The sequence below is a fragment of the Lagopus muta genome, chromosome 3 (assembly GCF_023343835.1).
Source record: "Lagopus muta isolate bLagMut1 chromosome 3, bLagMut1 primary, whole genome shotgun sequence".
Classification (NCBI taxonomy): domain Eukaryota; kingdom Metazoa; phylum Chordata; class Aves; order Galliformes; family Phasianidae; genus Lagopus; species Lagopus muta.
In genome coordinates this window covers 18,017,424-18,161,602 of record NC_064435.1, presented here as the reverse complement: position 1 = coordinate 18,161,602, position 144,179 = coordinate 18,017,424, and the positions used below count along the sequence as shown (strand labels likewise).

The 144,179-nt window shown below is 39.3% G+C and overlaps 1 protein-coding gene across 2 annotated transcripts; it reads right to left on the bottom strand.

Annotated features, from left to right (window-relative positions):
* Window positions 1-46,536: 46,536 nt before the first annotated feature.
* Window positions 46,537-142,728, bottom strand: RSPO2 (R-spondin 2). 2 transcript variants are annotated; one of them, XM_048940158.1, is made up of 5 exons: window positions 141,989-142,728; window positions 90,825-91,013; window positions 80,380-80,523; window positions 78,490-78,675; window positions 46,537-46,684 (listed from the first exon to the last, which is right to left on the bottom strand). In XM_048940158.1, exons 1-5 carry the CDS (start codon window positions 142,080-142,082, stop codon window positions 46,575-46,577), a joined length of 723 nt encoding a protein of 240 aa, XP_048796115.1. In that variant the 5' UTR covers window positions 142,083-142,728; the 3' UTR covers window positions 46,537-46,574. The 2 variants fall into 2 exon arrangements, with proteins under 2 accessions (XP_048796115.1, XP_048796114.1); XM_048940157.1 differs by having other exon boundaries at window positions 78,490-78,678; window positions 141,989-142,726.
* Window positions 142,729-144,179: the final 1,451 nt, after the last annotated feature.

The following is a 144,179-nucleotide window of genomic DNA, read 5'->3' as shown; positions in this document are numbered from 1 at the left end:
AGATAGATCTTTAAGCAGGCATTAATGTGGCCATCCCTGTGCAAACTCTAAATTCAGAAGACTCCAGAAGCCAAGTGCCTGAAATATTTATATCATACCCTCTATTTCTTATCCCATCTAAGCATCCATTATCGGGTAGCTATGACAAATACGAGGCAGCAGAAGGTGGACTTTAGACTTGTCAAGTATGGTGGTTGCCACTTCTTATGATCTCTAAGTTTCTCAGTTTCATCCAGTCATTCAGTTTTAATAATAGTAAACGAACCACAAGAATCACTGTGCAGTACATTTGAAGAAGCAGTGTTTGGAGAGGGAGCCTTAATTTAATATCACAAGGTGAAGTATTCCACATTCTAAAGCCATAAAAAATATTCCAAGGCTAACACTGACATACAGACTTTCTCCTATGAGAGGAAAGTCATACAGATTAGCCATGGTTTGGAGCAAATATCAGTTTTGGCTTATTTAACTATAAATAAGGGATATAGGTCTTTGTTGCTGCTTCTTAGGTTTCATTTATTTATATTCCTTCAAATTACAGTAAATTTCAGACCGAACTGTGAAATAACCACACACAAAACTCCTCCCCATTTTTAAGTTTGTATTGCAGAGGGTAAAATCTACAGTGAGAGTTTAAAAGTATTCTAGGTATTAATTCTAGTGAATTGCAGTTATATGTATTTCACATCTCAATATTTCTTTTTCTATTATACACTGTAATAGCAGCTAAGAATAAGGTCAGATTATACAAAGTGCTGTCATACAAATGCACAATAAATCAAGAGTATCTGCTCCTAAACTTCATGCTTGGCCATGTACTACATACCATTCAGTGAGCAACTGAAGAATGGTTTGTTTCAAAAATTGGGTTATGACAAAGCAGTCCTTGAGAAGAACTTAGTAAAAAAATTAGGTAAATGCAAAATTAAAAAGTGACTAAACATTCAGAATCAATCATGATTTGCTGCATTTGTTTTTAGGTAGAAATATGCAGTATGTGTGGTCCAATCAGTCTTGGATGAGTTACTGTTAGATGAAGCATATGCTAGAGAGATTTCAAACATGCATCTTAAAAACTGCACGTCAAGTAAAGAAAAAATAAAATCATTAAAATTTTGTAATATTTGTAATATTTTGTAATATTTTAAAACATGCTGAACATGTCTGTCAGCTACTATGTAACTATACTGTTCTATATTAATAATGTAAATATATTTCAGACTGCGGGGCTAAATATAAAGCAGGCACCACGCAAGCTGTTGTGCAAGCAATCCCATTCAGCTTTGCCAGCAAATGTCAGTGCTGATCCTTCCTATGCCCCAAGCCTAGGGCCTCTCTTAAACAGAGAATGCCAATTGTACTGAACTATGGGAACACTTATACTGTGGAGAACAGAAGCTAAAACAAGACCCACCGAACTTATTTTCACTTGAGATCAAAGTCAGAATGTAAGTTCAACTCTCCAGACATCAAAGACCAGCACACAAGCCCACTGTGCCACTTCGACCTGAAATGATGTCCTTACTATGCACAGTGAGAAGTGTACGTCTTTTATCTCCAAATGCAGCGTAAAAAATTTCATTAGCTAAAAGTATCAAATCAAAGTAAATAACAGCAATAACCAGCAAATACAAATAATCATCACTGTCATCTGGACTTGATCAGTAAGAACTCTGTTAATTAAAATTATTTTTTCTGTTCTGCCAAGATTTCGTATTGAGTAGACTGAAAATTAGTGAGCAGAAAGACCTTATTCACAGACAATGGAGTCACTGTGATTTGCTTTTTAACAGAATTTGATGACTTAAATTCTTATGTCTTTATTGTGTTTTACATACAGAGACCTCAGAGCTGGCTTCTACTTAAAACTATTTTACTAAACCTAGGAATAAAATCCAGTCCTATTTTCATACTCACTGAAATAAACAGAAAGTTTACCCACTGCTTCAAACAAATAAGAAACCAGAAGATGTTTCCATATGTGGCTGGGATTTCTTCTTGTTCAACATTCACATTTTCTTGAAAATCAGTACATCGAAATCAGTGTGAAGGACTCATTAATAGCACAAAGAAAGGTGAGTGTAGCATTAGGACTTCCAAAAATAAAGGAGAAGAGATTATTTGGACAGTCTGTTTCTTAAGTTGGAGTTATAACATACATGGAAGCAGATAATGCACATGCACAAATCAGACAGTTGCTCAACTCTGCGCATGACTTTGACAATAAACAGCAAAGTGCTGACGTGACTCTGCTATCTGACAGTAAGAGGAAAGAGTGCAGAGCATACGCTTTTAACTAGACTAATGGCATTTAATGTTTTTATTATTATTTTATTTGGGACACTACATGAAAAATTTTCAGTAGAGGCACAGATATTTAAGTAGAGAACTGACAAGATGCTAGCTCTTCCTAGTCCTCCACAGCAGACTCCACAGAGGTAATGAAGCCAGTATAGCCCTAAGGGGTTGAAATAGAAAAATTAACCGATACTCAGATCTAATCAATTTTTTCAGTTTCCACATAAATCATGAAAGATAACCAAAGACTTCTGGAGGGCATAGTGGCTATCATAAGTACTCATATAGGCAGAATAAGTATGCCCCACTAGAATGCTTCATCTTGATGCGCTACTGTACAATGAATATGAGCTCTTGGTGAAAGACTGTCTGAAATTTTATGAATATAAAAAAATACGTTATGACATGTGGACTGAGGCCAGTTAGGAAAGTTAGGAAAGCTTAGTCCAGGTGGCAGACCCACATGGGTAGTGTACCCTTAAACTTCTTCCCTTAAACAAGGACCCGGTCAGAACAAACTGCGTCTTCTTTCTGATGAACAATCTGAGCTCACCATTGTGGAAACAAAACTATATGGGAAAGATAATGTGTACAACACAAACCTTGGTCCAACAACAATGTGGTGCATGCAAGTGCTCTACAGCTTAGATGTAGTGATATCCAATTGTCTTTCCCATCTGCAAAGGCCTTTTACTAATTAGCTGTAAAATAAAGTTTTATGAAACATCAGTCAAAATAAAAAGTAGCCTACTTGTAGACCTTTAGCAACCCATAGTCCAAATCCTATATGCAATCTGAATTTTTTAATTCTGGAAAAGATGCAAAAAAGAGGACACAGTGAAACAAACAAGTCTGTTTACACTCTTCCTTTCAATCTCAATGAATCTCTTTGCTACAACATGCCAACATCTTTTCTGACCACATAGGATGATGATACCAAGGTTTTAGCCTATAGCTCACTTCCACTCTTACTGCCTTGTATTCAACTGGCTTCTTGGTATTGCACTAGCCGTAGCCCTGACAAGCATTGACCACTCATCCCTTTCTCTGCTGCTGGAACTGAACTAGGACCATAAATTCAGTGCTGTTAGTTCAGCTTCAATTGGACAAGTGGATGCATGACACAACATAAACAGTTGTAGCTAATAAAAGCTGCAGGACTAAATAAGCATAAAAAACTGAAATGCCCTTTAAGCCCATAGAAGGCTAATGTCTGTGAGGCCCATTTGAAAGTAGAAAGCAATGTCAGTAATAATATTATGCCCACCCACATTGTAGCCACACTGTATGTGGGCCCTGAACATTATGATAAACATTATTTGAGCATTTTACTATATGGATTTATAAATATAGAAGGAATTAGTATTTTGGAAGAAGTTATGAACTACTAGAATTTCAGAAATAAATTCTTCGATTTCATATTTGGCATCTGTCTACTTCTGTTTCATTAAATTTTTATATTGTAATATTCCTATAAAACTAAACTATTTATAAAAAGGTGAAAAAAAATTAAGACTCTATACAGAATTCCGTTAAAAATCTTTGTGTTTTTCCTGTCCTTTGAAAATAAACAACCATTTCTTCAAGTGGCCAAAATATTTTTCTTCACCAACATCCTTTGTCTCTCTGGCCTAAAGCTACATTTGTTGCTTTTTGAAAAATTCTGCTTTCAAGTACTTGTAAAGCTAAAAGCTTGTGCTGAGAAAACTTCAGTTTTTTATTCCAGAGCACATCCTGAAGAAGAGTGAGACTTAACTTTAAAGTAGAGATTTAACATACACCAGATTTTAAAAGAAAAAGAGTTTGAAAAAAGGGCATAGCTCAAATGCAAACAGAGATGCGCAGGTTGAGCTATGCAGCCCTAGGCAACAAGTTGGATCACACATCAGTGGTAACACCACATTTAGCCATGGTTCCCAGGATTACAGTTAGTATAGACCATCCTGGATGGTCATGGCATGGCAGACAGAGTTACTATGCTTCCTGAGGGAGGGGACAGCCTGATTCCTGTTGCCACTAACAGATGTAGAAATTGACACTGCAAACAGTGACTGCGTGGTACAAGGTTTCTACTCATTTTAGTAGAAGGTATTTCAAAGCTGTCACCACCAAGATAAAAGGTTCAGAAATAGTGCACAAAGAGTTTTACATCTTTAAAAACCAAGTTTTCAATGTGTAGCTCATGACAGGTAAGGCAGAATGAAGTTAGGTAAATCATATCAACACCAACTGGATATACCAGCTACTGATGTCCCGTCAGAAGATAGTTTGGTTATGTGATATAAGCAAGAGTGCCAGAACACCAGTCATAGTGAATATCTTGTTGGCACAACAGACTAGCCATGGACAGTCTAGATTTGCTGGTTTACAGAAACTGAAAATCCATGATGGTCTGTAGTCTTACACCCAAAAAGCCCTGAAACAGCACTTTCTTAGCACAATTTGCAAGTGGGTAGAAAAATTTTTGGTGGTCATAATTACTGCACCTTCAACAAATGAAAAACCAAAAGTTATTTTAATCTCTCACGTTAATCCTTCACTCAGTTTTGCTTTCTAAGTAATATTGTTTTAACACTTGTGCCAACGGTTGCCTAGCCAATATTTTCACAGAATGTTCATGGGCTTTGCCAATATTATATTAAGAAGGACATCTAAGAAATGCAAACATTTAGTAGACTTTTATGAAAAGTGATGTCTATCCAGTATCTCATACCACTGGATAAAAAAGAAAACAAAGCAAGAAGTAGACCTCTGGAATACATTCATATTTCATATGACAGAGATACTCACTCTTTGTCCTGAGATACAAAAGATACATATTATCATCATTTGTTTGCAGTCACCTAATACACTCACAGAATCTCTCATTGTCCTTCTCACAAAGAGCTAACAGTATAGAATGTAAAAGACAAGAATGAAGATACACAAAGAAACAGAAAAGAAGGGGGAGAACAATGGGGGATGGCACTGTGGTCATAAGTCTAGCCAGATCAGTAAACACATCCAGTGAGTTCATTTCTTTTTTCATTCTCTTTCATGTCTTGTAGGCTACATAACTGTGTAATAATTTAGAACTGGCTGAAAAATCACATATTCTTAACCTATGGGAACCTAACTTAAGGGAAAGGGTTGAATTTGAACTGTGTTGGTGTTCTCATACATACACAGAGAGAAGAAATGCAACTCAGCAAAGAAACAAAATGTGGCTTAATTCTGATACAGAGCAAATTCCACGGGAAAAAAAAAAAAAAAAAAAAAAAAAAAAAAAAAAAAAAAAAAAAAAAAAAAAAAGTCTTGGCTGTACAGCAGGCTGAGTGGCAACACTTCAGAGATACAGATCCCTTGAAAATCTAAGGTTCAGCTTCTGCAGCCCCCCACAATGCAAAGCAAAGGCCTGGAAAGGTTTCATCCAATTTTCGCCAGTGTTTTGCCAGCCCCTCAGAACACACTGAGTTTAATGCTTTGATCTTCATGAAGGAACCTATTCTGATCAAAACTAATTTTACCATCATATTCTCATACTGAAAAAAACTAGCCAAGATTGGATTAAAACACAAAATTTAAGGTATAGTAATTCCTCCCAAAATTCCATTAGCATTAACCTCAACAAATGATTGTAAATCGGTAGGTTGCTTCTGATATATAAATCAAATGACATAAAAAAACTTGACTAAAATATATTACAAGTTGATGAGGATAGATGGTGGCAGAAAAGACATGAGTTTAACAGCTCATAATTGCAGATGAGATAGTAAAGGTTGCAAGAAATAGTTTCACAATAGAAGACAGAAAATTTATGTTTTGTTACCAGAAGGGGAAGCTCTGCAACTGAGGGTGTAAATATGTTAGGGAATAAGGTCTGCAGAACAGCACCAACTTACATTTAATTGCTGTTGGTTCTATTTTATATAGAATGTTAAGGTAAATCTTAAGATTTGTTTCCAGTTTGATGTAAAGGAAAGATTCTTCCTAGAAACAAAGACCAAAGCTGCAGCTTTGTCTTTGGACCTGCAGCTCTGGAAAGGAAGCTGAATTTAATGCAATTCCCAATTTACAAGCATCAGAGCCAGAAGTGGCAGTAAGGAGTACCAAGATAACAAAGGAAACAGAAAAGGAATGATTAAGTGTTGTGTTTCAGGCATTCTAAGCTTACCATAAGAATGAGGAGATCTGAGAAGACTGGGCAAGAATTTGAATTGAAGTTGAGTCATTGTAATAATGATGATAGCTGGAATTTTGTTTGCAAAGATTCACAGGAGAGGAAAACAGAAGTAGGATTAAGGGATAAGTCTGCAACCTCAGAGAAATTTGGGAAGAAGGCACTGAAGCTCCCTAGAGAAACAGTAGCAGCTAATGTTCTTTGCATATATTGTTACAACCTGTGTTTAAAATCCAAACTTTTGTTTAAAGAAATGCAATGGAACACAGCTAGAATGTATATAGAATAGAATGCAAATAAATTCTATTATGCAGTGGCAGGAAAATATTTCCACAATATAAAGGGTGGCTCAAACAAATTTGCTGTACTATTTGTTTTAGACTGTGAGCAAGTAGGCAATCATTGCTGCCAAGCAATTATGACAGTATTAAACAAGTTTGTTTCTTACAGTCTTCAATTTCATGTATTCTTGTGTCTCACAGTATCTTAAACAGATTCTTTCTTCTTCCACTAAATCTAATATAACATAATATCACATAAAGCTAAGCTTAGAAAAAGACTGTACAAATCCCTTTTTTCTGTTCCTTCAGAAACTTTGCAATGAAAAGTAATAGAGAATTTGCACTTAACCCTGTAGAGGTAAATAGACATGTCAAGATCAAATACGTCTGCAGGAACCTATAGCAGCTCTATAAATTAAATTAATTTTATCCATGTTTGATTCTAGGATATTTCCATGAGAGTGTATTCTTTTATGATGCATTTCATCATTTGCATTTACACATTTCTTCCATATATTGCCAACTTTATTTTGTGAATGATAGAATATGCTGAGTATGAGGACGCTGAGTATTGCATGATATAGCAAGGTCACCAGGTCAATTGAACTTGAATGAAAAGCTCACCTTGTACTATGTAATATCACATCCACAGTCAATACTGAATACTAAAATTTTTTAGCATGTATTTAATGTATCAATAACTGGTAATAACTTTTAAAGCACGAAATGTTCACAATCTCATGTTGAAGAACTGCTAGGAGCCCCTTATTCATTCTTAGGTTGCCCTCTACTGTTTAAGGTAATGTTTACAGGGCTGTTAAAAGCAGGAATTGAGGAAAGATGGTAGCTCTGGAACTAGAATAGGAAAAGAAGAACTCTACAGCCAGTTTATAAAAATCCATTCATTTTAAAAGGTAACATCAGAGAAGGGGAAACTCTCTAAGGAAAAGTTCACAATAGAGCAAATGTACAAAGTTCTGCAAAGTGACTAGATTTCGACCAGACTGCAAGCATCTTTTGTCCTGATGAGTCATCAGCTATAGGAACAAATCCTGCAGTTGTAACACAATTTCTCTTTCAATTCAGTGCCATAAATCTAATCCTTAAAAGACCAAACACTCAATTGAAATTATTGGCTTGGAGAATTTAATCTAGGAATGCAGCAAGAAATAGTGTCTTCTTTTACGTGTACTTCGGACATGTACTAATTTTCGCTGTTGTGTATATCAGCTGGAGAATCCAGGGGCTGTGATACCCAAATAACTAAATCCAAGTTCTTTTAGAGCTTCAACAAAGTGCAAAAAGTTGAAGTTATTTATGAGTGACTCTGGAAAAATAAACATTTTGAGAAGTCAAGGGAAAGATGTCTGGACCTGAAGAACCTGTCCATTCTCAACAAATAAAATCACCTCTTTCCTATGAAAAGGATCATATTTATAAATTTAATAGAGTTTTATTCACCAATCTGTCTCAAAAACATGTTGTACAAAAGCCAGATGTAGCATTACAGTAAATATCCAGCCCGCAGTATGATTTTGAGAAAGCAAATGGGTAATGGCAGCCGAAGAGTTTCACAGCGATTTTCTGCCTGTTCCATCAATCAGCTGTTTCTTAATTTTGCTAACAAGAAGAATCAAAATTATTTGGATGAGAATCAAGAACAGAAACTGGATGCGCTTGATTTAACTGCAGCAGACAGGTGGATGGATTTGTTGGTTTGCAGTGGTTGTTAGATATGAGAGAGCCTCAGTTTTTGGATCAGTGTAGTGACCAGGGACTTTCAGAACATGCAATGTAGTCTTCCTTCTGAGCAAGTGAAGCAGATCCCAGATAAAGGAGTTTTTTAATTCAGCAGAGCTCATGGGAAAACATGGTAATGTTTGCTTGGATTTCTTTATACAGGGACACTCATCTGCTAACTATATTGTTTGTCCCTTTGAAGAAAACACAAAACAGTTAAAGGTATTTTCTTACAGAGAACATGAGCATGATTTAGTGATCATTGGTACTAAAGGATTAATGGATAAAACCTTTTTTGGTGGGTGACTTTAGGAGCAGAGATCTACTGACAGGAACCAAGAAACAGGTTTCTTTGAGCTGCTGTGAAAAAAAAGTTAAAAAATTGCCATATGACTTCACTATGCATTGTGACAGGGGTGAGGGAAGCTTGGATGTCTCTTGTACATTTTCTTCATCAGACTCATTTAGATTTTCTACATAGCTTTATGTTCCTTGTATTTGTTCTGCATTCCCCTTGGATGTATTTATTGCTTCAAATTATTGAACATCTTGTGACCTTAACTTGAGCTCAGAGTAGTTTTCATCTAGGATTGTGTATATAATTGTCACTGACAATTAACTTCATTTTAACATTAAATTCACATAGTAAATTCAATAGAATGTACTGTGTAGAGAGCTCTCATTGCCTTTAGGGACAAGGTTTTCTGTCTCTGAAAACACACTCTGAACTGACCCAAATGTGCAAGAACAATACTCACTGACTATGCAGAACAGGTTCTGAGTCCTTTGATCTTAGCCTCCCCTTTCTTGTCTAAACATCTTCAAAGGGCTGCCTCTACGAAAAGTTCACCCATCCTTCTTTGCTGACTGATCCAACAGGAAGGGCACATGGAAGCTTCTTCTTATTTTATTGCTTGATTTATGTAAAAGGCAGATGTAAAAGGTCTGACACCCAAGACACTGGGATCCAGGACTCCTCATCACACAGCTCAGTTCTTTAAACTCAGAAGCGTAAATATCTACAGTTATACACAATGGTTGTTTTAGTGAAAAGAATAAGTGTCTACTTTTCAATTTACACTTTAGTGTAATATGTGAGAATTCCAACGGAATTCTAACCCTTAGGCTCTTACTTTATTTCCTGGATATAACATGTAATCATCTGTCTGAATGAGGAGCTATGAGAAGTGGTTTAATAGCTTGTGGTAGCAGTGGTAATGGGAGTACGGTTGGACTAGATGATCTTGTAGGCCCTTTCCAACCTTGTGATTTTATGATTCTATGACCCAAATTACTTATCAATAAAAAAAAAAAAAAAAAAGTAAATCATGATTGAATAAACTTCAAAATTCACCTGTGAGATAATCCATCCACCTCCTCTGATTCTGTAAAGAAGGAACCAGCTTGCTCTGTCAATAATACGCCAAAGCAAAATGAAATGGCAGATTAGCTAAACCACACAAACAACAAAAATGTTCCACTGCACTGCCCCCTGCAAATAATGAAAAAACTTCAACTAGCAATGCTACATATGGATAAAGTCAAATAACAGTGATCAGAGAAGCAAACTAACACATACATACATGTAAGCAAAGAAATACAATTTGGGGATAACCACTAATAAAACTAGAAGCATGCAGCCAGCTAGGAAGTTTGTTAAAGGCACAGGAGTAGAAATTCTTCAAGAAAACTGTAGTCAAGAGCCAAAGAATGTGAATTTATTTCACTAATGATGACAAGTTCAAGGAATCTACACAAAAATAAGATGAGTGCTGAAAGATGAGCTGACACAGGCTGTGAACTTCATTCAAGGCGTGCAGATACTCTTCTAACAGGAGGGTAGAATCATTTTGAGCACAAAGTTACTACAGACAGAACAATGACTACTATAATAAAACGATATACAGTGGGTCAGAGGCATACAAAAGCTGTTTCTTTCAGGGGGATGCTTAAAGGCTATTTCTGTTTCATAGAAGTAATAAAATTGTCTATATCATGAAACAGCTGAGAATCCCCAAGCACAGTACTGTTACAGAATTTATCAATTCCTTCATTGTGGAAGAGGAGTTAGAAGAAGTTCCCTCTGCACAGGCTTATTTTCAACATGATTTAACATTTCCCTGCCTATATACAGGTGGTGATCATATTTCTATATTTACAAACTCTTGAGCCACTCTCCACCTAACCTAGATCTGTGCCTGAGATTGCCCTGACCCAGGTGCAGGACCTTGCACACGGCCTTAACGAACTCCATGAGGTTGGCATGGGCCCACCTCTCAAGCCTGTTCAGGTCTCTCTGGATGGCATCCCTTCCCTCCAGTGTGTCAACGGCATCTTGCAGCTTGGTGTCATCTTCAAACTTGCTGAGGGTGCACTTGATCCTGCTGCCCATGTTGCCTAACAAAGATGTTCAGTAACACTGGCCCCAGCACTGATCCCCGAGGAACACAACTCATCACCAGTCTCCACTTGGACGGAGCCACAGACCACAGCTTTCTGTGTGATCATACAGCCAATTCCTTATCCAGGAAGTGGTTCATCCATCAAATACATTTTTCTCAATCTGGTGATCAGGATGTCATGTTGGACAGTGTCAAAAGCTTTCACAAGTCCGCACAGTTGATGTCAGTTGCACTTCCTTTATCCATTATAAGAGCTGTGACTCCATTGTAAAACACCACCATCTTGATCTTCACTTAGAACAGGCATAAATTCCTTCCCCCACTTCTTATCTTTGCTTTCTGCAGCTTGGGCAGTGCAGGTAGAGCCCTTGCCAGCGAAGAATGAGGCAAATAAATCATTGAGCACCTCAGCTTTCTACATATTCTTCGTGACCACATCTCCAGTTTCCTTACAGAGAGGGCCCACATCTTCCCTGACCTTTTATCTTTGATATATACATAGAAGTTCTTTTTATTCCCCTTTATGTTCCTGGCCAGGTTTAAGTCTATCTGAGTTTTAGCTTTCCTAACCTGATCCCTGGCTGCTCAAACAACTTCTCTGTAGTCCTCCAAGATAACTCTTTTCTGTTTCCACTCTCTATAGACTTTCTTTATGCAACTAAGTCCAGGAGCTCCTTCTCGATCCATGGAAGCCTCCTAGTATTCTTGCCTGCCTTCCTCTTTCTCAGTATGCACTGCTTCTGGGCTTGGAGGAGATGGTTCTTGAATACTGACCAGCTTCCTTTGGCCCCTCTTCCCTCCAGGACTTTATCCCACATCACCCTATTAGGTTATTAACTATTATTAACTCTGCAAACAAAATATAGCAGTTACTGTCTTACTGTAGACCTAGTTTTTATAGCAAATTACACAGAACGAATTAGTGAAATGTGGTCTTAAAAGGTGAGTTCTGTAATACCATTTCTGTTTTAAGAAATTTCCAAATAAAAAAAAAAAAAAAAAAAAAAAAAAGAACAACTTTCAGTATCTTCCAGTTTGTTATATATTTGATTTTACACAGGACTTCTGCAAAGCATAGCTTCTCCTGCCATTTCCACTCAGCTCTGTGTCTGAGTGAAACCCATATGCAGATATACACTGGAGAGTCTGAAATCAAAAATCACATTAGAACCATGTATGCCCTAGTTAAAAAAGATTTAAAATATATCTAAATACAAGCAGGAGTATTCGGCTTGTACCTTCTTTTGCACAATTTTGATACTGAGCAACTAAAAATACTCTGAGGAGGAATACAAGAAATATTTTGCACAGAGAAAAAATACTACAGCCAGTGTTTCACAGACATCCATCTCAATGAATTAGGAATGCCTACCCATCTTATAGATCATTTGAGAGCTTGTCTAAATTACCTAACTACTATATCTAATCACAGAGATAGACAGACACAAACTCAGCAAGTCAAAGGAATATTATGTATAGATCTGCACACACAGAAGATGCTTTACAGACAATAAATCCAAGTCTGAGTTATGAAAAGCTCTCATTTCCCTTCTTCTCCCCCCACAAATAAAAATAAATCCATTTCAACTGAAAAGAGCTATACCAACAGCACACATAACAGAACTAACTGTAGTTAGTAGCAAGCAAATAGGATATTTAAGGGCAATTGACAAGAAAAACAGGTTTAGGTGACAGTAACTATCTGAGAACTTACAGAACTAAATCCTTAGTTGGAAGGGACAGTCTAACTGAGACGGAATTATCTAGTAATCTAGGGATTCTTTTGATTTGTAGGATGCTTTTTTCCATTGCTATTAGTTGAAGAAAGTTGCCTGCTCTGTTGCACTGAGTTACAATAGAAGTTACTTCGGAATTTTAAACTAGTATAATGAGAATTAAATGGAAAACAAGTCACAGAAATGTGTAATTTCCTTATCAAAAACAAGTTTTGAGACAGAATATAACAGAACAGAGTGCTTGGGTTCTAAGTGACCTCTAGAGATCATCTAGTTCAAATGCTTGGCTACTTCAGGGCTAATAAAAAGTTAAAGCATATCATTAAGGGCATTATTCAAATGCCTCTTGAGAACTGACAGACATGAAGAATCAGCTCCTCTCAGGGAAGGATGTTCCAGCATTTGACCATGCATAGGGTAAAAACAAATGTCCTGATATCCATTCTGAACCTCCCCTGGCACAGCTTTGTTCCATTTCTGCACATTCAATCACTGATGACCTTCTGTGCTTCTCCTCCTCAGGGAGCTGCAGAGAGTAACGAGGTCACCTTCTGCCTTCTCTTCTCTAGACAGGGCAAGCTAAGAGTCCTCAGCCTAAGGACAGGAACTGAGGTGATGCTAACGAGTCTGTAGTTTCCTGAGCCTTCCTCTCACACTGTAAATAGGTACAACATTGGCCACCTTCCAGTCAACAGTGACCTCCCTAGATGGGTTCCAGCTCTAACATTTGTTAATCTTGTCAGAGGCCCCACAGACTTACGAACTTGGGTCTGATATAACTGTTAACATACAATTTTGGTGACAACTGGAAAGTCCTCAAGTCACCTCATGTACACCACCTTTAAAAAACGGTTATTTATAAATGAAAGCTCATGTAATTCCATGCTGAGCAAACAGAAGCTGAATAATAAGAAAAAAAAAATCAAAGATTTTCTGAAAAAAATACAGTGAAAGAAACAAAATCTGGGTGTCTAAATAAATCATGTAGATACAGACATGCATTATTTATGATTTTTCAGAAATAAATCAATAAAATACATGAGTTTTTGTTTGCAAACACTTAGTGCAATTAGATTGTTTAGAAAAATGCACATATACTTAAAAACTTCAATAATATGCTACAAATCAAGGTTTGCAAACATTATGTGCTTTTGTGAAATGGAGCCAGAAACAAACATCAACTACTGATAACAAAATTCAATGCCTACGTCTGTACTCCTGTACAGGGCTTGTACGATACAATTATTCTGCACTCATCAGATGCTAGATATTGGATGGATCAGCTCTTCTTAAATCACTTCATGCACATACTACTTGGAACAATGAAAAGCAGAAAAGTACAACACAAGACAAGAAATCTCCCAAAGAATCATACAGAACTATGAAATATCTTGTCAAAGAAAAATAAGCAGTCAAGCAAAGCAAATTGCTTCCAGGAGTGAGCTAAATTCAATGGTCATTTCTTCATTCATATGAATAATCATGGAACAACACATCTGTCTTTCATAGTTCTATGTTAGTAATAAATGGGAAAAAAATTACACTGAAGAAAGGAAGGTAATGATGATCTTAAGATCATCCTCAGATATTACAATCATAGTCACTATCATACTAAAATCTTATCTCTGAGATTTTTTATGCTTTGTGCTTCTTTAATTTAACTCTCACCTGTGTTCCAGCTCTGGATAAATAACTCCAGGTAGTGATGGAAACATCAACAATATACACTGACCATTTGTTGGATTAACTTCTTAATGCATTTATTTTTGTAAAGCATGTCTAAGTCTTTGGAAGAACTGCTAGAGTTTCAAAGTGTTATATTAGAAGGCATTACAACAGATGTCCTTGACAATTGGCAAGAAAAACAAAACTTAAAAGTATTTTACAGTGTTCCTTTGGTGTCTCAATAGTCTTTGAAGTACAAAATAGCATTTTTTAAGAGCCATAATTTATAGGCATACATTTGGAATTTTTTGTAAATCATGTTTTCTTTTCTTCTCTAGCAATGTGGCAGCTTAACTCCTATCTTATGTCAGACACACTGAAAAAAATCCATAAACAAGGGGAATTCTCTTAGGACTTGTAATTCAGAGTATAATTTGGCACGAGGAATATCAGAAAAAAATATAGGCAATTTCACACTTGTCTTCTGCTGCAAAGCCTGCTGATAGCAGTTTTATGACTTCATTAAGTCTCTTACACATAGATTACACTGAGCTTACACTAGATAAGGCAATGCGATTAGATATCTCTAACTGAATAATCTGATATTCCTACATTACACAAAGATTTGCCCTAGAAATCATCAGCTTGGTCCTTCATTAGCTAGGCATATTTCATGGATAATTTACTGGCACTTTCATCAGGTTAATAAGTGCCGAGATGCAGCCATTCTGGCACCTCTGAATCCAAAAGCAGGATAAATGTTCTGAAACTATCATGCATATCCCTGAAACATGCTGTAGTATCTACTCCAGACAGGGACACACATCCTTCCACAGTTATGCTTCATCATTTCCTCTGCTGGTGAAAGCTAACATGCAGTTGCTGGTAGCACTAAAACTAGACAAGTTTAAAAGGTCTAAATTAAATAGATGCAGTCTATTATATTATGAAAAGAATAAATAATTTACAGGAATTAGTAAAATCTGTGGTAAATTAGTGACTTTGTCATTGGTAGTTCTCTTCATTTGTAGAAGAGCATAATAGAGATGACAGAGCAAAAAAAAATCATCAGTAAAAAGAAACACCCATATCTTTATAGCATTACCTCAGCATTCTAATCCTTGTGATCATCATTTTTTACATGTGCAGTGTTTTTCCAAATATGTCTAAAGATTGTACTGTCTATTGCATAGAACAGGCCCCCACATTGCTTCTGGTAGAGCATGGCAGCATTTTTGCACTGCATATTTACCAGAGTCTTTCTAGTAAGCAGAAAACCTGGGACATGAAAAGCAACAATAAACCTAAACTTTGGTTTGCTGTTCTGTAAACCCAGGCAAGAGCACAAAATATTTAATGACTTAATGGTAAGGTTAGTACTTGTCAGTGGCTCATTTAATGAGTAGGAATACAGAAAAGCCTGAAGATTTGTCTTCTCAGAAAGGATCACATACATAGAGGTACAAATGTAATCTCATTTAGGGAGGCAACTACAAATGCAGCTGTTTACTCAAAAGTTGGGAGCTTGTTGGAAGGAAAATGTCTCTAAGTGCATTTCGTCTCCATGCACTGTTCTGAATTGACAATACACTAATATGGAAAAAATGTCTAAAAACATCAGTGGCTGGCTGCAGTCATCTGTTTGTCTATCTGTAAAATGTTGCTGATACTATGGAGATGTATAAGAACAGAATGTGCCTGGATGCTGTTTGTTCAGTGTCTAGTGAAAATTTTAAGGGTGCACCAAGACAGGCTTAAGAGGGATTAGCTTAACATTTTAGAAATCAGCAAAGTATGTTGGACAGAACTGTGTACCAGGTGATCCCAAGCTGATTGCTGAAAATCTTCATCCTGGAAACTAAAGTTGCTGTACTGAAAGATCGTGGATGCCCATCCCTGGAGGCATTCAAGGCCAGGCTGGACATGACACTGTGTAGCCTCGTCTATTGGTTGGCGACCTTGCCTGTGGCAGGGGGGTTGAAACTAGATCATCTTGGAGATCCTTTTCAGCCCAGACCATTCTATGATTCTATGATGATTCTATGAAATGGTATTGGTCATTTTCTGAGTTATCATAAAACTGTCACTGTACTCCATGTCTTTAATTCTGCATTCTTACAGATATTCAAAGAAAATTCATATGTGGGTAGAAAGCACCATTAATAGAGCTCTTTGCCACTGTCAGTGTAAAATGTATTCATCATATTATTTTCTAGTTACCACAAATAAATGCTTTTTTCAGACAACTGTGTTTGAAATGAGTCAAGTGTATTTGCCTGTTTCAGATGTTTCTGCATCTGTGATCTCTCTTAATCATTTTTCTAATTATACTTTGTGGTGAAATGATAATCTTGCTCATAGAATTTTGCATTAGAAGGAATGCATGTGTTTGCTTGCTGCAGGGGACAAAAAGAGCTTAGTGATGTTGGAATTAACCACATTGGCTGGTTACCTGAGGTTTAACAAATCTTGCTACTCATAGCTTCCAGTGTTGCATGTAAGTGCTACATTCCCCATTGCCTCCCAACTCTTTGTACTTTCTGTAAAATCAATACTGCTAAAAGAATTATCTAAGACAGGGAGCTGGTAATAACAACTAATGATTAGAGCACTTTTAAAATGTGTCAGATATTCTAATCCCTTTAATTTTTCACTTGCATAAGAATTTATCTTCCTATTTTCCCTAGGAAGTCTAATACTGTAATACAAGAAAAGACAAGTTTCATTTCCTCATTAATATTTTCCATTCACTTTAATAGCAAAACTGAGCCTGGAACTGAGTATTATCTGGTGCAAAAGGATTGAAGAAACTTTCCTAGCAACTCTCAAACTGCTGCTTCACAATATGGCCTGGACAGAACAACAGCCGTGATCCTTCTCCTCTCTTCAGCATTTTGGACATTGCAACTAAAGTCCAGTTTTAGGATCCCCTGTACGAGAGATACAGATATACTGGAGAGAATCCAACAGGGAGCAGTGAAGATTATGAAGGGGCTGGAGCACCACTCTCATGAGGGAAGGCTGAGAGAGCTGGGACAGTTCAGTCCAAAGATGAGTCTCAGAGGGGATCAGTGTCCATAAATATTTGAAAGGAGTGTGCCAAGAGGACACAGCCAGGCTCGTCCCAGTAGTGCCCAGTACCAGGACAGAAGGCTATGGGCACAAACTGGAGCACAGGGGCTCCCTCTGAGCACCAGGCAACACTGCTGTGCTGTGTGGTGCCGGAACACTGGCACAAGTTGCCCAGAGGCTGTGAGATCTCCTCCTTGGGGATGTTCAGAAGCCATCTGGCCATGGTCCTGGGCCCCTGCTCTTGGGTGCCCTTGCTGAACCAGGGGTGGGCCAGAGGGACACAGAGGGCCTTGCCAGCCTCAGATTTTCTGGGATTGTGTGACGGGAAGAATTTTTGTTATTTCCTACTGACCCCTTGAATGTCAGCATCATATGCTACCAGTTCATCTCTGAAGATCCAAGGGGAAAAGAAAAGACAGTGGGACCTGTACGTAAAGACCTGGACAGATCAGAGACTTCACCATAGTTTCTAATTTTTTCTCAGAACACCTATTTGAAGACAAAATGGAAATAATCATTTTAGACAGCCTTCATTAACAGATTTCTCTTAGAAGTTGTACTTCCTGGGATGGATTGATGCTTTAACATAAATATCAGGATAGAAATATCAAAAATGCAACTAAACTCTAACTCCACAGGAAGTCAAATGGTGAAGTGACAACAGCTTGATATAACGTACTCTGAAATTCTGATAAAACAAAGCGAAAGAAAACAAAAAAAAACCCTTCAGATATGATTGGAAGGATCATAGTATGTTTTACATCCAATTCACATTTTGAAAGCTCTATCTGCCTATGTTTGCAGTGTCTAGAAAGATGATTCGAAAAACGTGACTTTTCCTGTTTGAGAATTAATTCATTCATGGAGCAAAAATCCTTTGTGGTGAAATAACAGCATATTTTTATACTTTCTACTAAACTAATAAGAAAAGATTGGAGGAAAAATTGTGCAACTGTTTCTTTAACCACTGTGCAAAAAATGTCAAATGCTTTTCATTTAGTATGTGACATTTCCAGCTTTTTCCACTGTTAAACAAATTAGCTAAGAAAAAAATATTTCCTGTGAGTAACATCTCAGTAAAGTGAGATGTCCTTAAGAAGTTCTATTGACCTTTATAAATGGACTAAAAAATTTAAAAAAAAAAAAAAAAGAAAAAGCAAATTTCCAGAGCAGAACACAATTCCAAGCCAAAAGATCCAGAGAGACCTCAGCAGATCAGCAGGAGATGTGAGCCTCACAAAAACCCTCGTGTGGACCAGTCAAGAGTGCACTACTGGAAATGGGTCACCAACGTATGAGAGCTATATTAAGTTAACAGAGTTTGAACTGGGGCTTGAACATAGGAAGTGTCACAGTGTTTCTTTGTTCACTTGGTCCACATGCTCATATCACTGATCTCTCAGTTGTAAGTACAGTGTTGTTTGCGCAAGAATTAGTTCTCATAGGAAGTGCTCTGATTTGAGTAGAGTAGAAGTTTGTACCATGAAAAGCTATGGAAAAGCACAAGTTTAATTTGCTCCTATAAACACAACAAAAATTGGAGTCAGCTGTTACTTTAGTTGAAATTAAAAGGATGGATATCACTTTAGTTTTACAATTGAATGCAGATTAGTTTTTAAATAAAGAAAGAAGCAGCAAGTCATGCCTTGCAGAACTTGTAGATTTATTGCAAATGTACAAACCAAAATCATTTAATGCAACCACTGCTAACACGCAATATATGTTATTTTGCATAGAGTTAACTCTGGCAGATACTAATTATCACACCCTCAACAAGCATATGCACTTAATTATCACTTCATCTTTAAATGCCAGTAATATAACACAATTTATAACAATCCAAATACACCTCACTGTTATTGGAGCTAAACATCCTGTATTGAAAGTGAATTCTACTGTTCTTACGGTATATGCTGAGTTTTACCTACTCGTCTTGATTTTTCTCTCAAAGAAAAGCCCGGCTTAAAAATATTTTCTGTCAGCAGTTGAACTTTGAAAATGGAAACACAGTAGAATACAAAGCTAATTGTCTACAAAAAACAAAATTAGACAAGAGAAAAACTGTTTGCTTCAGCTCTGTTTGGCTAGAGGATTGCCTCCTCTGTATGCATCTACATCAGCAAGAAAATATGTGCAAGTGAAATCTGGTAACAATAGAAGAGTACTCACCAGTCCTAGCTGTGTGCTAGTAATGAGGTAATCTTCCCAAAACACTTATTATCCTCAAGCTGTCAATGAGGCCATGCCTGTGGCAGTGTCTTCCTCACTTGGCTTTGTAAAGGCTCTCTGGCCTGCGAGGCTCCAGAGTTTTCAAGCACAGTGAGTGAATTGCTCTGATGTAATCCTACTCTCACCATGTAACTTGTCTTTCTTCAGGTAATGGCTAGCATCACACTGTTTGTACTTACGAGGTTTCTAAGTCACAGTAAGACAGCATGCAGCTGGTATTGAAGAGCCCTGGCAAAGCCAGGCAGCAGGACAAGCTTTCTTTGGTCCAGAAGTCTCCTTCTTGGAGATTTTCAGAAGTCTCCTAGACATGACCCTGGACAACCTGTTCTGGGTGTCCTGGTTTGAGCAGGGGTTGGGCCTGTGTGGAATATTTGCTGAAGGTGGCTTATTGACACGTCCACCTTGAGAGAAGGTGGAGAGAAACCTCCAATGTGCAATGCACTGTATGATGTGTTCCCTAAGCAACATAAGACCTGCAAACATTAGCTGTTACCAAACACCAGGGAAGCTTGGTATGCTGACTCTAACAGAAAAAAAAAGCAAGATGGAGTTGGAGTAGCATGGAGGTACATACAATGTCCAATCCCTGTGATCATCCTGCAGGAACTGGGATTTGATGATACTTTTGGAACTGTTTTGGAACTTGTTTTCCCAAGCCAACTCTGATCCAGCAATTTTCCATCTTTCTAACAAAAACATGTTTTCAAGTAAACTTTGTAAGACAAAGTGCATTTGATTACAGTCACTCAAGCTCCACCTGAAAGTAAGAAATAACATGAATTGGCCTAAGAGAAGGAGTTTAGAGGGCAGAAGGGTACTACTGCAGAGAAGCTGGGATCAGTCAAACATTTGAGCCCTTCTCCCCCGAATAGGGACGCCTGCTGGGTAAGATTCACATATTCTATTACGAGTGCTCCGCTGGGAAACTTAGCAATCTCTGTAGAGTTATTCCATGATTTAAAGCAATTGCAGTCAGCTGTATTTTTCATGTTCTTGGTTAACATCACATGCTTTGCAGACAGTGCATTTTATCACCAGAAATCCAAAAGAATCTGTAATCTGTTGCTCTATTCACTATCCAGCCATGAGAGTTCTCACTGGGTGCAGCCAAATTCCTTAAGAGTCATCAGGAGAGCCCATTCAAATCACGTAAATCACACAGAATCACAAATGGGACTAAATTAATTGGGCAATGTGCTATTTATGAATTTGTAATTCTGATATTTTGCATATTGAACATGACCAGGCTTATTGCACCAAATCAGGCATCACTCCGAATCTTTTCTGCCCTTTCCACGTAATACCCTGGTGGACCCAAAGGCCCCTGCCTACCTCAGCCATTCTGTGACCCTGTGATACCAGTGGGATACTCCTGAAACACCAGTCTGCTCTGCTCTCTGGAACAGCCTGACTCTAATATATGTCTTCCAGCATGTCAAGTGCTCTGAGACCCTCGCCTGCCTGTACCTCATGAAAAACCACCACCTAAGAGTCTGACCAGACCCTTATTTGTTCCAGCCACTATTCGGAAGCCCTGGGAAAGGCATTTCCCTTGTCAATCTAAAATAATACTAAAAAGTGGGAAAAAATTTCCATGGCTGAGCTTTCTGTCATGGAGACGTGTTCTGTTGTGCTGTAGTCCAGCATCCTGATACCATTAAGATCATCTGAATATCTACAAACATCTGTTTGGTTGGCATGAAACATGGCCCAATACGAGTAGGAAATGCACCCTCCTTCTTTCAGAATGTTACCTGCTACGCTGAAAAGTGTGATTAGCAACGTCCTTTGATTTTACATCACACTTTTGTTGGGTTGGCTTTTTTTGTTGGTTTGTTGTTGTTGTTGTTTTTAATTCACATTCTATGAGTAGTATGATTGAAAGGATTTCCATATTCAGATAGTATTTTCTCACCCAGGTCATATGTGACATTTCTTCTGAAGTAGATCACTCTCAGTTTTAAACTGAGACATAGGAGGTTAAGATTAGATATTAGGAGGAAGTTCTTCACACTGAGGGTAGTGACACACTGGAACAGGTTGCCCAAGGAGGCTGTGGATGCCCCATCCCTGGAGGCATTCAAGGCCAGGCTGGATGTGGCTCTGGGCAGCCTGGTCTGGTGGTTGGCGACCCTGCACACAGCAGGAGGGTTGAAACTAGATGATCATTGTGGTCCTTTTCAACCCAGCTGATTCTATGATTCTATGATTCCAGATGGACCGTTTGAAACGTTTTATCCTGACCTCTAAGAAACCAGATTTTGATCATGAATCTGAACACCTCAGTGTGCCCTCCTCTCAATGGCTACAAGAGCCTCTTGCTTGCTTAGCATCATTTATGCCATAGTTACTGGCCTCCTACTTGCCACCTCTTCAGCTCAACCACCGCATGGTAGCTAATTTCCACAGTTCTGGGAAACCTCTTTTTTTCCTGTGTTGCTAACAATTTCCTTGGCCCGCTCCTCTGAGACTCAGATCTCCCTGGGCTCCAGCTTTTGATTATTTTGTCTCTGGCATAGGATGGGAGGAATGACATTCTCTCAGCTTTATATAAGATTTTTAAAACGAAAATAGTGAAGAAGCATCCTTAACCAAAGATTCTTTCACTGTATGAAGCCAGATGTTTTCTTTTTTCCTGTTAACTTTCCCATGTGCTTGACACTGAAAAAGAGAAATAAAAGGATTTTTAACCTTGCTCTGTCTCTTTTCTATTCCTTCAAGTCCTTTTATACAGGACTGTTCAAACGAGAGGGAAATGAACCTTATCAGTGAGAAAGAAGACTTCACCTTTCCTGTTATCTACCAGTGAATCATAGCATATAATTGCTATTGTCAGCTACTTAAAACAGCCAAATCCCTCTGCTCTGGCCTGAGCTGAGAGGGCAAGTTTATCCAGTATAATATGTGTCCCCTCTGGAGTCACCCTGAGTTACTAATAAGAACAAACTGCAGGTTTTGGCAAAAGTCAAGAGGGCAGAAAGTGAGGAAAAAGCATCAGCTTCAGCTTTCTGCAGACATCCCTCAGTGTCAGACTGCCAAGACCAAACTCAGTATTTTAAAGAGAAAGGCATCTTTTTCCTTTGGCCTTTTTGATTTTTGAAATAGGACTGAGATTTAAGAAAATGACCATGTAAAATAATGTAAAGGTATCCTTCATCTATGATGTACCACAGATGTAATCTGTCCTTTAAAAAAATGCATAGTAGTATCATTAACTAACATTTAAGGTAGTTGTAGGTGAACTAAAGATATGTGTGTGTGTGTGTGTGTGTGTGTGTAAGTTGCTCCAAAAGTAATACCCTCAATTTATTTCCATGGAAATTGCAACAGATACAAAGAGCACAATAACACTGTTTGATAAAGTGAATTCTCCACTACAAAACTATTTTTCAGCACAGTCACTACTATTAGCTCTGCATTTTTGTCAGTAGCAAACAAGAGCATGTTTGCCACACCTCTAAACACATGCACCAGTGAAGGTGACCCACCAATGCTGTCACCACTGCTGAAATTAATCACCCACAGCCTCACTGTGCTCACATCCACTATTTGGCCTCCAGAAATGTTCAGTAAGCATCAGTGAATGTCAGTGGGTGTAAATTTACGTGCATGGAAAAATCCAGTGACACACCTCTGCTTCATATGTATTTCCAAGTCAGACAACATTTTTTCAGCTTGCTCCCCTGCTGCCATCTGTCACACAGAAATAAAACACAATGGAGTATTGAGAGGAAGGTTCAACCTCTACTGGTGTCACATCACCAACATCCATCTCTGACATTGTGAGCCAACATAATAACACAGAAGGCATTACTTTCAGAGCAGCCCTCATCTATAATATATATAGAGTGGTTTGCTGTGGAATGGAAAAGAGGTAATGAGGGCAAACTGAAATAAAGGAACTTTCATTTAAATTTAAGAAAAAGATTTATTATTTTACTGTAAAGGTAACTGAACACCTTGAACATCTTCCAAGAGAAAGGCTACAAATTCTTGACGCTTTGAGAAACTTAAAATCTGACCACAGTCATAAGCATTCTGCTCCAGCTGACTCAGTTTTGAGAAGGCGGGTGGCAGTCTCCAGTGGTCCTTTCTGAGTTCAACTGCTCTGTAATTTTGTGATTCTGCTTCTAAATCTAACTCCCTTGATTTGCAAATGAAATGACTTGATCTTGGCATGAAAACTCAATTTCCATGGGAAGAAAACTGAAAATTTCATGGGAAGAAATGAAAACTGGAAATTGAAAAGATCAGTAGTACAAACATAATAACAAAAAATGCATGGCCAGTTAAAAATAACAAGTGATAAGCAGGGTTCAGCTCTGAATTAAGCTAGCCATCACTTCTAACTTGAATATTATTCATTTCTTTAAAATATATGCCCTGCTAATGACAAAGCAAGGATCCTCTGGAAGCAGTATAAACACTACACCTTCAAGAACTCACGATGCTATCTTAAGTCACATGACTGAACTGATAGCAATTAAAGAAAGGAAGTTATGTTACATGTAATTTATAATTGATTTTACACACACACACTGGTATTGGCTGTGGGTTATTTTTATCCTACAGTGTAGAGTGCGCAAAAAAATAAACGGCAGTACTGTAAGGCATGACAAAAACATTTTCCTTCATCTTTTGTTAGTATTCTATATGTAATTATGGTTTGAATCATATACAGAACTTAGAGAAAAGATTCTATTTCTCATTTGACTAAATTGGCCTGTGAAAAATTGTCTTCCCTTCCAAACTTTGGTACCCCCATTTCCTTTAGCTATTACAGCCACAGCACAGTGGATATGAAGATCACAGGCCACATCAACAGGGCAGGAAAGAATTTCAGTTTTTCTTTGAGTGTACAGCGCAAAGCCATACTGGTACATCCAGAAAAGGAACAAGCATAGTATATAAGACAGATCTCATCATGCCAGCTCTCTTTTCGTCATAATAGTAAATGAAGAAATGCCAAAGAAATAAGAATGGAATTCCCCCTTGAATCTCATCTAAACTGAGGTGAAAATTATCATAATAAATACTATATTTCTTTAGCAGTAAAAGAGACCACCTTCCATGCACCTTTCAGTTCAGTTCCATCTTTCCTGGTCTTTTCCTGATCCTGATCTTTTCTTTCTTTCAAACACATACATTATAAGTACAGCTCATATCTTCTTTCAATTAAAAAAAACACACATAAGGGAAAAACTGATGTAGCAGTCTTTGCTAAAAAGGGACTGTGGAGGACACATGCCATAGAAAAAAATATTTTGACTGTATAATATTAATATTGCCCATGGAAAAATTCCCAGCACCTTCTGAAGGGCTTTTAAAATAATAATACTAACAATAATAAATCACACAGAATGTCAAAAAGTATTCTCATGTGGAACAGTGCATCCTTAAAGGACTGCATTCACTCTATGATTTCTTTCAGCTGTACACTGCCAGCTATTTACATCATTGCTTTGTAGAAGCATTTGCACATTTGGCTTGCTCAGAGATGTCGCCGACTGAGAAACAAAGCCTGACACAGAATCATAGAATGGCCTGAGTTGGAAGGAACCTTACAGACCATCTGTTTCTGCACACTCCACGGGCAGGGCTGCCACCCCCAGATCAGGCTGCCCAGGGCTCCATCCAGCCTGGGGCATCCACAACCTCCCCAGGCAGTACCGCACCTCACCTCTACGTGAAAAACCTTCCACAACATCTAATCTAAATCTCTTTTACTGTAGAACTGTTTCCTCTTCTCCTATCGCTATCTACCCGTGTACAAAGTTGTTTTCCTTCCTGCTCGGAAGCTCCCTTTAAGCACGAGGAGGCCGCTATCGGGTCTTCCCTGAGCCTTCCCCGACATGGCTGCAGAGCTATCCTGGTGTGTGCGGCTGTCAGGATGCACACAGCATGTTTGGTTTGTTGGACGTTTCTGCTGTGCGGTGAATTTCGGCAGTCAGCGGGTTACTAATCAGAAAGACACACTCCGTGTAGGATTTATTCTTTTCAATTCTGACGTTAGGGATTTCCTATATGTAGCTTCACAAGCAGACGTTGCTTCTGTCCCCCTCGCGGAACCGCAGCTCCTTCCTTCATTCTCTCCGCACGGCCCTCCCTCACGGCCCGCCCACGGCCACCACCGGCGCCTCGTTGCCTGTGGCCTCCGTGCAGCGCTGCGGCCGCTGGGCGGCGCTGTGGCTGCGGGCCAGGCTCTCTGGGACGCCCCGGTCGGATCGAGGCCGGCGGCGGCGGCGGCGGCGGCGGCTCCGTCGTGCCCTGCAGGGACTGCGGCCAGCGGCTGCCGCCCCGTGCTCGGAGCTAGATGCTCCTACTGATACCGCGACAAAAGAGCTGCGCAGCATCACTGCAGTGCTTCTTTGCCTTGTTTATAGCCAAGCTGGAAGTGCCCGGAGAACGGCTTCCCGTAGTTATTCATTACTTGGAATCCCGTGTGGGGAAATTAAAATAAACATATACACGCGTTACCGTTTTGCTTTTGTTCTGAGATAAACTGAAATAACCAAGCTCCTTTTTATTAAAAATGCTCTTACCCTCCTCCACAGGGAGATACAAATACGTGAGTTGGTTTCTTGATAAATTTTTGGGGAAAAGTCCCGTAGATTCATTTCTTAATAAAAAATGCTATTCCAGCAATAAAACAAAATCTTTTAGAACTTCTTTCAGAACTCGTCTAGGCTTAGCAGGTTGGACATTTCTTTTGCAGAAATAGTACTGCTTTTTGGAATGAGACACCATTTCATTGCTAACAGCTACAGCAGCAAACTCACCTCTATTCAAAATGCACGCTGTTTTTTCTTCAATCACAAGGAATGTGATTTGCCAGGTAATGTTTGACATGAGAGAAGTAGAAAATGTCCTCTATTTTGTGCAAAAGCTGAATCTGACTTAGCAAAAGTGTCTAGAGAATAAAACATCTTTGGCATATGTCATTGTTGTCTTTATCTATTTATAATGATGGGGGAGAAAAAGTGTTCTGTACTCATTATTGATTGCATATGAAGAGCCATTTCTGATCTAAATTTAGACAGATTGAAGGACTTAAGATAATCTTTTTTAACAGATTTTTTTTTCATAACAAATCAAACAATTCTGCCACCAGAGGATGCTTATTACCCACAAATCTTCATTTGATTACTTTCAAAGGAAGCAGTGGTCAATTTTGATCAAATGCCTCATTTTCAAACAGTATTTATTTTGGTTCTTGTCCCTTTGAGAAAATCTTTTGAAGATTTGTGTGATGTGGGTTCCTTCTGAAATCTAATTTGTTAGTCTTTTCCTGATGCAAAACTGTTAAATTGTTAGCAAGAAGATGTACATGAATATAACAGCTGTTAAGTAGTAATGTTCTGTTGTATCATGCTATACAGCACGATACAATAGAGATTACAGATGGGATGGGGGTGATAAAGTAACTGACTCCTTTTTGCTATGCCCAAAAAGACTCATAGCGGTCTTTTTCCACAGTCCTGGTTTATCCCTGCGGAAGACAACAGTAACGTCAGTGCAATGGGGGTGGAGGCAGTTTATCCAGAAAAGTATGTGATGAAAGGATATTTAGAAAAGCAGAGAAGTTAACTGGAAATGAACGGGACATGGCTAAATCTAACAACATGATATTTTGAGAGCAAATCAGAACTGATGTTAGAGCCCGAAGTCTACATAATGTGGACACAAACCACAGACTGGAAGCTTTAGATGGCCTTGATTTATTCCAGGAGAAGAAAGCTTGGTAAGTTTCATCCCTCTGCCCGAACACAGAGAATCAAAGCATTGAGAATAGAGTTTATCATTGCATCTTCCATCTATTTTTGAATGAAATCACACATGAAGGAGATAAAAGGAAGATCCATGTCCAAAAGGTGCCTGGCATGCAAAGGTAACCAAGCTGACTAGTCATACATGCTAACATACAGCGTGTCCTACATCCTGATGATGTAAAATAGGCATGAGATGCAAAATGTGCCTGGTGTTATTTTGCTACCTTGTCGACTGTACAATTTTGGCAAAATCTAAGTTTACTGTTCTGATTACCATAAAGATTAAGAGAGCACGGTTTCTGCCCTGGAACTGCTGTTCATGGAGTTTTTGACTGGAAATAGAAGCAAGGCCATGGAATTATAGTACAATATAAAACTTTTCACATACCTCCTTCAGCACTGGTACAACATATCACTCTTGAAATAGAAAAGTCATAGTTATACAAAACTGCGGTAAAAATTAAGACAAAGAAGAAATGAGGTATAGGCAGACTAAGATGCATGCATAAAATGCCAGGAGGTGATGTTGCATGGCCTGTTATTAAAAGTGACTCTTTTCTTTTGTTTCTTAGAGGTAATACTTGACATTTGATGGAAAAACGGCTCCAGCACAACTGTTATCTGCTACAGAGTCTGCACCTAGACTCACATGCTCCACTGAAATTCCTGGGCAGTCTGAAGGGCTTGGCAGGGAAGGAGAACCCTTTGTTCCTTTCTCAGCTCTCTTTAAAGATTTGTTCAGCCTCTCTCCAAGTGAGAGTTCCCTTCTTCATATGGGGTGTGATTCTGAGGTTGTGATTCTAAGGTAAATGTTCTGACAGTCTTCGTTTTTATGCTAGCAAGGAAAAAATGCTTCAGCTCAGATCTTTGGAATGTGGTTGCCATCCTTCTCCTCCATGGTGACTTTCCTTTCAAAGGCCCAGTAAGACTTAGACAAACTAGAAAGAAATGAAGTGTTGCTGTTCTCTTGGCAACATTTACTGTAGGCATGTAGGGCAAAAAACAATTGGGTGTTGCTTTGACAGTGAGTGTTGCTTTGACTTCCAGTCTACACAACAAAGCAAAACATCCTCTTTGGCTTTTCTTCAGCCTTGTGATACAAAGAAAAACGAATGAAGTTTAATGCGAATTTTAGCATTCCCTTTGTGGAATTCTATTCAACAAAATACGCCACACTTCCTTAAAACTTTATATATTTCAAGTCATTTCCATGACTTGATTTAAATATTTACCTCGTGAAAAAATATTATTTAATATTAAATTTATTAATGAATCTTTGATCTAATACATCTTTTCCATCGTTCTAGTTACATTCTTGCTTTCTTCTGCTATTATAAACACTTTTGTTGTGCAATGCCTGAATATTTCCATTTGTTTTGTACAGAGAGCTTTGAATTAAATAACAATAAGGAGTAAGAGGATTTATGAAAAGACAGCAAATCAGAAAAAAAAATAAAAATGTATGAAGGCAACAAATATGACCAGTGATTGAGGATTTTGTGCAGAAACTGAAGGTTTTGAAAGTCTTAAATTCTTCCGGCTTGACAGCAATTTGAATATGTAACATTACTTCTAAGGAAGGATCCCAGCATCGCAGCATTGTAGCACAGTGTGTGACCAGAAAAGGGTAATTTGGGTGTTTCCTGCAGTGAACTGAGCAGAACAGAGGATGCATTGTGCATATTTTAAGGGTGAACTAACTCCTTTATAGTGTGCTCAGCACTGAGGCCCAAGCAGTAGTGTGCTAAAACACACCTGGTGGCTTTGATAAAACTCATCCTCATCAGGGAGATCTCTAGCAAGGAGGAGGAATGTGGGGATTCAGTTATAAAAAGTACTTTCTGGGGCATTTTAATGACCGTCATGCAAAGGTGCAGTACAGTTTGTCACTGTGTGGGCAAATAATGGCATGACAAGCAATCTTGATTTGGCTCTTCCTCCTGTGGTATTTCTGCCACTGATTCTTTCATTTGTTTCAGCACTGGGACCAGTTTTGTCTCTGTCCTTTAATGTGTAAAAACATGTCATGTAGATATGGATATGATCTAACAGTTCTGGACAGTGTTGAAGCTGTATATCTCCCTTGAAGTCACTAGGCTGAGCTTCTCTGAAGGTTTCCCAACAGAAGTAGAGACAAGAGAATGGCTGCACTGCTAGTTGTGTGATGTTAATATTTCTTAATGTGAAGAAGAGAAACTCCAGTCTTTCTACTAAGTTTTAATCAGAACAGTGACATCTAGTCAAAACAATGTGAAGAGCAGATATGGATATCAACCAAGCAACTGGAAGAGTGCTAAAGAAGCAAGACCTGAAATACAGCTGAGTGAATCTTTAGACCCTATCTTTTTCAAAATCTCACTGATGGGACAGATGAGTAACTGCTTTGCCTCATCCCATTTCTCTCTAACAGCATACCTCTCTCCAAACACTTTCTAATGCAGACTGTTAAATAAAATACCAGCTTTGTACAAACAGATTTCCTTCCAGGACACTGTGGTCTCAGAACTCATCCAAATGACTTATTCTTGAGAAGGGGATTAAAATTACAATACCCCACAGCTGCAACAAGTTACCATAACTCCTACTTGTTCAGCCACCAAAACCTGCAATATCAGCTCATCTATTGACTGCAGAAGTACTGATGTGCTCTTGTGCGTGCCTCAAGTACAGCGTGTTCAGCCAAAGTCTCCTTAAAAACCTAGGCTTATAGGTTAAATGGCTTTGAATTTGCTCTTACCTAGAAGACAGAACAGTAACATCAGAGATCCTGTAACACAGGGGCATTTCAAAACACCAATTTATATGAAGTTAAACATCTGTTTCTATTCTAGGTCTCCATTACTGTCAGCAAAAAATATTACTAGCTACTGCTTGACATAGATCTACTAAATAAATTTCTTACTAGAAGCACCTTAATTTTTTATTTTTTTATTTTTTTATTTTTTAAGTACCACTGCTAAATTTGCAATCAGAGAATGAAATTCATCTATTTCTGGAGCACTCATCAAACATTTCATTTCAGACAGCAAACTACCTACAAATATTTGCATGGAACGTCTGATATAGTTTCAAAGAGACGCAGATAGACAGATAGACAGACAGACAGATGTTAAACTGTCAACCAACCCAACACAGTTCGCTTCCTTTACCATCTCTCCAGAAGGGTAGGTCCATTGTTTGTTTGTTTGTCTTCTGATTGAAAGATGTTGTCTTGTGTGATGTTCTAATCTATTTAGGACCTTGTTAATTCCTCCCTAACCTGAGTACTGTCAGTGGTTCCCTCAGCTCAGCACTGAGCTCAGCACTGTCTGGCATGCCAAACATCTCAGGACTTTTCAGGTCTCCTCAGCTCAGCTGAAACATGGCTGAACATTTTGTCATTTTTATCTATATAGCATCACAGTGCAAGTTCAACTTATCTTTTTTCTTCTGTTGCAGCCTGTTTTGATCCTAATCAAGAGACCATGCATTGCAAGACCAATCCTGAAAGCTCACCTAAGCTGGCACACCAACACAAACTTCGGATTTATAAACCAGTTTTCATTGGGGGGGCACTAAGTTTTCTAAATAGATTGCCTTCAGCATTTTCCACAAGAGCTCAACAAATTCAAAAAACAGTTTTCAAGAATATTGCAAAATAAATGCTTGAGAAGAGTTTTGCATGTGGAATTTTTCTGCCAAAAAAAAAATGTGAGGGTACTGGTGGGTGATTAGCTGGAAATGAGCCAGCAATGTGCCATCATAGCCCGGAAAGCCAACCAGTTCCTGGGCTGCATCAAAAGAAGTGTGGCCAGCAGGGTGAGGGAGGTGATCCTGCTCCTCTACTCTGGTAATGCCTCACCTTGAGAGAAGACCTGTTAGAGTGCATCCAGAGGAGGGCCACAAAAAATGATCCCAGTAATGGAACACCTCTCCTACAAGGACAGGCTGAGAGAGCTGGGGCTGTTCAGCCTAGAGAAGGGAAGGCTGTGAGGTGAACAGATAGCAGCCTTTCAGTATCTGAAGGGGGGGCTATAGGAAGGAAGGGGACAGACTCTTTAGCAGGGGCTATTACGATAGGACAAGGGGAATGATTTCAAACTGGAAGAGAGGAGATTTAGATTGGATACAAGGAAGAAGTTTTTTACAATAAGGGTGGTGAGGTACTGGAACAGGTTTTCTAGAGTGGTGGTGGAGGCCCTGTCCTTGGAGACATACAACATCAGGCTGCACCAAGCTCTGAGAAACCTGATCTAGTTGTAGATGTCTCTGTTCACTGCAGGTGGAGTTAGACTAGATAACCTATAAGGGCCCCTTCCAGTCAAACAATTCTGTGATTCTGTACCTGCAGCACAGTGCTACCAGTCTGCTTTATCCTGTGTTGTTGTTGTGTGAAATTGTGTTACTCTGTGGGAAATTATGCTGCAGTGTCAATAAACACAACTTCTGTATACTTTGTTTGGGATTGAGGACAAGAACATGCATGCACACCGAAAAACAAAAATTCACTAACTTATATCAACCCCTATTCTTCTGTCTCTGTTTTCCTTCTTTCTGCTCTGGGTTACACTCAGAATCACAGAATCACAGAATCATTAAGGTTGGAAAAGACCTCTAAGATCATCTAGTCTAACCATCCAGCTACCACTGATACTGCCCTCTCACTATGTACCTCAGTACCCTATGTACCTTAGTGCCACAGCTACAGATTTCTTGAACACTTGCAGGGATGGTGACTCCACCACCTTCTCAGTCAGCCTGTGCCTGTGCCCAGCTTCAAACCTTGTTGCACTTTCACGAATACTCTCCCTGGTTACAGAAAGGTTTTGCAGAAGGATAGAGCAGCATGACCTCACTAAAGTCAGATGCTCAGTATGCCCCTAGGAGGCAGAATTGCTGAGTAAGAAGATGCCATTTTCATGCAATCCCTTTTCTGCCCAGAACAGCCTATTTGTGCTTCAGGCCTAGTTCTGCAGACATCCTTATCGAGGTTAACAAAGTTTACTGATCATTGAAGTCTGTAAAAAGTTCTGCTTCAGTGAGAACTGGAAAATAAAATCTATCTGCCAGTTCTTTAAAAAAAATCACCCTTTATTGTGCTTTCATCTTAAATATTAGGATTCAGCACATTTCCTGAGAACAACCACTGTGTAAAACTTTAATCTTTTGAGGATGGATTGTGATTGTAATGGCAAAAGCCAATATCCTCCTCTTGTACCATATTACCTGTCTCTGAATGTCAGCATTTGCTAGCACATTATGTATGGGGGATACATTTATACTTTCTTATTACTCATACTTTCATTTGTTTCCAGGTGACTGTTAATGTTTAGCGCAACATTCATATCTATAGCAGCCCATCCTGATTTGCAGCATGAGACAGACCAATGCTCATCATCATTTTCTAAGGCAGACCAGTATGCTTAAAGATACAACTTTTTAAAAAATCCATACAAGCAATTAAATGTAATAATTGGTCAATACCTGAGCTATAAAAGTTTGCCAAGACAAATTGTTGGGATGTATCTTGAAGCTTTCTAAGCCAGCAGATGGTGCCAGCTCTGCAGGCATGGCTTTTTACAAGGACTTAGATACAGTCATACACACATACACACACTAAGAAAAAAGAAAAAAAAAGCTGCAAGAATTTTGAAGAGGCCTTTTTAATTTTAAGCTCATAATTTCTTGCTGGCTGGGAGTTTTATTATTCATACAACAGAGTGCAGCAGCCTATATTGCAGAACGTCCTGTCACTCCCACTCCACTTGCCTTTCTTCTTCCTGCTGCTGTGACGTCTGTAGTGGGGACAACTAAACTAATGCTTGTTAAGGACAGACGGTCGTCTTAGTAGATATTTCTACATACCTTGCTACTGTGGCTCCATAAGCAGAGGTGCTGGATGCTGTCATCACGTAGTTCTTTCACTTTATGCTGTAATGCTAGTGGTGTTTTCCTTCATCATTAACAAATAAATAAATAAATAAATAAATAAATAAATAAATAAATAAAAAAAAAAAAATCTTAAAATTCATATTTGTTTGGAAAAGAGAATGGGCAACCCTCCTTTACTGCACCGTGGATTTCTTCCCACTGCCACAAGCCTATTCCCATCACCAAGGAATCCCACCAATGTCTGATGGACTCTTCCCTGTGGTTCCATCTCCTTGCAATTGGGCAACAACGTTTGTGCTCAGAAATCCCTTGGTGAGGATTTTCTAAAGAGCACCAAACAGCTGTCACAGGCCAGCAGTGAGCAGCTGAGCAGCCCTTGAGTTTTAGCAGATGCTCTGCAACACAAGTGTGAGCAGTTTAAGTGAGCCATAGTGTCACTGGACTTCTGATTGTGCTTGCTTTTGGAGTGAACATTTGGTTAATACATCAAATAATCAATAATCAAATGTGTTAATATTTTACAAGAATGACTGACAAGGAGAATGTTGTCAAATCACAGATCCATCGGACTGATGATACTGAAGTTGACAGTACCCAATAATTTGCAGCTTTCTCCTTTGGCTTCTCATAATTTGCATTACAGCCACTGAAGAGAAACTTACAACCAAAGAAGACTGATGGATTCATCATCCCGACATGACACTCCTGGAACTTCAAATTGCTCTTATATACACATGTCGCAAAAAGGAATGGTTAATGGGAGCTTGTCAACTCCTGGTTCACAGGAATCCTGCCAAAGCTGGAACACTGCATCTCAGCTGTCCCTTTCTGTGCCCTGCAGGAACTCAGGGGGGCACTATGGCACTGAGGTATGTGGTTTAGTGGGTTGATAACATTAATGATTCTATGACACTCAGAATAATTTCCATTTAATAGTATTTTCTTTAACCTGAATACCTAACAATATTGCTGCTACTGAGTACAAGCTATTGGTTTATGTTTCTTCAAGTTGTTAGTCTCACTCAGTCCATCAAAACTCCTCCCATGAGGATTGAGCTGCAGACCCACAGGGTGCCCCTACGTAGGCATACCCACAGCTGCACTGACTCAGAGGTGTACTTGCTCCAGAGTGGGTTGCAGTGCCCTGGGGGTTGTCAGTGCCCTAGTGCAAATTGGCCACAGGTCCCTCAGAGTGTCCATAACTCCTTCAGCATGGAGCATTTTCTGCTGTAAGAGTACCACTTCAGAACCCATCAGCTGTCAGTGCCTTCCTAAAATATTTTTGGATAGCAGCACTTGTAGCTTCTGGATTTGGCTCAGGTTGTTTATATGGGATGGATTTTCCCTATTTCGGAGCCAGCTGGATGCAGTAGTGGCCATCAGTGTATGATTCACCACCTGTTTGTACAGGTCACCATTGCTTGCCCCTTGGCTTAAATCTGGCAGCTTATGCCCACTTATGCTTTTATGCAAAATATAAATTTGGAAAAAATAAAATGTATTGAAAAATAAAATGATCATGTGTGACAAGATACTGTGAAAATAGCACTGAATTTCTAATATCTCAGATATTTATATCATACTCTAATGTTCTACACTTCCAAACAATTCTCATCAAACGAATCATTTGATCTGGTAATTAGTATTTACACAGGTTAATGATGGTGGGATAATTTACTTCATAAAGTAATTTTACTGATTGACAGGTGCCAATAGTGCCAATTTCTTGTAGTCATCTCCCTGTAAATCACTTACTGTCTCTGGATGCTTTCAAGGCCAGGCTGGATGTGGCATTGGGCAGCCTGGTCTAGCAGTTGTCAACCCTGCCCATGGCAGGGGGGTTGAAGCTAGATAATCATTGTGGTCCTTTTCAACCCAGGCTATTCTATGATTCTATGATTCTGTCTTCCAGCATGACCACTGAGTACTCTAGTATCTCTCTGTAAAGATCACTGGGTAGTTTTTATCTTTATGCCACGGCCTTATGACATTACGTGCCACATCCCAGCAAAATGCTTTAAGTAGGAGGATCCTGACATCATAACACCAACTGTGACACAAGCCAGCCAGCTACCAAAGGCAGGTACACAGGGGACATGACTACATCCAGTCAGCCAAGGCAGGCAGACAGGGGCTACAACTCCAGCCAGTCAGGCAAGGCAAGCAGGCAGACAGGGGACCCGACTCCAGGCAGCCAGTCAGCCAAGGCAGGAAGGCAGGCAGGGAATGTGACTCCAGGCAGCCAGTCAGGCAAGACAGGCAGGCAGGTAGGGGATGCGACTCCAGCCAGTCAGCCAGCCAAATCAGGCAGGCATGGGCTGCAACTGCAGTCAGCCAGATAATGCAGGAAGGCAGGGACTTCAACACCTACCAGCCAGCCAAGGCAGGCAGGCAGGCCAGGGCCATGACTCCAGCCATCCAACCAGCAAAAGCAGGATGGTTTTGGAAGACCACTATTTTTTTAAATAAATGTGATTTCCTGCACTACTGATGTTTGTACTCATTTGTATTGATTTCTGTTTGGTAGGAATGCTTACGTATCTTTGTCAACAGTTTACAGGCTGGTTTGGCTCAGTTGTCTGATGAGCGAGGTGGGGGGACCCACGGACCCATGACCTGGGAAAGGGAAAACAGGAAAAGGGTAGGGAGAAGGGCCTGAAAAGAAAACTGCAGCAACAGTCTGAGGGGAAATAAACTAATTTACTAATAAGATATCAGAATGCAAGATAACACACTATAATAAATATAATACAATATAATTAGAATTGAAGGTAATAAATCAAATGAGAGAGAGTGTCCAAAAACCAAAGGCCCTACTCTAAGTAAGCTGGAGTGATACAGCACTGGCAACAGAGACGAGCCAGGCGGTCGGAAAAGGTGGATCTCATGGTCTACAAATGGTTTTTATCCTTCCCTCCGAGTGGAAATGGTAACAGAACAGCAAACAGCCCTCTGGGAGGTGCTGTCTGTAATTCTTCTCTTCTGGGAAAGGTACCTGGTCCTGGAGCATTAACTCTTTAACTGTCAGTGTACCACATGATGTTATGATGTGGAATACTGATAACTAAAAATCATAGAACTGTGACAGTCATGTAAATTACTTGAAGGAGCCTCCTAAAAAGGGTCATAGAGGCAATTACTTCTAACATGGAGAGGAGTTGTGAGATCCTGATGAGTAGCTGTCAAATAGCAGTGGAACATGTGTGAAACTATCATCCAAGCAGATGCTGTCAGTACTGCTGACCTGGAAAGATACTGACAGACACAATTATTACATTAGTGCAGAAAAGTCTGCTTATGTACTGCCACTCAAAGCTGAATAGACCCAGTTTGCTCACTCTTTCCTCATAGCGGACAGACATGCTCCAGGCCCTTTATCATCTTTGTGGCCCACTGCTGGACTCTCTCCATGAGATCCCTGTCTTTTTTGTACCAGGGAGCCCAGAACTGGGTACAGAACTCCAGGAGAGTCCTGACCAGCTCAGAGTAGAGGGGGAAGATCACCTCCCTCAACCTTCTAGCCACGCTCCTTTCAACGCACCCCAGGATCCCCTTGGCCTTCTTGGCCACCAGGGCACACTGCTGGTTCATTGCCAGCCTGACATCCACCAGGGATTTATCCCTGCTGAAAAAGATTGGCAACTGGGAAATGCTTCTGGTTTACAAGAACTAGAATTAGCAAGGAAGTCTTCCCTAGCTTCTAATTCAACAAGCCTATTTGACCATTTCTTCCTTGGATGAGAAATGCCACACTCTGAAGTTTGTCACTGTTACTTCTTTTGGTGAGTGAGGAAAAAATGACACTTGAGCACTGCACAGCATTGGGCAGGATGAGGGACTACAGTAATAAAGTTCTTGAGGGATCAACACCATATGCAGTAATGAAGTTCAACAAGATCAAGTGCAGTGTGTTGCACTTGAGATGGGGCAATCCCAGGTATTTATACAGACTGGGGGAAGAACTCTTTGAGAGTAACACTGTGGAGAAGGACTCAGGGGTCCTGGTGGACGAGAAGCTGGACATGAGCCAGCAGTGTGCGCTTGCAGCATGGAAGGCCAACTGTGATCAGGACTGCATTAAAAAAGGGGTGGCCAGCAGGGAGAGGAAGGTGATCATCCCCCTCTGCTCAGCTCTAGTGAGGCCCCATCTGCAGAACTGCGTCCAGGCCTGGAGCTCCCAGTATAGGAAGGATGTGGAGCTCTTGGAGTGGGTCCAGAGGAGGGCCACTAAGATGATCAGAGGGCTGGAGCACCTCTCCTATGATGAAAGGTAGAGGGAACTGGGCTTGCTTAGCTTGGAGAAGAGAAGGCTCCAGGGAGACCAAATTGTGGCCTTGCAGTACTTGAAGGGAGTGTATAAGCAGAAGGGGGAATGACTGTTTACAACATTGGATAGTGATAGGACAAGGGGGAGTGGTTTTAAACTGAAACAGGGAGGTTTATGTTACGTATTAGGAGGAAGTTCTTCCAACAGAGGGTGGTGACACACTGGAACAGTTCCCCAAGGAGGTTGTGGATGCCCCATCCCTGGAGGCATTCAAGGCCAGGCTGGATGTGGCTCTGGGCAGCCTGGTCTGTTGGTTGGTGACCCTATAAATAGCAGGGGGGTGGAAACTAGGTGATCATTGTGGTCCTTTTCAACCCAGGCCATTCTATGATTCTATGATTCTATTCTATGAATAAATACTATTTTCTCCTTTTAGTTTTTCTACAAACAAAAGAGTAGAAGTTAGAAGTCTAGCAACTTTTTATATAAAAAAAAAAACAAGTAACATTATGAAGCTCACAGTCTTCAAGGTAGCAATTTGTATAGCTGGCACTGAACTGGCTTTGAATATGCAAGACATTGGGCTCTGGCCAGTGGCTTCTTATTCTGTTGAGAAGCTCCCATTTGCACACATGCTTTCTATCTCTCCTGTGATCCAGAGATACCAGAACTAGTAAAAACAACACTCTTGGAAGAAATGAGAGTATTTTCAGAATTCTGAAGGCTTACTAAGCTTATATTAGTTTTTCAGTTCATGTTGTCCCCCACTGATGAAAAACTGCATTAGCAATTGTATTTTTCTTGAAGACTTTTTGTCTTCATGAAAGATTTATTGTGTCAGAAGACAACAAGTTAACCTACATAGACTGAATGGGAAGAAGCCAGGATCTCATCTACAAGTTCAGATTTTAATAATGAAATAAATTTCCGTGTTCCCATTCATAAAGAAAATACTGACCAGATCCATCCTCATATCAGATCTGGAGCTGAATGTGCTACACACTACCATACAGCACATAGCTTTATGCAATCCTAAAGATACAGCTGCTCCTAGTCAGTAAAGATATTCAATGACCTCATTTTATTTTAAAATGTCTCTTGCAATACTTGCATTTTTTAATTCCGCATATACTCAATATCTTATCTTTCTGAACTACTGTTATTAAAAAACAATTATGAAATATGTAAATACAACATGCATTTTAGAAGTACTTTGCTTTGAAGGTTGAAACTTCATGTAATCTTGCTAGAGAGATTTTACTGGCAAATAGCATTTGTGAGTCTGTGCTTCTGACTACATCTGATCTTAACTCCCAAAATATTTGGAAGTTTAACTTTGCCAGTTTAAGATTACATTGTTCTTCAGCCTGGGCAGAAAATCTTTGGAATGTGTTTGTTTCTGTCTTTATCTGCATCTGAATTAATGCCAATATGAATTTTCTCAAAAAATGAGATGACGCTTCAGACAATAGCCAAGTCTATTTGTACAAATTCATGGTGACTCACTGGGTGTTTTTGTGGTCCTCGTGGGATCTTAGAAATCGGATGACTACAGTGGCATCTGAAAATCTACAGATTCAGCGGCAATATCTAATGAGGGTCCTGCACCTAGGTATGTGTCTCAGATCAATGAAATATAGCAGCCTGTTACATAGCAAAATCACAGAATCACAGAAACAGAATCACAGAATTGGAGGGGTTGGAAGGGGCCTCCAGAGATCATCAAGTCCAACCCCCTGCCAAAGCAGTCTCCCTGCAGCAGGTTGCACAGGTAGATGTCCAGGCGGGTCTTGAATATCCCCATAGAAGGAGACTCCACCACCTCCCTGGGCAGCCTGTTCCAGTGCTCCATCACCCTCACTGTGAAGAAGTTCATATACTGGTGCAGAACTTCCCATGCTCCAGTTAATGGCCCTGGGCACAGGCAGACCCTTGTCCTGTCCTCACAGACCACTGAAAAGAGGTTGGTCTTTGTCTCCCACACTTATGTTATTTACAAACATTAATAAGATCCCCTTTCAGTCTTCTTTTCTCAAGGCTGAACAGATTCAGGTCACCCAGCCTTTCCTCATAGGGGAGATGCTCCAGGCCCTTTATCAGCTTTGTGGCCCTCCGCTGGAATTTCTCCAGAAGATCCCTGTCATTTTTGTACTGGGCAGCCCACAGCTGGATACAGTACTCCAGGTGAGGCCTGACCAGCACAGAGTCAGCGCAGAGGGGGAAGATCATCTCCGTTGACACTCCTTTTAATGCACCAGTCCCAACCTGTATTATGGTTTTTACTTCTCAGATGCAAGAGTCTACACTTGCTTTTGTTAAACCTCATCTGGTTTCTTACTGCCCAGTTCTCCACCCTGTCCAGGTCTTGCTGAATGGCAGCACAGCTTTCAGGTCTTTCAGCCACTCCTCTCAGCTTTCTGTTGTCGGCACACTTGCTGAGGGTGGACACTATCCCCTCATCAAGGTTGTTGATGAAGATATTCAACAAGACCAGACCCAGTAATGACTCCTTGGGAGCACTGCTAGTCACAGGTCTCCAGTAAGACTCTGCACCACCAATTATATCCCTCTGAGCTCAGCCAGTCAGCCAGTTCTCAACCCACCTCACTGTCCACTCATCTATCCCACATTTTCTCAGCTTCATTATCAGAATGTCATGGGAGACAGTATTAAAAGCTTTGCTGAAGTCAAGGTAGCAGTCATCCACTGCTCTCCCCCCCATCTACTGAGCCAACGGTGCCATCATAGGATCATGGAATCATAAAAAGGCCTGGGTTGAAAATGACCACAGTGATCATCCGGTTTCAACCCCCTGCTATGTGCAGTCGCCAACCACCAGACCAGGCTGCCCAGAACAACATCCAGCCTGGCCTTGAATGCCTCTAGGGATCCACAGCCTCCTTGAGCAACCTGTTCCAGTGTGTCACCAACCTCTGTGTGAAAAACTTCCTCCTAATATCTAACCTAAACCTCAGTGTCTCAGTTTAAAACCATTGTCCCTTGTCCTATCACTATCCAGTGTTGTAAACAGCCATTCCCTCTTCCTTTTATGAAGTTGGTCAAGCACAATTTCCCTTTGGTGACTACTCCTGGTAGCCTTCTTCTGTACCAATTGCTTGGAGATGGAATCCAAAAAAAAGCTGTTCCATCACCTTTCCATGGTCAAAAGTGAGGTTGACTGGCATATAGTTTCCCAGATCCTGCTTCTTGCCTTTTTTGAAGACTGGAGTGACATTGGCTATCCGCCAGTCTTCAGGCACCTCTCCTGTTCTCCAAGACCTGTCAAAGATGATAGAAAGCGTTCAGCAGTCACCTCTGTCAGCTCCCTCAGCAAACGTGGATGCATCCCATCAAGGCCCATGGGCTTTAACCTTCCTCGTCACATCCCTGCAGGTCCTGACAACACTACTATACTCCTCTCAAGAGGACAGGCCCTTTTTCTACATTTCATAGACCTTCTCTTTGATCTTATCCATAAGCTCCTTGCTCATCCACACAGGTGTCCTGTCTCCCTTCCCCAGTTTCCTACTCTTAGGGATGCAGTGATTCTGAGCTTGGAAGAAGTGCTGTTTAAATGCTGCCCAGTTCTCACAGGCCCCCTTACCCTCTAGCACACCAGCCCGTGAGGTATCTCCAAGAAGGCCCTGGGAAAGGTTGAAGTTGGTTCTCCAAGGTAGCAATCCTACTTTTTGTCTTACTTCTTTCACTCAAGATATTCAACCTCACCACCTCATGTCCCTCTGTAATCAGTTCCACTGTGGATGCACCTTGAATGCTGTGTCCAGTTTTGGGCCCATCACTACAAGACACTGAGGCACTGGAGTGTGTCCAGAGAAGGGTAACAAAATGAGTGGTCTGGAGCACAATTCCTATGGGGGATTGGCTGAGGGAACTGGAATTATTCAGTGTGGAGAAGAGGCTCGGGGAGACCTTATCGCTCTCTACAGCTACCAGAAAGGAGGTTGTGGCAAGGTGTAGGTCGGTGTCTTCTCCCAGGTAACAGTGATAGGATGAAAGGTAATGGCCTTAAGTTGCACCAGGGGAGGTTCGGGCAGGATGTTAGGAAACATTTCTTCTCAGAAGGAGCTGTAATGCGTTGGAACAGGCTGCTCTGTATGGGTGGTGGGAAACTGTTCAAGAAAAGGATAGATGTCAGGGACATGATTTAGTTGGCATGGTGGTGATTGGTTGATGGTTGGACTAGATGATCTTAGATGTTCTCTCCAACCTTAATGATTCTGTGATTGCTATAAAGCCCTCTTAAAGTTCAGTCAGAAAACCACAATATTTGCAAGCCAAGACATGTACTCCAAGTGCCACTATTTGGGTAATCACTTATCTCTCTTGAGGTTAATTTCTATTTTGAGAAGTGACTGGTGAAAAACAAATCACTGTTTATTCATTTGTAATCTATAAGCTATTAGTTAGGGTTTTTTTTTATTTGTTTGCTTGTTTGCTTGCATTGCTCAATTAAAGTGAAAAAGAATACATGAGCCTCACTGAATTAGAAAACAGGGAGACAGAGCAGCAATTTCTCTGCAGACATAAACACAGAGATACTGCTTACCAGTTTAAGTAAGGATCCAACTTTCTTTTTTGTTCATTAGACATGAATTGTTCTACCTTGCATACAAAATGAAAATAATTTTAAAAATCTGTTGGAGCCTTGGAAAGTAAGCTTACATAGTAAGCTAAAGGCATCATGTAGGTCAGGTTGCTCTAACACTTCCTAAATTTAATATTGTTTCCTGTCTCCTGGACAGAGGATTTCATGAAAGAAACGATGCCAAGTTCAGTGTTTTCAGTAAAGAGCTAAACAAAAAGCTGATAGTTGTTCGTAGGTTACATGTTCAGAAGGGTACAGTTTGTTCTTACTGGTGTCTGTCCAAAATAACATCAGTGTACTGAAATTCATGCTGGATGACACCATCACAAGTGGAAGTGAACTAGTGTCAAGAGACAAGTACATCTTGTTGGCAGAGGGAAGGAGATATGCCTTTTGAATTGAAAAGGCTGTTTTACCTTCAGTTAAGTGGTTAAATGGCTCATCCATTTAAAAAAGTATGGTACTTGTGCAGGTCATACCCAGTCAGTTTTGTTCTGTATTGTATTTCAACACTATAGAACAACTGAAGAAGGAAAGAAAAGTTGATTTTGGTCTTTGTTTGCAAAAGTCTTCTTAATTTAGAAGCTCTCAATCTAGCATTTCTCTTTTTTTTGTTTTTGTTTTTTAAATTTTCATTGACATCTTTATGTTAAGCATTCAGTGTCAGAGAACAATTTTCTAATACTGGCATTTGTAGCATGGAAAGTTTGCATTACCATAACGTCAAGCACAATTTTTCTTTTTTTTTCACCCAGTAATAAGAGAAATGCAGCAATAATCTCCCTCTAGCAAGAACAGCTGAGATGTATTAAAAACCAGTCAGCCACAAAATAAATTACTTTAACCTTGCACCTGTGTTTTTGTAGATTTTTTGTTGTTTCATTTAAGCAGACACATAACTAGGAGGCCAGAAGAAGGCTGGGCATGCTAAAGATACAGAGGTCCTGAAAGGAGAGAGAGGCTATAAAATTGTCTCTTCTGAGAAAGGTGAATACAACATTAAAGAATATATGCTTACGAAAAAGGTTTTTTTGCACATAATTGTAATACAGCATTTTTTTAAATCAATGAATATAGCACGGAAAGTTCTTTATTGGACTAATTTGAATCTTCCTTAGTTTTAAGCAGAGTTCCAGTAGCTAATGGTTAAACTTTGGGCACAAAACCCTAAGTATGAAGACAGAAACTGCTTGCTCCAATTCCTGCCCGTATTTTAAAGAAATTGTCCAGATTCAGAAGGTAGTGACAGCTTCAAAAAAGAAAAAAACTGTATGTGTGAGTATTTAATCTGGAAAAGGAGTTAGAGGGAAATCTAGCTGTAGTCTTCAGTTGCCTGAACAGAGTGTATAGAGGAGACTTAACCTAACTCTTCTCAGTAGAAAGTCAAGTGGGAACAGACAAAAATTGCAATGATAAAATTCTTACTGGAAAAGAAAAAAAAATTCCTTGTGAAAGTGGTCAAATACTGCAACAGGGACTAAAGAGGTTACAAAATTCTCCACTTTAGACATACCTTAGCCCTGTTATAAGTGGGGATTGGGGCTAAGTGGTCTCTTGAGGTCCTTTCCAACTTCAGGAGAAGTATGACCTCATGAAACTCAGAATGTTATAAATATTTTGACAGGATCTACTGTGCAAAAGGGAATTGAAACAGTTGTTTAGGACAAAGCAGAAACTACATATGAGGGCACTTGTTACTTAGGGTTGAGTTTCTAGTGTCTGTATTCTCAAGAAAATCTCAATATGAAGATGACTAGGAAGAAGGAAATCAGTGTGTAGCTAATGCACAGTGACTGTATCCTTTCCAAACGTGTTGTAAGTATCAACAAAATAATAAATGTTTGCACAATCCTCAAATTTTCCAGTACAGTGGGAGAAAATCTGGATCTACAGCCCTTCTCCAATTCATCTGTGTGCATGCTATTCCAGAGGAATACATTCCTTGAATTAAAAAGGACCAGAGATGTTTTAGTCAGAAGCTTGTGACATTTTATTGTATTTTGTAGCATTCTTTCTATGACATGCCTAATACAACATCTGTAACCACTACTAGAAGGATGGTACGAGGGTATTCACTGCACTTACAGCCAAATTTGATAACCAGTAAGCAAACAGGCAGCTACGGCTTATATTGCCCTTTTTTTTTTTTTTTTTTTTCCTATTATTTTAAAATGAGCATTTAAAGTCTGAAATAGCAGCCCAGGTCAGAAAAATCTTACTGTCCTTATCATTGTTATGTTCTAGGTAAATACGGTCATATTCTAAATGAAGGGAGAAAACCTTAAGATTAAGTGGAAGTCCACAAGCAGTTTCATGGAATGTTCATATGTGTCTAAATAGTGCACTTTTCTTCTTTTTTAGCAACGCTTCTTCTAGCTAATTATGAATATATTTGTACTTATAGATGCTTTATTTCCTAGTTTACTTATGAAGCATATAAACCATAAAACTAAAACTAAGATTTGTGGGATTTTTCTAAAATAGATCTCAAAGATATATTTGTGGGGCTCTGGGGTCTGTTTTTCCTTTTCCTTTGTTCGAGAACATCAGGACTCCATGTGCCTGGTAACACAAGTACAATTTAAACTAGGTCATACAGAAGCTTTATCAACTAGAATCACAGTGAGAGAACATTTAAGCAGCTTTCTTTCTCTCTGGTCCCCAGTTCTCTGCAAGTGATTGCAGAGACCCCACTTAAAAACTACTTCAGAAGGACAAGAGAGGAGAAAAACCATTCAGATACTAAGCTAAGAGTCTACCCTTGGAAGATGGGCTCCAGATAATCATTTTTGTGTTAATAAAGCCAAATACCCATGCCTGGGGGAGGTGGACTCCTCAAGCAGTCCACTGTGGCAGTATGCAGAGAGGGCTTTTGGAGCCTGTAGCAGTGGAGCCAGTATTATCCTAGCTCAGAAGTGAGTATAGAAACAGAGGCTGGAAACATTCACAGAGTCCTAGATTTAGATTTATCCTTTTGTTAGAATTAACTTCTTAGCCAGACCTGTCAAAATTTAAGTATAAATAATTTTAAACAAAACACCCTTGTTTGAGCAGATAGAGATGCAAGTTTTAGTCCTAGAACTATAACTTCTGTAAGTGACAGCATAAGTGGCAGGCATTTTAGTTGTGGGATTTTCCAAGAAGATATTCAAAACTCTCCTTGAATAAAAGCCCGATAATGCAAGAATACCAAATTACACATCCTGAGCCATTTCAGCTATGTAAAAAGACACCTTCCCCCAGCCCAGATGGGGTTTAAATTTGCTAAACTTTGACAGTTCACTGGCAATACTGGGAAACTGACTGGTGCTCGCTATACTGCTGAATGACTGATTACACACTGCTTTTTCTTTTGTTTCTCCTTATTCAAGTATTCAGTTGCTGTATCTGACTGGATCAGGACTAAGAGAAATAAAACATTGTGCATTACATTTGAAAAACTACATATACAATCTTAGATACCAAGAACTTTCTGTAAAATTTCTTTCCTGACACTCAAAACATCTATCATCATGCCTCATCTTTAAAAGTTACCCTACTTTTTCTGAGACAAAATACACTAGGGCTGAGATAGGAGTAAAGAAGAGCAGAAAAGAATTGCATTATACCAGTCTGGCAAGTATGCTTCAGAGCTGACACTCCACTATGAGCATCAGTACAAGGTAGTCTAGCATCTGAATGTGCTTTACAAACAAGAAAAAAAATCCAGTTTGTAACTATTGAGAAACATGAAAAGATCCTTAAAACATAGTCAAAAGTAAACATTTACTGGATTACTTTAAAGTATATTACTAGAACCAACAGACATAACTTTAAACATGTATATAGTATTATACATAAAAATGCATAGATGTACAGTAAATATGCTCATTTATACGTAGACAGAGTAATATGTACACATAAAGTCTGCTGCACATTCGTAACTCTAAGCAGTGATTCTTGTGGCATATTGTCATAAAGCAGTTTTATTATACTCATACAACAGTTTCAATGCAGTAGGTGTTGAGAACAATGCGTATTTATGCTAAATATGTGAGTTATATCCATTTACTCTTGAAATGTACAAATATAGGAGACAAAGGCCATAAATGCAATAGTACCTACACCTCCAAGACTTCCTTTTTTTTATTTAAATATGCACAAGTCCGCCTAATGGTGATACATAGGTTTCTTTCCTGCTTCCATTCAGTGTCAACACAGTGACCAAACACTCAGTACAAAATCTCTGACACACTTCAGCACCACTTCCACTGATTCAACTCAGTGTGCTCCTGACCTTGAAGTCTTCAGGTCAAAATAAGAGGAAAAAATAAAATAAAAAATATATAAATAAAACAAACAAGCTTGTGGGCTTCTTTTCACAAGTTATTTGCCACCAATACTGTTAAAGCAGCTGAACTGTAGTGCATCCATGGGCAGGAGCATATAGCAGCTTTTGTGCACTTTGCAAAAATATATTAAAAAAAGTAAATCAAGTCTTTACTGGCTTGTTTTGTCTGTAGCTAAAAAGATGCTGTGCTGCTTCTGAGCCCTCTCCATCAAATTCTTTTTCTTCTTTTTCTTCTCCTTTGTTTTTGTTGCCCTTCTTCCTAAAAAAAAAGAGAGAAAAAATATCACTGAGTCAATGAAGCAAAAAATACAAAGGTAGTATTAGAATGCAACCAAAAACCTCAGTGGCACAGGAATTACCAGTGGGGACTGCAAATATAAAGTTTAGTTAATACAATCTGATCATTAGTAAAAACAGAACCTTTTGATATGGTATAAAGAGGAAGCAAGATCCTGGACTGTCAGCACTTGTCCACAACACTGCTTTGCTGGTATGAGTAACAGTATTTATGTGGGTCTTGGTTTAATGGGATAATTCATGCAAGCAACGTTATGCAAGTGCCTAGGGCCCAGAGCCAAACAAGTAGGTAGACTCCTAACTCACTACAAGCTGGATACATGCCTCACACACTTGCGTAAATTTGCTTGAGTGAGTAATCCTATTTAAGTCAAGTCTAATATATCCCGGATTTCAATGAGAAATTAGGCACTGCAGCCCAAGTATTTGGCTGGGTGCTTTGGCAGAAAGAGTGCTGCCTCTGTAAAGAACTGCTCTTATTAATTATTAACACACACTGCCTAATTCTCACAGTGCGTTACTGCGCTGAAACACAAGTTTCATTACGCACTTCTTGTGACTAGAAGCTCACTGAAAAATAACCCAAATGATGAAATCGGGATCAATGCAGCAAAAAGAATTCTCAGATTCCTGAAATGAGAATGTTTTTCTCCTGTTCAGCTCCAATAATAAATCAATGAATTCTGATTAGTTCAGCAAAGATCCTGCGGACTAGAAAAAATGCTAGACAGAATGAACCCAATTCAGCATTATGTTAACTTTATTTTACTACATTATATTTAAATCCTATGTACTTTAGTAGGATTTAAGATGACTGAATAGTGCTTTAAGTGAGACTGCTTGTGTTCTCTCAGCAGTGTGATATAAAGAAATATGTGATCAATGGAGAAAAAAATAAGGATATTAGGCTGCAGAGATGCCAACTGTAAACTTTCAGGAAAACTAAAAGAAGACGTTAAAATAAAATTCAAATGGCAGACAACACAGAAATGTGAAAAGTACTTTTCAGCTACAATGACAGCACATGGCTGAATTAACTAATATTAAAATTATCAAGATGTATGATTCATTAAACATACAGGGATTACATATTTGCAATGTGCTGCCTAAGCTACTATTCTCTAGGAATTATTAGAACATTAGCTTTGAAAACAGGACAGGACATTAAGTTAATGAGAACATGAGTTTAGTCCATATGAAAATCATAAGGGTCCTTGGAGTTTACTTCTGCTTCTTGTTAAAGTCTGGCATTAATGCTACTATGGCATTTTGCCATTTTTAAATCTAGTTAATCCTACACAGTTAAACTTCAGTCCAACCAATCATTAATCAAAGCCGCTTTTAAGTTTAAACTCTTTAGTAACACTGTATCTAATGACTAGGTACACCTAATGAGGTCAGGGAGAAGGAATACTTGACACAGAGCGGCATTACAACAAGATGGTTTTGATTATACACATTTCCATACCAAATTTTTATTATGTGATTCTACTAGTTGGTATATTGTGGAGCATCAAAATATATAGTTGATATGTAGTTGAACACTGCATTCTTTCTTGAACTTTAAATATATTCTAATTATTTAACCTGAATCTTGGAAATACTTATTAAGGAAGTATTAGATGATCTGAAACAAGTGACAGTGCTACTAGTCAAAAGACCATTGGAATCAATTAGAACTTCACTGGAGTTTTGCTACCCAGCTTGCTTAGCGATCTTCATTGCGAAGTTTCACCGCACCAGTCAGCAAAGGAAATACAATTTCCAATCAGCACATCTAATTTTCTCTGTGGCCTCCTCCACTGAAGTAAAATGTTCACTATATGTTTCAGAGAGTAACAGATTCTATTCTTTGTCCTCTAAAAACTCTGACATGCGTAGGTAAAATGACATACAACCCACTTGGTGTGCACCTCTAAGCCTTACAAAGTAGTTTGTGTAACAAACAAGTACCAAACCATACTGCTAGCATGCTCCCATTACAGCATCCTTAAACTATAGTAGATACAAATGATTTGACAAGGCACTGTGCAACAAACACATTCTTGTGTTCCGGATGCCCTGCAGCAGCCATCCCAGTGCCTGCAGAGAGCCTCCAGAAAAGCAAGCCACCTCTGTGGTACAAGTGATGAAGCTGCCTCTACAAACTGCTGAAACCTACATGGCCCAGTCTGCATAAAAATAGGCCTGCTAGAAAGGGAAAACTCAACAGTCCCCCTCTGCACATGCTTGGAGGCTCTGGAGCCTCACATCAGGCTCTGACACAGCCCCTTATTCAGCCCAGCGTTTCTTCCCGGCCTGCCTCCAGCTCTCCTCCATCATCAGCAGGTCACAGCATCGCTGTGCAGACACAGGGTAACGGTATCTCACAGAGTATGTCCCATCCCCACAGCCTGATCCTTAGCAGCAAGAGCCCTGGGGCTGCAGCCAGCAATGCTCTTCCCGTGACACTGGGTCATCTGCAGTGATACCTCACCCGCCTGTTAGCTGGCAGATAGCCACGGGCCTCATTTCTTCTCTCCAAGTTATAGGCCTCCACATCAGGTCTGATCTACAATCTTCATTTTTTTATTGCAGACAACGTATCCTTGAAAGTCCTTAGTGCTAATAGCAATGGGAGAAATACAAGTAATTCAATTGAAGAGCAGGATATCAGAACACAGGCTGTTCAAATTACTGTATTCCTCAACTGGCTTTTCTCTTGCATGCTAACTACCTCTCTAACTTTTCCTTTTCCAGCTTAAGAGCATATTTTAATCTCAAACTATGTAGGTTGCTCCAAAAGTAATGCCTCCTATTTATTTCCATGGAAACCAAAACAAAGACGTCAATAACGCTATTTGATAGAGCATATTCTCAGCTACAAAACACTGTTTTTCAACACAGTCATAGCTCTGCATTTTTTACAGCAGCAAACAAGAGCCTGCATGCCGCACTCAGAACAATCTGCACCCCCCACCTCACTGTGCTTACATCCACTGTTTGGTCTCCAGAAACATTCAGTAAGATCAACAGATGTCAATGAGTGCAATTTTTTTTTTCTGCATGAAGAAATTCAGTGACACACCTTTGATTCATCCACACTTCTGTGTGAGACGGCATTTTGCCAGAATGCCCCTCTGCTGCCATCTGTCGCACAGCAACATGTAACAGGATATTGGCAGGAAGGTTCAACCTCTACTGCTGTACCACCAACATCCATCCTTGACACTGTGGGTCAACATAAGAAAATGTCAGAGCAGCCCTCATACCTAACAAAGGGCTCTTCTACTTTCACTATCTGAGACAGCTTGGACCATGATTTGTAGAAATGTACAGAATCTGTACAGTTGGGTGTGCACATTGAAATACGTACAGGGCTTAGGAAAGAGACAAAACACAACTAGATTTGCTGTTTGCAAATGAAACCCTTTATAAGCTTATCTTTCACTCTGTATCTCAAGTTCTACCCAGTAGCAAAACTGGCAAAGCTAAGCCACCCTTTATTACAATACTATACAATTCAGTTTTGCTATTTGCTTTATGAATTACCGATAAATAAGCCATCATTTTATATTAAATACATTATCACAGTCATCAGTCTCTTTACAGTGTTATCCATGAAACTTCTGTTTGGATTACACGCTCATGGTAGGAGGATGGTCAGCTAATTGTTAGCTAATATTGTGCTACAATTTCTAGCAGTATAATGACATATAGATAAAGGTACATAAACATACAGGTAATTCTGCAATTCCAACATCCATTCCTGAAAAAAATTATTTATGCTAATATACGCAGCAATTGTCCATACACCAAAGAGCTATAAATAATTGGTATTATGTGGGTAATTCTTTGTTGTTACTGCTTTTTATCACATTATCATCACTGCTCCTACAGCAGCTGCATTCTGCTCTGCTACTCAGTTCCCTGGTTTGTCTCAGGCCCTGAGCTCAAAGGAGTTTGAAAACATTGCAGATTCCTTCTGGATGGACCCTCCTCCTGGTCCATTCAGGATGCACATCATTTGGTTCAGAGGGAGCCTTCATCAACTCCTGTCAGCTGCAAAGGCAGCTTTCCACATAGAGAATCTTGAGGGTGGATTCTTAACACTCAGGGCATGCCTGACAACAGAGAATCCCAGCCACAATGCTCAACACCCCTGGCCCAGTTCAATGGCCAATTTATCCTTCATTTGCAGTATAAATACTGTTGTATGTACAGCTCTTCTAGTGAGACCTGCCCGTTTTCAGTTTCAGCAGATAGAGAAAACAGCATACAGCCACACGAGGGCAGCAAGGATTTAATTTTAAAAGAAAAGAAAAAGAAGCAGCTATCTGCATATTTACTTCATACTGTAATTCCATCACAATTTTTCAGTGTTCTCTTATTAAAAATATTAATTATTTTACAGAGATCAAAGTGCTTAATACTCCCTTTTTTATTTTAAATATTTTTCACTTCTACTGATGACTACTGAATAACAGCACTGAGCAGTGTATGCCTTCTTCCCTTTCTAGTATTTTCACGTGCACAATTTCCACTGCTAGTTGTAAAGGCACAGTGATGTCCTGGGATAAAAAAAAAACTTCAATAAATGCATTATTTAATCTTTTCTTTCATTTCTTTTTTCCTTTCATGTTGTATAGTTGTAAATCATTCCCCTCCAGATGTAGTTCTACTTCAGATCCTGTATGTGGCAGCATTTACTCTGCAGGTAATCTAGAGAAGTTTTGAGACTCAATTTGGAACACTGCAGGATAGTAGACGCTGAATGAACTAATGGCAGCAGCAAAAGGATGGATGACCAGTACCAGTCAAATCACATTAAGAGAAATAAGATGTAAGATGCTGGAGAACCCTGTCTCACATGATGGAAGAAAAGCTTCTGTCATGTATAAGTCCATGGATGCCTAATCATTTCCTCTTCATTTACAGTGCAGATCAAAAGCAGTGACTGCAAAAACCCCCACTCAAATAATAGAAAGATTCAACCCAGAAATGATCCTCCAAAGGCAAATTATCTGCTAGTACTTTCAGTTGGATGAAAAATAGTGGATACAGAATCTGCCAGAGAAATACATGAATGGCTAAGAAATTTTATAAGTGTATACACATTGAAAGAAAAAAAATCCCCATTCTACTAAGTCAAGCTTAAAGTATGGCTAAACCATGCAGTCTACCAACCAACTCTGAGAAGTGGCCACACTGGAAGATAAAGCAGTGAGGTTTAATAGCATAGCAAACCAGAAATCATTGGCATCATTACCAATGTCACCTGCTATGGAGTTCATGCCAGATAAGAATTTAGTGTGCAATTATTTTTAATGTTATCAAATTTAGGCTTAAATTACCAGTGCTCGGTGTGTGCTTCAGAAACAACATAGTTTGGGGGGAATCAGCCAACATAAAACAGCCATTTTGAGCAGGCAGAGAAAGACACTGGGATTTGGATGGACACTGGATAAAAGGAGGTGGATTAAGGACATGGGACAGAAAGGGCCAACTGTCAGCAGCCAGTGCCTTGTATTTTTGGGTGAAACTCTGCTTTAGTTTGAAGTCCTGCATACACATATTTGCCTCAGAAAAGCAACAGAAAGGATGTTATGAAAATAGTAAGTACATCAGGTGTGCACACCACCATTTCTAATCCTGAAATAGCAGACATTATAAAGGTGGATTTGCAAAGCAAATTGATAGCATGATAACAATGGACTCCTCAGGAAAGTCATTAATTATGTAATGTTCTTTATTCATTTACAAGGGTTGAACAATGTTTAGCAAACTAGGGCTACACAAAGAATAGAATTTACATGCCACAAGCTACTAAGAGTTTAGTAGATTTCTCCTCAACTTTAGGGCAAATTGACTGACAAGAGTGGTTTTGCTGACAAGCAGTGCATTCTCCACAGTGCAGTTTTACAACATGTACGGTAGATGGCAGTGAGAAAGAATATTCATTTTTCTTTAAAGAAGTACCATTTACTCTGCTTAGAGAAAGAACAATTGATTCTACTAATTAAACAATACAAAACTTAGGATTTCACACTTAATAGACTTAGGAGGAAAGCAAAAAGAAGCACAGTGTGGAAAGAGGAAAGCTCGAAAACATAAGGTGACATGGAAATCATAGAAAACTGCCAGAACTGAATAGTACAGATGTTTTAATGCTGAATCAGATCATCCTTTCAAAGTAATTTGAAAACAGGTGGGTCTCAAGTGAAGTTTAAATGTTTATCTAATGTGGATTTATCTCTGAATCCAAATGATGTGGACGTTAGTGGCACAGAGGTGACTCACTAGTATTCTCTCTGTCAGTGATGTGTCAGATCAGATGCTTTGCAAGCAGAGCCAAGCAAAATGTTTCCTTTGGAAGGTTTGTGGTTTTGTTTTCTCTTCTTGGCAGTCCAATATGAAGCAAATTTCAAAATAATAAAAAATATTTATACAATATTAAGAACATGCATACACACGTAAATATATTCTATCTGCAGAGGCAACAGTTACAGTTAAGGAATAATTGTCTTGGTTGCCACTCTCCCCTGCCCCTCACAAGGGATGGTTCAAGAGACAACATAGGCCAAGAACTGCTCACATAGAGTTGTGTTCCTGGTGTGGGAGCTCCGAGCAGAGCAACGCAGATGTGTGCCAACCTTTGCCTGTTGACTCAGGTGACTTACCTGGTGTAGGGAACCTGCTTTGGCAGGGGGGTTGGACTTGATGATCTCTGGAGGCCCCTTCCAACCCCTACGATTCTGTGATTCTGCAACACAGCACCCCCAGCACATTTAATTAATTGCTACAGACCGAGTCACTAATATCAGTCATGGTCAGTCTGGATTTAAGAGATGTACTGAGGTACACAGCTTTATCCCTAAATGTATCAGGGCAGCCCTATTGCCAGCCTAAACACTGGCACTTTCTCACAACAGCCTATGAGTTACTTCTGTATCACACAGCTGCTAAAGGATTCTTCACCACCAGAGGTTTGAAAAAAGGGCCCTTTATACCTGAATGTTACATTTCTGTTATTTGCCTATTTTGTTATTTGTTTCCCAATAGTCACAAATCAGTTTTTCACAGATAATAAAATACAGTGCAGTCACTCAAAAATTATAAATATGTAATATCAAAAATAGACAGGTATTATATCCAAGATGGCATTTCATCTTGCTAAAACGTTTGTTTGTGCCCAGTATTCTCAAACCATTGTCACAATTTCAGAAACATCTTTGTTGACTTTGTTGGAAGGGTCATGGAACATTAGGGACAAAACAGGGCAGCACGGCTTTTCCCAGGATGCCACTGATGCCATTATTTTTTGCTGCAAACATGCCATGGAGAAAACAATGGAAAAAGCTGGACTAAAAAGTGACTTTCAGCACTCCAGGGAAAGCACAGCTCCTTTCCCATCCCAGAACTGGTGTTAAATAGGTGCACCATGTGTTCACATAGCTACTCTGTGTTCAACAGAACATGTAAATGGTACTACTTCTTTGGCATTAAAGGAGATGTATTGAGATTACAGTATTAAACAGTGACTTCTCCTGTTGCCCAACCAGACCAGGCCCAGAACACAAAAGAAAGAACGTGTATGGCCACTGGATATTTGCATTCTGATTTATTCTGTTTTCTGAAGAAGTACTACGATGCCTATTTTTAACTTCTAAGCACCACGAGCCTAGGGCTTTGCTGTACCCCCAGCTCCCAGCAAGTCAGTGTTTTTGGCACACAGTCCCCACAGTGGCCACCTCAAATCTGGCCTTAAAAATTTTAGAGACATTCAGCATGGATTTAAAACTACTAATCCAGTTTTCCTCAACTTTCCTCCTAGATTTTTTTGAGTGTTTGAGCAATGAATGGTTCAAGTGTTTGCATAATTCTTGCCATAGGATAAACTTTGCACCCCCACCACCAACCACAACAAAAACAGCAACAGCAGCAACCTCTTTGAACTGTCCCTGCCTTGCTGAGAAGTGCTGTTAGATGACCTTTTTTGACCAACTGGCAATTGTGGCTTGAACATGAGCTGGCTGTGGACAATAGGAAATGTCACCAAATCACCAAGGACCTGAGGTAAACTGAGATTATCTCTTTTAAGCTTTATTGAAAGCTAGACATACACAGACCACAGGACCACCTAACTTTCCCACCCCTTACGGCACTTTTTTTCTGTGAGGTTAATGACAATATAGTATAAAATCAGCCAAATGCAGAAAATTCAATCTGATGTGCTCGGAAATTTTCACAGTGAAAGAAAGAGTCAACATTTCAAACACTCTCCTCTGACTGGGTCTTACAGTTCTGCAGGATACAATTAATTTTCTGTCCTTTTTCACTATTACTGAAATTACACAGCCAAAAAAAAAAGAAAAAAAAAAAGCATTTGAAATTTTCCCCTCACGCTGTAATGGACTCCTGTTAAGATTTCTTCTCAGAAACAGTTTTAATGTGCAGTTCCTGAAGGCATGCATTCCTAGGTCTGTTCTTGTTCGATCAACCTGTATAACATTGCATTTCACCAATTACAAAGCAAAGAAAGGATTATTTTCTAGAGCGCTGCTTACCATTATACTCACATTCTTTCTTTAATAAAAATTGTTATACAATTGACTGAAACAAATAGCACTTACAGAAGCACATTAAGGCCATCACCACTTTCTCCTCGTCATTCTGCCAGCATTTAGTTTAATTTTATTGTGATAAAGGTAAGAAAACTGTATAGATCTATAAACATCCCAAGTTTGAACAAAGTCAGTAGTTATTTCCACCTGGGACTTCTGTGATGCTTTTGTTTGCTTCATTTCTACAAGTGCACATATTAAGCTAAAAGGAGATCAATTGATTTTACAGAAACTTTCCACAGGCCGAGTCCTCGCATGGAAAAATTTTACCTTGAAATGAATTCTGTATGCATGAGGTTATCTGCTGATGTTACGACAAAAACAGAACAGCCCTCAGTGGGCTGGACTTAACTGTAGGCATCTTAGAGCTTCTAATGAATCTTAGCTCAAAAGCTGCAAATAATTGATAATAACATGACTTTTCAGTGAAGTGCCACAGAACCTGAAATTGTTATTCTCCATAAAAGCTTATGGAATCCTTTGAGTTGGGACCCTTAAAAGCCATCGAGTCCAACTCCCCTGCATTGAACAGGGATTTACTGTAAAAAACATCTTCCTTACATCTAATCTAAATCTTTCCTCTTTTAGTTTGAAACCATTTCCTCTTGTCCTGTCACAACAGCCCCTGCAGGAGCCTGTCCCCTTCTTTCATATAGCCCCCTTTTAAATACCGAGCTCCCTTTAGAACTCATGTCTACATAGAGCTATAAGAAGCCTGAATAGACTGTATTTCCAGAATGAAATCAGCTTTGCTGAGGCTGCTTGGAACATCCCTTTCCTACCTACAGCCGGAGCAGCTGAGTACACTTTTGCCCCAGCTGTAGCTTTAGTGCCACTTCCTGGCAATGATAATTCACTCTCACAGCTTTGTATGCAAACTTCACTACCAAGTGCTAATCTAGACAAGTACAAAATAGGGCCTGCAGGACTGCTCAAATCATCTCTCTGCATGCTTCAGGCCTGCCCAAGAGTACTTCTGGTCCCTCCCCACCACAGCTGTATGGCCAGGAATGCCTACAAAAGGTCAGTGCTGCATCCAGATATAGAGCAAACATGCAAAACTGGACATAGCTTCACTCTGAAAACAGCCTTAAACTGAAGTCAGCCCTTGACAATAAATTTATCCATGAGCCGATCCACAAATTTAGACTGAATAATGAGTACAAATTTCACCAGAATTTAAATATGCAATGTTTAAATATATCTATTTACATATATATAGCCCCTTTTTAAAGAAGAACACCGCCAAAATACTTTTTTTCTCCCAGAGATTAGAGACATGGACTTGCTGGGGGAGGATTTGCTCTGCTGTGAGGACAGCCTGTTGCCACAGATGCTCTCAGCACCACAGGGGGCTGTCCTCCCCCCTCACATCCACAGCAGCTGGATGCAGCCTTGGCATCACATGATAAGAAGCAGTATACCATGGTATCTAATAATACATATGGAGTGGACAGATTAGGTTCTCTTCTTATTCTGATATACATCTGCAAGAAAGACAACTCTAATATCCTCCAACAGTTTTAAGTCATTCTAAACTAAACTGCAAACTAGAGGGGTTTTTCCTGCGTAAAGTATTTTTAAGTATATATTCACTGATAAAGCTGGGGAAAAAAAAAAAAAACATGGATGCTTTCTTAAGAAAAAGAAAAGGAATATATGAAATAAACTCAGCATGTAGCTTAAAGGCCACTTGCCATAAAAGGCTTTTCCTGACTGGAAGTCGCAGATGTATGCAAAAAACAGATGTACATCAAAGACTGTTGATTAGAAGCACAGAGAGAAGTAATTATCAGTCTTTTTTTTTTTTTTTTTTTTTTTTTCCAAAAAGAAATTCTTTATTCTAATACCAATAAAACCTTACTATGTACAGAGCGAGTCTATGGGTTTAATTAACCATATGCAACTTTCAATGTATATGCGATTCCTGTTCCACATTGTCACACTCTCGTTGACTTTTAGGGTAAACATCTGATAGGTGAAGGATCTTCGCTTCATTATTTTGTGACAGCGTTAGTTTAAAGACTGCATAAATGAAATTTATTTTAGGCTTAGAAACCAAATGCCTGATGCTAACAGTTCTCTGCGGGCCAGAGGTACCAGCAGATATTAAGGCTGCCAGTAATAGCAAGCCCATCCTGACACAGAGTTCAGCTGGCACAGCAGCGCAGACATATTTCTTGCTTAACGGGTGGCCAACCACAAGGATAGCACAGGTCTGAATGCTCTCCCAAAACACCATGCACATTTCCAACCTGCGACAACTAAGTCATTCTCCTAAGGACTGCACATTCCTTTGCAGATCAAGAGAAGATTAAAAATAAAAAAAAGAAATTAACTGTAAGTTTTAAGACATGACCAACTTCAAATTAGCAGCTGCTTTTCAAGCAGCAGTTCTTACAGTTTTGATTTTGGATGCACGTGTGCTAATCCCCAAGACTCAAATGTAAGAATCTAAAATCAGACATCTGAATGGATACTTCGACTGGGTTAATACTGCTTCGAGTGTGGGAAGGAAGTACTTATTTGAACCAACCTCAGCTAAGTGATTATCAGCTTCACACACTGAAGTAGAGTTGATCTCTACTGAATGCTAACTACTTCATCATGTTAGCAAACACCCATTTCTTCGCCACTGCCTTCATCACAATTTGTTCCATGTGTTAATTTAACCTGTACTATAAGATAAATAATGGGTGACAACTGGATCGTTTTAGGTTGTGACATAATTACTATATTAGTTACAAATATCCACTCAACTGTTCATTTTCTCTACTGAGACAATCTGTTTTACGCTACTTTCCTTCTCTTTAATTGAGAGTGGAGAACATTTTGAATTCTCACTTGCTGACTTCAGGAGACTCCTTTCAAATCTGCTGGAATCTATTTTTCTAATTACATGTAACATCTTGCCAGTTTCCTCCACGTAGCCAAACAAAAACTGATTCCTTCACACCATCCAGTTATTTTCATTTAAGTGTTGCATACATGTTTGGCTTTGATGTGATTCCTGTTCTTGTTACTTTCTGTGTAAATAAACTTTAGATAATAGCACTTTCCCCTGGCCTGAATTCAATGGAAAAGATCATATACTAATATCCAAGCAAAAAGAAATGCTTGTAATAAAAAAAATATGCTTTCCTCCTTGGTTTGCCTGTCTATGCAAACAACTAAAATCTTCACAGTTATGTGGGTTATTAGTTAGAAACTGCAAGTCTTACAATTTTTTTTTCTTTCAGAATCATTCAAAGGTAGAGAATACTCTCTTTTAACTTTATTTATCATATGTACACATCTGTTTGTTCTTTGGATATTATTAGGAACTTATTTCTTAAAATGTGCAATTTTTTTTTTTTTCTATTCAAAAAACTTCTTGGTGTATGAGAAAGTTAAGAATTACAAGGCAGATGAATTCTCTTATCTCCATGGTGAACCTTAAGAATGCACTTATGTGGTTATTTGCATGTAATTAATTAAATTGTGAAAATTAAATTCTAAAATACCGTTAGGATTTAAGCTCAACATTCTACCATAAAGGTTATTTCTACAGTTAAAGTTTCGTTGGTACACAATTGGCTTTTCAAAGCAAAACATCTTGGAAATTGGATATTTTTAGGATACTAAAAATAACGCGACCGCTTTCTGCACAGATCTATCCAAGAGAAGAAACACAAAGAAATGTTTAAGAGTCGTCTGTGCTACATGAGCAACAAAGTGATTACTCATTTCAGGAAATACATCATTATATTATTCTTTGCTAACAAATACAAGCACATGATCTTTAAACAATGCCTTACTTTTAAATACTTTTGTTGTAATAAATGAAGTTGATCTATTTTTAATTTTTTTTTTTAAATCTGTATAAATCTACAAGTGAAACCCTTGTGAAACAAGGCTTTCCATGCCAAGTGTCAAATACAAGGGATTTTTTTCCTTATGATTTAGTATGAATTACTGGAAAACACCGTTTATCATAGAAAAACTGGCCCAACTTTCACTGTATTTGCCCTAACAGGCGCCACTGTAATGGACTGCAGATCTGTGAGCAGGCCAAGAACAGAAGCTAAAACTAACACTGAATAAATGCAGTATGTTTCTAAGTGGGAAGGCAGTTCTTTTCTTTTACTAGATGGTAATAGATGGGATTGATTTTTATCCATAATTTACATAATGTAAAACTTATCTGATCCAATCCCATCCTTTTTCCAAAATGTTATTTTGGTAAGTGATTCTGCTCCAAAATTTCATCTGGCAATGAAAATCTGGTCATTTTTGAAGAGCTGATTTATTTTCTCCTTAAGTACAAACATTTTGCTTGAGGATACAACTGAGTTTTCAAACAACCGAGCAAACAGAACAATTTTGTTCACTTCATTCTGGCCAGAAGTCTTAAGCAATGGAATGGCCCTAAATGTGACAAATCCTCAACAGTACAGGTGCATAACGTCACAGGCTGAGACAGACAGCTGGTGGCAAGAACATATAGAAGTGGCTGCTCTGACAACCAAAAGTCCACCAAACCACTATTGTAGCAGCAGCCCAAAACTCATATGTTAGTAATGGTAGAAGAGGGAGACAAAAATAAACCATTTCTTTCCCCAGAAATTTCACCATCATGCATGAGGCCTGGTATGTAAGTGGCCACACTGAGTAATTTTCTGCAGAAGAGCCTGCAAACAGAATTTAGTGGGGAATGCACTTTCTGGTAGAACAATTGGAGGTGAATTCTGCACTGTATTTCTGCTGCTCATTTTCTTTTTTACTGCTGCATGATGCTCACCTTGCCAAGCTCATTAAGATCATGCAGCTATAGCATTTTGGCTCATAATTTTTCAGTCATTTTTTCAGCTATTTACAGCTGATCATGGCTGAATTCTTTTGTACAGAAGGGACAGCAAAATTTACATGACAATGAAAATGCATGAAACCTAGTTTTACCAAGGGAAAAGCAAAAGACGTGCACTGAACCTGCAATGTCTGTGGCATGAGAGACCACAAATAATAAAGATAATACAGATCTTAGTCTCATCTGAGACCAAAAGGGAGAGGAAGAAAGTAGAGTTATAGCTGATCATATCAGTGCTCCCATTCTAAAATTTACATACCTTATTTCACGGCTCCCTGCATCAGGCCGTATTGTGATATTGCAGGATATGAACCAAATTCTTCTTCCATGCCAACCTACAGTACAATCCACTTGTAGAGAAACTGACGCTGAAAAACTTGCAGCTTCATTGTATACCATGAGCATGATTTATTTATTAAAATAAATTTAATTAAATAAATAAATAAATTCATTTGATTAAATAAATTTAATAAATTTAATTGAATACATCAATTTAATTCATTTATTTAAATTTAATTTATTTAGGCTAATTTAAATGCCTTACAAGTTAAGCTTACAACAACAGGAGGAGAGGCTGAGAGAGCTGGGACTGATCAGACTGCAGAAGAGGCTCAGGGGAATCTCATAAACGTCCATAAGTACGTGAAGGAAATGTGCCAGGAGGACAGAGCCAGGCTCTTCCCAGTAGTGCCAGGACAGGAGGCAATGGGCACCAGCTGGAGCACAGGGGCTCCCTCTGAGCACCAGGCAGCGCTGGCACAGGTTGCCCAGAGGCTGTGGGATCTCCTCCTTGGGGATGCTCAGAAACTTCCTGGCCATGGGCATGGGCCCCCTGCTCTGGGTGTCCCTGCTGGAGCAGGGGTGGGCCAGAGAGCCCTCCCAGCCTCAGCTGTTCTGGGATTCTGTGATCTGTCTTTCAGTTATCCTAGGTTTACAGCCATAGAAAGTATTACATATTTTTGTTTATGACTTCTGGTTACTTACAGATTTGAAATGTAATCCTGAATGTTAGATATGAAACACAAAAGCATATGGAGATGCTAATTTCTGATAAAATAACTGAATGGTTGGCAAAGCCTTATTCTCCCTGTTGTAGATCTGTAGGGTTAAGATCCCCTCTTTTATAAGTTGTTAACATCAGACAGCATTCTGAAGTAAGATCTTCATGACCATTGGAAAAGGAAACAAAATTATTCCACTTGTGCTTAAGTGGGGCCAGAAAACAGAAAGACATCTGTTAATATTCTGTGCTGGTGCTCACTTATTCAACCAGCTATTGTGCTAATGCAAATGGTAACAGTTTGTTGCAGATGTGTCGTTACGTATAACTCAGTCAAATCATCAGCACTTTTTGCGTTGAAAAGCTCCACAACAGAGATGATGGTAAGTTCAATAAACATTTCAAAAGAGAATTTTGAGCACAGACTGTTCCTGTCAACCCTGCCACAGCCAAAAAAACCGCAAAATTTTGGTTGCAAATACTATTTAGAGAAGATTAAAATGTAGGCTGACTTAGAAAAGGACATACAAGTTGCTAGTGGGTTTCAAGCTTCAGTGCTGATACTTTGAGAGAATTCTTTCCATGTTCTACAATAACTTATGATATTTCCTATTATTATTACTGTAATAGAGAGCCAGCAAGAGCCAGAGTCAAACAGAGGAAGCGTTTTTAGGATAGTAAAGAATTGTGCTATTTTCTCATGCGTAAGGACAGATCATCCACAAATGTAACAAATAATGATATTCTACCTTAAAATACATCCAGTGGGCTGCAGGTATTTTGCTTCTGTTATTATGTCATTAGGACTTTTAAAAATTATATTTATTTTTATTTTATACAGTTCTCCGCATGCTTTAAAACTGCCAACAACTGCTCTCAATTTTCCAATGACAGTTAAGATTCCCATCACTCATCCAGTCACATATATTGCCTCTCTCCTGTAGAGCAACATCTGCAGGTGAACTGAAACATCACACGTTCTAAACTGTATAGCACCCAGGCACATCACTTTTTTTCCCTCTTATTGATGGAGAACCACATAATGAATGATAAAATCTTCTAGTTAAAAGCCTTCAAGTTCTGACAACACTCTTATTTCAAAGACAGATACCAATACAATTGTTACTGACTATCTCTTCAAATTGTTTTTTTGCATTCAAATTATGCATACAAACAGGTTGGACATCAGTTCTTAGTTGAAGTCTGTACAAATATGCCAACATTACAGTATCTAATAAATAGAGGATAATATCTTCAAAGTTATCTCATAGCTGCAGAAAGAGACCAGGAAAAGTAGGAGGAATGTAGTTAAAAACAGAACTGTATCAAAGATGGAAGAAAGAAGAAAGCATGTAGTGAAACAGGAGATTCCACAAAATTTTGAAACATGCTAAGATAGACATGCTGATAGTCATTAGGCACTAACTAAAGGCAGAGGGAATGGCATGTAGAATTTGAGTGAATTTATGTTGCATTTTTAATACCCCTCAAATGGGGTAATTATCCATTTAATATATTATTCTTAAAAGAAATAATTATATTAATTTAAGGGAGAGCAGTAATCTGATAGCATTACGTACATCTACTAAACTCAGCAACTCCAAAAATTCAGCTTCTGTTAAAGATACTACATTTTGACATACGTACCTGGAGCTCTCATTTGCAGCACACACCATGCAAGGAAACTTTACTAGCACTTGCTAGCTACTCTGGCTCCGTGTAAGCATCCCAAGTGCAGTATAGCTCCATCAGACTATCAATGAATAGCATAATTTATCTCAACACAGAACAAATTACACATAAGATTTGAATGGAGTCATTATGAAATATCAGTGGACTAATGTTTTCTGAAGTGACTTTAAAAGAAAAAAAAAAAAGACCTGTTTTGGGGGGATGAGGAGGAAGAGAGCTATGTTAGGGAGCTGGGGAAAAGGGAAAAAAAAGAAGTAGGTCTTTCCCAACAAAAATGCACAGTGTGCACAGCAGCTCTGTCTCCTCTCCAAACTGTATTATTCCACTGAAACTCACTCACTGTTGTTACCATGAGATGGAGTTTTAAGGTTATTTACTTAGCCACATCTTGACATTTAGAAAAATAGCTGTATATCAAGTAACAGTTATACACAGTACAATAACAATATAATCACAGAAAACAAAACTCTATCCGTTAACCACCATTTGAATATTTTCATATGCTTCTGCAACTCCTACTTTTAGCCAGCACTGGAAGCTCAAAAAAAACTGAGAGAATGATTGTTCTTATGGCATAGCTTCACAGAAAGATTCTACATGTTTCTTATCTAGTGAAATGTTTATCTTTTCTTTTTAAGAGTAAGATAAATTAACACATGCTGTAGCCTTTTTGCCATAATCTAGACAAACAAATATTCTTGAAGTCAAGGAAGCAGGTTAGGATTGAAAGGATGTGGGCTGATATCCTGACTACTCAAAGACATACTGTGCTATTGTTATTCCAAACTAATACACAACTTGCAAGTATCACAATAAGGAAATCTGTCCCTCTCTATCCCGTTTACTCCACTGCTTGGTTTAGCTCTTATAAAAATATGTTTTAAAATTCTTAAAAGCAAATTGAGCAACTTTTCACTGATGTCAAGCAATTCCAAGAATAGTGCATGAAAGGTTTTGTTGCCAGATTTGAACCCAATTCCTAAACCAAAGTCATGCTTGAGGAGCATTCAGTATATGTGACCACCAGATTATTTTGTCCCATTTGGACTAAGTTTAACTGTGATATATTCAGAAATATTTCATAAATTAGGCCACTGCTTAAAAAAAAAAAAAAAAAAAAAAAAGAGAAAGAAAGAAATAAAAGTGATTGTAAAATGGCTTGGGTTTGAATGCAGCTTAAAGCTCCTCCACTGCCAACCTCCTGCTGCAGGCAGGGCTGCCACCCCCAATACAGTCTGCCCAGGGCCCCAGCTGGCCTGGCCTTAAACACCTCCATGGATGGGACACCCACAGTTTCTTTGGTCAGCCTGTGACAGTGCCTCATTGCCCTCTGAGCAAATAATCCCCTCCTATGTGAACTATTTGCAATCTTGAATTTCAGTATGGAGAAGACTGCAGAAATCCCACATCAACCTCTATAATATCATTACTTTAGACAGAAAAGACTAGCACACGCACCTGAGGGATTCAGAATAGCAACTAGAAGTCAGTACATTTCAAAAAGCATTTTGAAAGAAGCCAAGGAATCTGTTTAAACACACACACTCCTCTGAAAAGATGCTCTTCAAGCAGCAAATGTTCATTAACAAAATTATAATTGAACTAGTATATTTGATGAGTTTTCAAAAGCCTGAACAAGAACTGTGTATTAAAAGAAACATCAAGAGCTAGAGATCTCCTAATTTAGAAGCTACTACAAGTTTGGAAACTCACAAACACCTTTATTTCTACACACACATTAATATTTCCATTTTATAAATATAAACACCTAATGTCCCAATCTCTGTAAAATGGAGCATTTGTTTTTGGTGATAACTTAAGTTATAGATATGAATGAAAAACATGAGAGATGACAAGTCTATTTAGAAAAAATTAACCATCTACAAAATCTAAGTTTTCATATCTTATCAAATGCACTGACCACATGTATTAACCAAATGAAAATTAAAGCAGAATAATTAACGTTGGCTCATGAGCTACAGTAACTCAAAAATGTTTCCAAATATTAATGTTATATACATGATTAAATACTCAAAATACTCAAAAGTGTGTTATTTTTCCTTCAAAACAAAGCTAGGCTACAATAAACACTATATGAAGCTTCAAGCAAGGGAGATCCAGATCTGATTGTTACTTTAAAATTCAGCAGGAACTTCAATTGTAGGCAAAGTATGTATTTCTTCCACTTATCTTCAGAAGCATAAGATCACCATAAGTATATTTGAACTCTTTCTTAGAGGCAAAATAGGTTAGCTAGCAAAAATGAGGAACTGAGCCTGTTTAGTATTCAGCTTCTGACAAACGTAAACAAATTTTCTCAAAATTATTGCACCAAATCATGTGGTGAGCAGCAGTAGCTGTTATCACCTCATTTTCTGAACAATAGTTTAAACTTGAAACCTCCGTGCCTTCCCATTATTTAACTTTGGACAACTGAACAACTGGAAGATACTGGCTCTCAGCATTGGTACCATGGTGCCCCATTACTGTTCACTGCCTTTTAAAAATATGGGTTTTTTTATTATTAAAGTTTGCTCAGCTCAATTCCACATTTATACGAACACAGATGTGACAGGACAACTTCGAAGACATTTTTAAAAGACTGCAACTTTTTGCTAGCAGAATGTAAATATAACTGAAGACCGAGGTACTTTTTATCACTAGCAGGAAATTGCTGTGCTTCATAAAGCATTCAGAAAACCTGACTATTTCATCACCGGTTTTAGCACCGTCTCTTTGAGGACACAGTTATACCTATTCAATACAAATGAAAGGGCTGACAGGAGCTGAGGAAGTAAATTATCAGCTATTTAGCTTGGACACGGCGTATTACGTTATTATCATTTTCAGAATCGAAATGAAAATATGAATTTCTAATCTTCTCAAATTAGCACGCCAGATTATTGCATTCAAGTGTTCTTTCATTGTTAACACTTGATTTTTTGCTGCTGACCAAGGTTTGCATAAATACAATGAAAGGAAGCCCTTCAGAAACACACCGTATCCTCAGTCCTACATGGCATCATTCTGTTCTTCACAAAACATATACCAAGAGCTTTCATACAGAAATATATCAGAGCTTTCATGGGAATAAATAGGACACAGCAGACAATGAAAACTCCTAATCAGCACCATTTGGGGTTGCTCGTCAGGTACAAGCTTCACAACCCCATTGAGTCAAATGTAATGAGTCAGTCTCAATGCCATCAGTAAAGATTAAAAATCATGAGATTTTAAAGCAATAATTACTTTGCAGTGCTTTTTATTTCATTTCTGGTGCTGAAACATTCAGAATGTCTGTGTTTTCAGACTTTCTCCTGCAGTTACAATGAAAGCAATGCTTGCTTTCTGCAAGAGTCCATGCAAACTGAGAGTACAGATTACAGTAGATTCACTGCTGATACAGCATACCTTCCTTTGGGCAGCTGAAGCGTTGCAATGCTGACAGCACCAGAGTTTTGCTTTCAGAAAAAGCATCTTTCTGAGGTCAACTATTTACTTTTTTGGAAGAAGGACAAATGTTCCGTGTAGTTTTATTCTCAGCAAAGGGCCCTTCCTTATTCTTCTGTGTAATACTGTAGAACAAAACCATCTGAAAAAGTAGTCTAAGTGGTATAAATCTAGACAGAACAGTTCAAATGCCAGTGAATTTTCAGGACTTTTTTTACCACATAATGAACAGTCCTCTGGTTCACATAATTAATTGCATAATTAGATGAAATTCTTGTTCACATAAAAAGTAGTAACAGTCAGTCCTACCAACGGATCCACATCCTGTTCTAATAGCCCTGAATGAGAACAACGAACAATGTCTAAAATAACTTTCTAAAGGTTCCTCTGTAACATATTTATCCCAGCTTTGAAGAGCACATAGCAGTGCACTCAGCTACAACTGACTCCAGCAGCTCTACTTATTCTGTACTCATCCAGTTGAGAGAGGTGTATCTTTTTATTTTTGATTTTTTTTTTTTAATCTTTTTTCTATGACAAACATCTCTCTTTTAAGTACAGATTTTTCAATGAAGTGTGAAGAACAGCAGTTATTTTCTGGCTCATATTTTAATTTTGCTACTAAATTCTGAGCTCCTATTTATTTTGTGGAGTAATTAGTTATTACAAAGCAGCCAGATGTGCTTCTTGCTTTATACCAATCTTAGAATAATGAAAATTTGCTGGAGCTTCTCTTGACTTCTGTCCATAGGCATGAAAAAGCTCTCACTCATCTGTGCTGTTAGAGATTAATAGATGCTCACCTATAGAGCAACACCGACTTATTCCATTTGAGTATCTCATACAAAGAGGCTGCGACTGTTTTGTGACCTGAAATCACAGTCTGAGATACAATGAGCTCAAGACACTGTAAAAAAAAAGAGGTGGGTTTTCTTCCCCTTCAATAAAAGTCTGGAATTTTGTTTTATTCCCTCAAAAACTAATTCTGATAGTTGGAAGAAAAGTAAGAGAATGAATATACTAATCTTTCATAACATACTCCACCCCAAAAACATTATTCTGCAAAGAATGCATGAATCAATATTTTGTAGAGTTTGAAATTTTAACAATTACTTAATAAAATCACTCCAGCTGAAAGAAATATTCAGCATGTTATAAAACTTCTTATGAAACACGCTGCCCTTCTTTGGGCATCCCTACTACTGAGTTCTGCAAAAAGTATAAAACCTTGTTCTCCTTTTCATTGCCTTAGCTGCAAGAAAAATGAACCTTATTTCAGAGGAATTTTCCATTTATATGTGTAGGACTCAAGATCCACTAGCTTCCCTCGCTCTCAAATGAGGTATTACAGCCTACGCTCAAGCTGGCACTGGGTTGCTGAGCTGATTAGGAAAGTCTGGTGGCAGAATAATTGTGTACTGAGTGAGCGCTGCATATTACAGCTGATAGCATCTATTCTCATATCCTGTAGAGATCCTTCAGCGATTATGAAAAACTGGTTCTGAGCATTTCATCAAAATGTCAGTATTTTATATTATAAAAAAGACACAGTCTGTAATGATTTTGAAACCAACTTCATTTTTGCTTCATGAGTTACCCTCCTGTATCTTACCACTGCACTTTTTTTTAAAAACTAGAAACCTTCTACCTATCCCAGTTTCCAACCAGAGAAATGGTTTGAAGCCTGGCACAGGATTTGCTCAGGAGATATTTTTCAACTGTGGAGTTGTTATGGCTCACAAATGTCCTCAGCCATCAGTTACCAAACACAAGATCTTCCCTTCTGTTACAAATACACTCAAAAGAGTTCTATTACACATACAACTCCTAGTGCTATATGGCAAAGTTGTGAACTGACTTCTAGTGTGTCTCTCCTGCAGTCTTTTGCAATGCTTAAAATTTATTCTTTGTATTTTGCCAAATTGGAGGTTTCTTTTCTAGGCCTCATAAAAGTCATTTCTTCCAGTTTAGACGTTATAAGGAACAGATGGTAAATCAGGAGGTAACAATCTAATCCACAAATTCAGAGTGAAAATACAATGCTGGAATTTAATCATCTTTGTGGTAGTTAAACTAGCTGTGTTTTATAAACCACTTAGACATTTGTCATCTCAAGTAGCAGATAAATAGAGCAGATTTCTTTGTACTGGAGATGCCACAGGACTAAAGCTAAATAAAATATACCTTCAAGACAACTGTGTTAGATCTGACCAAAGCTGCCTGGCATACACATCTTGTCAAGACGTGAGATTTTATTGTATCACTCTAAATGTAACAAAGGAAGAAAAATAAGTTTGACTGTTTTTACAGTCCTATTTCTACCATGCTGAAATTGCTCACATAGGTACAATTGGCAACCCATTCAGGATGTCCACATTTGTATCCAACAGGTAAGCAGAATAATTTAAGAGCTGCCTGTCATTTTCATCAGAAATTCATTGTAACACCGGCCACAGTGCTATCATAGGATATTAACATCACTAGATATATGGGTGATCTTTATGTTACATGATAGTGCAACTCAAACATAGGTTTTTGGAAGACATGTCCCCTGTTTGAACTTTTTAAAACAAAGTTCTCAATAAATCTCACATGACAGAAAGCATCTGCTCTGCTAGGTATCCTACTGCTGCTGCTCTCTGCAGCTAGATACTCTCCCAGCAGTCTGACTTTGTACCAGGTTCTCAGAAGGTATCCAACTTGGTTTCTGAATAGCTAAGTGTAAAGGCATGCTCACAGAAAAACCAATACATGGTAACTTGTTTAAAAGGCTTGAAACAGACAAACATGTGAGGAGCCAAGCTAACCAGCTTCTACAAGAAAATAATACCTCAAACAAACAGACTTAGCAGACTGTACCATTGCATACATGTATTGCAGGCAATAGATGTGTAGAGCATAACACTGAAGTGCTATACTTAGAGGTGATGGGCAGTACAAATGCAGCCTTAATTTGAGATCCAGTTTCCTTATATTTGATTTGATATATTATTGATATATTTGATTTGATATTATTTGATTTAATATTTGATATTAATATTTACATATTAAATGGTAAAGGATATAGCAGATTCTAATACAGTGGCAGGCAGTTAATATTTTATGAACCTTCAGAATCAGTTATGTCAGTTTAGACACCCCAAAGAAATAAGTTTAAGAGAGAAGACCAATTCCAAGGCATAAAGGAGCCCTTCTGGGGACCAAATATATTGACTGCATATTGTTTCTGTCATAATACCACATCTATCCCTGATCATTTGGGGCAAAATGCCATACTGACTCAGGCACAGTTCTGAACTACGCCTGTGGAACACAAAGCTATTTCACTTGTTACTACTCATTTAAGACTAATTTGTATCTACAGCTACATTTAAAAATTATTTAAACCTACTCAAATTATTAATGAGAGACAATGAAATCATGAAATAGCAATAAAGAATAGGGAAGCCCCATACATTATTAACACTGCTTGCTTTCTATTGCTTCCCTTCACTGCTAGTTACAGCTACTCCTCTTCTAAACATCATCTGCAGGCCCTTTTGTAGTGATTCAGAATGAACCCAGAACTTGAATCCTCCAAGAAGTTCTATATTCATACCTGAAGCATTAAGCAAAAAGCATTACAGGAACCAGTTGTGTCCAAGCTTTCCAATCTGAGGTAAACATTATCCTAGAAAGCTCTTAAAATACATAATCACAGCCTCCATTTTGCTCCTTCTGCGCATCTCATAAGAGGTAAAGAATGCAGCCCTATCTAGAAGCAATCAACAAATGATTTCCACAGCACATCCTTAAAAAACAGTGCAGTTGACTCCAGGGGTTTAACCTTGGTGGTGATCACATGAGAGCAGCTGAGGAAACTGCTTCTCCACCTATTCCCTGTTGGCCTTCCCCTTTGACTCCTGAAGCCAGCTGGTGCAAGCTAATTTAATTAAATCTGACCTACAGCAGAGCAATAGAAGCTGTTGCATTTATAAATTGAGCAGTGTCCCCTTCCAGAATTTTGTAAGCCTCTCTGTAATAACTATTTGACAGGAATGAAACGTACAAGAAAACGAGACCCCCAAGTTAGCATTTGTGAGCCATGCATCTCTACAGAAAATAACAGCTCCTAATCACAAATGCTACCTCATGTCCTGAAAAATCTGCACAGCACAATGCAAGACCTAATAAATCCTGTCTCTCAGTAGAGGCAATCAGCTCTTGCATAGCATTACAATGACATTTTTAAATTCTTTTAGTTTCTGGAGCTCCCTTACTCAGCACACCAGCTCAAGAGCCTCTGAACTGCATATCACTGTGCCTGATGTGAGTCAGCCTTTCTCAGATTCTTTCCTCTCTCATTCTTCTTTGCTGAATTCTTCACTCTCTAAGTTTCAACTGCCTGGCTGTGGAATAGGAACTAACAATTTCTGTTGAATTCAACCTGAACCCATGAGGCCTGTGTTGTAGGTTACCTTAGGTTGCCACTAGCTATCGAGCTAGCAGGGTACAGCACTCAAAATGATTCTCCAGAAGAAGAAAACTATCACAAAGGGTAAAGATAGGCTATCACGATCAGTCAAGTTAAAGAAGCATAAGAAGCTCTTTGCTTAACAGCCAAGCAGCTGTAATTAGCTGCGAGTACCCTGCTAGCCTAGCCGGTCAGAAGGTGATGTATACTTGGGTAATTTACTTTGCATTGGAAGTGTGTAGGGAGTATGCACACAACTGTGGCTCAGCTGAAGAGTTTTAACTATTTAAAATGACAGTATAACTGTTGGCAATCACATCTGCATCCAGAGAATCCTATTTCTGTCACAGCTTGTTAGAGATACCAATCCAATCTTGCAGGGCAGGGCTCAACACTGAGAGTCAGATGCAATTTCTTACAGCACTCTTTATTGAGAGAATGCAGAAAGTATCTAAATATTGCATATGTAAATACCACATCTACTATGGTGAAGTCTCACTACTCCAGTCACTGTTGCTGTTGTTTATGGAACAACACTTCCAATACCTGAACACTGCCATTGTTAACACTGCTGGAATGATGAACTGCACTGACGAGGAGTATCAGAATTACCCAAATATGCTGTCAGAATATGGTCCTGTACCAATGTACAGTGGTACAATGAGTGAGGAAAGGCTTAGTGAATCCTAGAATCCTTAAAAATGATCAGAATGCTTTGCAGACATACCGCACCTGGAGCAGATGCATCTCCAGACCTGCTACACCCAGCCCCATGGTCTGGGAGAGAATGTGCACAGAATTCTGCCTCACTCATTGATCCTTAGGGAGGAAAAAGTAATCTCAGGTAGGTGTATGTTTGCAGGTTTCTCTGCTGTGACTGCAAACAGCAAACACTGTACTGCATAAAAAGGAACTGTCTGGCTGAGAAATGAGAAAGCATATGGGTTTTCCACGTACAGGTGAATTGTAGTTTCAGAATGAGCAAGAGACAAAACCAACAGGAGTTACTTCATAAAGGCATGGACAATAAAATTTGTCAGGTACCTTTTATGGACAAATGCAATTTATGCACTTGGATCAGCTACAACTGTTTCCAGTATTTGTATTTCCATGTGGATTAGCATCTGGCTCTCTTTTCACGTTTTAAACAATCCTGAACTGTGTAATTGCCATGGGACAGCTCTAACTCATACTCTGGTTATTTACAAGGATTTGCACTGCCATTTATTTAGTTATTCATTAAAAACAGATAACTCCCATCAGAGCTGCTGCATCAGATGATACTCACGCTACTTCTGAAATATATTATACTTAAGGAAACACACATGTTGAAAGTATTTATCCGACCTAAGATACAAAAATGGCAGTAAGTAAATTGAATGTAAAGCTTTTTAATGATTGGAAAAACAGTATGAAAGCCTTCAAAGGAGAAAGTTCCCTATTGCTTTACTTTAACTAAAAAGGAGGACTGAAGGATAATTTATACTGAAAAGGGAAAAATGTGTTTTAGCTGGGACTCCAATAATTCACTGACAGTCTTCTGAAAGTAAGTTGAAAAATTATCCTGCTGCAATATGATAAAACAATGGCCAGGCTGAAATGTCCAGTTAAGGTGAATAAAACTAAAATCCTGCACCCAAGTATACGCAGTCCTTTACAAGACATTCATTGGGCACTGAAAAACTAAAAAAGAAATCAGAATTCTTGAAGGATTCCATTCAAAGGTCAGTCTGTTCAGACAAATTTTACTTCTAGCCTTATTAAGGTACAATCATTTCTTATCTCTGATTAAGTCAAAGAACTAAGCCTCTTAAAACTTTTATAACAAAATGAGCCATTCACTAAATGAACAAACAAATCCAACCTAGGTTTCACTATAACAGCACTCCCCATGTGGAGTTAGGAGATGGACACAATGTCATAGAATCCTGGAATCATTCAAGTTGAAAAAGATGTCTTCAGGAACCCCTTCCAACTCAGGACTTTCTATGATTCTATGATGCCAGCCTCTACTAGCGGAAAATATGTTCCACTTCCCAAACCACTTCACTGATCATTTGTTAGACAAGTTGTGATAAAGGTGCAACATTTTCTATCTCTCGATTTGACAAGAAGGACATTATAGGAGTCTATCAGAAGCCTTGCCCTTGTTGTACCCTCATCCATAGAGGCAGCTGTTTCATCTCAGAGGTCAATCAGGTTCAAACTCATGCTCGGTTGAAGACACCATGTTTGAAAACACTTTCTTGTCCTTCATTTGCCTGGAAGCAGTTGTCTCGAAGACTTATTATATGATCTTCCCAAGAAGTGAGGTAAAGCTGACCACCTCTTAGTTCCCCAGGCCTTCCCCTCTGAAGATGAATGTAACATTTACCTTCTCCATGTAATTACTAAATAACTAAATTAACAGCCATATAACCATGTTACAATATCTTAGCTTGAACCTGAAGGACACACTACCATAACAGTTGAGCTCACTCTTATAAAATGCAGAACTTCACTCATCAAAATACAAGGTGACATTCTTCTTTGATATATAGATATAATTTTTTTAAGGATTGCTAGACAAATTAATCTTAAATATTTTGTGTGCAAGGTAAACTTTAAAATAAGATTTCATAAATTAATTCAATCATTTCCTCATTTATATGACTAAACAACACATTACGCTGTATAAGAAATACTATTTATATTAACCTTTCTATACCTATCTTACAGCAAAAACATCAATATATCATACTGTTTTTTTCAGGAGTTAATAGATCTGTTATTCATCAGCATGTATCAAAAGGTATCTACTCACCTTTCAGCATTATTATACCTCAGTTTTCTTTACTGCTTTGAAATGAAAGTATGGAGGAGTGCACTCCTCCAATAACCAATCACTAATTTTCCTATCCCAACAGCAGGAGGGAAAAAGACAAATAAAACATATCTGCACAGGAGTTGGGTTTTTTTGTTTGTTTCTTGCTGTACTTCAGTTTGTAATGCACTGTTGGCAGAGAGGTACGCCATCCAACTTTTATCTGCAAATCTATGAGGCGTCAGGTGTAGAAACACTCCAATACAGATTCTTACATGCATTATAAAGCTTTCAAGTTTCTTGAAAATTAACACAGCCCTTAAAAAATATATCAAAGCTCTTAAACTAACATGGAGTACTATATCTGCATCTCTACAGTAAAACTGCTAGTTTTAAAGTGCTTTCTTATACTGCCATAGTACATTAAATTAAGTATACATCATGGTGCATCCCTTTTAGATTGTGAGGCATTTAGCCACAGACAGACAAGTTAACAGATCAGATAGTAATTAGGTAAAGTAATAATCAGAACTTTCAACTAAGCTTTAATTTGGATGAAAGCTAGATTCAAATGTGTGAATCAGAATTACACTTTAAAATATTAGACACAATTTGCATGTTAGTTAAAATTAAATGATACAAACGAGATCTCAGTAGTATAGGAAACATGGGAAAGACTTGGTTTGCTCTTTTTCCCTTTGGGCATTCATTCTAGCCTCTCTCTAACTGGCAGTGGCAGAGATCAGAAATTCTGAAATCTAGTCAGGAAGAACAATGTTCTTTCAGTTTCACAGCCACAGATTGGTTGGTCTCCTGTCCAACTTCCTGCTCTCAGTAGGGTCAAAGCCATTCAGACCACACTGTTCAGGGCATTGTCCAGTCAGGCCTTGGAAACTTCAAAAGACAGTGACTGCACAGTCTACTGGACGTATCTACCTCAGTATTTGACCGTCCTCAAGAAGAGGACAGGTCCAGGAACAGCAAGAACTGTCTTTGGCACTCAGGCAAACTGCTCTTGCACCAATATAACATCACCAAAAAAAGAAACAAACTGTGGTGGTGATGTGTCTTGAGTCCAGTCTAGAAATAGCCCTAGTATTGGCTCTCAAAAGGCAGATGGTATTTGTAGGTACTGTGAACTGAGACACATGCAATATAGAAAAGTGCATCCTGGCTTACAAACTTTTCAAGATTGCACACTTTAAGGTAGATGCAGTCAAAAAGCTCAAACATAATAATATCTCTGGTCACAGAGATCACTCACTCTGGTGCTGCATTTATTTCGAGCTCTTTTGTAATTGTCTTTTAGAAAAGAGAGATTCTTTGTAGCTGAAGGGAACCTCATGAAATTCAACAGAGACAAGTGCAGGGTACCGCACATGGGAAAGAGGCAGTTCTTGAAAAAAACTACAGGATAGGCATTGACTGGCTGAAGGGAAGGCCGTGAGGTGTCCTGCTTAAAACTGAGTTAAATGTGAGCCAGCTACATGCCCTGGCAGCAAAGAAAGCAAACAGTATACTGACTGTACTAACAAGACAGCACGGAAGTGATCGTCTCCTTGAGCAGTAGGTTGGAATATGTGACCTCTCTAGGTTCTTTCCAACCAGTATTATTCAATGATTCTATGACTAAGTTGGGTGTACAAGTAAAAAAATCTTATTAGCCTCTTCTAAATAAAACTTTTTTTTATAGCCAAAGAGAAATCCAAATTTCCTCTGACTGATTTCAAAAGAAATTGAATGTAGCCAGCATCAAGCTTGGCAGGGGAGGAGGAGATGACAAGGACATTTTTGACCCTTTGTAGTGCATGTTGTCAATTTAAACCATCATCTTTAACACATTCACTCTCAGAGGAAATATGTTGTTTTAAAGAAGGAAACATCCTGATTGGGTGTTTTTACTGTTGCTCCACCAGAAGTCTTGTATTCTTTTGCAGCAATAGGAAGATATAAGCTTTCAAAACTGAATCGAACAGCGTAAAGTACATTAAGTTATATGTATGTGTTGAGGAAAGAACTCCCTCCCACCTCATGATGTTCTCCCTTTCAGCATTAGGAAACTAAAGCAGACACATCTCATCCTCATGTCCAAAATCAGCATTCTTGATTGGCACGGTGATTCTTATTGGAAATAACAGTTTTGTGCAGAGTAGTATTTTTGTATCAAGACAGCGTGAGGATCTGCAGTGTCATGGAAGACTAAAAGTAGAAAGCTGTTTAGCTTTGTAATACTTAACACAAAGCATGAGTATTGCAAGTACTTGAGGGGTACAAACAAAAGAAGGCAAAATAAGTAATTTATTTATGTGAACTTGGGAAACATGCAAAAAGGAGAGGTAAAAAGTGAATACTTGTAGTAAGCATGAAAAACCTTTAAGACAGCAATGTGTATCTGCCCATACTTCTGCTTGGTAATTTCCCCATTCCCTGTAACTGTTCTTTAAAAAAATAATCTATTTTTCTTTCTTTTTGAGCTAAGGACTGATCAGAAAGAGACCAACATGTTAGAAGGTGAATGATCCAAGCCATCCTTTTCTAAGTCTAACTTCTTGCTGTATGAGTCATGTCACACCCAAGCCACAGGGTAGCATACATAATGTGAACAGATATACAAATGTGACAATCCCATCTGGTAATAACAGTTAAATCAGTTAGTACTGACAATAAGAAAATACTGCAAAGTAATGAATCTACTTTGAAATCAAGGAGAGTATCTTCTTACATGTTGCTGGCTTCAGCAGGAAAGAAGTGAAATCATCTTTCACTTGCATTCCAGCTTGCATCTCTATAACTCTGCACAGAATAGGAAAGCGATAAAGAATTCTTCATCAACAAGATTTGTACTACAGCCATATGGCCAGATGGGTAACATCTTAATCCCTGATAAATATGAAACTTAAGTATTTAGTAGGAAAACTGAATTTAACTCCATTTCTTTTGCAAACGAAAAATCTGTTTCAAAAGTTTTTCCGTATTATGTATCATAAATAGTAACAGTAAAATATACGTAAATAGAAAACATGCCAAAAGCACTTCATTTGACCCTGTTCAACCAAAAACATCCTTACTTCCTGTGCTCAATTTAATCCATTACAATCTATGTGATTCTATATACTGAGAAGGTTCGGATGAAAGGATTTAACTTAGCTTCTCAACAGATATTTCCAGGGATTACGGCTCTTCGCTCATTGAGTGCCACTAACTGCATTTTTTCTGATTTCCTCAGTTAAAAATTTGAATTACGAAATCTCTAAAATGTTGCATTTTTTTCAAGTCCCAGAATCTCTTCTTTAACAGAAGCAATCTAAAATCCGCTTGAGTTTCCCCAAAACCAGCATCACTGCCTCCTGATACTTCACCACGATTGAGAAAGCAGCTAAGCATTCTAGAATGACTAAAAGGGCGGCCTGCTAACTAAATGAAATATGATAAACAAGATTGTAGACCAACTGTGTAGAAAATCATAATCGAAACATACAACAAAGCAGGAGACAAGGCATTTGGTACAGTAGCAATCACCAGTACTCAGCATGGAGAATGCACACCTGCAGTTTTGTACATATTTATTTTTTATCTCCAAAAATACAATCAGGGAATTCCACATGGTGGGAGGACAGGAAAGGACTAGAATCTTTAGGACCTGTGGGAAACCAGCCTTTCACTCTGAATTTGTACTTTCTGAAACAACTCTTCTGATATGTATTGAGAAAAAGAATAAAGATCTTGATGCTTACCAGAAAGTAGATTTCCCGACTAAAGAAAACCTACCTCTATCTTGAAATCCAATAAAAATAAGGTAAATCCTCAGTCTGTGAAATAAATTTCCAGATAATAAAATTTGGCAGAGCAATAAGCATCGATTTTTATGTTATTTTTTCTTCCTTTTCCAAAGTTGTGCATCTTGTAGGTTTTTTCATCTCATCTCAAGATATATCACTTCTCTTCTGCACTGACAAAACTGATACCAAATCCAGTTATTCTGCTGGACAGAATAACTTTTTTTTCCCATTTTTAATATGTAGACTACTGTCTTATTTTACATGCATTAGAAAACTAACCAATAAACTCAGAATGTAAGAACAAAGTCTTAAAAAATGTAAATAATTCAAATGATGATGATATGGGCCTTATATCACTTACACCATAGATCATTCTGATGCAGCTTAAGAACTCCACACAATCTCTTATTCGGGTTATGTTTAAAATTACTTGCAATAAGCTCAGAGTGTTTCCAGAAACTTCTGCTAATCACAGAGATCTGTATGAAACATTGGTCAGCCTCAGAGTGCAGTGTGCGACACTGCTGCTTACCTATCACATCAGCCATCTTTTGTTCACTCTGTTTTGTGATATTTTTACCAGATCCAGTTTGTAATTGACTGTTACTCCTTTTGTTGTGGAAATGAAATGCATGGTTCGGCCCTGACCAAAACAAGATATTCAGAACAAGTAACATTTTAGCTAATAGTTCCAGCTAACAATGCCATGTGTAAGTTTCTTCACTTAATTTAAATGTCCATAACACCAGCACTGTGTGTCACCTGCAGAAACATTTAGACTCATGACCTTTCCTGCAGTGTGCAACACAACTAGGTATTCCACAGTCCCAACAGTTCTTATGCTGCAGCTCGAGCTATAACACATTCCAGTCCTTTGATGAGTTACCTCTTTGAAAAACCACACCAGGAAAACAGTTTCACAGTCCACTGAGAGACTAATCATTGCCATGCTGAGCCTCTCCCTCAAGTCCCGCTGCAGAAATGAGGTCCACAGCAGCACTACCGCCTATCAGCCTCGTCTGGCAGAGCAGAGACGGGATTTCTGCTTTAGCTGAGATGAAATGGCTCTGTTTTCAAGTTAGAACTAGGATTTCTCTTAAGGAATGCTCATAAAGATTTTTGTGGCATGCTCTAGGCTTACCTCCTGGACAATGCCTCACGGCCATTTTACACCGTCTGGACTCCGCGATGGTTGGGCATGGTATCGTATCTTTCGCTGGCTTCTTCACTATTTGCCTTGTTCTCGTTTCCAGGCCCCACTTAAATCCACATGTTTTATTATTTCTGCTGCAAGTTCCCCATTCACTCCACTGACCAACTTCACAGCCTTCTGATAAAGCAAAAGAAAACCTATTAGATATTCTTCTGGTTCTCTCCTTCTCTTTTTAAGATTTTTTAATCAGCAAGGACCACTTAAATTAGAACATACTATTTAAAAGATTTACTATTTACTGGCAAAAAATAGAAACAAAATGTCTCACAGAATCTGAAAGAATCTTTTCAGTCTACACCACCCCAAGCATAAAAGAGTTACACTATTAATCTGCCTGTATGAACATCATGTCAGTCGCAAAGCCCTCCTAAAATCCTGAAACTGATTTAATTTTCCTCTTTTTGATAAATCCTACTCATTTGTAACCTGGATGTGTACATCTCAGGAGTTCACATTTCTAGGTCCTCTTCATCACGAAACAAAAATTTTCCTGAAATGAGGAGTCTGTTCTGATAGCTCCCACACCTCAAGTAAAACACCAAGCTATAAGGCTAACAAAGTTGCCAGAAACAGCTCAGAGTTGCAAAGTAAATCTATACTAAAAAAACACATTTTCAGTTTTACATTCAAAAAAACTAAAGTCTGAACAAAAAGACTCAGTGCTACAGAGTTTATAGAGCCTGCAAAGAATTATCTACCCTGTTCTGAATCAAGAGAGTCAAAATATAGAAGACCAACTTGAGTTTTTACTGCTCACTCTCCTCTTTCTCATCTTTCTCATTTGTCCTGCATGCGGATGTGACCACCTATACACATTGCTTGCAGGACTTGAACATTTTGTTGTTGTTGTTGTTGTTGTTGTTGCTTTTTTAATTTCCCCCTCCACCAGCAGAAAAGTGTTGGTTATAGAATGAATGCCCAGCACAATACATGTGATACAATCAGCAATCCATACGGGCTGCTATATTCAACTCCTTTGCTTCCCTGTTACTTGCAAAATAGAACAGGGGAGAGCTGTAGAGAAACTAAAAGTGACTCTGATGCCTGTCATGGTTTTATGGCTACTGCTGAGCTTCATGAACAGGGCATATGATCCAACTTGGCCTGTCCCTGGGTTCTGGACTCTGTGAAACAAAAAAGGAGCAGGTAGCTTATGGAGGTGAAAATTCAAGGGGCACTCAGGTTCTCATCAAAAAGAGGCCTTCCTGACATCTTACAAATTCTGAATTACAGATGTACATACATGATGATGTACAGCACAGACCTTTCAGATGCTCAACAGCATTCCCAACAGTGTATTCTTTCAAAGTTTGGAAGAGATATATATATATATATAATTGTGGAGAAAGATATCCAGACACAATCTTTTAGTGAATATTTCTTCATAGGAATCATAGCATCATTAAGGTTGGAAAGCCCACTAAGATCACTTAGTCCAACCACTGACCCATCACCACCATATCACTGGACCACGTCACTCTGTGCCACATCTACCCTTTTCTTAAGCATCTCCAGGGTCAGTGACTCCCCCACCTCCCTGGGCACCCTTGCCCAATACTTCACCACTCCTTCCAAGAATAAATTTTTCCTAAACCCAACCCAAACCTGCCATGGTGCTACTGAAAGCCATTACCTCTTGTCCTTTCACTGCTACCTGGGAGGAGAGGCCAACTCCCACTCCACTACAACCTCCTTTCAGGCACTCACTGTAGAGGAATTACTAAGTATTAGCTTAAAAGCAGTGTCATCAGCAATCAAACCTGGCCACCTGGCATAAAAAAAGTGGCTTCAGCAGTGCTGCTGGGCTGGAAGACTCACCCACACATTCCATGAGTTCTTCCAAGGCAGCAAATCCAGGTGGGCAACCTCTGAAACAGCGGCCTCTGTGGGAGTAGAAGCCAGCTTTGCATTTGGTGCAAAAGTCTCTGCTGAAGCAGGAGTCGCAGTTTTCTATTCTGCATCCTGAATCGAAAGGATCATAAGGAACAAAAATGCTGCTAAGTTAGGGGAACCATCAAATTGAAAGGATTTATAAAGGAATAGAATAGCAAAATCTTAAGAACTGTGTTGAGAAATACTGCTATCTCAAAATCTATCCACTATTTAGGAGAAACCAGTTAACTGTATTGCTTGTTCCATACATCCTTTTAATTCTATTGTATAATAAACAATGTTGATAAAGCTTCCAACTAAATGACTTCTGAGCTGATTTGATCTTTTTGGAGGAAAAATGTACATTATTTTCTGTTTTATTAATATTAAGGAACATAAGGCAAACAGGTTATTTTGCACTACATGTACTGCAATTGATTTTTTATTTGTCGTCGCAAGCAGGATACAAATTTTTCCCTATTTCTCCTATAAAAAATACATGAAAACATTTATTTAGCTTTGTTTGATTTCCGTATCTACACATCTGCATTTCCTACCAGGCAAAAACAAATAATTAAATAGAACTGTTCTGGATGTAACTTCTCTATTATCATTGAAGTCCATGCATAAAAGTTAACCGTTATTAAATGATTGAAAGACAAAGCAATAAAAATAATGAGGGGAAAACAAACAAACAAACAAAAACTATTGACTTTTAAAATATACAATTTTACAATAATTCACAATAATTTCACAATAATTCTGGACAACTATCCTCCTCAATAGATTACGGACTCGGAAGCAGACCAGTCAGAAATTTCTTATTTCATACTAAAACTGGCAAACTGGTAATGAACTAGATAGCAACAACAATATGCACCCCTGTAAAACAGAAATACTTCCATGGAAGGCTATGGAAGTCTCTCATACATGCACAGAAAAAATGCCTGGAAAAACTTGCAAAAGTAAAAGTCATTATATTTGAAACAATAATGAACACATTAGAGCTTATCATTTTTTATCCACTCCTTAAGCAAATGTGCTTAATTCACGTAAATTACATTAATTGTATCCTGTCTTCAGCTGAAGTTACAGCAATAAGCATTTGTTACTCATTTCATGTAATGATGTACTAAATGTTTTGGTCATTCATGTCATTTATTTATTTTTCATTCTTCTCTAAAGCAATAAATAAATAAATGAATAAATAACCATAGGTACTTCTGAAATAGCCATTGGTATTCCACCCCCTGCACTGCAAATTTAGCCAATCTTTATGAAACGGATTTTAATATTTATTCATAAGCTTCAGGCTGTAATAGGGCATACCACAACACTCAAACTGAGTGGTGAGAATTGCTCTGTATAGAAACTTTCCAGATCAGCTTTCTTGTGACACTGGACAAGAAATTAGGCAGACAGCATAGAGGGGATTAAAAATAATAATAATAATAAGAAGAAAATGTTGGCACATCTTTGGTGAAGAAAGGAGTCAGAAATCAAAATCAAAAGGGATTCCCAGAACTCCTGTGCATAACAGCAGCAAAATTTGCCTTCTTACCCACAGTCTTCCTTTAGGAAATTCCCAAGATTTACCACTTCCTTCTCCCAAAGTTTGCACCAGGCTCCAAAGAACAGAATATCAATTTTCATGCAACAAACACTTCAAAATCACTTCCCTAGGTGAATTGTCTGCAAGGTTGTGTTACAATAGAGCCTTTGCCATGACAATTATATTTTGAATACATAGTAGGGGCTCTTGGGCTATGGTTAAGGTTTCAAATATGAAATACCTATTATTTAATCCATATAGGATGCAGTTTGGGGAAAAATACTAAAAAAAAAATCTGAACATTTTTGAAATTGAAGCATTAATTCACCAGAGTGATAACCATTCCTGGAATGTGAGATCATTAGGTGCTACTTGTGACATTTCAAACCATTAAAAATGCTCAAGCAGCTCTAAGCCTTGCAGGACAATTGCAATCAACTAAAGAGGTAAAGAAAGTATTCCAAAAGTTAGAAACGTTAACTTTCTACAAGCCTATTTTCAATCACAAACTATCAGAGAAGTGGTGGTACAGCAGTAGAGGCTGAACCTTACCAACAAATCGCAGTACGTGTTGTTGCCATGAGATAGATGGCAGTAGAGGGGCAGTCTGACAGAATGATGTCTGATATGGAAGTGTCTATGAAGCCAAGGTGTGGAACTGAAAAAACTGCACTCACTGACAAGCATCAATGATTGCTGATGCAAGTGTATGGAGATCAAACAACGGATGTGAGCACAGTGAGGTGGCAGGTGGTGTGTTTCAGCAGTAATAGTGACAGGAAAGAAAAGCCACATTCCAAATGGCCACAGATAGCTGTCACACCACAAAATGAAGAGATTCTTGATCAGCTCATCCACACAAATCAATGGATAATGACCAGGGAGCTGAATATTGGCTTCAGTGCACTGGAAATGATGGTGGCAGTGTTGGAATGTCACAAATTTTTTGCCAGGTGTCTGTGCATGTGTGCAAATGCACACAATGTTTGTCAGGATCTATTGAACCAAAACAAAGCTGAAGGTAACCGTTTTCTGGATCCAATCATTACCGGTGGTGAGACATGATGTCACCAGAGTCAAATCAGCAGTCCACAGTGTGACAGCGTATGAGTTAACCACTGAAGAAAAAGCAGATGAAGTGATGTGTGGTGCTTTTTGGGATAGGAAATGGATGATCCTTCTGTATTTCCCTGGAACTTGGACAAACCACCAACTCTCACCACCACATCATGACACTGACTAAGCTAAAGGCTCAAACTTCCAGCATCAGGCCAGAGGAGAACACCACCTTTCTCTTGCAAAGATGATAACACCAGGCCTCGTGCCAGCTTGAAGCCCATAGAGCATATTGCAAATCTTGGCTGGATTATCTTATCTCACCCACTGTATAGTCCAGATTTGGTGCCTTCTTACTCCCATCTGTTCAACTTCCTAGCAATGATGCTGCTGTAGTAGCTGTGAAAAAAAGTGGACCATCTCCACATAGGCAGATTTTTATGAGTGTGGCATGCAGGCTCTTGTTCACTGCTGGCAAAAAAAAACAAAGCTAGTGGTGGTGACTATGTTAAAAATGGTGTTCTGTAGCTGAGAATTTGCTCTATTAAATTGTGCTCTTTGTACCTCTTGTAGCTCTCATGGAAATAAATAGGAGGCACTACTTTCAAAGCAGGCCTTGTAATTAAGAAAAGTAGCATTTAAAAAGTGGTTTTCTCTTTTACACAAAACAACAGAATAAAAATCTGAAAATATTGTTCACAGTTACTGAGCTGAACTGCTTCCTTCTGATCGCCATAGCTTTCAATCATTTGAACTTTTTCATCTCAGCATCTTATTTCTAAGTGTGGTGATGAAAAGTAGAATCCTCCTCAATTTTCTAAAGCCTTTTAAATTTACTAGCTAATTTTAATTGACTGGAACGTGAGACTTTTTTTGTTTTTAAATCATGAGAAGACTCTTGACAAAACCAGTTGTGTGGATTCATTTTACCACCTGTAGATCTAATTGCATAATTAAGATTTTACATAGAAGCAGTTCTGTAAAGGAAGGAAACAGATATTCACAACCCCCAGTATGCTTCCGAAATGCATTGGTTTTTGCTCAAAAAATAAACGGAAAATTACGGTCACTATAGGCTGCCAGATAGACAGGGTAAGTGCTGAGGAATTTTGGAGCAAAAGTAGCAAGAAGGAGCCTAGAAATGGATGCTTTGGAGAAATAGAAGGCGGATGTCAAGGAGAGAATTAACTGATTAATTCAGTAATGCAGAAGAACCCTAAGGAGCAATCACATACCTTTGGCAGGCCAACCACTCTTGCAGGGCAACAAGAATCTAGGACACTTAGTCTTCAGAACCTGAGTGAAGAAAAGTGCTCCATTGCTGCTGTTCCCATCCAGCTAGCAACAAGAAGTCTGCACGTTAGAATCCTTACCTCTTCTTTCCCTTGTACTCAATTCTCAGTGGGTCTGCTTCCTACCAGACCCAAATACCTTCTATTTCTGCTTAACATCACGTCTCCCTATATCCCACTGGAACTAACTACCTGCTACTGCATAGCCAGGATCTCCCAGACTCACTGTTGCACTCTCACTGTATCTCATCTAGCATAGTTTTTTCTTTATAATGTTCCTATCTTGGTACTCAAAGGGAAGTTACATTATTGTTTCTGTCCTACCAATTCAAAAGGTATAAGATACCCATAAAACCACATGAAAACCAGACATCTTCCTCTGCTACAATCTTCATATGTCCATACTTCAAAATGCACTTAGAGGGGCCCAAAGAAATCTGTGCTATATCTGATCAGCGCACTCCACTTCTAAACAGATGGCACTTTTTGAAGTGTTACACCATATTCCCACAAGAGCTGTATGTAAATGCTACAAGATTCTGACTTCACTGAAATCCATGGCAAAGGTCCTAATTGCTGCAGCAAGAGCAATTTTAAACTAGTAACTTTTTTTTATGCCATCAGATAGACCACAGCCCACTATAATCACCCTAATGGACAAAAAACAATATTAAAACCCCCTGAAGAGATACAATCTGTCATGACAAATTCGCATTTGCAGAATGACAAGTGAGAAATGAAGCAGTCAGAAAAGCTGACTTTCTACAAGTCTATTTTCGATCACAAAGTGTCACAGGAGAGGTTGTAAATACACAGCTCCATGACTTCACCTCTCAGGGGAAAGGGTGGAAAAGAAGTCACTACTTTGGTGAAGCTGAGATGGGCTGAAATTAAGTTGAAGCGCACTGCTGAAGTGTCTTCAGCGGTTGGATGAAACAGAGCTAAACAAAGATGTATCCCTTCGATAGAGCTCTGAAAGCTTGATTTGTGATACAAAACATATACTGACTCTGATAGAAAGTCTGTTGGTACTGTGCAATCTGTTAATTTAGCCTGAGAGAAGAGCAAGAACTTAAGTGACATTTCAGTATAGCATGATACGTCACAGTGCTTCCATGCTTGAGAACAGCTACAAAACATACTCAAGGAAGAAGCATCACCATCACTCCCTGCATGAACTAGTACCGTGCTCCCACCTCAACCTATGGTCAGGAGACCCACAGAACCAGAGCATCAATATCTTTTTGTCCTCTGGAGGAAGAGAATATCTCCCTCAAAAGGGTCACTGTCAGAAAAGACTCTTAAAACAGAAATTTAAAACAACTTAGACTTTGCTTACTGAAACAGAGTAGCAAAAAAATTACTTGTGGGCAAAATTTAGAAATCAAACTATTCTTCTACTTAATTTTCAGTAAGCAAAGCACCCCATGGTACTTTAGAAATAATTTTCTTCCAAACCATTTCTATTATATTATTATTTTATGTAATAGTCATGAAGCTTGTATCAGTCAATATTAGAGAAACCAATCTGTTCTAGAAAAATGGTATTTAGCTAATCAGCAATGAAATATTTGATTTATGCTTTGTGTCATTTATATTGATGTGAATACTGATATTGTATATCATTATAAAAATATATCTAATTAAGGTAGATAAAGTTTTCAATATTAATAGGGCACTACATAAATGGTAAATTAAAGAACTCTGGAGGGAAGAGGCCTGGATTACAAGCCAGGTCCAATGAACTACAGTCATAAAAAGGTTTCCCTGGCCTGTGTTGACTTCCTGACAGTCATGGTAAGACAATTCTACTAATTCTTCTGTTATAATAAGCATTAAACAATTGATAGATTCATATTTTAAGGAAAAAAATCAAAAGCCTGGGAATTCAAGATATAAATTAGACTTTGACCAGGTACATATGTTTGGTCTGATTAATAAAAAAAAGCACTCCTGTGAATACTCAAGTCTTTACCGCAGTTAAAGTATGATGTTATTAAAACAAATACTGTCCTTCCACAGTACATCTGCAACTAGCATTTAAGATGCCAGAATAAGCTGAATTGTAAGGAAACATAATACCTTTGAAAATCAAACTGAAGCACAAAATGCTTCTACTCTTACTCTCACCTTTCTTCTGCAGCCCTGGTGCTCCAGTCTTTTCCCCAGGCTGCCATCCTGACTGCCTGCTAGCACTCCTTGGCACTCCATACCACCTCCTACACTGATTCCCATGCAGAATTTCCCGAGCTAGGAGACATTTCAAAAATACAGCTGGACTACACATTTCATAGAATCCTTAAATGGCTTAGAAAGATCATCTAGCTCCAACCCCCCGCCGTGGATTTCATAATTCACCTTGAAGACAGAAGATAAAGGCACGTGGGGGACAGACGGGGCTGTTAAGAGCAGAAGATGTGGCCAGAGCTAAAGTAAGCTCTGATGTGAGCAGTTCTTGTAAAGGATGGAGAATTAGCCGAGTGACTGATGGATTAGGGGAGATTTAGGCTGAATATAGGGATAAGTTTTTTGCAATCAGAGCAGTGAAGCACTGGAACAGGTTGCCCAGAGACGTGATGTATGCCTGCCCCTGGACACAGTCAAGACCTGGAGCAAACCATCTAGCTGTAGAAATATCTGTTCATTGCAGGGGAGATGGACTAGTTGACCTTTAAGGGTCCCTTCCAACTCAAACAATTCTGTGATTCTATGAAAAAACAGAGATCAAAGCATCAATTGGCTTTAAGGAAATAAAGGAGTAAAATCACAAGCAAAAGAGCTTCAGACGACAAGGGTGCTAACAAACTCCTAAACAGAAGAGACTTCAGTAGCTGAAGGATTTAGTATTAAAACTAGAAATTCTTTTCAAGCTGCAGCTTTTGGCAGTGGATGAACACGAGTCTGGAGAACAACAAATGCAGCCACTTGCCAGTAATCATTACTGAAGTTTACCCCAGGTCTATAATTTCACAGAGATCAGTGCTTGCGATATAAAATGCTGCTTATAAAATACCATAATGAGGATTATTATTATTATTTTAATAAATTCACTTACTAAACACTTAATATAGTTCTATTATGTTCTAATCTTGATTTATTATTAGTTGAGATCGTTTAAACAATTGCCAAACCACAGTGGTTTCAATTAGTATTTTACAAATACACAACTGCTATATTAAATCTAAATTGACTACAGCATTAAGAAATCTTTAATTCAAAGCACTATTAAGATTTTTCGTTGCCAGAATGGTGGAAAATACAAAATAAGGTCAAAAATTAAAAAAAAAAAAAAAAAAATTAGGAACACGACCAAATACTTACCAAGAAGCATTTGAACAAGGAAAAAGTAGTGCAAATAAATAGAAAAAAAAAAAAAAAGACTGATGCCTCTGATGCCTGTACCATAATTGTAAATAAATAAGTAATTAAATAAACAGCCTCTGAGCTTTGTATGTTCTGCTATATTACCTAAGCAATAATTAAACCATTAGATATCAATGATATCTTGCTATTTTGTAAGAAAGCTTAAAAAAAAAAATAAAATCATTACCTCTCTTTACACAGTGAATTAACTTCATGTGTATCATAAATAACGGGTTAATAAGCTAGTTATTAAAAGCTTCTCTTTATCTTGTTTTCACTGAAGGCACATGGAACAGCTAATGACAATTTTAGAAATACCTGGTCCTCCCATGAGGAAAGAAGGTGAACATAAACAAATGGAGTTGCCAACTCAAGCTGAAGGGAACTGTGATTTCTAAACTGTTACCAGGTCCTCCGCCAAAAAACTTACCACAGACACTGACCAGGTTGGAAGGTTCAAGACAGGCTTGAGAGATTAATTAAACCAAAGTTGAAACAACCACTGTGGTGACAGAGTTCATTCTATTCTTTTATTCAAATTTATTGTTTTGTTTGTCTCAGAAGATTTATTTTTCCTCCTCGCTTCAAAGTAATTAATTATGAAAATTTCTTGGAAAATTAATGAGGTGTAGCACTCTTCTTGTGGAGGAAAGACCCAACACTTTTCAATTTCATGTTTAAGTGTTTCGACTTCAGTGTTCCAGATGAAAATAAGCAGGAAGCACTACACTGATTTCTAGGGAAAACCAATTTAGAAAGTACATGATTCACTGTTACTAGAAAAACAGTCTAGAACCATTCAGCAAATTCAAGAGACACATACTGCTTACATGTAGAAAAGAAAATCAGCCTTGAAATTCAAAATTTCCATAATTTTGGAGCTGTTGCACTTGGCTGTAGTATTTATTGTGTTACGTTTGGCACTAACTATGTTTGGCTTTTAAAATCATGTCAACATTTTCCATAAAAATATGTTCTATAGCTTCTTGAACAAAAATGGGCAAGTGTTCCAGTAATAAAACGTTAAACAGCGTTTGTGCCTGTAAAGGCATTAATAGGGCAGAAATCATTTCAACCCAAGTAATTCAAGCCCTATAACTCACAGACAGATTTTAGTGGAGCCAGAATTTTTATTATTTTTAGCTGAGATAATACTATCTGAGCAATAGTCTGTAACAAGCTGTAACTAAAAGTATCTGACATCAAATAGGAAGAAACCTATTCTATTTTTCAGGAATGTTTATTTTATCTCAGCTTGAATCCACAAAATGTCCGTGTCCACAACGCAATGTGTGCACCATGCAAGATCACCAAACCAAGAGCAAAAACGCAGATATCATTTATAAATACACCAGTTGGCGATCACACCAAAATAAAAATACACAGCTCAAAAATCACTGGAGGGGAACCAGCACTGGTCTGGTAAATGCAACTGTATAATTATTCTCAGAGGGAGAGACTGTCAAAGGCATGAGGGTGAGTTAAATATCCAGCACTCAACACATGCCAATATAGATTGGACACAGCCTCACATTTGTGCTTTTCAAAACCAATCCTGTAATTCAGGAAAAAAGGCCACTTTCTGTAAGTGGTAAAAATGTAGAATAAGTGGTATTGAATTCACAGTTCACCTTTTGCAAGCTTTGGGGTTTTTTGGGACGGTTTGTTTGCTTGAAAGAAAGCAAAGATCAACTATCAGCATAGATAACGTTTCCTATCTCAAAAACACAATACAGGCTAATACAAATACATTCATCTATTTCCCAAAACTTTAACAATATTTAAAAACATTTTCATGTTGCCCAGCTTTTACAGCCCGCTCCCAAAAGGCTGAAAGCGGACAAGTTGCTGAATTCACAACCGTGCAATGAAAATTAAGGCCAAGCTCCTAAATTGTTTTACAGAAGGGATGTATAAATGCTATTCTGCTCTCATTGAATTCTTCATCAAAACCCGGCCACCTGGTACAGATTAGGCAGCACTCAACAGCACTACCTATCACAAAGCAAAGAATACCATATCCACTGCATCCGCACAGGGATCGGGGAGAAACAGGCGAGATGTCATTACAAGGGCTGGAATGTGGCCAGAGCACTGCAGTTAATGCTCTTATTCCAGCCAAAAGTGCCACAGAATGACCTCATAGGCCTGTCAAGATTATGTGCGATCTGAAGGACAGCACCCACTTCCTCACAACACAGTGCATCCCTGTGACATGCTGCAGGACCCACGGGAGAGTGCCCTACATTTAACGAACGTCTGATTAGTTCAGGAAGCAAAGGAAAGCTGTTTCTCACTTCAGGTTCTTCAGTTTGGTGACCTAATTCTGGTCAGACTATGACACATGAAAAAGCTATGAATTAGGGGTGGTAGCAATGATTAGTAATCCATATGGGTAATCGTCCACATATGAGCATATGGAAAAATCGATACAAATAGGCACAAGTGCCAGATAGCAGTGAAACAACGTGCAGATATACCAGAGCACTCATAGGCTTTAACAGCCGTACTGCTAGGCACAAACACGCAAACAAGGAACCTTGTTGCACATTAGCAGGTTGTAAATTTCCAAATAAAATGCAGCACTAACAGTGAAAGGTTGTTTGTTTGTTCTTAATAGTACATCTGTTTTATTAAAACAGCAACACTTACATATTAAAACATGTATGTTGTGAGGTGTCTGGTCACCTGAAAATTGTGTCGGAGCAAAAAGCTTGATAAGAAGCCCACCCATATCCCAGTGCGTATACTGGGCTTGTATCTACACAAAGCATTATTAAATACATGCTTAATCTTTTCTTATTTTCATATAAAGGGAATTAATTCTTTTAAACCAAAAATTGCTGCTTAAATCATAACTCTTTCCTAACCTTTGTTTTAATTAAAATTAAAGAAGCAATAACAACAGCTAGGCTAACACAACTATTTAATTTGCTAAACATAACAAATCTTGGTGTGACTTTGGACATTAGCAAATAAGTTTTTATGAAGATCATGACTTCTATAAAAATATTGTGTTCCACAACATATCACCTTAAAAACAGAGTGTGAATTATGGCTTCCCAATAAAAACTGCATTGAGCTTTCAAAAACATCAACTGAACAAATAAAAAACCCATGGAACTCACTTGAACATCTGTTCATATCTGGTGTTCGGAGTCCATAATATCCTGATGGGCAGGAATGCAGGCATTCACCATACTGTCTCATTCCTTCTCTTCGTAGGAAGAAGAATAACTTATGCTGGCATCTGATGCATCCATTATCCTTTGAACAAGACAAACAGCCTTTGCAAATTGGATTTGATCCATAGCTAGCTACAAAATAATAAGAAGAAAAATTACACTTTAAGATCATTTGGAAATTATTTTGGCTGGAGGTCCTCTTTGCTGTAAAATGTTCTCTACTGCATGATTACAAATAGTTTTGAAAAGGAGGTTCTGCAAGCGTGCTCATTGTCAAGCATCTGCACTGGGAAGTGGATAAAAAGAAATATAATCTCGGTATTTTTAACTAGCATGTACAGCAATTTAATGAACTTGATACATTTTAAATAAAGGTATAAACAAGCAGAGACCAAGATACATAAAATTCACAAGCAAAACATAAACAAAACTTGTATGCTCAATTCTAATTTCAAGCTAAGCATTTAAGTACAAAACAGCAACAAAATATAATAATATTGGCACCATAATCTACGCATCCAGAATGCTATTTCCATTGAAATCCATTATCAACACAGATGCAACTTCTGACTTGTGAACACAGCAGCATTAAGTGTAGCAAACTACAGAATGGGTACAACACCTGCTATGTGCACATCTCTCAGGTACTACTGTAGCGCCTTCCTGCACTTCTAGGTCTTTGTAATAAAAATGAAGATGTGATGTGAAGATGTGAAGATAAAAATGAATTATCTCCAAAAAGGAAGAGAATCTGTAAGTTTATTTTCTATGAGGTTCTACCCAAAATGAGTTGAATACAACATGCACAGGCATCTCAGAAGAAAGGCATTTGCATCTAATCACCATTTTAGGTCACTAGCTGTTATGTTTTCAACTATATATACTCTCTTTTTTGTGACTTGAGTGATAGTGCAACAAACCCTGGCTGCATCCTTCCATGCCCTTATGAGCCTTTACTGTTCTGCCTTCCTCCAGTCAGGGAACAGTCCCTGCCCTACACACAGTCAGTTCCTTCTTAGGTGCTGAGTCAGCACAGCAGGTTAGCAGAGGTCTGAAGGCTCAAGTTGTTCCTGAAACCAGAATAACATAATAATAATTCTTTCTTAGAAATTGAATTAGTTACAGGACTTCACAGAAGTCTGCCTGTTTACATCTATTTTACTACAAACAAAAGAGAAACATTATACGTGAAAAGGGAAAAGTCTTTGAGATGTCAAGAGCATTTGAATAGGGGTCATTCTGACAGCAGCTGGTCCAAAGAGCAAAGACTATGTTTAATTGCTGTGTTTTAAAGTATTCCAGTGTATCTATGCCCTAACATAGTACTCCAATAATTTTATCTTATGCGGATGTATAAGAGCTGTTGTTTAATGGCTGACTTCACCAGCCGAGCTGGGAAAAGAAGAAAGGAAAAAGCCCACCACCCTCTGGAACCAGTAGCTGATAAGCTTTACTCTCACCTTCACACATCTGCACAACACATTCTCGTTCTGTGGCTGCTCCATCCCCCCCAACACACTTCTCCCAGCTCAGTATGGCAGTGTTCAGCTCCTATCCTGTGCAGAACACTCTGGGTGTGTGGCGGGCGGGATGAGGAGCCAAGAGAGTGGTGGGAAGCTGCTCAGCCTGTGGGACACATTGTGAAGGCTGGAGCTCTCTGAGACCAGGTTCATGTACTAAGATTCTCTTGATGGGAATGGTATCCTTTCTGGTATACATACTACTAAATCCTCACACCCATGCACCCATGGCAAAGGCACATACTACAAGACCAACTGCCTTAAATCCCTGAACCTGTGCACACATCCTGTTGCATCCACTCTCTCTGAGACAACTTCATCTTGCAAATACCCTCATTCTTTGAAGATGTACATGAAGGAAACAGGCAATGAGCTAGGCCTGAGTGCATCCTTTCCCTCTCTGTCACAGGGACTGCCTTTCTGTAACCACATCAAACACAGGACTGTGCACTCCAAAGCAATTGTTGCTTTAACATATGGTGAGACCCGAGTCCCCTTTTAGTTTTCTTGTGTCTCACCTCCAGCAAATCTGTACCTCAAACTCGTTCAAGGTTCCTCACAGAATCCTGTGCTTTAAGAAAAAGAATTAAATAGAATAAAACAAAAGTAAAGTTACAAGATGCTTTCCGTTATTCACCACCACTCAGAAACCTTTCTGGGGTTTGAAAGAGTAGTGGTCAGGATCTCATTTCCAGCATGATGTTTCTACCTTGAATCACAGATAATTTTTTTTCTCTGTCCCTCTGGAGCAGCTGCACAATACCGGTATCAAACAAGGCAGCTTCAGCCGTGCCCATCTACCTTTGCAACTGTTGCTCCAGCCCTATGCTGTCTTCTGGAATGAACTAACTTCTTCCACAACATAACCCATGCATGCCTCCAGCAACAGTCCGCACTGGAGAATCTTCCAGGTAGGCAGCAGGAAGACTGCCCTGCTTTGTCCCACAGCCCTCACACCTTTTTTTTGGCAGCCATGAGCAGGATCCACCCTTTATACTAGAAGTATGACTTTCATGTGCAGTGCCTCGTACAGCCACACCACCCAACAGCTAACAGTTTTCATAAAAAAAAAACACTATTCAGTCACACAGTACAATCTTTACATCATTTCAGAGACTGAACAGAGAGAAGCTTATATATGATTATGACTTAGCGCAACCACCCAAGGTGAAAAAGGAACACAAGACTAATTGCACAACAGCAGAGATAAAGCTAAAGGCTGCAATTCTCAATAGTGTGGCTAGAGGAGCACAGACGACATCAGAGCAGATATGTAGAATCCACGTAGGTCATAGTCTCTATCCTCCTTGAACTTTCTCAAATTTTGGCATCTTGGCTACAGAACTTGACTCCATTGCCCAGCTTTCCTTTATCTATGACTGTCCGTGTGTCACTTTCCTTTTTCCCTGTTTCTGTTAAGATGCGCTTTTTTTTGTCAACCCTTTGATCGACAAGGCAAGTTAAATTATGCTGACTTCCCTGGACTTCAGACATAGTTCTGTACCAACAGACTCAGACTCTCCTATGACACGGAGCTAACAGCATAAAATGGTCCTCAGTTACCTTGTGTTAGCCTTACTTAGGAGATGAAGGGTTAATCCTTCACAGCTTCAGATAACACAGAATATGTGAAAGAGTGATTACTTATAGTAACATTTATTACTTATAGTAACACTACTTATAGTGTACATTTATCCCCAAATTTTAAGTTGGGTATAGGTTCCCCGAACTATCACATATCAACTGGCCTTTTTATCTCATGAACAACCTAAACGAATTTGCAATTTCTCCACTGTGTTTTTTTCTTCTCAGAACACTGTTGTGAGGTGCAGCATTAAAACCTGTAAGCTGCTCTGAAATCCTCATGAGAGGTGTTACAGATAAAGTACATGTATTTCTAATTAAATGGCTGATTATTGGACACATTGATTTTGGTAACGGGGAGATCATGATGGTCATACAATGATGAGTTTCCATCTCGCTCTTCTATTTACTAAGTTACAATAAAAACCTGAAAATGCATCAGGTATTTTTTTCTCTTTCTTCACCATAATAGGCAAAAAAGTCAAAAAAAGGTTAGACGGCGGGAAGGGAAAAGAATATATGGACAGAAAATTATTTGTATGCTATAGTCCAGAGTAAACTTTATGAGAGAATCTGAAAATTTCTGACTGTGCTGCTTCAGGCAACTGAACAGCCTGCAACTATTTTGCGTACAAAGTTACTGTGAAGTGTATGCCACAGAACTGCCTTTCTTCTACATTGCCATCAGTCATTCTTAGCAGAACTTCACAGGAAGCAGACAAACAACTTCTGCAACCTTTCTTTCAGTTCAACTTGTCTCTAAGCAGGAAAAATCACAATATGCTCTGCTGCTAAATTACTTGGATACTGAGCACATACTTCAACAAATCAAGTATTCCAGCACTGTTTCCAGCATCACATAAGCATGCCATCTTGAAGATATCAACTTACCTTTAGCTCTTTGCCCCATACACACAGGCTATAACCAAGTTCTACAAATCCCTCACCCCCTTGGAAAGCCTTCTCTTTCCATCTCGTCTCTTAACACAACAAATACATCTTATGGTATACAGCTTTCTTAATCCCCAGATAATTGAAAGAGGAAGTAAACGTATCTATGTTCAGCAGTAATATCTATATGTTTCCGTTTGAATTTCTTCATAACAACATATTTTTCCCCTTCTGTATTAGACTGCAAGAAAAAAAAATAACGAGCTTACAAAACATGGTCAGCTACATTCCAAGTTACCAGTTGCGTCACATACAATGTAAAACATCACACTACACTCTCAGTTCTCACATCCCTAATTCAACTCTGCCTGGAACACCCTCCTCGACTCTGTGTGCCAAGCAGGCAGGTTTTCTCTATCCAAATCCCTCATGAAAACTCACTCCTTCCACAAGGCCCACAAATGTTAACCAGTGTCAGAATGCTGCTGTCATCACATCATAAAACCAAAAATGCACACATGCTCTAAGTTAGCACCATCCTCTGGGTCTCAAAGCACATGATTGCCCTGGCTGTCTGTTAACATTGTAAGCTCCTTGCAGCAGGAGCAACGTTTTGTACAGCCACACAGATACACAGCCAGGTGTGAACACTGCACATAAACACAAGAGCACACAGGCAGTGTCCTTCTTATTCCTTCGGCTTGCTGCTTCTACAGCTACATTCTAGGGCATCTCTGTATTTAAATAAAAATCGTTTACAGACTTGATTCCCTGTGTTGTTGGGTTTTTTATTATTTTAAATCTGGGATAAAATACGCCAAGTTAGAAAAGGTTACTTGAGAACACAGACTAATACCCAAACACTGAATGAAACACTTCTGAACTGTAGGGGTGTTCAAAGTTTCATGGTTTGGATCTGTATCAAGTAAAATCAAATGTCAGCTAATTACTTTAACTCTTGTCTGGATCAAAAGTATTAAAACCACTTCAGCAATATGGCTTAAAGTGAACTGTTATGACTATTTGAAATCACAAGAGAACGAATGATGCAAAACGAGTCTAGTCTGTTCCCCACAGTAAGACAAGTTGTTCTGTGAGCAAAAGAACTAGCAGCATTTAATTTCCTATCGATTTTAATGTCTTGCAGCCCATACCACAATAACTGCTACCAATTTGTTTCTTTCTTGTACGCTCACTTGCAAGTAGTTACAAGTCGCTTCAGAATCTTGTGTTCACTTCACCCCAAGAACATGATTACTTTTATACAGCTGTAAAAACGGATAAACGGGTGCAAAATCAATTGGAAATAGAAGAAGCAGTAGAAAATAACATCACCTGAACATAATTTCTTTCAAGGGTCAGGACACCATGCTCATTACGATACTAGCATTGCTCACTGCCCGTTCATTTTGTTACTGGACTTTCAAGTTCTCTGAATTCAGAAACTGAGATTATTGGTACACTGGTCAGGTTAACAACTGTGATTGCAGCTACACAGACTCTGGTAATTGGATTCTAGCTCAGATCTAGCAAGAATGTCTCTGAGACACTTATCACTGAAAGCAAAACATGAGGTGCACAGATGGAACTTGGAGGAGAGAATCAACTATGAGACTGCTGCAAGCTGCGCTTATTGCAGAAAGAGTAGATTTCATAACCTGAAATTCAATTAATGCTATAAAAGTTATCCCATACTTCTCTCTCCAGTTCAAGAAAATAAACTACACTCCTGTTTGGCATATGAGTTCAGGGTACCTAGGAATTGAACAACTAATACAGCCACATAGATGCACCAACATCCTATAGCATACCAATGTACCAACTCTATAAAACTGCAAAGTCATACCAGTTGAAAATCATCTAAAGGGCTACGAAAAGGAGCTGGCCAAGAAAAAGGCATATTTTTCACTCAAGCTATGTAAACACAAGTTTTGGATGAAAAACAAAACAAAAAATGACCAGCTAGACTCTAGATATTGTCTTAATTTAAAAGAATTAAGATATTCGAGGTCAAGGGGCATTTTTGTGATCAATTACTCCAATGCCCTGTACAAAGAAGCCAGAAAACTTGTGCTTTACTAAAACATATCATTTAAGAAACCATTCAGTCTTGATTTTAAAATTGTCAGTGGTAAGGAAACCACCACAACCTTTGTTAAGATATCACAGGGGCTAATCATTCTCACTGTTGAAAACCTGCAATGGAATTCTGAACTTCAAATAGCAACCACTGGACCTTTTTATATCTTTGTCTGCCAGATTGTTAACAGTTTTTCAATGTTTTTTTCCCCAATGCAGACACTCTGATCAGGTCAACTCTTAGCCTTCTCATGGATAAGATAAACAGAGCAAGATTCCAGAATGTCTCACCGCAAGGCAAAGTATCCAGTCCTTTGATCAATCCCTTACCATTTTATCAACAGTCTTAGGGACACCAAAAAAGAACACAGCAATGGAAAAGTGACTGTACCAGTGCCAAATACAGAAGTGATACAGCTTCTCTACTATTCCTAGATACTACTCACTTGAAACATTTATGTATTATGTAAGGGTTTTTTTTTGTTTTTAGTTTTTTTGTGTGGGGTTGTTTTTTTTTTTTTTTGTCTTTTTTTTTTTTTTTGCCACGAAGAAAAGACACTGCTTCCCAAGTACCACACTGCTCGGTGTAAGAAGAAGCCATTTTGTTCCACAGTGCATTCTGCAGTTATTCTGGAAATCACCCAATGATCATTCTCAAGATACTACTGATCCTTTAACACCTGGAATAATTTTCTTCCAAGCTGCCTGCCACACAGAAAACTCCCACATTACCTAAAGTGACAATCTTCCTCTGAAGATAAAGAAACTGGGGAGTGACATTTCATTTCAATGATTTTGGTGTAAATCTCACTAAATTAATGCTATATAGAATCATAGAATGGTTTGAGTCGGAATGGACCTTAAAGATCATCTTGTTTCAACCCTCCTGCTATAGGCAGAGACCCCTCCCACTGCACCCAAAGCCCATTCCAATCTGGCAATTGAAAAATTTCAGGGATGAGATATCCAGTTTCTCTGTCTCAGCCAGGCAACTTTGGTCAGCTACAGCCTGCACCTGCACTGGGCCCATCTAAAACTCCTACAGAGATAACAGGGAACTGTAAATCAATTTATACATCCTCCTAGTCTTGCTTTTCAAATTCATATTTTAATTTAAAAACTCACATTACTAAGCTAAAACATCCACTTTCATCTTTCTCTTTTTCACTTGTATCTCTTCTATCTTCCAGTACTTGAAGGGAGCGTATAAACAGGAGGGGGAACAACTGTTTACATGGGTTGATAGCAGACAGGATGAGGGAAGACGGTTTTAAAGTAAGACAGGCAAGATTTAGGTTGGATATTAGGAGGAAGTTTTTAACTCAGATGGTTGTGATGCACTGCAGCAGGTCGTCCAGAGAGATTGTGGACACCCCAACCCTGGAGGCATTTAAGGCCAGGCTGAATGCAGCTCTGGGCAGCCTGGTCTGGTGGTTGGCGATCCTGCACATAGCAGGGGGGCTGAAACAAACGATGATTGCGGTCCTTTTCAACCCAGGCCATTCTATGATTCTATGATGATTCTATCTCATCTATGCATGAGGTCCAGGAGCTCCTTCTAAGACTCATATGTAGGAAGAGGGTGGTGGGACTGTTTATTCTGAATGCTAAGTTGACTTGCCTTCCACTGAAAATAAATTGCATTTGGAAGCAAAAACATAGTCTCAAACATAGACAGTTCTACTTTTAAAACAGAAGAAATAGCTTTATTTCTTCCAGTGACTTACTATACCTTGGACCAAATTTTTGTTTTAATTGTTAAAGCAGATATCACAAAGATAAACCAACAAACACTTATTTGCCATGCTGGTGAGAAGGTCACATCAGCTGGAGATCACAAGGCATAATTCCATCTGTCAAGTCTTGAAAAACCACTTGCTCGCCAGTCTATTTAAAATTCCCATGCCATAGTCATCTAGAAATGCATAGACTGCCACAGCCTACTTCTTAATTACAAAATTGTCCAGGAATGCACTTTCCCCACCTATATATTCTGCGCTGTTATCTGACACTACTTTCAAACTTCATCCAGCAAACTGTTTCTGCAAACCAACATCTGGTACACAAATTCTGTTGGAACACAGTCACAGGCATTTAAATAAATTCATTTTTGGCCAAGCCTTTTAATATCTAGAATATTTCAACTAGTTGCTGTGAATAAGATTCATCTCTAGCACGCAGGTGAATAAACAGAGATTTAAGTTTTTCCTCTTTGATGGTGTGTTTACTTTGTCTTCTATTGTAAGTTATAACTTTTCCAAGCACCGAAAGCTGCAGGGATCCAACATAGAGGCACTCCAACAAAAACACAGCTCCAAATCCAGATCCACCCAAACCACTGAAGACAAAACATTATTGGAAGCATTAAATCTAAAGAGGTGAAGAACACTCAGCTTAACACAGAAAGTACAGTGACGTATAAGAAGACTTTATGTAGATGCATGACATTTCATTTTCCAATTTCATACTTTTACTGACCAATTCCTAAAAAGGTAGGAAAGATTGAGGAACAAAAGGGGAAAAATAGAGAGAAAGAGCTGAAGCATTTCTTTTCCTGGAAGACCAAATTAAATCAATTTTTATGAGATAGATATCAAATCTGGACTCTGAAGCTGGATACGGTATATAGCAATTCCAGTAGAAATTAAAAGATGCAAAGATTATATGACTATTTTCACTGCTAGATTAGGCATCTTACACTAATGACCACATGCTCAACTATTGTTTACTATCACATTTTTATTGTGCAACAGGAACTGGCACGTGAAGGAAATGCCAAACAAATAAATATTGACTGTGGATTGTAAATTTGTAATAGTGAAGAACATGCCCTAGTTCTCCAGTTTATATCGCAATGAACACAATGGTGAGTGCTTTATAAATACCGAATTTCTGAAATGTTTGACAGAATGCAAATGTAGCCTTTTGTCTGTCTATTTATTTATGAATATTATTAAACTGGAAAGTACAGAAACTCATACCCACTAAGGATGAAGAAATCTAAGTTTTAGATAGCTGTGAGTAGTCTGGAAGTTTTAATGGCCTCAGCCATAACTTGTGTAGGAACCTTTAAAATTCAGGCAAGGTTATATTCACAATCTTGTATGTTTTACAGAAAGAATGCTGTATAGTTCCTTATGAGGGCAAATGACAGTTCCTACCAAAGCTTCTGTAGGATTTTATTCAAGCAGAACTGCAAACTGTCCAAGCCTGACAGAGGCAACCCTCCAGTCTCCTTAAGCCTGACTTATCCTGTGGTCCTATGACCTGCACGCCTGAAGATTTGACACACAGATTTGACTTCTTGCTTGAGGAAGGAGATAACCTGAGCTATGACCTGTACAGTTCTGAGAGAGGCGGAATGGGCAGCAGAGCATACGGAGACGTGGAAGGTTTTCTGGGTGTCCAGATGTATTTTATTGTACAGGAGATTCCAAAGCCAACAAGTATCAAGGAAGGAAACAGAAGCAAAGCAGTTTGGAAATGCACTGTAAAAAGAGAACCTAAAATGTATCTTCACAGCTGGAAGTAACCTTCTACATATAAAGCGAACCATCTTAAGAGAAAAAATTGCAAAAGTTCACAGAAGGAAAAGGCCTATATTTAGTAATATGATTTAACTCCAACCAGATGAAGTTCAGAAAAGCACCTACCACTGGCCAAAACACTCGAAGACTTCCCTTATAGATATCTCTCTTTTGAAAAAGACAGAAACAACACTGCATAAGGGCATGTAGCAATTCACTACCTACTGTAGAGGACTTCTAGCAATGATGAACCACCTGCCCTGTGGTGGTTTGGTCACCAGAGCACAAGCTTCATTACCAACACACCAAACACGACAACTTGAATACAGATATGGATTTTGTCTTAACAAGGCTAACGAGAAAGAGCTATAAGTTCAAAAGCCAAAAATTACTTTTTAATGTCACACACACAGAAGCAACTCCAAGGCCTATAAAACTCTCACTCCCAAAAGCAGACTTGGTCCTTCAGCCCTCTGAAGAGAACAGGATAAACTTGTTCTTAGTCATTAGCTATCAAAAAGAAAAACTGTATCCCAGAAAATTTTGACATTAGAAAAATCTGATATGAGATACCTGATTAAGAATTAAAAATAATAACAACAATTTAGAGCATCTTTAGTAAAGTTTGGGGAATTTTTTTAGTTGTTTTGTTTCTAAAGAGCACTGTTTCAGTGGACTTGCTTTGGAGCAATTCAAAATTAGACTATATAGAAAATATAGATTAAGAGAATAAACGGGTAACTGCTAATGAAAAATTAGCGCATATCTGTGAGTTTTGGTCTGGCTATGCTTGTACTGCCTAAGTAATATATAGCATAAGACATAAATGTGACTATTGTAAACTTTCCAAGGGCCAAATTCATAAAGTTTAAATTGCATATTGGGATAATTGTCAGAAAACAAAAATTAGGTGTCGGGAAGAGTAAAATTGGGAATTGCTTGAGGATATTCTACTGGATGAATAATAAGCTATAGCTCTACATGTACTCTCTCCCCTCTAAAAAATAAATAAACAAACAAATATGTGGAAGTAGCATTAAAGCACAGCCTCAGAGAATGGAAGAATAAGACAAACAGCAAATAAAATTTGAGATGACTGACAAAAGACTCAAAGGGTTAAAAAAAATAATGGTAAGAAGAAAAACCTCAACCCCACCCATTTATGTTCTCAAAATCCCCAAACTTGACAGTGAATGGAGACAAGAATAATAAACCATATTTGTAACACTTAAAATAACAGACAGAAAAAAAACAAAAAGACCCTAACATTTACACCTCTTGTTTGGAATCAAGCAGGATGTATCCACCCAATGTGATAACATAGCTCTAATCCAAAGTTTACCATCCCTACTAAACAAAGTTATGCAAGAGCATCTATCAAAGAGAATAAATAATCAACTATCATTGCTATTCAATCATTATTTTTTGTTTATTTATTTTTACTAAGAAAACAGAAAAGCCCAACTTAGCCCAGCTTAGAAGGTAACTATGTACCAAACAAATAATTCACCCACCATCAATGCCAGGAGAAAAAAAAAAAAAAAAAAATTGAGTTTTTAAGTGCTGTAACATCATAAAAAGAGACTGAGAATCTATCTATCTATATATACTGCACACATATGTATACAAGTATGGTTTGGGATCAAACTGGTACTCCCTTTGAATATGGAAAGAACAAAAACTGTTGGAAAGATATAATTGCATTTCTTCAAGTCATCTTACTTAGTATGACACAGCATTTTGATTTTAAATCTGAGCTTACAAACACATCTCAATGTGTATACTGATGTTAGAGACAAATCAATGCCAATCATAGTGAATATGCAAAACCTTTTCTAGCACTGTCTTCAGGTGACAAAACTATGGGTTAACACATCATCAGAAGGACCTATCCTTGGTACAGACTCCATTCAAGACTAAATACAATCCAACAAATGCAGTTGAGTAAATATATGAGCTCTTCAGGTGAAGGAAGAGAAAGAGTACTTCTTGCTGCTGATGATTGGAAAATGTAGGTAGGCTCAAAATAAAACTGAATGCATCCACTTTGCAAAATGGAATGTTACTTGTAGGATGGAGGCAAGGGGAGAATGGAATGCAAAAAGGCTTGGACTGGCTTGGAGACCTTGTCTTAACAGAGCTGAAGAGACTTTAGAACATACATGCTTTCATGCATGCATTTTCATTCTGCAATAAAGTATTAAGTCCTTGACCCGAGAGATGTCAAGCAAACACTTCAGAATATAAGATCTGTGTGTTTGTCAGTTTGGATCAGCAGCAAGCTTATATACTATAAACTGAGCTTTGTTCCACAACTCAGAGCAGTCCTGGAGCTACATTTCCTTCAAATTAACCTGAACTGAAACGCGTGATCCAAGTGTACAACTAACACACTTCAACAAGCAGCATCACTCAGTCCACAGGACAGGATCAGAGACAGCCCAACGTAAAACCCTGAAACTTGTGAAAGTGTGGGCACCAGGTCCCCAGAACTAATTATTCAGTTCTACAAGTGCACCCCACTGGGCTTCATTTCTTGGTATCTGTTGTAGCTATGGTCAGTGAGTGGACTCCATTATCTCATGAAGGTCACAAATGTCTGGACTGCCTTTGATTCACACTTGTTAGAGCAGTAGTTATAAATCATACATGGTCTCACATTTCAGGGCTCAGTGAGTAATCTGTAAAGATTACTCACATGCAGGCAGACATAGTTCCCAAGAACAAGGGAAAATTATTATTCTTCCTCTGAGTAATCAGACTGACCATGACTAGGGGAAATAGCATGCTAGATCAACACTTGTGTCTGGTTTGTGTATGTCCCCCATAGTCAGAATCAAGCTAGTTATCAGATTACACTCAGAAAGGAATTTTCTTCCATCAAATCAAAAGAGACATGCAACATGTGGTGTGGTTTACTTGCTAGGACTGTCTGGACAATTCTTCAGTTAAGGTATCGGGCCTTAAGTGCTCCGTGGCTCCTCAGTTATTGCTGCAGTTTGTATCACAGTTTGGTCCCTTGAGAAATGAAATGTTTTCTTCCAAGTTCCAGTCTTACCTATACCTCTATGTAGTCTAAAAAGGTATTTATTATCATTCACTTTTATTCTAAAGGCTGTATGTCTGAGAAGAAGAAGAATGAACTACTTAAGGAAGCCCTCAGCTTAGGATAAAACATCCAGGTTCAAGTTGTAATTAAGTCACAGTTGTTTACATAACTTGGCCCTATCCCAGCCAAAACCTGTACAGCAAGCAACTTTGTTTTAACACTGAATTTTGTTGCCTCATTCTTAAAATTGATTTTAAATCCATAAAAAAAAAAAAAAAAAAAAAAAAAAAAAAGGTGGGGGAGAGGGGGCTTGGGATGAAAAAGTTCTTCATTCCTGAAATATTTTATAGATGAAAAAAAGATTTCTCTTAAGTTCTCCCCTCACTTAGTTCTCAAAACACTTCATCCTAGAGACCACTGGTAAATGCTGTGTAAGCCACTGAAAAATCTACTGACAAAAAATAATAATCAGACTAGTATTTTCAAATGAGGTGCCTGTAACCTTCCAGCCAAATTGATACTTTGATATTCAAATGGGTTTCTATGTGTGACATTGCTGTACATCCCAAATAAGTCCAGAGGAGCCAGGACCACATCAGGACCGCTCTCCATGTACTGTTTTCTAAGTGATAAATACTTGTTCATTGGTTTCCAGTGAGGGAGGACTATAAAGTACAGCCTTAGAGCAACTACTGTCTTCAAGTCAGCCAGCTATTTCTTACAATGATTACAATTCTCATTATTACATTTTTGACTTGAAGTAATTACTCAGAACACATTTTCCCACTGCAAACAGATGAGATGAGGTTTTTGTAAAGACAAGCAGAAGTCCTTTCAGAATATGACTATTGGCAAAGCCCCTGGAGAGCCAGCAAAGCAGGTTCTGAATAAAGTAAAAGCTAGACATACTGCTACTTAACAAGAGCATCCTAAAAATTAGCAGTAATAAATAGGATCTCATAGATAGAACTTGTCCAGAGTCCTGTATATATCACAAGGACAAAAAAAAAAAAAAAAGCTCCAGGACATTCATATAACTATCTGTAAAAAGAAGCACTGGTGTGGGTAGGTCTAATACAAGAAGTGAAAATAAGCTTAAAAAATCCACTTATACACCTGTGATGTATTCTCTGTGCAGTGATATTTCCAAGGAAGAATGAAAAAATTTTACATGTATCTCATTTTGTGTCTCAGTCGTACTACAGAATTTAGGGAATATTCTTTAACATAAAGCTGCAGCTGAGAAATAGAAGCACATTTTGAACTGCACCAACTGAGACTTTTTTTTTTTTTTTTTTTTTTTTTTTTAAGTCAATGACATTTGGTTTTGCCTCCAAGAAATGTCATTATACACCCTGCTATTTAAATTGATATTTAAATATTCGCTTTTTCATCTGAAACCCTAAGTTACTCGAGCAATCCCTATCGTTTGGTTTGGGGATGTTTTTGGTTCCTTGGTGGGGTGGTTTTGTTTTCCTTGTTGGCTTCTTTAAAAAAAAAAAAAAAGAAAAAAGTGTGAGAGTGGGATTTTTGTATGCTTTTTTTCCTGACATTGTAAAACATACAAGAGAACAGGCTATCCTAACCTTAAGTAACATAGCTTCAGCAAAAATTGAATAGATTATGCAATTAGGATATTCTTCAAGTGCTGCTCTCCTCCAAAACGTGGGCTGCAGAAACAACATTGTGGTGTTCCACACTTGTGCCTCAAATGCTTTTCTCAGGTTCCGAGCTGCACGTATTGAGTGTGTACATGCACACATATACACATGCATGCTTATTCCCTGCCAAAGCCAGTCCTAAAAAAAAAAAAAACAAAAAGCAACTAATTAAATCATAACGTGGAAGGTTTTCTGTCTCCCTCAGAGATTTTTGAGTCACAATACTTTGTTAAATCAGTTGAAAACCATGGCCTTCATGATTAAAAGAAGATGTAAATAAAAGCAGAATTTACATTGCCAATGCCAATTTATTTCATTATTCTTAAAACATACATGCTGGAATCTGAAGCATTTTTTTATGCAAACACTGACTTTACAAAACCAACAAGGCAAGCAAGCACTTTGTTAAAACTCTGAAGCAAGAATGATGGAGAATACATGCCAAGTAGTCCTACACTGAAAGTTTCATTTCATATAAAATGTTTTTATTTTTAAGATAGCTTCATCTTATTCTTTATTTAACTATAATAAAAAAATCTCTGTGTAGCACTATTAATTGTTGCCTAAGCATTCATTTTTCAGCAACCGATCATTCATATACAGCATGATGCTGAACATGAAGCAGCTCTTAACTTTAGTGTTCACTATTGCCTAGGCTTTGATGTTCATTATAAAGTAACATCACAGTCCTCTTACTGCAGGTCACAGGACGAGGGGCCCAGCTGATTAAGCTCAAGGACACAGCATCACCTCCACAAAGGGAGAGGAGCACCAAGCACTGCAGGCAGAACAACAGCCCAAGCTGTGAGCTCCTAACTCAGCCCTGCTGCTTCCACGCTGCCCACCACAGTGAGCTGGGGCGGTAAATTTAGGATTGCATCAACCCCTTAGAGGAGGCCTGCCTCCAGCTACTCCCTGTTTCCATTTGAACAGAAGCATCAGCCCTGAACTCAGGACAGGCATGCATGCAAGGTAGTAGTAAATTTGTGGCTGTTTTCCTTTTAGAAACTTGTATTACATCTCTCTGAACAGAAATAAATAAATAAATTCAAATAAGTGCCTGACCAAGATAAAAGATAAAGCAGATGACAGAACTATCATGAAATATTTGAGAGATAATCACACGGATTATCAGACTTATGTATTTCATTGCAGCCAAAGGAAAAGGCTGGATCCTGGAAGCAGCTTCCCCTTTCTGCAAACTTTCTGTAGGAACTGTTAGATGACTCAGTGCACTTTAGGCAGACTGGATTTTGGCAGAAAGATATAAAATATTCCACAAAGATAGAATGGGAGCGGAGGGGAAAGGTGGTATGTATGTATAATGGCATCTTCATATGCCTATTCTCTCCTCCTAGACTCCTCATATATCACCATTCCCCATGGAGCTATTAAACTCAGTGTATAGCTCCTTACAGCTACTATAACCATTTGATTTTTATAACCTCCCACTCCGGGCTTTCATTAACCCCAGACTCACTTGATGCCAACTCTTCCTTCCTGGAGCACCAGGGCTATGTGTGGAGTCCAGCTGGCCAGTCAGAGAGACATCGTAAATTGGAAGAGTGTGCTGGAGCTACTTAATCACAGAATCACAGAATCACCCGGGTTGGAAGGGACCCCAAGGATCATGTAGTTCCAACCCCCCTGCCTAGCAGGGCCACCAAACATACACATTCAGATCAGGTTGCCCAGGACCCCGTCCAACCTGGCCTTGAACACGTCCAAGGACGGGGCATCCACAACCTCCCTGGGCAGCCCGTTCCAGGGCCTAACCACTCTCCTAGTAAAGAACTTCCCCCTAACATCCAACCTAAATCTTCCCTCCTTCAACTTAAAACCATTTCCCCTAGTCCTGCTGTCGTCAGCCCTTTTGAAGAGTTTACTCCCCTCCTGGGTGTAGGTTCCCTTCAGGTATTGATAGGCTGCAATGAGGTCACCCCGCAGCCTTCTCTTCTCCAGGCTGAACAAGCCCAACTCCCTCAGCCTGTCCTCATAGGGGAGGTGCTCCAGCCCCTTGATCATCTTAGTCGCCCTCCTCTGGACCCTTTCCAAAATCTCAATGTCTTTCTTGTACTGAGGGCTCCACACCTGGACACAGTACTCCAGATGGGGCCTCACAAGAGCCGAGTAGAGAGGGACAATCACCTCCCTGTCCCTGCTGGCCACCCCTCTCCTGATGGAGCCCAGGATCCCATTTGCCTTTCGAGCTGCCAGAGCGCACTGCTGGCTCATATTCAGTCTCTCGTCCATCAGGACCCCCAGGTCCTTCTCTGCCGAGCTGCTCTCAAGGACCGCTCCTCCCAGCCTGTACAGGTGCCTGGGGTTCCTCCGGCCCAAATGCAAAACCTTGCACTTTGCCGTGTTGAACCTCATCAGGTTCACCCGAGCCCAGCCCTCCAGCCTGTCGAGGTCCCTCTGAATGGCATCCCTTCCTTCCACCGTATCAACCGCACCACTCAGCTTGGTGTCGTCAGCAAACTTGCTGAGGGTGCACTCAATTCCCTCATCGATGTCATTAATAAAGATGTTAAAGAGCACCGGTCCCAAGACAGACCCTTGGGGGACACCACTTGTTACCGGCCTCCACCTGGACATAGAGCCATTGACCACCACCCTCTGTCTGCGGCCTTTCAACCAATTGCTTATCCATCGGGTCGTCCACCCATCAAATCCACTTCCCTCCAATTTGGAGATGAGGATGTGGCGGGGGACCATGTCAAAGGCCTTGCTCAGGTCCAGGTAAATGACATCGGTCGCCTTCCCTTCGTCCACCAATGCCGTCACTCCATCATAGAAGGCCACAAGATTAGTTAGGCATGACCTTCCTTTGGTGAAGCCGTGCTGGCTGTCTCGGATCACATGCTCATTCTTTATGTGATCGAGCATGTTGTCCAGGAGGATCTGTTCCATGATCTTCCCAGGCACGGAGGTGAGACTCACCGGCCTGTAATTCCCCGGGTCCTCCCTGCTCCCCTTCTTGTATATGGGAGTGACGTGACCCTTCCTCCAGTCGTCCGGGACCTCACCTGACAGCCACGACTTCTCAAATATGATGGAGAGCGGCTCGGCAACCACCTCAGCCAGCTCCTTCAGGACCCTGGGATGCACGCCATCCGGCCCCATAGACTTGTATTCATTCAGTCTAAGGAGGCACTCTCGGACTTGCTCTGCCCTTACAGTGGGGAGGGATTTACCTCCTTGGTTCCCACATAGAGGTTTGGGGATGCAGGGTTCAGGGACGTGAAAAAGACTAGAATCCTGGCCACCAGTGAAGACCGAGGTGAAGAACTCATTCAGCACCTCGGCTTTCTCTTCATCTGTTGAAGCCAGTTCTCCTTTTAAATTTACCAAAGTAGGTACGCCCGTTTTGGCCTGTCTCTTCTGGGCAATGTACCTGTAGAAGGTTTTCTTATTGTTTTTCACATCCCTTGCCAAGTTCAGTTCTGCCTGCGCCTTGGCTTCCCTGATCCCACGTCTGCAAGTCCGGACGGCATTCCTGTACTCTTCCCAGGTGACACAGCCTTGTTTCCAGAGCTTGTTGTTCACCATGTTGTGGTGAACCAGAGGAAAAGGACCAATTGCACAAAAGATTTAAGAAATAGATATAAGGTGTTAAAATATCAACTGAAAGCATAATTTACGGAACGATATCCAGAGCACAACAAAATATAACAACAGAGACATCTACCCAAACCAAAATCATCTACCTAGACCTGGCTCTGCACAGACTGACCTATGGTAGCTGCCCCATGCACTATCATTGTACATTTCCTGACTTCTAGGAGTGCAGCACTGTGAGAGAGCAGTAGCTTTCCCCACCTTACTGACTTTCTAATTTAAAAAGCAGCAGCTTTGTGTTTTAACAGTTTATGTGCTTTAATAGGATTAATTACATGCTAAAACCACATTTTCCTCAGTGTCCTCTATGGCCCTTGCTGAACAGCTGTCTCCTGCATCTCCAAAGGTGGAAAGAAAAACATGATTGTGCCATCGACCTGCAAGAAAACATTGTGCAATGCCCAGCTCTGCTTGGTGCGAGCACTGTGAAACACGTTCATTATGATTTAGCTTTTAAAAACTACATCATTCATATCTGGAAAAATAAACAAGAACACATGAATACACTGCATTTCCCCTCCACAGGGTTATAGCAACTGATTTATCTGCACTCTGTTCTAACTGGGACCAAGCATTTTCTGATGAAGCTGACAAGATGAACTCACTCACATGCAGAATGATCTGGTTACACAAACTCACACAAGGAACTGGTCAGAAGCAGAGCCAAGAACTCTGCTCACCAAAAGTAAAGTAAAAGAACCACAGATGCTTGACTCTTCGAAGCACAACCGGTCAATTCAATAACATCATGAAAAATAGGGAGTTGATTACACAAATTCTACAAAGTAGGAGTGAATTTTTACTTTACTTTAACAACACTGGTTCTATGATTACTTTCTATGTCTTTTGTTTTCAGGTTTGTTTATTTATTTTTAATTATTCTGTTCCCTAACTGTGTAAATCTTATCTGAGTACACCTAATAATCCAAATCTCCATGGCAGAAAATGGACCTCATTTCCAGGGACATACGGAAAATCCAACTTCACTTCACAAAAGCCTGTTCTGCAGTTTCAGAAACCAGCCTTCACCCCAGTGCACAAAAACATAGGAATGAAGACCTCAAAGAAGAACCAAATTCATGCACTGCCCACCTGAGAAAAGAATGACTTTTGCCTCCAGAGCAAATGACGGACACAGAGACCCGGCATCTCCAGTGCTTCCCAACAGAGCGCTTCCCTTTCAATAGAGTTCTGTCAGCTAAAGAGGAGCCCCCAGCATCCGGAGCCACAAGCCACCAGTCATATGGCCCAGCCTACCTAAGAAGCTGCTGGGGTGGCCCAAGTCCTGCCAGCCCTGGAGCACTGAGGTCAAGTGAGAGCATCAGGAGCTGCAGCCTCCAAGGCATCTTTCCTGGAGAAGAAATGACCCAGGGAAGCTCATAAGATCAAGGTGGCTTTATCTAAACACTGATTTCTGCAGTGATTCCGATACAGTCCAGACTTAGCTGTATGTAACAACCATCGGACTGGCAACACCTATACAGACCCACATTTATTTTGCAGCTGACAATCGCCCTGCTGTCTTATCCAGTAGTAGAAGTCCCTGCTAACACAGGTTGCAAGAGAGAGCATGCAAATCCCTACCTCCATGTTTAAATTTGTAACTGTTAATCCTAAATGGAATATGTATTGCAGTCTTTCACAGCCAGCTTACTTTTTAAACATATCCAAACTTCACTTTGGTCTATATCACTCCTGTTTGCAGCAGACAACATAAGGTAGAAAAATAGAAGACTCCTATTCAGACAGAAAAAGCTACAGTTATTTCCAGATAAATCATCCTGAAACTAAAGTAACGCATTGGGAAACACAAATCAAGAAGTTACTTGGGATATGCTTTACTGCTTAGTGACTGGAGAACACATTTATCAATACATAGAAGCTCAGTGGGAAAAATAATTACCATCTCTTTTTAAAAGCTGTGTGAACTCCCTGTTTCCTTAGGGAAACAGTCTTGCCAACCTTAATTATAGTTTCCTCGAACTGTAACATTCATAGGTCTTAAATCCTTTACTTCATTTTATTACCAGTAATTAAAGAGTGCATGGTTTCTTTCCAAAAAAATGGAAATGTTTTAAAATATTAAGAACTTTGTCAAGAAAATTAAGTACTTTGATAATGCTAAATGACCACTTCACTCTTTCCTCTCTGCTCCTCCCACTCCATTTTGCCAAATTAACTTTGGAACATAATATATATCATGCTTGGATTTCTCCCAGACTTGAAATCGTTATTTATCATTTACGATGCCTTTTCAGAACACATTTGGCAACTAAATCCCAGCCAGGTCCCTTTTTACCAGTTTGAGTCAGCAGGCTTCAGAAACCAGAACAACAGCTTGAACAAAGAGTCAAAGTGCAAATTCTGAAGCACACGTTTTCTATCATTCTTAAATGTATTCTGCAAAATGAATTGCACTTTCAGCATATAGTAAGCAATAAAATATATGACCAAATATGCAGATTGTATTTTGAGCACTACAGTCTAGTAAACAACAAACAGGATAAAAAGTGTTGTCAAGCAGTGGACTGGGCACACATACAACAAAGTAGAGATGCTCTGTTAGTCAACTAACATGCTTTGCACCCAATAATTGTTAAATGAATATGAACAAGCAGCACGCAGGAAAGCAATGCTGTAAAACTGGGTGTAGAATCTGCAATATTATATCACTTATAAAACGATCTTAGAGCTAGAAGCTGTGCTATAGCAATTGCTACCTCAGGAAGCTGCGGTTAGCTGCTTGGAACGCTTTGTTCATTTGCTATTTTTAGGAAAGCAGACATCTAAATAAAATTTTTTGTAGGCACACAAGAGTAACAGTTTATCATGTTCAAAAACACAAGAGAAAAGGAATACAGTACAATACTTGTTTATTGGTGGAGGCGGGGGGTGTCATTTTGGAGCATGTGGTGATTAGGAGAGAAAGAATGGCTTGTCATAGCTCTTTCAGTCCAAGTTATGCTCTGTTTACCTTCTCTTAGAGGTTTGCAAAACCATTGGGAGGCTCAGAAGGAGTCTCTGATAAACAGATGGCAGTTTCAAATGTTGTTCCTTTTCAAGAAGGGATTTCTTCACCGTAAATAGCTGGCTGGGGAGCAACAAGTGCCTTGCTTGATAATGAGTGCATTTCTGGGTTCATCCAGATAACTGTTGTCAACTTTTTCCCTTTCTTTTTAAAGATGAACACTGTCATCCTCACAGCTGTGTTCCTGGTACATGTGCCAACAGTGACAAAACTCTAAGGCCTTAAACTGGACCATGAGAAAATTTGGCCATACCAGCATCAACTCATCCTTCTCCTTTCCTTGGAAGTTCCAACCAAATTACCACCTTGCTGAGTCCTCCCACGGCCCCTGTAAAACCTAGCATGCATAGGTCCACATTCTTCTATTAGAGAAGGAGAGAAGAACAAGGATCATCTATCTCAATCAGGAGCATCTACATCCCAAGTATCTAACTTAATCAGTTCAGTGGTACATCTTCCAAGAGGACCACAAAGTAGGCTGGTCTGAGGGCATGTAGGACGATCAAGGGTACACAGAAGGAATTCCAATAAGTTTGTAGAGAGATAAGCAAGTGAGAGGATTTCACGGAGGAAAAGAAAACACGTTTAAGAGGATATGAACACAAGAAAAGGTTCAAAGAGGAAAATGAGTCCATCATATTTCCACCATTTTCACCTTATTCCACCCTTTTAATCAGAGGAAAGAGCAAACAATCGCACTTCAGGCTAGGAAGCATTTAATTACTCCTTACTCCAGTTCTTTAATGTACAAGATGCATATTAACAACCACAGGGGAAACCTAAGTTACATTTCAACAAAGGAACTTCTAATGCAGTGCCTCAGCTCCCTATCTTTTTTTCTAGTTGACAGCAAAATGACACTTCATTTTGAGTACTAAGATGCTTAAAGCCAATCCTGCTATGTTCTTCTGCTATCCACCCATTGTCCATAGTCCAAGTCTGGTTGTCAGAAAGGCTGTACTGAACCACTGGCACATGTACCAGCATTTGGTTGATTTTATTATTTAAATTCTAAGTATTGTATATTGGGGATTGCCTTTTTGCTGTTTGCTTTTTAAATGTGCCACTCTCACCCCCACATTCCCACTCCCACCCCCCACTGTAACAGGAAGTCACACTTTCTGTAACTGTCAGATGCCACATTTGTTTGTGCCTGTGTGTGTATGTATATCTGCATCCAGTACTAAGCCACATCCTCAGTCTTCAAGAAAAGGTTTTTGGTGAGGGTGGTGGTGTGCAGAGAAGTGGATATTGAACAAAGATCTCATAAAGAAAAGAAAAAGACCAAAGTAAAGCTGGCAAAGGAGTTTGTTAGTACTCTATTTCACAATGGTGACTGATTTTTAACTCCTATCTATCTCAATTACAAATGCAGAACTGATAGCTAATTTCCAGATAAAATCTGCATGCTATGAAACTCCAGGCAACACTGAAGATGCTCCGTATTTCTTCTGTTCTCTAGCAGTTTGCAGTCCCACGCTCACTTCCAGGTTGACAACTGCCATTGGTAAACCAAAAACCTCACCACCAGACCTCCTGCGGCGTGTTACAAGTAAAGTCTACATAAGAGAACCAAAAAAAAAAAATATATCTTTGAGGAAACAGACCAGAAAGGCTGTAACTATAAACTGCAGATATGCTAATCCCAAACCTTTCCTCTCACTTAGCAGTAGGAACAGTCAGTCCAGAAAACAGGTCACTCAACAGGGCTTGAAGTCATGGAGGTGCTTCATCCCTGTGGATGAGATTCCTGCTGTCCTGCACGCAGCTGGAAAGGCAGGGAATCACTCAGCTCTTCCAGGCACAGAAAGTATTACTGGATTCCTGCTGGGAAAAGCTAACATATATGCCATTTATCAGCCTTTCCTCAAGGCTCCTGCAGCTCAGGAAATTTTTCTACAAACGCCCATTTCTGCATCTATCATACAAAAAATCATAGAATGGTTTGGGTTGAAAAGGTCCACAATGATCACCTAGTTTCAACCCCCCTGCTATAGGCAGGGACACCTCCCTCTAGACCAGGTTGCTCAAAGCCCCATCCAGCCTGGCCTTGAACATCTCCAGGGAGAGAACGTCCACAACCTCACTGGGCAACCTGAGGTCTTTAAAATGTGAAGAGGGTGGAACTCATTAAGACTACAGAAAAGACAAAAGGTAGAACATGACATCCTATTATAATTCCTCAAATCACTTAACTTCTTTCCCTATTTTCCTCCTCTCAAATAGAGATGATAAAAAACCACGTTCTTAGAATAGGAAAAATGTTGGATAAATCATTTTAGAAGAAAAATAGTTTGAAGATTCTAGAAATTACTGTATCTGTTTAGACTTTAAACTGTTTGCACTGAGGATTAGTCTCCCATCCATCTGGCCATTGCCAGAAAAAAAAAAAAAAAAAAAAAAAAAAAAATCAAGTTATTTTTACAAGCCACAGAAGAGCATCTGCATACAAACATGGAACAGTTTAAAGCATGATCCTGTGAGATCCCCCATCTTTACATTTTCACACACAGAACATTCCAGGTTGTTCAGAGCCTGCTCCAGCCTGACTTGAATGTCTCCAAGGACAGGGCATCCATCACCTCTCTGGGCAACATATTCCAGTAACTCACCATCCCCTATTGTTAAAAGCAAACAAACAAAGAAACAAAGAAAAAAAAACAAAAACAAAACAAAAAAAACATAAAACCACTTTCCTTCTACCCAGTCAAAATCTTTCCGTTTGCAGTTTGAAATATTTCCCCTCATCCTATTAAAATAGACCCTACTGAAGAGTCTGTCCCCTTCTTTCTTATAGGCCCTTTAGATATTAAAAGGCCACTAGAGGGTCTCTCCAGAGCCTTCTCTTCTCCAGATTGAACAGAGAAGGCAACATCCTTCATCCAAGCCCAAAGGAGGCAGCAGACTTCTCTCAGAGGGTCTGCTCGGCACATTGGGTATTGAGATCCCTGCAAGGAGGATAACTAATACCAATCTCTTCTCTTTTGCCAGCAGGTCAAGAAAGGCAATCCTTCTCTACTCTGCCCTGCCCAGAGGCCAAATTTATACAACTGCATCCAGTTCTGGGCTCCCCAGTTCAAAGAAAACAGGAATCTGCTAGAAGGAGTCCAGTAGAAGGCCACAAAGATAAAGGGCCTGTATGAGGAAAGGCTGAGCAACTTGGGTCTGTTCAGCCTGAGGAAAAGATGATTGAGAGGGGACCTGGTACATGTTTATAAATATCTAGAGGTAGGATACAAATGGATGAGACCAGGCTCTTCTCAGTAGCATGTAGTGATATAACAACAAATAATGTCCTAAAACTTGAACATAACAAGATCTACACTAACATGCAGAAGATCTTCTTTACAAGAAAGGTGATGGAACACTGGAACAGGTTGCTCAGATAAGTTGTGGAGTCTCCTATGGAGATATCCAAGATCCATCTGAACACCTGTGTGTGCAACCTATTGTAGGGTACCTGCTTTAGCAGGGCAGTTGGACTCAGTATCTTGTGGTCCCTTCCAATCCCTGCAATTCTGTGATGATAAAGCCTTGATAGTGGAGGAAGGCTTTCCGTTTTTTGTTTTGATGGTTTTTTTTTTTTTTTGTTCCTCTATCCACAGACATGCAACCAGAGTCTTGTACCTGTTGTACAGAGGTACTTGAGGGGTGGAATGGGCAAGGAGGTGTTTTGCTTGCTGCCTTGAGCATGGACTTGTCTCCATTCACTCCTTTCCTTCTAGTTCTTGCCTTCAGCCTAGCAGTGAGAAGATCCAGACAGACTACCTTAGATCTTGTGGCTGAACACATCTCAGTGAGGGCAGAGCACGGCTCCTCTGCTCCTTCTCTCTTTTTGCCCCCTTGACACTTTCTAGCCCATCAGTTCTATCATGTAGCCTTGCCACCAGGCTAAGCAGGCCCTCCACCTGCTCACACCTCACACAGTTGTTTCTCTCTTCTGCCATACAATGCCAATGAAAGGCTCAGGCATGCTCTGCATCCATAGGCCTAGATGGCTGCATATTTGTTATGAAGAAAAAAAAAAAAAAAAAAAAAAAAAATCAACAATTGGATAAAAATAATGAGACCATACAGTGGGAATTGTTATTTCTATTTAAGATATAAATAGCATAATAGAAATCTCTTTTTCTCCCTTGAGGGGGTAAGGGGAGACACTACTCATGACACTATTCTAATTCCTTACATAAAAAAAAAAACCTGAATTTGTTGAACATATTTTGAATAAATCCTTCCAATCCTTGAAACATGAGTCCAACCAACCCTTAAAGCACTTCTAAGATGCACTTTACAAACTCCTTTTGATCAACACCAGAGACATAAAACCCACCTACAAGGTCAGCTGTAGAGACTATCAAGGAAAATAGGGGCCACACAGAAGCATTTGTCTACACAGACAAAACAAATATAATACACATAAGATTTCAACACATTTTCAAGTCCTTTTAGTGTTGGCAGAACATGCATGGCTCCTTGAGTCCCATTGAAACTATAAACTTTACCTAAATCTCAGTGCCGAGAGTCTGTTGAAACAACTGTTTTCCACGGTGTTTTGTGTTGATTACTGATGTAGGAAAAAACACATACAAACTTTTTCCTTTATAGTACATTTCTTCTTTGCTCTCAAAGTTAGCAAATGAACATTTGTGACAATACGCATAACAAATTACAGCGCACTCTGCAAACTCTAAAAGAAATGTATAACAACAAAAAAGTATTAGTGATAGAGATCAGAAACTACAACGCAGAGGACAAGTACCTAGGAATTAAACACAAGGCAGAAACCAGTAAAGCACTAGTGCCAAAAACCCACCCCCCCTTCAAACCCAGGATCCCTGGTAACTATGCAGAACCATATAGGAAACAAAGGGAAATAATTGCTGCGCTAGTGAACATATGAAGACCCAGGAGCTTGGCAGGACATCTTAATGTGCTTTCAAGGTAATCATGGAACTCAAACTACCTTGGAAAGACTCTTCAGAAGCACTGTTGCTGAAAAAGCTTCAGCTTTCAAGCTGGCCTAACAGAGTCAGAAACAAGCATGCTGCTTTATTCCTAAATATTTTGATTTTAAAACTGCCACACATTTACAGTTGTGAGAACAAGGATATTATCCACAGGAACTATGCTAGCTTTCTGCACAAAAAATTTATAGGATTTTTGGGTTCCGATCTGCTTCTGTGCCTTGAAAACACAGGAATAAAGAAGGCAGTACAATATGAAAAGTAGAAAAGGCCTTGACACTGTCCAACCTGTACAGGTCCTTTCCCATTTTCCAATAAGACAAATTAAAAATCTTAGTGATTTACTCACAGGTCAGCCCTTTAGGATAAGATAAATTGCCCTCCGAAGACACTCATCATCCACTACAGAAGAACCTGAAAGCTAAGGGGCCAAATTTCCCTGCTGAGAGGCATGTTTCACTGACTCTTGGCTAGATCAGATGGAATCTAACCTTCGGATTGCTAAAATTACACAAAATGGGTCCCACTGAACTCTTACTCTATGATGTTCTTGTACTGATTGCTCAAATAACTTAGGCGATGTAAGGAAGCTAAACTTTGTAGGGTAGGCAGACAGATATTTCCCAGTAGTACTTGTTTTGTAGGCAACAGCTCCAAAGACAAATATCTAAGAGAAGTAATTTAGAATTTGCAGTAATACAAGGGTTATCTTGCCTATTATTTTACAAGAGGTTTGAAAATATCATTTTTCTTGCACATTCAGATGGAAACTACGATCACTCAATACATATGAATTCATACCATCACCTTTAGGTTGCCTCTAAAGATTCCCTGTATCACAGTTTATTACATTTAAAATCTCTAACCACATAAGAAAATTACTTTTGGCTTAAATTTCAGTACAATTACCTCTCAGTGGTTGAATTTCCAGCTTTGAGATTTAAGGGGATTTTCTGGGGTTTAATGCTTTTTTGTACATACGTGCATTTAGCATTACTGTATGGTTATGCTATAGGAAATGGGGCACTGAGAACACCAGCTTCTTGTTAAATTCAATCAGCAGACAAACAACTGTGTCTTTGTCACAGAAGCCCAAGTTCAAATGCATAAGGATCAGATAATGAAAAAAAAAAAAAAAAAAGTAGTATCTTGTGTGTTCACTTCTTAAAATAAAGTGAAAGCACATTGTGTCATACAAGTACCTAAATCAGATACTCTGGAACTAAAGAAGTTTAAGAGACTGCATTTTAAAGCCTAAAAGACATTCAAGCAGTTGGATGTTACAATAGCATGCACCACATTAAAATTAAGTTAAAATCAGACTTCCTTTAGTAGTCTTTAAAAAACTCAAGAGAAAAATAAGACATATATAGTCCTAAGCTCGAGAAATATTGTTAAAATTTGGGAGATAAATATTAAATTTGAATTTAAAAGAAAGAGCCAAAATTTATTCTCAGAAACAAATTACTGTCCCAACAGCCTCATTCTGAATATGTAACAGGAAGCGGTGAATTGTCAGAGGTATGTATAACTATGCCTAAATTATAGCTATAAAGCCAACTAGCCTAATTCTTAGAGAACTTCTAGTTAGAACCTACTCAGATTACATGCAGATAATAAAAAGAATTAAGCTAGGAAGCTGAAGGGGTTTTCTTGCCCACACATTGCTTAAATATGAATCCAATTACTGAAGTTTCATGGAGTGGCTGTCTCACTCCATCCAGTTTCTCTTAAAACAAAGATGACATAGCTGTACTGCTGTGTTGAGCAATCCTGGATTAATGAGGGCAAATTAAATCTCTTCTACAGCATCATTCTGCTGTGGGAGGGGTTGTGAAGAAATCGCTTTTGGTATAATAAAAATGATGGTGATATAATGAATAATTATTAAGGAATTTTAGATCTGGTAGACATGGTAGTTATTTCAAAGCTATTTGTAACCAACAGCCTTATAAAAAGCTAGAATGTATTACATATGTGCAGAAGGTAGTTGGGAGAACGTATTAAATCCCAACATCTGAAATAACAAACGGATGTTTCCTTCTACAGTAACTACCTCTTTTTCAAATGTGGGCTGACAAACAACTAAGCTAATTAATTATCAGCCTTTTAAGAAAACAGGAACAAGGTCTTAAACTGCTAGGAGATGAGAGTCCTCCTTTCCTTCTCTGACTGACAGCTATATCATTCCTTTCCTTCCAGCAGGGATCTGTTTTTCTGTTGAAATGCATGGACAGCCAGCCCTGGTAGATTAATTAGTTCCAGTTGCCTTTAAAAAAAAAAAAAAAAGCGCTGATATCCAAGAGCAGAGCACTCAAAAACTGGCACTGCCAACACCTAGGATGTGGAAGAATGGGATTCTACACATAAAGCCTCTGGAATCCTAGGATTTAAAAAAAAAGAAATAAAAATGAGGCTTTGCCCCCTTTTGCTTTATCAAAATAGATTGATATTTCCTTAACTATTGAAGAAACAATCTTACTTTGCAGTCATGAGGTAGCATTGTGATACCACTCTCAAGAGCATGGCCCATAAGCCTTCTCTGCCCGTCCAGGAACTAAAAGTAGATTTTACTTCTATTATTTTCATACAGCAAAAGAGCATTTACTTTGGTATCTCGACTCAAATTTTTTCCATCTTATTTCCCCCTCCTGTTCCGTGGAGGAGGGGGATTGAGTGAGCATCTGGGTGGGCATCTGGCCACCAGCCAAGGTCAAGCCACTGCACACAGCCACAGGCAACGGTCAGGAGACAAAGTATCAATATTCACGTGGAGATAGAAGTGGGAAGATGGATCAGAGCACCGGACTTCAGACTGAAAGAGTAATTGCTCTAAATATAGCTTAGAGTTAATCTAGGCAGTTCATGCAATTAACTCAACATGAAAAAAAAAAATACTGAATTAAAGCAATTGGTTGAAACTTCCTAGATTTTCTCAAAACAAGAAGTCCATTTGTGTACACATTCTGTAAAGTTTTAGCCTTTAAACTAAAATAGAACTTAACAAGAACTTCATCAGTATACTTACACAGATTTAAAAACACTCACAAACATGCACTTTCTGAAATAAATCATTTTAAGACACGTAACAAAAAAGTGGAATATTATATTCCTATCTGAGCCCTTTTAATAAAGTCACGGTCTTTATTTTCTACCAAGATATGCTTGTCTCATTAGTGGTATACTTACAAGTGAGGAGAAGCCCAGTCTCATACCAATGTCTCACTGAGACAGCCCATGTCTAAAGGCTAGAGGTGAAGGAGAGATCACTGCAAGACTTTTAACATGCTCCCCACAGGAATGCTGATACTAAACCCAGTGATCTGGTATTTACTACAAGGTGGCTAGGCCAGGCTGCACTGCAAGTGCAACTCTGCCTCTGTAAGCCAGGTTCAGTGGGTTATGAAATACTCCCAGGTGTAAGCACTATGGGCAGTCAGGCACTTAACATAGCGTGGCCTTAAGTTAACTACCCACTAGCAGCTCAGCGTTAGTTTCTTAGCAATTAATAGAGCTCAGCCATAAAAAAAAAAAAAAACAACTTGAAAGAAGAAGAGATGAACTTTTCCATATAAAACAAAAAAAGTCACTGAGGCAGGAATACCACATCCTATAAAACAACTTGAAAGAAGTAGAGATGAACTTTTCCATATAAAACAAAAAAAGTCTCTAAGGCAGAAATACCACATCCTATATCTATGTCTTCCCACATACATCTAGTCTTTGTAGTCTTTATTCTGAAAAAGGATAAACAAAAATAAGCATTGAAACAATTGTTTTAAAATTCAAGCAATGCACTGAAGTAGTGCTTGTTGTTCAGAATGAGTTTTTCCCCACAGAGAGCAGGGCTATTACATTTCAGTTTTCAGGAATTTAAAGGGATAATGCAACCAACACTGACGCCTGCTTATCATAACAGTAAAAACTATAATACTGTTGGCTTGAATCCATTAATGAATTAATCTTTGTCAAAAGAGTGTCTATAAAGAAGGTTCTTAAAAGACCCTAAAGACATTATAGCACTGATGGTTTACCATTATGTGGTATAGCAAAAGTTTTACTCAACCAGTTCTAAAAGCATACATATGGAGTCCATTAAAACCCTCTCTTTTTTGTGGTGTAATTCTGAATGGCTGTATTATGCTACTTATTTAAAATATGGATTGTAACTTCCACCACCAATTAATAAGAACTCCACACATTGCGTGCAATTTATAAGATGCACAGACTTTCTCATCAGCACCTAACACTTGAACAATATTTCAGCTAACTGTAACAAAGATTAATATGATGAGAACCAAATAACTTTGACACTAATTAAGGCAGGAACACAATTTAGCTGCTGTTACAAGTCAGTGAAGAGGTGCTTCCCCTATAAATCTGTATTTTGAACAGTCTTGTCTTCCCCTCCCCCTCCTCCACACAGATTGTATACATTGCTATCTGCTATCTGTCACAAATGCATAGCCGAGTTCAACCACAATATTCCTTCCTAGTAAGAAATTTATATTTAATTTTATAAACAAATATTTGCAAAATAATCTTAGCAACACATGAAATCAATCAACTCAACTGATCCTCCTTCCCTAGTAAGAAATGCCTTCTCCATTTCTACTTCCTCTCAGTGCCACATTGAGCACACTCATGTCTGCTTCTTTTCCCACCCTCCTTTCTTCACTGTGCTCATTTGGAACTTCCAGATTAAAGCAATTGGACGCCAGTTTTATTTGTGTTACGTAAATTCTACATTAATTCAAAATTCCTTGTGCATACCTTCAAGATCAGAGCTACATTAGAAGAGCCCAAGAGGCAGAGGCAAGGGTCCACACTCAAGATTCAAGTGACTAGCTTGTAAAGCATCCTACCAAGTAACAAATACAAAAGATGTAAGGTTTAAGAGATATCTGGAAAAATGTATCTGTATTGCATTGCACACTTCCTTATGCATGTATGGATTTTGGGTCAAAATCTTCACAGACAAAACTAGAAGAAAGCAAGACAGGAAGGGTTATTTACTCAGAATTCTGTTGCTTGTAGATGCTGCTAAGATGCAAAAACGCTGGTTTTAATAAATTTCTCAAATAGCGAAGGAGAGAGATTTTGAAGGGTATAAACCGAAGTAAAGGAACTAACTCTCTTGTCTTCATGAAAACTCCAAGTTTTCAAGTCCACATCACCAACACATTCAATTTATTGTAGTAACACTGAGCAGGAGAAACTATGAGTTTTTGCAAGGCGTTCTAACCAAGCCTAACAGTTTGCAAAGATACACTGTCCACTAGATATGGATATACTGAAAACAGAAGGGAGGACAAGCCATATAAGACTGTTCCCTTTGGTCCACCCTCGGCCTTTGAAGTGTTGCAAGGATATGTAGATGCTGATACACATGGGTTTTAGTTGAACAATCAGTCCAGAGCTCATCACTAGTTTGCATTCAGCTCAGGAGCAGATCCAGTGGAGGTGACCATATGCTGGAACATGTAAGCAGTCAAAACTTAACACATAACTAAATATTACAAAGCTGAGGACAGAGTTAACTGAACATAAGGTTCCCATTTAAATGTTTAATCAATCAGGTGCCATCACCAGTACTAGCACAGCTTTCTCCTTCCCTATTTTATCCTTGCTGAATGGGAATGAGAAAGATCATCTCCATTTGAATCCAAGAAAATAACTTTTGTTTGAAAACCACCACCTCTTATACTTTATCTCCTTTCTGTAGTTATAAAACATTGAATAAGTCATGCAGTAATCATATACCCAAGACTTAACAACGGAACTATCATATACAGCAAATATCCCAGATGAGATATTGTATTCTTGATTTGTTGGATTCTTTGCTGAGCCATCTCCAGCTAATCAATAGGCTAACTATAGAATAGCAAAGTTGCTATATCTGCTCAAACGCCTCTGTTGACAAAAAAAGGATTTCTCATAACAGACACTAGTTTCATATTTGAATTAAAAATCAAAGTGTATGTAATGAGAATTTTCAAGAGATCTCATTACAACCTGAAGCAAAATATTTATGATTTTTCACATAAAAATGTCCTTTCTGTTTTTAAAAGGAGCGCACAGCTATATTGTCTGCCCTCCACAATACTACCTTCCGACTACTCTCCCAGGTCTTGTAATATATTTCAGTAGACTTGGGTTTCTCAATTTGATATTTGGAAAATTCCAATATATCAAATAACATTACAAAAACAGAAAATCTTTCTGCATAACACAGACTGCAATTTTTTTCCTTGCTTTTGCAACCCACACACACATTCAGACCTACGCAAAACGTGCACTGAGTAACATAAAATGTTATTGCAAAAGAGTTTACTGGTCTTTTAACCCATGTGAAAAACAACACAGCAGACAAGACAGACTTGCCCTCTATTCAGTGCCTTGGGACACAAAACGAAGGGTTCACAGCAAAGAACTGAATATCCAGGAATGCTTCAGGAACATCCTCCACTGCGTTAGCAACCCGTTAAAGTCATCACTGTCTTAACACACAAATGCATCTCCCTCTACTGACAGTTGTTCAGATGGCAAAGTACTTGCCAAAAAAAAAAAAAAAGACTGGCTTTTGTTCAAAGAAAACAATGGACAAAAAGCAGCCAAGCTCTAAAAAGCAGTTCTACAGTAGCAGTAAAAAGGAATTTAAAGAAATCTAAACAACTTTTTTTTTTTCCTGGGGGATCTTGTCTTTTTTTTTTTATTATTTTTTTTTTTTCTTTTAGAAAACAGGAATGTCTGCTACTGTAACAGATACAGGTACCAATACTGGTAGATATTAAGTTTCTGACTATTTGTTTTAACACAGCTGACAGCGATTAGACAGTTTACATATGACTGCTAGGAGCCCAGTGCACGTTATTCAGGCCATTGGGTTCTGCAGCCTAAACACAATTCTTGATTTAATAGATAAATGAATTTTGTGAAACCACTTCAAATACAGGAATGTTTTCTGAATCTGTGTGCTGGCTGCTAGTGTATTTCCATGAAGTCTCATTCCAAAGAGACACAACACATTCTGGCCAAACCCAATAAAAGCTACACCCCCAAATCCCTTATCAATCAATTAGATGCTGTTTTCTGCAACTGCTTGTAAGTATCACACTGATGTCTCATTTAGCAATTATTTGCCCTTTTATTTAGCTATATTTCTAATTAAAGTTGAGTGGTATTCATGAAAATGTTCAGTTTTGTTTCCCTTCCCTATTTTTCTATCTAGCCTCCTCCCACTGGGAAACACCTCCTTATTTTCTTCCATCAAATCCACTGCATCCTTTGATTGTTTTCCCAAATAACCATATCTGTGCTGTGGAAGCATAGTGGTTTCATTCCTAATAGGGAAGATCTAAGACTTTGGAAAGGGACAACAGTAAGGCAACGGATTCTTTTTACACTCCATCTCAACCAGTACTGACAGCTCCTGCTCAGCAACCAGCGTCACGGAAATCATATTCTAACAAACACTGTTTCAGAGTACCTGAAAATTCTGCTATCCTACCATGTAAGGACAGGAAAAGAGGTAATATGGCAGCACACTAATGCAATATCAGAATTTTGCAGCATTATAATTAAGTGCTCCCAAAAGTATGTCTCCAAATTCATTTTTAAAGGAACTGTCCTTTTACATACACAAATGAATTAAAAGTTCATCTACTCTGGAAGCCAATACTCACCAAAAAATACAGCTTTCAGTAAGCAATATCAAACTTGGAAGTATATTGTGGATCCATTTCTGTAATTACATTTTGAAACATCACATATGAATTTAATTTGATCAATATTTTGCTGTTAACCAATTTGAAGCAGTAACCTACCACCTTGATAAGCACCAGTACCAATCTAAGAGGCAAACTTTGTATAATATGATAACTGTATTCAAAGGTCTTCAATCTTCTTCTCCACACGCATGCTTCTCATAGATGAGGTTAAGATATAGACTGCAGTATACTTTCCAGTCTGGAGCCCAACCATTGACTTCACATCAATTGATATTCATCATTCTTAGATACAATTACACAACTAAGTACCTATCTTTAAGAAACCAGCAACTCAGGTTAATCCAGTTCTCAACTTTAAAAGACCGTATCTCTTGAAGCACATCTGTGTAACCATTTACTTGTAGAGGTTGTTTCAGTCCATTTTCCCACTGAATAGTACCAATGAATTCACTCAACACAATGCTACTGGGACCACTGTGATTATGACCTCTTGGACTTATACAGTAGATGCTACAGTATTAAAAGGAGTTTATTATTTCCTACTTCTGAACAATCCAAAGAACTCTCAGATTAAACTTGTTATCCTTCCCAAAGTCCCAGGTTAAAAGTTTGCAGTAGAAAAAAAATAGTCTGGATTTACTGCTCCATACATTGACTAGATTTTTATTTATGATTATACAACATCACTGTCAAACACAACCATTCTCATTATTGAGTCTTTTTCTCTTGTAAGACTTACTTTAAGTTGCCTTGATTTTGGATTCAATGGAGGCAATAGAATCACTGGTCCTGTCTACTTAAGTAATGTCCAGCAAGATATGATAGGCATCAAGATGTAACGTGAAATAATTGAGATTTCTTAAGCCTTTTGCTCCTAGCCCCAAAATAAACTAATAGCAGATGAGTCTAGTCAACAATTTGCTATTTTCTTAGTACACTCTGACTACCATGTTCTAGAATGAGCTCTATATATCTGTTTTGTGTTAAAGTGCATAATGAAGAACATGTTTACATCCTGTGTTTTTCCAATCCTATGCACTATATTACAGGATTAATGGGACTACAGTTCATGTCAGGAGCCAAATTGTTCTAATAAAATATGAAGTAGTTATCTACTGAGAGGCTGGACAGGGCACAGTTTATTTATTGCCAAACTGGAAACAATGCTAGCAAAAGAGTTTTTCTAAGTTGCATTCATGCCCATAATATTTCACATGCTAAAACTACACTGAGTAAATAAAAATTCAGAAACCTGAAGGAAGTCCTATTCTTTTATTTCTATTTATTTTATTAGGAACAACCCTGCCTCTTCTGGAAGAAGCTTGTTTTGAAGTGATTGTCCCCCTCTCACCCAGCTCCTGTGAGGCCCCATCTGCAGTACCATGCCCAGGTCTGGGGCCCCCAGTACAGGAAGGACTGGAGCTCTTGGAGTGGGTCCAGAGGAGGGCCACTAAGGTAATCACAGGGCTGGAGCACTTCTCCTATGAGGAAAGGCTGAGGGAACTGGCTTTGTTTAGCTTGGAGAAGAGAAGACTCCAGGGAGACCAAATTGTGGCCTTCCAATACCTGAAATGAGCATATAAACAGGATTGGGAATGACTGTTAACGAGGGTGGATAGTGATAGGACAAGGAGGAATGGTTTTAAACTGAGACAGGGGAGGTTTAGGTTAAACATTAGGAGGAAGTTTTTCCACACAGAAGATGGCGATGCACTGCAACAGGTTGCCCAAGGAGGTTGTGGATGCCCCATCCCTGGAGGCATTCAAGGCCAGGCTGGATGTGGCTCTGGGCAGCCTGGTCTACTGGTTGGCGACCCTGCACACAGCAGGGGGTTGAAACTAGGTGATCATTGTGGTCCTTTTCAACCCAGGCCATTCTGTGATTCTACGATTCTAGTTCACCTCAGCTACTTCTAAGATATCTAAGGCCTCATCACAGTCTACAGAAGATACAGAAAGTATTGTGCAAACAAGCAAAGCAATGCGGCCCATGAAAGTGTGTTCCCAGCCAGGGCTCTTCACAAAACACTTTTGAACTAATGGTGATATTCCCATTCCGCTCAGGTCAACGGAGGATGTGTCATTAATTTAATAGTGCTGTTATTTAACCTGGCAGCAGCTCAGCACCACACAGCTGTTCTCTCACCCCCAATGATGAAGGAGATAGGAAGAGGGAGAGAACTGGAAACAAAATAGAACTTGTGGGTTGAAATAAAAGCTATTTACTAAGACAGAAAAAAAAAAGGGAAAGAAATAGGTGACAATAACATAACAATAACATAATAAATATATATATATATATAACATATATATATACACACGCACACATCCACAATACAATTACTCACCACCTGCTGACCAACACCCAGCCAATTCCTGATCAGAGATCGGCCCTTGTCTGGCTCCCCACAGCATTGTGGCTTTTCACATGATGTCACATAATATGGATAAATAAATACTAAAAGTTATGTCAAAGCTGCATGTAACTGAGAAGAAGAGTAGCAAAGTAATCCATTTTAATAGGAAGAAAGTAAGAAAAAAAAAAGCCAGTGCTGCTAAACATTGTGGAGAAACACTAAACTTGAAAGATATAACTCTAAAAATAAGCAGATGTTACCATACATGTATGTATCCAAGTTTTAGTAAGATACAGAAAAAGATATCTCAAACTCTCACTGTTTGCATACTACACAAATACATGGTTCACTGCAGTACCTCACTTTAATTCAATCCCCACTGCACTGTACTTTACATCCTGCTTGCACTAATTCAGCACATTCAAAACATCCACCAAATCTTCTGTCATCCTCCCTATTGTCAACTGAAGGCATCAGAGTTTGAGACATCAAACAAAAATGATGGACCAGACTTTGAGATCTTGAATTAGAACAGATGGAGCTCATTTGCTGTTCAGATACATACAGTTTTATCTCCTCATCTAGTAGGAATTACATTAAGAAAAAAAACAGCTTCTGTTTTTCATATCCACTTATATCACAGCAGCCAAGAAAGATCACCACTTTATGGCTATAGAATTTCCTCAATTAAAAAAAAAAAAGTGTGTTTGATTTACCTGTGCACCCTGCATGTTCAGCATTCTGGACATTTCAGGCAGAAATTAAGATTACTGTTTGGCAAAAAGCTATTGAATTTTTTTTATAGTTCTGTGGGAATGTGAATAAAGTCTTAAAAGCAGACAAGTCATGTGTTCATAAAAAGCTAGAAGCTAGTTGGCTCACATTCCATAGATGATGTTTGTATTGTGAATAATAAGGGACTTTAGAATTAAAGGGAAGACAGTGGCAGCACTGAGGAGGTAACGACAAATATGCATTATAAATATACATTTTTCATTCTTAATGTAAGAAATTTACATTATGTTATTTTGAAAATGCCTTAAGTGTTAAAGTTATGCTTCCATTTTCAGGTAAGTTACCATAAAATAAAAAAAATTAAAAATAATAATTAAAAAAAAAAAAAAAACAAGCAAACAAACCAGGAAGGTGTTCTCTAAAAGCAGACCTCTTTGAAACAACTTAAAAGCTGCAGTCTGAGGTGCCCCAAGTCTCCTGCCATTTCCAAAGTCTTTATCTTTCTTAGGTATGAAATAAGATATACTTGGGCTCTACGCATATATAAATCTTTCACACTGCAATTAATCAGTCTACTGCAAATAACTACTTGCATATGAAGAGCTCCATCCTTTGTGTCTGAAAATTAGTAAAATATGTCAGGAAAAAAAAAAAAAAAAAAAAGCATTTAAAGTCTCTCGGACACATCTTGCCATGAAAAAAATCTGCGGAGAACATAGACTTCACATCAGCCAGAACAAAACATTTCTAAATCTCTTAGACCACTGGCATGGATGTAATGTTCTACATGCAGATGTTTGCTCCGTCAGTGAACCTGAGGAGGCAGGAAACTCATTTATGTGCTTATCATCCCTTGTAAGAACTGTATACATGCCTGGAGATTAACACTCTAGGACCCCTCAGCCACACAAATCACTGATACAATTTAAAACGCAGTGTGATAAAACACTGTCCTACACACCAGAGAAACAGAGGCACTTGCAATTCCTGTTTAAGCCATGAATCTTCAACACTTACTTTAAAAACGAGGGGGGAAAAAAGGCAAAAGGGGGAGGAGAGGAAGGGGGAAAAGGAAAAAAAAACTCTTTGCATACATGAGAAAATGCATTATGGGGGTGGTGGGATAGAAGAATCTGACGTTTAAAACATACTTACCAGCTCTGTTGGTAAGAGAAACAGGCACCTTGGATTCAAATTTCATGCTCCCACCACTAAACCACAATCCCTGCAGAGCATTTAAGTAAAGCTATAAAATGGAACATCAAACAGCAAATGCAAAGCTCTAGGACGTATTTGAACGCTATTAAACATTCAGCTAATCAGGCTTCTCCTTGGCTAAAATACGTAAACAAAACAGAAATTACTCCATACAGTAGAATATCATGGGGATCTTTTATATGTTTACTTCATGGAGAAAGCAGATATAGAGTTTCTGTTACAAACTAAGCATGAATGACAAAAATCAAGAAATGAATTACCGCAGTAAGAAGCACTGATGAAAAAACAAGTCAGCAATGTTTGTGGCTAAACAAAACGGATAGTGCTTGCCAAAGTTTCAGAAGTTAGCAGTGAGACATAAATGAGAGAGAAGGATAATACTAACTAGTTCTGACATTAAATCATTCCCATACAAGCCTCTGGAGAGACATGCCATATTCTTCCATAGTGCTGCTTTTCACTGCATGCCTTTTTTCATTACTTTTCTGCTAGGCTTAACTGTGACTTACGATGTGCTTCAGGAAAATCAAGCCCGGAAAGGTGCACACTAAGCTGAACCTCACAGAAATCCAGAACCAAATACCATTAGCATGGATCTTGCTATTCTGTGAAAAGAGAAATTGGAACAAAAATTTCACATGGAAATTGATGCACAGAGCAAAAGCGTTACTCCCTGCAGCAGCAGTCAATAGTGCTTCAAAGAAAGGTGTAAAGAACCTCTTGCTGGTAAATGCAAATTCCTCTCCACACTGGTACTCCCAACCTGTCATTCCCAAACCCAAACCAAGAAGCATAAGGTAAAATTCCTCTGAACATCTATGATGCTAGCAAGCATAAATCATGTTGACTTCCATATGAAAGGATTTCCCACTTAACCCTGCTGCAATTCTCAGACCTCCATGACTGACTATAATGGTCCATAGGGGTGAACATCCACCTAGGGACATGACACAGGAGTAATTGTTTTGTCTACTTCCAGCTCTAGCTCACCTCATTGCTACTTGTTCCTTCAGAGGCACTAGGTATCTAAGAATAAGTAGTTTTCAAAGAGACCATCACAGCAGGCATGCTGTTAAGAGTATGGGGCTGCTGGGTTCGTTAACCCTTCACTATGAAATAAAAAAAGAAAAAAATAAAAAAATCACAACAGAAAATGCCATTGCTATCAGCTCCTCCATAGTCTTCTCCTGGATTTTGAGGTGTCAGTACATATTTTTGAGGCTTTCTGCATCTAAGGATGTGAATAGGATATGCAGCTGCCTATCAGTTACAGTGCATACAATGAGCTGCCAATGAGGAAAATAGCAACATTTTTCTCAGCTACATTCTCTCAAGACTTTGGTAATTAGAAAAAGCCAGCTGCAGCTAATAAGAAAGAATGTTAAACTGGGATTTTTTTTTTTTATTTACTAAAGAAGAAAAAAAGCTCCATTGCTACTGAGACACAGAAGCCAAGTAAATCACTGGGTTCTTTCACTACGACTGCTGGTAGAAAGCCCTGCATGGAAAAACTACTGCAGCTCATCTGGTAGGAACACAAGCCCTAAATGGAGGTCTTCATTCAGGTCAAGCTTTGGCGAATTCTAATCCTTCTCAGGTGACATTACTTGTATTCCACCACATCCCAGTTGATCTCTTCAAATATTTTCCTTCCTCTCCTCCTTAAGCCTTTCAGAGTGTGTTTAAGTAGCACAGACTAATGTTATTTTACCCAATGAGCCTCATATTACACCCGGCTCAATATGCAGTAGTTTCACTTAACGGCTGCTTGGAAAGCTATTAAGAGAAAACAATATGAACCAAGTCAGTCTTCAGATTCAGGTTTAATAGAGTCACATTTCAACCCTCTTCCAAAAGCTGAAAAACCCTACATGTATTTATGCCACTGCTAAAGTTACAAAAACTAGAACTTGGAAGCAGCAGGACTTTTTCCAGGAGTCTGATGGAAAGAACAAAAAGGAATGAAAAAGTTTTGAGTTTTCAGATACAGCATTAGAAAAAGCATACTACAGTTCTTATTTAAGATAAATGCCTGACATTTGGCCCTCCTGTATAATCTGACAATACTACTGCATGACAGTGCAATGTTTACCAGAACAAGCACCATTTTGGTCGTATGCACTCTACCAGATCAGTTTGGCATCATCCACTGATAAAATGAGGGAGACCAAAGTTAGTTCCAGTATTTCAATCACCTCATTCACAAGCCAGCCTCTGGTATTTGGAAACTGTTAACTTCAGAAAGAAAAACGTTGAGGAGCAAAGAACTCCTATGATGTAAAATTGGTATGATAGAGAACCCAATTTTGTGTTGCCTGATAACTTGAAACGGCCCAAATCACCCAGATAAATTCATGTATTCATTTTGTTTGATTTTGCCTCCAACATTTCATTTCCCCTTTGCAACAATATTAGTTGGCTTTCTTTGATTGTTTTTTTTGTTTTGTTTTGTTTTTTTTACATAGGGCCAAGAAGGGAAGTTGGGATGGAGCAGGTGATATTTCGTGACTTCTGCAAGCCTGAGAGTCTTGCTGAACTCAGAACTCCTGTATCACCACTCAACACAAGGAAACTCCTCTGCACTGCTCAAAACCTTAACAATGTTAAGTCCAAACCAAGTCCCTCAACACAGCTAAGGTTATTACTGCAGATAATTTAGATCATGTACCTCAGAGATTCCTAAACGGACTGGGTGCTCTATATTTCCTCTCCACAGCTGATGATTACAAAAACCAAGCAGGCACAAGCTAGGTATCTGAGATGTTACCAAATTGCCTTTCCCAGAATTCCAGAATAGCTGAGGCTGGCAGGGCTCCCTGTTCCCCTCTGGCCCCTGCTGAGCAGGGGACCCAGGCCCATGGCCAGGCAGCTTCTGAACATCCCCAAGGAAGAGACCTACAGCCTCTGAAGGAAATCCTGTGCCCCAGTTCACACCCACTGCCTCCTGTCCTGGCACTGGCACCACTGAAAGAAGCCTGGGTCTGTTTTCCTGGCACCCTCTCAAGATATGCTGATAAGATCCCCAACCCTCCTCTTCTCCATGTTTCCTAAAATTCAAGTCTTCCTCTGGGGAGCCACCAGTGAGTCCAGTAATACCTGAGATAGAATAAAACAGTTATGATGAGCACTTAAAATTCTGCGGTTTCAAAAAACATGGCCACTGGCATCTCAGCATCAGTGAAGTCACTGCAGTCCTGCAGACCTCACTACTGCTGTGAGAAACACAGCTGGAATCCAAAGCACTTGTTTAGAAGCACCTTTTCAATTGCATGTTTTAATTATTAATTCCCTCATTGCCATAACGTCATTTTTTCCCCCACACCAATATGCTGCTTCACATTTACATAAAGCAGGAAATTATTTTCTCTTACCACTGGCTTTGATGTATACATGTGTTAACAAAAGTTTTATGCATGGGAAATCTGCAAATGGCAGCATGCCTCCTCAGGTCAGCTTTCCTCACAAGAGAGGGCTCCAAACAGGGGAGATCAGACTGACGATTTAGAAGAGAAGACCAAACACAGAAGTGAAACCACCCCCTGCAAATGCTCCTGATGAAGATATTAAAATATGCAATTCCATGAGGCTAGGTAAATAAACAAACACCCTACAGAACATCGTTTGGTTTCCCACCCCTAGCAAAGGTGAAGCATCTCAAGTCAGAGGCCATACATAAGCATTTTGCAATGATGGGCAATAGCTTGGAACAAACTAAAACAGGGGGCTGCTGCCTTGTTGTGTTCTAAACACAACCTAAGGCCCGATGGCTGCATTACAGCCTCCTGCTGAGTTACAGCTCCTCTTGATAAGTCAAAACTGAGCCCATGTCCATTATGTTATTAGCATGTACTGTGTAAAACTGGATATAAAGCAGGTCTGAACAAGCTGCAATGAAAGGCCAAAGATCATTCCTGCTAGTGGAGGGGAATCCAGGCCAGGCTTTGCTCTGGTGACTTTGATTCAGTTTCTTCCTTGGTTGTCAGCTAAGCAACGTCAGTATGTCAGTGCTACCAGACCCCACCTCAGCTGGGATCCTTAAATGCTAACTCACTGCAGGTAACATAAAAAATTATTAACCTTTAGATACCATTAACAGAGGCTTAGCTACAGGCTTGCCTGTACATTGAACACGAAGGTTAGCAAGTTTATAAGAAAAACACAGCAATCAAAAAATCTGCAGCAGTTGGAAAAAGAATTGAGCAAGTCAGTGATATCTACCTTTGCCAAGCATAGTCACTGCTTCTGTGGTTTCCAACCTGCCTGGCAAACGCCAGCATGGACACACCGGCTGATATCTGGGCTGCAATACATGTGCAGATGATGTGTGCGTGCACTACAGCCGTCTCTGATGTGGCTGGTCTGAGGTTGGGTGGATGGTGCTTTTTTTTTTTTTTTTTTTTTAATTTCAAAGGTGGCAACCATACGGCTGCAGAGACCATACATCAGTGCATGTATTTGTCTGTAACATATTTCAGCCAGCATTTCAACTCTGGGGAAAAAAAAAAAGAACTTGCCCGCATCAGGAAGTTTATACTTTATTACACCACTGCAATTCTCTCACACAAAAGCTGTTTTCCCTTTGTGGAATAAATGTGTACAAGTTTTACCCAGTGCATAAGCACAGATTCACTGCTGGATCCAGTCTGCTTGGGAAATAGGGTTCATGCAACCTCTCAGTGCCAATACCCAACTGCTGATATCCCAAACATCATTCATCTTTTAGAGCCCTCCCTCTGCCTTGTTACATCCGTATTTGTGTCTTTTTCATCAAGATGAAGACAATCTTGATGATTCACAAAAAAAAAAAAAATAAATCCCAAAATGCCCCTGAAAAAAAGAACAGACAAGTTTCTACAAGGTGAATTTGAGACTCATAATGTCTAAACCATAGGCTCTGTATTATTTTTGTATTTACATTTTAAAAATCCTAGAGAGCAAAAAGTTATTATTTACTAACTGTAAATCTTACTAGAAAGACTTCCACAACATTTTGAATCTATGCAAACCACACATATTTGCTGGTACCCTCTTCAAACAGTGGTCATAATGCAATTATGAGTGTTTGTTCTGAAAAGTAATTACAGAATTGCATGCCTGTTCTAAATACTGGTTGTAATTAATTACACTTTCCTCGCTAAAGCCACTCAAATGCCATCCCATAAAAACAAACAAAAAGAAGTCAGAGTAAATAGCACAAATTCCATTCATTTATAAAAGGACAAAATCTCACAGATACATAGAGCGCTTGGCTCTACTGTAATACATAACTGATTAATTACTGGAGGCCATGATTAATTAATTACTGAATGCCAAACTACATGTTACAGAAGGATATAACACAAGCTTCTCCTATCATGGGGAAACAAATAATGAACTTTGTTTTTTTTAAACACTGTTCACCACATCTTAACTGATGGGATCTTAAAAGCCTCCCATTCCTTTACCATCACATAATCAAGGTACTTAAGATAACTTAAAAAAAAAAAAAAAAAAAAAAAGAAAAACAGAAAAAAAAAGAAAACAACTAGAAAAAGACCTGTTTGCCTCACATTAACATTTTATTCCCTTGTGTTCTTTCACACCTTACAGTTTTTACACTCCAGAGGAAAGACCAAGAAACGCAATCACCAACACCTTTTCATGCAATCATCCAAAAAGAAACTTGAAATGGCAAAAAACAAACAACTGTACTACAATGAAGTGAGGTTAATGCAAAGCTACATAAATTAATTTCAGTCTTGCATTCAAGAGTACTTCAGTACTGACATCAGGACAAGGTGCACACATTCACAAAATGCACCTGCTCCTGGGAACACTGTTTGATGATACAAAGCTCAGAGATGTGCTTGGTTCTGAACCAAAGTGCTGAAATGGGCCAAATTTAAGCACACAATGTCTCAAACCCTTATGGTCTCACAGGATGAGGAAATCTGCAGAAAGAAGCACTTGTGATGACCTACAGTGGTTGCTTCTACTCCACAGACAGAACACTGACCTTCACATCAACTAAGCTTTTGGCATACAGTATCTACAAACACCAGTTTGCTGTAATCCCCCCTTCCCTATCTCCATATGGAAACTATATTGGAAAGGTACCATTAATCCATGTGCCTGTCAATCAGACTCTCATTCTTGCCTCTTCTGTGCTTGACACACTGCTGCACTAGAGTGCCTTTTTGGGAGCCAATATCTCAAACTGTTTCAACTTCATTTGTCCTCAAAGTTTTACAAAAGTACTAGTAAAAATGAGCAGAACTGTTCACCTCATGGTAAACCAAGTGACAGCTGGATCAGATATAGAGAAACATAGCTCCATCACTTGATTCTCAATTCAGGCAAGTTGACTGTTGCTCGCAGGTATATGAAGTTCAAGAGATACAAAAATAAACCCTAGTCAACAAATGGCTTTAATGCATGGAGTTGGCTGAACAAAGCCATTGTGTAGACAAAAGCAGATGCAAACTCAAACTCTACACCTGCCCAATGGCCCTCAGGAGCAGGATTCACCTGATACTTTGCTTAGTGAAATGGATTAATCAGGATCCAGGTAGCAAAGAGTTGTTGCAAATCCTTTCCACTCTCTAAAACAAAATTCTTAGGAGATTTAACAGGCTATAAAGCCAACAACACTACTCAAAAAGCAGTAGATTTTGCATGCATAACACGACCTTGCAGCACCCAAATAATACTTCCCAAGATATTGCATCTACTAAACAAGCACTGCACAGACAGTGATTATACACATTATGGCAGTACCTACTTTTAGTATTTAAAGCAGCCTCTGATGAAAGGATCAAGCTGTTACATTTTTGCATTATCAATGGCAAACATGTATGAAGTCACGCTTTTCACTAAAAAGGATTAGCAAACACTTGGAGTCTAGACAAATACCAGAAGGTTCTCAAACTGTGCCCAAACAAATCTTTGCGGTGAAAAGAAAAAGAATGCTTGAGGGGGGGGAAAAAAAAAGTGATTAAATTTAGTATCATACAAGGGCTGCTCCAAAAGTAACGCCTTCTATTTTATTATGTTGGCCCACAACATCAGAGACAGATGTTGGTGGTACGGCAGCAGAGGCTGAATCTTCCTAACAGTATTCTGTTACATGCTGTTGTCGTGTGAAGGATGGCAGCAGAGTGGCAGTCTGACAAAATGGCATCTGACATGGAAGTGCCTATGTAGCAAAGGGGTAGAACTGAATTCCTCCATGCAGAAAAAATGACACCCACTGGCATTCGCTGGTACTTGCCAAATGTTTACCAAGACCAAACAGTGGATGTAAATACAGTGAGGCAGTGGATGGTGCGTTTCAACAGTGGCAACAGCAATATGAAAGACAAGCCATATTCCAGATGGCCATACACAGCTGTCACACCATAAAATGAAGAGAGTCTAGATCAGTTCATCTGCTAATGATGGTGACTATGTTGAAAAACAGTGCTTTGTAGATGAGAATTTGCTCTATCAAATACCACTATTGTGCTCTTCGCAACTGTTGTGGTTTCCATGAAAATGAAAAGGAGGTACTACTTTCAGAGCGACACACATTAAAAATGTCTAAAACTAAACAAGCCTCTCATTTATCAAGCCTCTCTAATAAAAAAGAAAGCACAGCTTTCCAGGGACTGCATCTGTAACTTGAAAAGAGCTACACCAACATAATTTGTGAAGAAAACATAAGAAAGCTGGATGTGGGGGTTTCCTTCTCATTTGCCATTGCTTTCAGCTTGTTTCAGAGACCAACAACAAAGATGTACGTATCTTCTTCATATATACTTCATATATACTATACTCAAAGGCAAGTAAGTAATCTTATTTAACATTTATTGAGTTTGTTAATATTTCTGGAGCCCAGGCAAAGGGATGCATCTACAACAGGATGGATTAACTTGTACCAACAGCTCCATGGACCACATTGACCACAGTTCCACCAATTACAAAAGAAATGTATGATATTCATGTTGAAGATAATTTGTGCAATCAAGTAAATTCCATTTCTACAATTTATATCAAGGATGCATTTTGGAAAGGGGTATTACGACTCAGCTGTAAGTTTTTGAGTTTGATGTACATTCCACTGGGAAAAAGTTTGCAACATGTGATGATCTGCAGGTTTGACTTGACAGTACTCTCTGATCTATCAAAAAATAAAAATAAAATCAAATAAAAAAAATCAATAGCTAAGGTTTTTGTTTGGTTGGTTTTTTTTTTATTATTATTAAAAATAGCTACATAAGAAATGAAAAGCAGACCTCCGCGGCATAGTCAGGCTCTTAGAAGTAGAAAGAGAAATAATAATAATATAACAATATAATAATAATAAAAAAAGGAAGACCATTGTTTTTCTTTCTATGCCTTGAATTTTGACAGAGAACACCTTCCACGTGTGTTTTAAATAATGTCAAAATTTTTACTGATTATGACTTATGTCAAGTATATTAGCATGGTATTATTTTATCATAGGAATTGCATGTCCTTGTATACTGCAGATGATAGACTTCATTGTGAATTAGCATTCTTATTTCTATCATGTTAGTTTCCCTTATCAGTAAGCACCCTCACTTTTAGGTATTTGCCATGCATTTTGACCTGCTCTAGCAACAGATTTCAGCTAAGCCTTGGAAGACATGTTCCCAGACATTGGAAAGTATTCAAATAAGTCAAAAAGCAGACAAATATACCCTTCATCACACTGAAACTATTCTGCAAATCTTCCTACAGGTTTTAATACAGAAGAGTAAAAGGACAGAGATGCCATGCCTGGCCAGATACTTATCTAGGTTAGTATACTCATCCCAAGTGACCACTAATGGTAGATAATGGATGCAAACAGGAATGGAAAGCATGTGTACATACAGCATGTGCTGGGACATGCTCTCCATTTTCATCTTCCACCACAAAGACACCTCAGGGTGTCAGATGCATGTGACCTGCTCTATGGGAATCCTCCCACTGTTGCTCCAGAAGGTCATGTACATCCCCACCAAACTTGCCAGGTCCAAAAGGGTGGCTAAAATATCACAAGCAATAATAGAAACCTACATCGGGCAACTGAATCAAGCTCCTGGACTTCAGAGCCCATTTTCAAACTGAACCACTTTTTGCATTTTGAGCATCCCTTCACAAACCTTCACAATCCACTTGAGCACCGATTATCCTCAGCAACGCTGTGCCTTTAGCTAGCTCATTATTCCTTCATTCATACAAGTTTTGGTTTCTGCTGACATTTTAGTGAGAAGCTTCCTTAGACTTACCAGACAATAGGGTATGAGTAGCCAATTTCATTTATTTATTTATTAAGTTTGACTTTTCAGCAGATTCATTGTTAGGATATTGTTGCTGGTGTAATAGGATCTGTATACACAGAGTGTTTTGTAACTAACTACTCCAAGTAGTAAAGGGTTGAGGAACAGAAGCGGCCCTCCAGAGCTTTACTACTGATCACAAGTACCTGGGGAATAACTCCAGCAAGTGTTAACATGTCTTTTACAAATTGTTACAAGCACTTACATAACACCTGAGGAAAACACAGAGTTCAAAGTACAGCTTCCTGGAAGGATTTTAAGCTTTAACCCACCAGCAAGAAGTTCACAGTCCTCCAAATGCAACACATGTTTCAAGTTCAAAGAGAAGAAAGAACAGACAAAAAGCCCGGATACTGACCCACAACCAAAAGGTGTTCCCTGCTCCTGTCCGTATGCTGCTGTTGTTAAGGCAGTTACTGCTCTTTGGAGTTGGTACAGCTCTTGCAAAGCAGATGTGGTATATGCCTGAATCAATGCATTTTTCCTTAATTCCTTTTCCCTAATAATTGAGTGCTCAATCTTTCCTATAGCCTGACCACACATACAAATGAGAAAGGCTCTGATATTATCCCCTTCTTAGGTAATCACGTAATTAATAAAGCTAATTCCCAAAGCCCTATATCTCAATAAGTTTTCCTCTAGCTGTAAATCCATGTAAATTAATAACTGATGTGCGGTCAAGATCTCCATCTTGCATAAGGTGATACAAATTTAAGCAGCTTCAGTCAGACTGTGGTGACTACATTCCTCCATATATGCATACACAAACACCCCACACAGAGCTCTACTGAGCCACTTGGACACAGGGAACTTTCCGTTCCCAGACCCTCCTCCTATTTCCACCTGCAGATATTTTGCCATCTCTACTGTTGCTCACCATCCATGCATTTGCAGTGACACAGCCTTTATCCAATACAGAATGAGAACATTTGGCAGATGAGTACATATAGTAGCCTTTATCACTCTGCTTGAATATGAAATCTCATAAACTGAATAGAAAGACAAGTTTTCTACGCTGCTTTTTCTGGAGTTCTGGATGTAGATAAACTCCAGTTTCCTCATGCAAATGTGTCCCATTGCATCTCTTCACCATGCCAGCAGGGTCTCATCAACTCTACTTAGTCTCTCTTACTACAGAAAAGTCTCCCCATCCATGCAATCATTATTATCACATTGACTTCAGCAACTAATTTTTTTTTTTGGCAGTCATTTCCAGAGAAACCAAACTCTTTTCAGTCAGTGCTTTTGCAGAACACTATCACTCCTCCTGGTAAGCATGGCTAACAGTCTTCGTTTCTACATACTACCATTTGGATCTGAAGTTCAGGAAAGTTGTTCTCCTCACTTCTCAGAGAAGGAAAAACTGATTGGTCTCTCACACACACCACCATGTTCAGTGATGTCCTAAGACATGGTGTCACTCACCTTATGCTGAGTGATACAGAGAAAGAAATCCAAGATTGAAATGAACAAGTAGAAGGTATTCAAAAGAAGTTAAAAATCAAATTATACAACTAAAAGAAAAAGGGAAAGGAGGTGTCTTGATATCAGCTAGCTACGAGGTTGGACTACTGACCTTTAAGCTACATCCCCTTCAATACATTTTAGAATAGATTCTGTTAGAAAGGCAAATCATCATATCTACCTTCTTAGGCTCAAGACTTCTAAGGTGAGGAGGTGCTAGAGTGTTTCCAGAGAACTAAGGGCTCTGGTCTGTTTGAACCAGGCAGAGTAACTAAGAGGAGCAGTGGCATTCACAGCATCTGCTGACTGTGATACACATAAAGCACAACTTTTAAAGCAGGGGCATTCAGTAATAGAGCAGAAACCAATGCCAGAAAGGAGCCACATTCTAAGCATTAGTACTTCATTCCACTTCTACTGCAGTGTGACATGATTCCTTGGTATGAGAAAGGGTTGAAAGAAGAAGGGGAATACAGGAGTCTGGAAACGTCCACTAGAATTAACTAAATTCTTGTTTACTGGAGTATCCCACAGTAGTCACACACACACACACACACACACACACACACACACACACACACACAAATATGCGGCCATATACATATATTTAACATTCAGAATACACAATAATTCAGCTACTTTTTAGGAAAAAAAAAAAAAAAAAAAGAAAAAAGAAAAAAAAAAGTCAGCTACACATGATTTTTGCCCTGATTCCAGACTGAATGCAATTGATTTCTACCACACAGGAGACTGAATCGATGCCAAAATTTTCATTTCATTAAGAAAATGATATTATGGAGCATCTGAGATCATGTAACAGACAAAACAGAATGCCAAAGAAACGTTAACTGCCAGTACCCCACAGTGAATGCCTGATTATTTGCAGATGGGATATGGAAAAATTGTGAAATTATTGGAATTTTGAATCCTGTACGAAAGCATTACTTCAGACTGCATGTGTCATGGCAAGTCTATTATAGTATTGAATGCATTCTTAGCTTTTGCTTTCAGTGCTCAAAACTGGCTGCGCTTACTTCTTCAGCCTTATTAACTGGAAAAGGCTGCATTCTTCGAAGCACAAAACAGAACCCTTAGGTGATGGCACAAAACAGTGCCAGTAAGCCAACTGTCAATACCGACCTTATTTATCCAATAACTAAACTAAAAACTAATTTAAATCAATCTCCTTGGAAAAGCCAATTGTTCAGCACGCCCAACAATCGCTCTGAGATCAATCGTCGAACATAAGATCAATTAAAACCAGCTTAGGTTTTGGTCAGAGGACAATTCACGCCACTCGAGCTCCATGCCTATTCATTTCGCGCTCCCACAATGCAGCCCTTAAGCTCTGTTGTAAAGCAGAAATACCGCTATCACCCTCCGCTGTCTCGTCAGCACTCTAAGTAGTTCCACATTTAATTAAAGACACAGTATCCCCTTTGTTAGCACAGATAGGCTGGTCACTTTCAAGGACTGCTATCGTTTTAGCCACACACTGAAGTTAAATTCTGGAAACCATCTGTTGAAGAACCATCAAAACTAAAGTGCTGTACAGTTTTATTTGTGCCTACTCTGAGGCTGCAGGGAAGCACAGCTCTTCTCCTTCTGCAGGTTTCACTGCTATCTGTACCGGCTTTACATTGTAGATGTTCTCTCCCCCCCCTCCATTCAAATAACCCTTCGGTGCAATTTGTCCTGAAATCCCAACGTCTGTCTCAGTACTGGGGCCACCTGATTTACCGTTAGCTTCGGGAATGGGGCGAACGGCTGTGAAAAGAATGGGGAAACGAACGGCAATGCGACTGAGAACACGTGGAGAACAGAAACATTTTACAGTGAAGGTGATTCGTCCTACAGAAAATAAAAAACAAAAGAAAGAAAGAAAAAAAGAGGGAAGCAAAGAGGGAAGCAGACCGCAGGCGGCTGACAGCTGAGCAGAGCTGCAGTAACCGCTGCGGCCACACGGGTGCTGTACAGACACACCGCTCCGCTCTCAACTCCGCAATCCCCGCAGCAGCATCTCAGCCAAACAGACCCGATCCCAGCGCACCGCTTCTCCCCGTTTCTCGAAGGGCACTGCGCGCTTTGAGCACAACATCGTCACACAACGAAGCGAAACCTCTGCAAACCACTGCCCGAGGCTCCGCCGTGCCGAGACCAGATCGCAGGGCGGACGGAGCAGCCCCAGCGTCCAGTCCGAAGAGCGCGCCCCGCGACCCCGCTCGCTACGAACAGCTGCGGAGCCGCGCGGCGGCACCGGGGGGCGGCCGAAGGACTCGGTACTCGCGGTCGGCGGAGCTGCCGGCCCGGGGTCGGCTCACCTGCCTCAGGCAGGGGGCGGGAACGGCGGCCCCCGCGGCTCCTCCTCACTCACCTCTCTTGCCGCGTCTCCAGCGGCCGACTTGGCAGTGGCCGTAATCCATACAGTTCAGGACGATCAAGGCAAAGGAGAAGAGGCGAAACCGCATCCTGGGCCGCTGGGGCGGGCGGGCAGCCTCCTCCGGCGGCGGCGCGCGGGGCGGGCGGAGGGGGCAGCGGCTGCTGCGGGAGCTCACGCGCCTCCCGCTGCCCTGAACGCGCGCTGCGAACTCGCGGCGCCTTCTAGCATCGCCCCTGCGGTGCGCGGAGAGCGGGGGAAAGCGCGGCTCGAGCTCCGCGCGGCTCTCCGGTCCTCCCCTTTCCCCGGCTGGGAAAATCAAAACGAAGAAAAGAAACAAAAAAAAGCTCGGTCCGGGCTGCGGGCGGGAGCGGGGCTTCGGAGCGGAGTCAGCGATAACCCCAACTTTTTTCCCCGGCGCTACCACGAGCGCAGCCTCCGGACCCGCGCGCCCCGGGCCGGGCTGTCAGCTTCGCCAGCCGCTATTTATCCCGGCGCAGGGGCGCACCCCGCCCACACGCGCTCAGGTCGCAGCACGGCGGGGCCGGAGCCGCCTCCCCTACCTTCCGCGGCGCGGCCCCGCGACCAGCCCGCCCCGTCGGCGGGGCCGCAAAGCTACTCGGCTCCGCGGGGCTGCCCCCCGCGCTCGGCCCGAGTCGGGGGGGAGGGAGCTCCCGGCCGCATGCGGGCGACGTCCACGTTCCCCCCGCTCCTCCTTCGCCTCCTCCCGGCGGCCGCGCCGCCCGCTCCCCCCGGCCGCCCGCAGCCGCTCGGCGGGGGCCGCCCCCCGGGGCCGCGGGATGGAGCCGCGCCGCGCTCCCGGCCATGCCGCCGCCGCCGCCCGCCCTAGCGCCGCCCGGCGCCGCGCCCCCGCCTCCGCCCGCCCGGGCCCTAGCGCCGCCCGCCACGCGACCCCCGGGGCTCGGGCTCGGCTCGGCGCGCCGCTGTCTCTCCTGCAAAGACTCCTGGCGTGCCTATAGCGTGCTCGCTTCGCTCCTTCTTTTCTTCCCCCAGCCTTCAGTAATTAAACGTTTCTCTCTTTCAGCCCTGTTTTTAAGACCTTAAGCCACTTGATTTCACCTCTTTTCTTTCAGCTCCTAAAATCGTACCTCTCAAGCTCCCAAAACTCTCCCCTGAGGAGCCACTTGCACTGTTCTGGGAAAATCATTCTTGAAGTCCTCAGATATACATGCACAGAGTGACTTTTAGCCATTCCTCTCCACATCTCCACTTGGCAAACTCCGATTCCTTGGTGAAGCTGGAACCAAGCAGCAATGCCAGGGGAGGATGGAACAGGAGAGCACCCCGGAGCTCTCAGGCACACATAGCTCTGTCCAGGAGGATTTGTCATCTCCTCACTTCATCCACTTCACTGACAGCCGCTGGACCTGGGCAGGCCTCTCCTCCACAGCTTGGCTGATCTACCTTACCACACTGCCCTTACACCTCAGAACTTCTGACTGTATTTATCAGTATAATCATGTCCTAAAGCAGAGAAGCATCAGTACCCTTGGGCAGCAGAGTGAGTTACGAGGAATCTGAGTCACTTGCCTGGAACCAGAAGGCAGGGATAGGACAGAGCCAAAACTCAGTCCTGAGTTTTCCAGTGCTGTAACCCCTGGGCTGCCTTCCTTTGTGCTCACCTGTGGCTCAGCAGCAGTGCTACACTTGTGTAACTGTGAGGATGAATGATGAAGATTTTTACAAGTTATATGATTCGCCTCTGGTCTGCACAGCTACACTCTTTGATGGGTAAAGAACTGGATGATGGCCAGGCCCACAGAGTGGTGGTTGTTGCTGGGCGCCTGTCCTGTTCTACATCTGCACTGATGACCTGGATGAGAGCATTGAGTGCACCCTCAATAAGTTCGCAGATGACACCAAGTTGGGAGGAATGTTAATCTGCCTTGGGGTAGGAAGGGCCCACAGAGGGACCTGGACAGGCCGCATAGCTGGGCTGAGGCCAACTGTATGAGCTTCAACAGGACCAAGTGCCATGTCCTGCACTTTGGCCACAACAACCTCAGGCAACACTACAGGCCTGTGGCAGAGTGGCTGGAAAGTTGTGCACAGGAAAATGATCGGGGAATATTGATCGATGCTAAGAGGAATATGAGCCAGCAGTGTGTCCAGGCAGCTAAGAAGACAAATGACATCCTATCTTGTATTAGAAATTGTCAGCAGGAGC

Bases quoted from the DNA above. Each gene is read 5' to 3' on its own strand.
- RSPO2 (XM_048940157.1), bottom strand. From the start codon at position 142,082: ATGCGGTTTCGCCTCTTCTCCTTTGCCTTGATCGTCCTGAACTGTATG. The intron at 91,014-141,988 runs GTGAGTGAGGAG...ATTATTTTGTAG, and splicing joins CTGGAGACGCGGCAAGAGAG to CTAGCTATGGATCAAATCCA. The intron at 80,524-90,824 runs GTGAGTTCCATG...CTTTCGATTCAG, and splicing joins AGATATGAACAGATGTTCAA to GATGCAGAATAGAAAACTGC.